This window comes from Amblyomma americanum, chromosome 8 (genome assembly GCF_052857255.1).
Source record: "Amblyomma americanum isolate KBUSLIRL-KWMA chromosome 8, ASM5285725v1, whole genome shotgun sequence".
In the NCBI taxonomy this organism is placed as follows: domain Eukaryota; kingdom Metazoa; phylum Arthropoda; class Arachnida; order Ixodida; family Ixodidae; genus Amblyomma; species Amblyomma americanum.
Genome location: NC_135504.1, coordinates 94,438,104 through 94,557,504, shown reverse-complemented (window position 1 = coordinate 94,557,504; position 119,401 = coordinate 94,438,104). Strand labels below are relative to the sequence as shown.

The 119,401-nt window shown below is 46.0% G+C and overlaps 2 protein-coding genes across 2 annotated transcripts; one reads left to right on the top strand and one right to left on the bottom strand.

Annotated features, from left to right (window-relative positions):
• Nucleotides 1-20,389: 20,389 nt before the first annotated feature.
• Nucleotides 20,390-42,072, bottom strand: LOC144102002 (BTB/POZ domain-containing protein 2-like). Its single transcript, XM_077635246.1, has 4 exons — nt 41,889-42,072; nt 34,194-34,276; nt 28,691-28,911; nt 20,390-21,303 (listed from the first exon to the last, which is right to left on the bottom strand). The coding sequence occupies exons 1-4, from the start codon at nt 41,893-41,895 to the stop codon at nt 20,718-20,720; spliced, it is 897 nt and encodes a 298-aa protein (XP_077491372.1). The 5' UTR covers nt 41,896-42,072; the 3' UTR covers nt 20,390-20,717.
• Nucleotides 42,073-42,650: 578 nt separating this feature from the next.
• On the top strand, nt 42,651-81,438 carry LOC144102001 (BTB/POZ domain-containing protein 3-like). The gene is made up of 4 exons (XM_077635245.1): nt 42,651-42,776; nt 65,056-65,138; nt 76,919-77,139; nt 80,508-81,438. Exons 1-4 carry the CDS (start codon nt 42,770-42,772, stop codon nt 81,094-81,096), a joined length of 900 nt encoding a protein of 299 aa, XP_077491371.1. The 5' UTR covers nt 42,651-42,769; the 3' UTR covers nt 81,097-81,438.
• The last annotated feature ends 37,963 nt before the right edge of the window (nt 81,439-119,401 follow it).

Below are 119,401 nucleotides of genomic sequence, written 5' to 3'. Positions count from 1 at the left end.
TACGAGTCATAGCATATTTGTTGCCACGTTTTTGTTGTAATGGTTCGAAGAAATTCTGGCGCGTATAAGCCAAAAAATAAACACTTGTACTCCTGAATTCGCTGGTATATATATATATTTTTTCGCTGTCGCCTTTGTAAATCTTTCTAAAGCCTTCGTCAGTAACACATCATGTATATTCACTGAGCATGGCGTTGTTTCTCTCCTAAAGGTGAGGTGGATTTCTTGACACGAGTGAAAAGAAAAGCCTTTCATGCCTTATTGCTGACGCGATGATTGATGTGCCAATTTTCTAATTGTGTTATTACTCAGTGGTAGCAAACCGGCACCAATTGCACCAGCCTGCGGTATTTCAATAACGCCATAACATGCTTCTAAAAAACGAGGCTTTCCTCCGAAACTGTGAAGAATCTGCGGCAAGACCACAGTTGCTAACGCCAGGTGGCAGGAATTCCTGATGCGCACTATTGCCACTGTCTCTTTGCCCCTCGATGTGGAAAGGGCAACCAACGAAATTTAGTCCGTTATATTTGTTTTAGTCTCGAGATGGGAGAGTGAATGAGTGGGAGAAAATTCTGCGGCCTGTGTACGAATGTGCTGTCTCGATTCTATCTTTTTTTTTGCCGGCAGGCATCGGTGGTGTGGGTAGCTTCAGTGTCGTCTTGGCATCCAGCGAGGTGGCTTCGCGCTCCTGCTGACCCCTTTTGGACGACGTGGTCTTCGAGGCACCAAGATGGTATTTTTAAAACAAATGGAACCTTTTACGTTTTGGTTTCCGCTGCCCATTGCACCGCGGTGATGTAGCATGACCAAAAGGGAAACGTGAATAAAGGAAAATAATTTTAGTGAGTAGTAGCATCTGTTCGGCTTTGCCGGTCATTAGTTGAAACGCTTAATATTGAGCAATATCAATTTCTATCATTAGTATTCATGAAGGAAATTTATGTTTAGTGTGCACCTTAACGTAGACAACTGTAACTCGTGCGGATCTCACTTCGCACACTTGTGTCACGGGGGATGGGCACAGGCACCTTCGTTGAGGACCGCATTGCGGCACCATCGTCTTCGGCATTTGGTTTCTTGCAAACTTTTATGTGAAGCTTATAATTACATCAACATTGAGCCATACTTGCCTGGCGCAACGGTGACAAGCTGCCTGCTTTGCTAGAAGTAGGATTGCTGGGCTAGTTGTTTCATAGTGCGCAATGGTGAAACCAGCGAAACAGAGGCTAGACAAGAACAAGGAAGTACACACAACACGCCCAATCTGTCCCATAGTCGCCTACGGCCTTGTCATCGGGCTGCTTCTTTCCCACCTTCGCAATGAAGTCGCCCATCAGTGGTGCACTGATTTTACTTTGCTCATCGCCGATTCCACGTCTTCATAGAAGCTTGCAACATTCTGGTCATCATGACTAGATGTAGGCCTGCATCTCCTTCAGCTTGTATCTCTGATCAAGCCTAATTACGGTAGCTGCCACTCTTTCGTTAATGCTATACAGCTCCTCTACGTTGCCAGCATTATGCTGATTAATGAGGAGTCCGATACATAGTTCTCGTCTAATCCTCGATAGCACACTAAGTGCCTGTCTTTAAGTAATTTAGCTAGCCTCACTAGATAAGGTTCCAGCGTTAAACGCCCCCAAGGTTCAGATTCCAATGACGGCCTGTCCGGAGCCTGAGATTCTTAGCACCCTCCGCTGAGTCACAGGTTTGACCGCCGCCTTGGTCAGTTGTTCCGCAGCCGCTGGGGACTGAGGGCCGAAGGTTAATTGGTGTGTTCATAGAAGGTTTTGGCCAAGCACTACACCAGAGTGGCGAAGCCCTGTTCTGGTGAGGGAGTGCGTTGTCAGTTCTCGTCGCCGATATCAGGCCGCATCCTAGGGCTGCTTACACAATTCCATCGACAAGCGGAGTTTTTTTCAAACCAGGTGGAGAATTGCGCGGCACCGTTATTCGAGCCCCGGTCTTCTCGCTCGTAAGGCGGACGCTCTACCTCTACGCCATCGCTGCTTGAGGCACCTAGTATACGTATTTACAAACTATACTGACGCACTCTTCACAACTGAGAAGGCTTAATTGACGCCTGGAAAGGGGACCAGCCTTCATCACAGTGGTACACGATATTTCTTGACCACTACTTATAGGGTTTGTAAAGAAACCGCTAAAATGAACGTGAGTTAAAACGCGAAAAATGAAAGAAAAAACAGAAAAGTTGGTACCAGAAAAGAACGTTCATGTATGCGGCGAGTCACAGTATACACAATGAGCCCAGCGCTCTCTGCACCGCCTGTCGTCGCTCCAGAGAGAGAGAGACCGTGGTGCTGCCGCTGGCTTGCTGCTTGCCGCTGGATTGTTGCTGCTCTTCGCTGGCAATCTGCTTGCGCGTCCCTCTCAAAACTGTACGTAATTGCATGTGCCACCATCCGCAGGCTTTACGGATTCAAGTGATAATCGGAAAAGCATTTCAAAGGAAGCTTTAGCTTTGGAAATAACAATTTTTCATCGTGCGCAATTCGGCCGTGCTGTCTTGTTTGCTACATAAATTTAATGAACTTCTCTTTATTCAGATGCGGCTTCTATATTAACCTGCGTTTCCTATCTTTCAGTTTCTGGACTGCATGGAGAGAGCTGTTAGTAACAAGGTATGTTCTCACCGCACAACCCATACACAGTACACACTTTCAACCCTACACCTTAGCATCAAGCGTTCTACTTATAGATTTGCTATGAACAGCAACAAATCTGCTCAGCTGTGCTCATTGTGGCAATGTTAAGAACTTCAACACACCTCTTCGTGCTATACCTTCAGAACTTTCAGCGCATTGTGCAGACAAGACTTCTGGCACACAGGATTTGTGCCACCGTGATCTAAGCGTTTTAAAGAAAGTTTATAGGAGTATATAGGCTGGACGTGGTACTGTGGCCGGCGTCCTATTAAAAATGCGCAGTGTATTCTATATAAGAGTATGCTGTGCGATTTAATGAGGTGCAGACAGTAACTATTTAACATAAAAACGATTTCATATTAAACAGAGAAGGGGTAAACAGTGGTTTTATGGTTCGCACCAGCTACTGAAGGGACATCTCGCTAGTTCGTACTTCTACAAAAAGAAAGCAGGGTGCACTTTGTAGTAAGGAGAGACGTTCCTATTTCCATATCACACCACTACATTGCCATAATAAGTCGATATGTGCGGTCGGGCTGAAGTGTGCAGTAGAGTGATAGAATGCAGCGATCCTTTGTCGTGAAATAACGCAATGAGAACAAACCGTATTGTGCGCCAGCCTATTTGCGGGCTCCAGGTTCTATGGGAATAAGAAACAGATGCGAAAAATGTGGCACGGTCTAGAATAACAAGTTCCTAAGAAAGAAAAAGGTTAGACCGTAATCACAGATGACAGAAAAACACGAAATATCGATGTTGAAATACCGACTGCCAATCGAAGTAAATGTGCATTGCAGATACCTGCAGTGGTCATCCTGCCATACAAGACCAAAATATATTATACAAACCTAGGGTGTACGCAGGCTGCGGTATTAACAACATATTCAGTCCCCCGCACAGGGAGAGCACGCCGATGCATTTCGCACCGTTTTGTTCGTTTTACGGGCTTTTATGTTCTTTTGTTCATTATCCCTCTTAGTGGCCAGCTACAATCTTTATACTGCAAAAAAAAATTGACAGCTTCAAAACTTCCTGAGTGCTAAGGTGTAGATGGTCTCAATATAATTGTTTGACGGGCTTCTACACTCGCCTGTTTCGGAGATGAAAGCCTCATCATGTCTACTCAAATGAGAGGCAAAATACCCTTACGCAAAGCTTCCAAGTGAACAAGACTAAAAGGGCTCTGAAAGAGCTTCTCAGGAGACCAGACAAAGACACTCCTTCACTACGTCTTTGTCAAATAATACACTTCTGAACGCAGCAGGAAACCTCCAACCCGGCGACCCAACAAGTTGGCGAACCCTTTGGAGCTACTTTTTTCCTACTCGCACCACTTCCTCTCATGCGTTGGCAAATGACGGTTAAGAGATGGCTATTGGATAGATTCTTTCAGACGTCACACCGCAACCGTAACCGCGGTGAGTCAGCCGCATCGATTGGGCGGGTAAGGAAGCTCCGCCTCCGGAGAATTCCCGCATGCGTCGGCAACCATGCAGCAATGGGGTCTAGTGTGTGGGGACGGCGGTGGAGCGCTGGCCTTTCACCGTACGAAAAAGTGATGAGAGGAGACGGAAAAGCCCGAGGACACTGAGATTGAAATTTTGACTACAGATAACTCCGCTTCAAAACGCACTAGATAAATTCCTGCTGGAGGCTATTCACGAAGTGGCGTCCTTAACATCTCGGACATGCCGTAACTTTTGAGAGCGCTTTTCACGGCCCTTAGCTGTATGCTGCTAATTTTTTCGCTCCAAACGAACTTACCGCCAAACTATAGTCCGCTAGGTTTCAAATGGCATTCAGATTTCCTCTATGATGCGAACATATGGGATAAATTTTTGACCGTCTTTCTTCTTTCCTGTTCACTCTTCAGTGAACAACCATTTTGCACGCAGTGGATCATGTCGGTTGTGAGAGTACCATTTTTCGCCAATAAACCTGGTTACTACATAAATGTGTAATAAGGAAGTAAGTACGCATTGACCTTCACCCAAACGTAGCCATACGGCTGCAAAGGGAAGCTATAGAGCTTTCTCAGAAACTTCGCAGTTAAAGAAAAATTCTTTCTGCTCCGGAGTTCCAACCCGAGACCATCGCTTCACCGCAGCACTCGCTCCACCAACTGCGCTAACCGAAACGGCTAGTGTATGGCAGGGCGAACGCGAATTTATCAGTAACTCGGAGTGGGAACAACAGTATTGATCAAATGTCATCTTCTGTCTCTCTTATTTCCACCAGCCGCAGCTATTATATGCAAGATATTAGACAGCAGCGGCTGCGGGGACATCCAGCTTTTTCTTTCTTTTTGTTTTACTTTTATTTCCAATTAAACTTCGACGCACGCAGCTAGAAGTAACCAAGATCACAAGAAAGGCAGACTATCCTAAGCTACTGAAGCATTGTTCTGCACGGTGCACAGTTACTGTGGAGTGTGGATCTTTTCGGTTATGATGGTCCTGCATTGCAAAGTCAATCGACCAAATATCTCGTCCACACGACGACCCATTTCAGTGTAAGTACATTGACGAAGGTCCCTTGGCTGCGGGCAATATCTCCGAAGAAAAAGTTCGGTCAGGCGCTGGCTTCGATTCCAGAAAGTGTCCTAGAAGTCAAAAGGGTTCATGTCACTGTTCATGTCATCATGGTTCATGTCACTGTTGCCACTGCGAATGGCCGCGCGCAAGACCGCGCACTGCTCCAGAACTGCACCCGCTCCAAACGAATGATGTGCAGCACTTAGAAGGCAATTGTGCAGAGGTTTAAGAATACGCCAAGCTTAAAGGGGTCGAATGTGAAACCTCTAGGTAAAGCATGCGAGGTCGTGGTATGCAAGCATTTGAGAGGGCTACGTAATCGCCGATTAAAATCACAATGGCATTCAATCTACGAAGAGCACACAACCAAGTAGGGGGCGTATGACGACGCAATCTACGATAGCGGCCAATCGCCAGCGCATAAACTCTAGCTTTGAAGATACTTTACGCCAAAGGCAAAGCCTGCCGAGCGTTCATTGACAGCATCCAACGACGCAGTGCAGGGTATATTTGGTGGCAGCGGAACTTTAAAATCTTTCTGTCTGTGACGACATAGAGAGCTTCTCCTGCACTCCTCCCGAGCTGTGCGAAGAAGCCTAAATTATAATAGTCGATTCGGTAACCATTTTTAATGCTGGCGCAAAAAAAAAAAACCCTGTCGTGCTTTACCTATTGGCTGTAGACATTTGAATGGTGTAATATCGCAGAATTATGAAAACTAGGTGCACTTTCCCTTTAAGAACGATGGGATACAGAAGATCTAGATAAAACAGCGATCCCAGATCTTACCATGATAGTGAAATAGCTAGAACAAAATTGTAGTGGGGCGCATTTATCAGTTACTTTCCTCACGTCAGCTTTGAATCGATGTGCCTTACTTCTACGTTCTGTTCAAGGATATAATTGGCTTTTTTAACCAAGGCACAACGTGAATAGTGCACTGGGATTTCAGAAAACTGCTATAAAAGCTTTTAATTACATGCATTTCTGTGTGACGTAACCTTGGCTGTTAGCTACAAACGGTGACAGCAGCGCCACTGTATCACGGTAACGTCACAGACTGGTGTTGATCCGTAGAGCAACAAAAAAATTCTTTTTTTGTGTTGCTGATTTTCTACGGCAGAGTGCTGATGCGTACACAGTGGGCAAGATTCCCTATGTACGTGGAGAAGAAATGCTCGGCCTATTGGTGAGTGTTGTGTAAGTGATTTTGGACTGTCCGAATAAGCGTATCATGCCAATACAATGAATGCTTTACGAAATTCGAAGATAAAGAATTCACACTAGCTTCGATACAGTCCTTTATCTTCCTGTGTTGTTTACAGCCGTGGACCTCGAGGCTAAGATATGGATACCAGAGTATGAAGGTGCTGGTCGGGAACGGAACTATGGTTTAAAGAGAAATCGCTTTCATAGCTGACTCTTTGAAGACGCTTTCTGCATAGAGCCTCCCATGCCAAGAAAGGTGACATTAGTGAGGTTGGAGATGCAACGAACGAATGCAGTAACCAATCGGTACGTGCTGGTAGGCAGTCTTCACGCATCCAGTTAGCTATATCGAGTTCTTTGAACGCGTTGAGCCATCTGAAAAATCGGCTGTTTTTCTTTTCATAATTAAACGAACAGAGATCAGTGCACACTTAGAAGGAACGGTTTACATGTAAGCAATAAAAATTGAAACAGCAGTCTTTTGGAAGGCTTCGCACCAATCATGAAATACCGACCTTTTGAGCGTCAAAGGCAGGAAGGAGAACGCTTCTGGCTCGTGCGCAAGCGGTACACAACCTGGTCGCACGGGGTCTAAACTTAACAGGTGCGCTCATAGTTTCAAGGCCCAAATGTGGAAGTTTAAACCATCGTTGTATGTCAAAACGAACCTTCTCGCGATAAAATGTCATGTACAGGCCTCCTTTCGGTGGGAAGACCATGTGTATTGAATGAAATAAGCGCGACTCACCCTACGCACTGAGCTGTACTAGCTGTAAGAAATAGTGATAGTATATGCCGGATGTTTCAGCGAACACTTCCAAACAAAAAAATTGCATGAGACGTCGTTCAACCCTTGAAATTGGTTTCATGCGTTGAAGACAAAAAGACCACAGCAGAAAATAAAACGAACACCGATAAATTTGTTGCTGACTCATGTAAATCTTTCAAAAAAGTATCCTTAAGCCTTATACAGAAAGACCATAGCATGACTGACACATTTTTGGCCCTTTTTCCTGATCAAAAAGGCTGCTTCCAGTTAATGGGCAACATGTTCACGTCCTCTACCTACAACAAACATCTCCTCAAGATCGGGCCTGCAGGAGCCCATTCTTAAGGACCCATTCTTGGTAAGTTGTCCTCATTACATGAAACCAATTTCAACCCTTTCAAATTTTTTTTTCAAAAATACGCTTTTTGGTGCAAAAATACGGCATTTGCGACCAAGAATTACCTGGTTGCCAGACACCAGAAAACATTGTGAAACGTCCTCAGTAGTAAGCTGGTTACCTATTCTTTAAAGCGAACTTTTTAACTAGTAGAGTTAGGCGCCCAGTTGCCAATAGAGATTCGTAGCTGGTCGTTAGTAATAGCCATATTCTTTTTTAAAATGTCGGATACAGATTACCCTTGGCGCTGTGGCTCGACAAAGTTTGTCTTTTTCGACTGGTTACATGTACCGGAGGCATAGCTTTGCCTGCATGCTTTCGAAAGTCACGTATTTTCTCACGGTGCCGCCAAATTTTGCCAAGCCGCCGCAGCGAGCGTAATCGAGCTTTCGAAATTGTAAAAACTGATATGGCTATTACTAACGACTGGCTACAAAACTGATGGCAACCAAATGCCCATCTGTGATAGTTAAAAAGCTTTCAGGGAATACTTAACCAGCTCACTACTTAAAACAATTCACTGGATTTCTGTTGTCCGCCAACATTGGTAATACTATGTCGCAAAAGTCATTATGTTTCAGCAAAATGTATCTTTTAGAATTTTGTTGATAGTCTTCCCTGAAACAGTTTGTAATTACGCCGATAAAAAGGCAAGTCGCATATTAAAGACCACAGTGAGATTTGCAGGCTTCGGATAGAGAATGGCGTGGGGCATCGGCTGAAAAGTGTTCGACTATTCCTTTCCTCCCCTCAATGTCACGCTGAGTTGCTCTCAGAGCTAAACTCCTGCAATATGCATCTTGTCATTTACTCCAGTAAAAGGAAACAACATCCAGGTGGTTAGAAAGCCACCTTTACAAGTTGTCAGCTATAAAGGGATAGGCTGCTGATACAGAAGGACAAGGCCAAGTATCCCGCTCAGAATAGGATTTGATGACGACCACTTGGACAGGCTCATGGCAGACGAATCTTCGGGAAAAATCTGGCACTTGAGGTCCTGAACTAGCCGTACGGTTGAGTAAGCTCCATGATATCGTCTCAGTAATTTCTTGCTCAGCCCTCGTGAGCAATTTCCAAATTGGACTTAAACACGGTCTCCAGTTTTGTACTGAGCACCATATGTCCATACGCCCTTGATGCTATGTAGCAAACCTGAGGCTATACCAAACTAAATCGTCATATGTGTCCTGGCGTTGTTGGTCTTTAACGTGTATGTTGCGCAGCTACCAAGCTCTTTAGCCTGCTGCAGAAAAGAGTGTGTCAGCGTTGAAGTCGGCTATGTTCAAAAACAGAACATGGCCTGCAGCACCGTAGAGACTTCACGGATGTGCAGCTCGGCATAAGGAGACGTGCACTGTTTGAATCTGAAGACAGAAGGTCATACTACTTCTGGTATCAACGTCGATGTGCAATGACAGCACATCAGCAGAAGTTTCGCACAGTCACTTTGTCAAACTACTTGTCTTCGGTGGTATGACGTTCATGGAGTAGCATGGTGTTCAGCCAGGAATGCACTCTCCGCGTCGGTACTGAAAGCTCAGATACTCCGTAACATAGAGCAATTCGGCCCACAAACAATTATGTACCTGTTAACGAAGTTACGTTCGGAAGACATGCTTTACTGTGGGGTTTTAGGCAGCTTGCAGCAAAAAAACCTTGTCGTTCATCGTGTCGGCAACGGTCTAAAATGTCCCTTCAAATTTGCTTAATTGGTTTCGACGGCAGCTCTGCTACCGTCAGGGCATAAGCGGGTTTGTTTCTTGTGCCAAGTGGCGCTAAAAGTATTGCCGTATTAATACGTTGTGTTAGACATCAGCATGAAGTCGAGGCCTGTAATATTGCATTGAAACGTTACACACACACACACTGTGTGCCACCTAACGTCCAGAACTTGGTTGGTCCTGGAAAGGTTGATGAGCTTCTCGAGCAGGGTAGCCCCTGCGATGATCAGAAGCATCGTACAGCTTCCAGAGAAGTTGTCTTCGCCAGAATTTCGTTCCCACCACAGAGTGATGACAGCACGCTCATGAAAGGCATCAAGGCTTTCGTGTTTGTACCGCTGCGAAATTAAATAATGTTAAATTCTGTGACGGCGCGATCGTGCATGGCGATTAACACTGCGCTGACAGGATTCTCGGAAACATCGAAACACTGCCGTTGATAGCGTTGTTGGGTGCACGATTGAGAGAGGCGAGCGAAGGGCAATCAACTAATATGCTAGTGTTTGGATTCGCAGGTTACGGTTATGCCATTTTCCTGAAAGCGCAGACATTATCTGCACTGGAAGCTGATTGATGTTTTAGCAGCTAGAAGGACACATGCTCGCAAGTTGAGAAACTTGCTTCGACACGCTACTCTACGGGGGCGTTTTTGTCGATGTGCCTAAAAAATGTCGATGTCTGAGTATGGGGTTGAAATTTTTTAACTGATTTTGGTTGCAGTGCCTCGTACGAGAAGGCCAGGCCTGCCTTTCTCACAAAAGTTAAACGCTCTGCGAAGCAAGAGAACCCTTTTACGAAGCATCAGTAACCAAAATGCCATCCGCAAAATTGGCTGCTTTTTTTTTTGACTGCATGGCGGCAGACTATTGGCAGGATGTGTTTTCTTCGCATCTGGCCTAAATAACTATTCATTTCCAAGCTGTCTTAAGCTAATCAGACGCCGATTATTTTCGCCTGTGGTGAAAAATATAAAGATATGTGTACGAACATTTCTCAACTTCCATTTCACAAATAGAGCATGAATGCCTCAAAACCTTAGGAATTCAAAACCTCAGAGAATTTCAGCACTATTCTATAAAAAATTTTTATCCAAAAATAATTTTTATCATCCAAGGCAGCTTCCGCAACAAAAATGCAGCTATAATTTCCTTTAGTAGAACGTTCCACCGAGTGAGAAAAAAAAACGGTTCAACACCGGACAGCACTTTGTAACCGCACCACAGAACTCCAGACGTCCATGTTCTCAGAACCAGTCCCCTTTTCTATGCAGTAAATTACACTGCCATTCTGTGCATCATGGTTTTCATGTTCTTCGTGAAAACAGTACTTCGTGAAACTTCGTGAAATCACGCTAGATTCGTCCAAGAAACAGTTTGAAGAGTCAGATGCGCATTCGCAGACGCCATGCCGCTAGGGGTTAAGAAAGAGCTTCGTTGTAAATGCATTTTTAACTTTTCAGGGAAAACCAGAACACCTAATCTAATCGTTCGAAGCACCTTGTCTATACGCCGATCAGACTTCTAATACTGAGGTGAAGAACACGATGTTTTTAAACTAGATGAGACGTGAGTTGTGCTAATTTCAGAAGCTTGGCAAGTAGACGTAGCAGTATAAGAGTAGACAATTTCTTCGTTTCGGATCTGCAATGGCAATGTCTATGAGTGTCTGCAATGTTGGCAGTGTAAAGGATTGACTGAATGCCGGAGCGTTAAGCGTATGCAGCCCGTAGCGAGTTATAAAAATACCGATTTCACAAAGCCCACTGTGCATGGGCGTTTACCGGAAGTAGCCAAGCGCCATCTTGGTTGCAGTCCTTCGTGGCGTCGTCTGCACGTCAGCCCACTTTACATGGCACCTTTATTGGCTTATGTCCGGTTGCAGTAGCTTTCCGCCGTATCATTTATTCTGTCTAGCTAAAGGAAACATAGGCGCCACGACGGAGTTTCAGGGGGTGTAGTGCAAATCACGGCAGGCTGAGTGCTGAGAGGGTATTCAGTTGCTGCAGGGGGTGGAGTGACAGCGGCGGCGTTGCAGCGCTTGTTACTCGACCCTTGTGGTTAAAAAAGTTGTAGGTAACGATAAAAACGCGCATGACTGTCCCTTTCTCTCATTTTGCAAGCAGAATATTCCTGCTTGTGAACTTCTGCATGAGCGCGTTTTAACGTCTTCGGACAGCGCTCAGATTTCTTGCGACCTCATTTTGCTGTGTTAATTTTAGTTGTAATCATCTAGGCAATCGCTATATCCGCGTCACAGTATGTCTGACATTTTTTTTTTTGGCATCATGTTGCTTGTTTAAAGCTGGCCATGCGGCAGTTTTGTTTTTACTCATATAAACCTACAAATACCTTCATGATGCGTTCGGCGGGTTACCAGCAGGAAAGTTCAGCACTAGAAACGAGCTATGCTGTTTTTCTAGAGGTGTGACAAATGTTTCCGTTCAGTGCAAAATGAGAAATGGATAAGCCAATCGGGGAGAATTTGAGTGCGCCATATTAGGGCTGAATGGTTTTTAAATTTGTGACTAAGTTATTTGTGAGTATATTGTTGCAACAAGAACTTCTTTCTTATTTAGGGCAATATAATCTTTGCAGGCAGTGAGCATTCCATGCAACTCACTGTCGCTATTTTTTCACTGCGAGTCTGAACACGTTGACTGATGGGTAAACACTAGATTAGCGTTCCTCTACTTCACAATCAAAGGTGCAGAAGCCGAGCCGTCGCTGAAGCCTTCATCTTGAACTTGAATATATAAATATTGCCGCGACTGGTATTCGAACCCGCGGAGCAATGAACAGATCAGCTTGACTGGCCACTGCACAAGAGCGCTGTTTCACCGCAGCGGCCGGTAAGGCCTCGTGTTAAACTCCAACATGCTCTCGCGCTGATCATTGCACGTCGTCCTCTTCATCAAGTTCCATCTGCGGCGCAAACAGACCGAATCAGCTTAACTTCAACCAGAGCTTAACCTAAGTCTAATATCGTCGCCAGACGTACCGACGACCCAGAAAAGCAAATTCATGAGTCAATCAGGCAAAACACATGCTTTCGCGCGTCTACTGGGTTTAACAACATTAAAACCCTATCATTTTTTTAATTTCGAAAAACTGTGTAACAGGGTAGTGATATTCCCACCAAATGACATGTTCCTAACATGACCCTATCACGTATGCTCATGGACCGAGCTGCTATAAAACGTCAGGAATTATTCTAAATTTCCCCGTTACCATAGCCACCACTCTTTCTCATTCCTTCAAATGCAGAAGACACTATCGCTATTATGCATATGACAGCTTGAGGTATCAGGAGTAAATACGCGCATCAAGCATACATACTGTGGATTCCTGAATGCGACAATAAAATGTCGCGCTGTTTTTCCCCAGAGCCTTATGTTGGCAGAAATCGCTGCAAAAGCATCTGACGAAGCAGCACAAAGGCGAATCCAACCTCTTTCTAGAAGACAATTTAAAAGACTGCCTCAAAGCTCAGCGGCGCGTAAAAGGCGATCAGAGCTTCAAAGCTTAAACGTTTACCATTTCCAATGTTAACTGACCAAAGAGGACAAGGCGGAAAAATGTGCTAAACAGGACTTGTTCAGCTGCTTCTCATGACCGGCTTAGCGCTCTATCTCGGGGCCCTTTTCGAGAAAAAAAAAATTAGCTACCGTTTAACTACTGCTGATCCTGGTTACAGAGAGAAAGCTGTGGTGTATAGGGCAAGTAGACGCGGCTTGGCGTCTGTAACGTTGAGTACGTTCGCACAGCAGATAGGTAGCGCGCCCATCTGCCACCCTGGCAGCTGGCAGTTAATTTAATGGTGCATCGCGAAAGATCGGTCAGCCGATGAACGCTGCGGCCTATTGCGGCAGTTCCGCGTATCTGCCACAACGTTGTCAAGGCTAATGCATGCAGCCCACACCTCTCTCACACCACCGCCACATACTGTTGTGATCGTACTTCTGGCCGCACTGGCATGAGCAAGCGACAACCGAGAATTGTCAACAAAGCCGACAACCTCGCGACGGCCGCATACCGGATTGCCTGAGTGTGAGGAAAAAAAGTTCCCTCGATCGCACCTGCTGGCCACTTTGACGGGGAGCTGGAAGACTCAGCCCTGTGCGACTGCAGTGGAGTCCCCCACGGGCTACCAATGACTACCGGGAAGCGCTACGGGTTCAATGTCCGAGTTATCCTCGACAACGGCGCCAGCTGGCTTTCCCGGAAAGCCACCAACGCAGCTCTGCCAGCGTAATTTACTGTCTCGAGAAGTGCCAGGGGTCAGCGGGATCCTGTCGTCATGTTTTGACATCGGCATTCGTCTCCAAAGGGGAAGCCGACAGCCAGGCCTGTGCATTGATAAGAAGCACGTGCGACCACCTGCAAGCCGTGCAGACGTCACTCGTGGAGATTCCTGTGTCTGCCCGACGTACAGGGCACCCTCCTCTCAAGCTCAACACATGTTGGGGGCGTGTTCCATGGGCAGAGAGTGCGTGATCTGCCACAGTGAACTTGGAGCGCCTTCCTTAGCAAACCCAGCCTCCAGCTAGGGAATTTAAGGAAGAAAAACTCTATAAAACTCGGCGCAGAGTACGGCCAAGGGCGACCTCCACATCGAGAGCTTCCTCTCATCGAAACGTTTTTACTTTTCTGAAAAGCACTCTCAGTTTCTGTACGTGTAAATAATGTAAATAGTTGAATAAAGATTTCCTTTCCTTTATCCTAACGCAGTCTCCGATCATCCTCGTCCCATCTCCGGTCCGGCAATGCTACCCGAGTCGCAAGAGTACCCAAAAGCACGATTGAGGTATCATCATGGTTTCAGCGGCCATCTTGCTGTGTACATTGCCGGAGTTGCCAATGTAAAGCAATGTTTAACAAGGCGCAGTTTCTGGGTTACGCCAAGGATAAGCTTCAGCATGAAATTATCGAACCCTTTTTATTATGAAAGCTAGTGACAATTGCGTCAGCCCGCGTTCATGTCATTGCTAGAGAATGAATGCCTTTTTTGGAGGAATGTGATTATGCTTTAACTCATGATAACGGAAAGTAATTCAACGTCGAGCCTTTCAATTAAATTCAGTCGTAAGTGCAGCACAGTACTGTGTTGTTTGTTCGTCGACTTCTGTTTGCGTTTTATTTATGATAATAATAATAATAATAATTGGTTTTTGGGGAAAGGAAATGGCGCAGTATCTGTCTCATATATCTTTGGACACCTGAACCACGCTGTAAGGGAAGGGATAAAGGAGGGAGTGAAAGAAAGGAAAAATAGGTGCCGTAGTGAAGGGCTCCGGAATAATTTTGACCACCTGGGGATCTTTAACGTGCACTGACATCGCACAGCACACGGGCGCCTTAGCGTTTTTCCTCCATAAAAACGCAGCCGCCGCGGTCGGGTTCGAACCCGGGAACTCCGGATCAGTAGTCGAGCGCCCTAACCACTGAGCCACCGTGGCGGAGTTTTATTTACGCTGCGGATCTTGTCTACATTATGAAGGAGCTACGGAGGGGAGTAGTACAGTTTCCCTTTAAAAATCCGGGGCCCTTTGTTTCGCGCAGTTGTCAGGGCACATGGCGCCCCTCAGGTGAAACTTCTTCTCTAAAAAATCCAGCATTCGTGTAGAAAAACATCGTGTGGCGACGCAAAGGGGACTTCTCGCGCGTGCGCTACGCACCGCGCCTACAAGGCCGCCGGCCGGTGTACCACAACTCCCGGAGTACATCGCGGCGGTAGTGAAGTAGCGTAGCTGCTGACTAAATCGTTCTATTCGCTCTCCCCTAAGTTCTAACCGTTTACTTCAATTTTCTCTGGTTGGTCTCGATTTTTTTATTGTCACAATGCTCGATTGTGGTTTGTTCGTAGTCCTAATAAGCACTTTCGGGCTCTTTTACATGTGCCTCTTATATTACCAGCTCTGTATTGTACTCATAATTCTCGATATCTGGTACTAGGTACAACTAGTTGGCTCCAAATGAACATATTTTGCTAAGACGTAATGGCAACAGTCGAAGACACTTTTGGGGTTGCACGGTGGCTTCCCGTCGTTGGATCGGTCGGTGGAATAAGCCACATGCCATGCAATTCATTACAACCCTAGTATTGATCAGGTAGTGGTTAAAAAGCAGTAATTTGCAGATCCTCAGTTACTGACTCATTCCGGTTTGCTTTGCTGCATGTGATAGTTAACTAGCCTTGCTCCTTTGTGTTTTATAGAAGTTTGATCGAAGGTTTCATTACGTACTTTTATCAAGGATTATACAAATAATCTGAATATCTTAAGTCCACATTTTTTTGCCAAAATTCATCCCATAATTTTTAGATGGATTAAGAAATTATAAACTAAAATAGACTCCTCTTGTTAAACACCAAAAGAAATGTCACTCAAGGTTAACTCAGGAAGCCATTAGCACCACTCGTTTCTCCAAATGATAGCCGAACCAACTACGAAAGCCAACAAGTATCGTTTCCGAATGTATCAGCCCTATAAAAATGGCACTGACGGTTCCAAGAAACAAAGCTGACAAAACCTAAAACCCTTCTTTTCTTCGTTAGCAAATACCCGTATCTCTGAAGTACGGTGTTTCTTCCAATGAATATAGAGTTTAGGAGAGAGATGTACTAAAATAATTAAGTGGAGCAATAACTCTCGGCTCAAGAAGGCCCTGTGTCATTCAGCACATTTGTAGCTTTCAGGGCTATTCATGTTTACTGACCCTCTTTTTCTCTCTTTTATCGTAGCAGGCGTGTTTTCGAGAACGATATGGCAACACATCATTCGAGACCGTAACAGACAGCAGGGCTTACACGGTGAAGGCCATCAAGGAATTAGGCTGAATGTAAACAGTGCTCTGCACTCCGAAGTTAACTGAATAAATTGTGCAACAGAATGTCAGCTGCCGCAGTGTATTCGATGTGATATGGTACATGGGGTTCGACATCCCGAAACAACAAATAGACTGACAGACCCCGTTGTGGACAACTCTGGATTAACTTTCACCACCCGAACTTCGTCGTCTATGCTGACTGCCGAACGCGCGGGCATTCTTGGATTTCGACTTGACCTAAATTCAGCTTCCACCACTCAGTTGTTAAGTAATGGGATGCACTCAGCTCAAAATCCAGACGATAGGCACAAAAAAACGCGTACGACACTTACATATGTTTTCTGTCGCGGGTCCGGTTTTTGCGCTGGATTCATCCATTATGCAGCACCAGCTAGCGTTATGTTGTTTCCTTCTGCCCCTCAATTCATTCTGTTAAGCAGTATCAATAGTGTCACACTGTCGCGTAGTGGTGACGGCAATCGGGAAAACAGCAAAAAGGCCCTGCTCCCAAAAGAAGCTCTTTATTGGGCTGTCCTGCGCCCGTAATCGACGAATGGCTTGGCGGCGGTGAAATCAACAAGCGTGCTTCGAGGTCGTCGAACAGAATACGCGCCGCTCTCTGCCCCGCTCAACTTAAAACTGACAATGAACTTTCAAGATATGGCGAGCAAAGTAAGCACAACAGGCCGGAACAACGTAGAATCGGGCCTGCATGGGTGCGGTCAATCAAAACAAATCTGGTCGCGTCTTGCATCACAAATCGAGCGATAAAGCACCGTGGAAGCACCTTTGAAGAATGAATAAACAACAATTACAAACCTTTGCGTTAATATGGGTTTTCTTGGGATCCTCATGAGTTTTTTTACTAAACTCATATCACTATGAAGCACCAACTAGTGTCACATGTTTTCTTGCGTCGCTCGACGGGGTTTTGTGCTTAGCTCATCCCATTAAGCAGCACCAACTAGTGTCATGTGTTTTCTTGCGTCCCTCGACGGGATTTTGTGCTGAGCTCATCTAAATAAGCAGCACCAACTAGTTTCATATGTTTTCTTGCGTCCCTCGTCGGGGTTTTGTGCTGAACTCATCCCATTAAACAGCACCAAATAGTGTCACATGTTTTCTTGCATCCCTCGTCAAGGTTTTGTCCTGAGCTCGTCCCATTAAGCAGCACAAACTAGTGTAATATGTTTTCTTGCGTCCCTTGTCGGGGTTTTGTGCTCAGCTTATCCCATTAAGCAGCACCAACTAGTGTCACGTGTTTTCTCGCGTCCCTCGTCGGCGTTTTGTGCTGAGCTCATCCCATTAACCAGCACCAACTAGTGTCATATATTTTCTTGCGTCCCTAGAACCTACTCTTACACCGGAGTCCCTAGTCAGGGTTTTGCGCTGACTTCATGCCATTATGCAGCTCCAACTAGTTTCATATGTGTTTCTTGTGTCCCTCGTCAGGGTCGGCGCCGAATTCATTCCATTACGCAGCACCAACATGTGTGTCATGTGTGTTTTCTTGTGTCCCGCCTCAGGGTTTTGCGCTGAATTCATTTCTATTATGAAGCACCAAGTAGAGTATTGTGTTTTTTTTGTGCCCCTCGTCACTTTTTGCCCCAAGTATTCCATTTGCAGCTACAACTAGTTTCGATAGTGCTTCCTTGTGTTTTTCGTCAGGGTTTTACACTTAGTTCAGCCATTGTGGTGCATCAAATAGTCCGGCAGCATGCTCCCTTGAGCTCGAGCTTTCTTCCCGCGTCCTTGACGTCGGTAGTTGAACGTTTTGGACAGTAATGCATCGCGGCTGGTGCCACTGTATCTACTGGGGAACGTTAGAGCGAGGAGGCTTCTGACCGCAGTGGCTTGCCGGTTAAAGGCCAGCGCGGTATTCCCCATTGCGATTAGGCACTCTGGTCACATTTACTAAAAAGTCAGTCTAGAATGACTTGGCGTCATGGTGCAAGAAAAAAAAAACTTAGGAGGGAGCGCCCAGCGACGACTTTGAAGCTTAGACGTGAAAAGGAGAGAGTTGGTCCCCCACGTGATCCACACCACCATTGCGTGCGGTGATTGATTCTAGAAGTAATCCAGGGAGTAGAACGACGGCGAAAATGGCGTCCAAACAAAACTATTTGGGCTGACTTGCGCCCACAATGCACTGAATCACACGGTGATGGCGTAGAAACAAGCGTGTCATAGCAACAAGTCTTCTCCGGATAGCAGTCACCACTTCGTGAAAATATATCGGGGCTGGCTATATCTGCGCGTTTATCTGCCACCTGATTGATAGTGTTAATATTGCCTATTGTCCAGTATCCTTTACGAAACCCTGCCTGGTCATTTGTTTGAAGTCTAATAAGGTTGTCCCGATTCTATTTCCGATTGCCTTAGTAAATACCGTGTAGGCATCGGACAGTAAGCTGATCGGTCTGTAATTTCTGAAGTGCCTGACTTCTGCTTTCTTAGGAATTAAGTTAATGTTAGCGTTCTAAGTGGCAATAATCCTTGATCAGTAGCCACCAAATCATTTCTACCTAATAGATAACGCTCCTTCCAAGTCCGGTTATCTTTTGCTTAGGCAATCTGCAGTCGGTGTCTGCGCGAAGCAGGCGCAGTAGACGAGCAATTTCTTCCGTGATTGTTGCACTCCGTGTCGTTTTCAGAATGAATATAACTCCAGCCTCTAAGTTGCAGTCGATCAGAAAAAAAACGCAAACAGTCCAAATCGCGATCCGGAAAGAAGCCCGATACCAGAAATCTTGCACTTGGTGTTTAGTATACGGGACAGAGCAAACGCGGACGTACCTTTTCGCCATTCCCATCGCGATATCCATGCTGGTGACTTTGTAGAACACAGGAGAAGTTTACCATTCCGGAGTTCTTCGGATGAAGTGAGAATCAGGGGTGCCAGTTCTATAGACCGACTAGCGCGGCGTAGCGCGGTTTATGGCGTCCATAAGATCATAGCCCTTTAGTAAGACTAGCATGGCGTAGCACGGTTTATGGCGTCCATAGGATCATAGCCCTTTAGTAAGACCAGCATGGCGTAGCACGATTTATGGCGTCCATAGAACCATAACGGCGGCGCGCTATGGTCTCTGTGGCCACCACAAGTGGCATATTTTTGGATGGGCTACTAAGAAGGAGCACTACATAGATGAAAAAACCTTCCAACGAGTTGTGGTTACCACAACTCTAGGAATCCTTACCGCGCCGCCTGTCAAATACATGGCTATCGGTCTAAAGTGGAAGGGCGGATCGCGCTTCAGAGCCGTTTTCGCCGTCGGCCATGCCACCTGTAAGACTCTCACAAAACAAATTTGCAAGAGCATTAACTGATATTTACACGATTGATAAACTGAGTGTAATGCGTGCTACGCTGTCTACGCGTCGCTGCGTAGGCGCGGGCTCTTTTCACAAGCTGTCGATAGTCAGCACTCAGCAAAGACAATATTCCGGCAGATACGATGTGCGGAAATTTCTATATCTGCGCGTGAGAATTATACCCCCAAAGGTCATTTGCGTTATAATTAACTGCAACATCCCCACATTTGAATCACGCTAGGCTTGATCAACTGGCCATTCAAAATCACGCCGAAGAAGGGTAAATTCTAAGGACATGCAAGCCTGTGGACTCCAAAAGGTCTCGACCTAGACGCGCCAGCTGCTCATGTTTCGAAAGCAGAGAGGAAAGGGGCAGCGGCTAGAAAACGCGTGCCAATATTCACCGAACGGCATATGGCTGTGCATATGCCCCAAAAATTACACCATGGAACACCGCCTTGAGACGTCATTTTCATAAATCCATTCGGTGCAAACTTGGGGGCATAAGGAATTAATGCCGCGCGGCAGTCATGTTCGTTACAAACGGCTTCAACGAACCTAAATATTTTAAAACAGCGGCAAAAGCCAAGTTTGTGTCTGCTTGGAATGCCGGCGCACGGTGCCACCCAATCTGCAAGAAGCCAGTTAGGGGCCACTTTTAATTCAATTCTTTATTCACCAGAAAACTGGACGGTCTCCAGAGCTAAAAGTTGCTGCCTACAACTTGACTGGGGCACTGGCCCTTGATGCAATGTTCCCAATTTTTTCAGGATAGTGCAGCTTATCTGTTTGGCGCCTTTGGCCCGAGTGTGCTGTCACTGCGAAATTAGCATGAACGGTAAGTGTATGCCTTTATTTGTGACTCACTCACAACAGAAGACCTTTCTTGCATGATTTCTAGAAACATCATAGTCGCAATAAGTTGCGTAATAAAGAACGCAGAAACAGATATAGGTTAAAGCAGTGTAACATATATTTAATCGGTATTGTACTGAATAAAAATAACAGAAGTTCTTAAATCAGCATACAGAACTGAGTTGAAAGACGTCGTTTTTCGTGACGAACTAACCTGTTGCACCTTCGACGTAGTATACAGAAAAATGACCCAGTACAATGTACAATGAGAGTACAATGAGAAGTGAGGAAGCATTTCAAAGTATCCGCTCTTTTTCGCACCCTAAGGAATAATGCTCCCTTATACACTGAGTGAACTATAACGATTATTTCAAAATTCAGTGCAGTGAAGAGTTACTGTGGAGAGCTTTTAGTTAGCGAAACCCTACGAGGGTTGGTCCCGGATCTTGCAGAAACCAGAAGGCATAACCACAGAGTCATTCTCTATAATATTTCTCAGCAACGCAAGAGCTTCCTTCTCATCTAAGATGCCCCACATTCTAGGACCCTGCACAAACTGTTTGGCCGTCAGAGCAAGGAACCGAAGCTTTGAGAAAAGAGGCCGCATCACATCTCGCACGCTGACAACTCGCCCCTCATCTTGGTTCTGCGAAAGACACTGCTGCTGAGCCCACTCGTACACAGCCGCGATAACAGACGCCTCGCGAACGCCCACAACATGATCCAGTGCGTACTTCACGGTGCACTCTCTGCACGTACGAAAGTTGCTTGAATTCAGTACGGCCAGGCCTTGAGTACGCAGCAGCCACCTGGCTGCCATGTCCGCCCCTTGTTCACCCGTTGTAAGAAAGTTGTCTAGAAGAGGGCACACGTCGTCAGGTCGTACGTTGGCGGCCATGTAGCGACTGCATTTAGCAGAAAGGTCAAGCAATTTGTACTTGATTGCCGCTGTTCGAGTGTACGATGCTTCCAGGACATTTTCGACCTGAAGTTTCCCGGTGTAGATGTATCTAGAAAAGAAAGGAAGACGACCTGTAAATTATGCATATATAAACGGTTCATCTTTCAATATTCCTTTCAAACGGTAACACCGAGCGAGAGAGGAAACTTTGTGCCCCTGGAATGGAAAGAATTCCATAGGACGCCATTTTCCAGCACTAATTAACGACGAGGTGCCAGATCGGTGAACACAAGCACGTTAAGGAGTACGGACACCTAGTTTACGGGGCACGCTTTCTTTTTTTGTAGTGATGAGTAAGATATTAGTATACAGGCATCACCACGCGGTATGCTAGGCCGACAAACAGGCAGACCTCTCCTGTTCCACTGAAGTCCCTCCTCCTCCTCCTCCTAGAACCGTTTAATAATGTGTAATCAATTTTTCTTCACGCCTCCACCCTGTACCCTGAACCCTTCACAACTTCCTTCCACATCCTTTCCCTCTGCCCCGCTGCCCCTTATCCGTGGGGCCTAGAGTGCCTCAAGTCTTGGAAGGGCTGAGAGACCCTGCTGCGCTCGGAGGACTCGGCCGGGCAGACCATCGGCACCGGCAGTGCCGCCATTGTTATGGCACTTAGGAACATGAACACTCGACTGCAGCGCGGTCGTGCGGGGACCCAGGGTCTTGCATGCCTCGAATTTCTTCGTTGCAATAGTTTTCCTGTCTGCCTGTTTCATACTGTTTAGGTTTCAACCAATCTGTGAAGTCAAAGTCGCGTTTAGGTCACCTGACGCATGCAAACAATCCAATAGAGTCGCTGCTTCTTCATTTTTTGTTATTCCATTTGGCGAAGCAGGCCAGATTTAGCGTTGCAATGCATTAAACCGAAGAAGCGGCGTTTATGCCGCAGTTTTTCCACGCCTTACGTGACCAAACCCAACTTGGACGTCAGTCCCGTCACAGGTAAGGGTCGGCAGTTGAAACCGAAATAGCATGAGAAAAAATAGATAATAAAGTATTTATTTAGCAGTCATAGGCGAATACCGCGTGGCAGTGAGTGTGTAATCAGGCCGTACGGATCAATAAAAAGAAGAAAATGTGCACACAAAAATTAGGTGTCTGTAATCATTTAAAAAACAAACAGTTACCGCCACGGCGGCCAAGTGATTAAGCATCTGCTTCGCATAGGGGAGGTGCGGGGTTTCGATATCCAGTGCTGCCTCGTAGCCACCGATGATAGAATGGGTACAAGATTGCCCCTGCCTGGTGCTCCGCTTCTTTAGGATGAAGTGCTTGGGAAATCTTGAGTAGTCTGAAAAACCTTGTGCCATTCCGCTCTTTGGTCTCAGATGCCCTTGCACCATAAAAATCCATCATCATCATAAAGAACAACACCACTACAAGTCCAACGTTCCTTGATAAAAATTTTGAATATTGCAATATTGTAAGCTACTCTTATTGAAACATTGAAGGTAATGGCCCATTATGCCAATGCGTAGCAAAATCGTTCTTTTAAAGTGTTTCCATCGCCAGCATTCAGCAGTTAAGACTGCCTTAGAAAACCAATGGGGAACGTTTTCGACGATAGCAAGGACGTTAATAACATAGAAATGCAAGCCTCCTCACGGGAGACCTGTCAATTCATTGATTTCTATAGTAAATCTTACAATACATTAAAAAAACTGCATTCATCAACTCTTTCTTGCTTAAAAATGCTTTTGTCCAGAATTGTAGGCTATGTTAACTCTCACGCATTATGCGTGATATAAAATAAGAGAACATATCCGCAAACCACTGGGCCGTTCCTCATCCGTCAAGCGCGCACCATTCAACGAAGCAGCGCTGGTAATAACGTTTCAAATAGGAAGAAAATGATCTTTGAAAATTGTAATTGGTTTTTAGGAAAGAAAATGGTGCAGCACCTTCCTCTCCTATATCGGGCGGACAACCGAACCGCGGCCGTAAGGGATACATGAGGAAGTGAAAGAGGAAAGAAAGAGGTGCCATAGTGGAGAGCTCCGGAACAATTTCGACCACCTGGGGATCTTAAACATGCATTGATATCGCACAGTACACGAGCGCCTTTTGCGTTTCAGCTCCATCGAAACGCAGCCGCCACGGACAGGTTCGAACCTGAACACTCCTACTCAGTAGCCAAGCGCCCTAGCCACTGAACCACCGCGGCGGATAGGAAACCCTCCACGCATATTGCGAATTGATAACGCTACAGCTCCTTAACGTTGGGAAAGAGGAATTTAGTTTTAGGAATATATCGCTTTATGAAATACAGCTATGTCAGAGTTTATTTAGCTTCATGTCTGTCTTGTAATTTATTTATTTTTTATTTAAAGTTACTGCAGGCCTTATTGCAAGACCACAGAAGGGACACTTATTACACTCCAAACAGTAAACAATTCTACACATTCTCCGCGGGCAGCAAACATGCTTTCGGATTACAGTTCTGCAAGAGACTTGTTTGTCGTGGAAAAACGGTAAATAGAAAAACGTGATAGCCAATTACATCCCCAAGTGGCCAACGTTGTAAACATCGAATACATGGCAAAGTTGTAGAAATCGCAGTTTTCTTATCAACCTAGCAGGCATGGCTGCTACATCATTATACACATTTCCGAAACATTCTACCTATGACGCGAATGAAGATTGGGGTTGAGTGCTTGTAATTTTATGATCCAACTGATGCCATCTGCTAATGCTCGTTAAATGTGCGGTTGTTCTTTCCTGCCTCAGAAGTCCTCAGAAGATTACCTACTCTAATGCTTGCGCGACAAAAAAGAAGGCTGAACCGCTGGATAAATAATGCAAGGCAACAGTTAAATATAAATTCAGGTGCATCTCTCTGATTGTGAAGTGCTTTTCAAGTGCTCACTATCCACCATTTTTTTCGAAAAACCTAACAGTATGCGATGCGATGAAGTGGACATGTGCCGCCATGAAAGGGTCATTCAGTTCTTTATTTACCAGAGAACAGGCCGGTCTACAGGTCTGAAGTTTCAGCCAGCAATTTGACTCGGCCCTGGAGCTGTTTACAAGGCAGCAGCAAGCGTTGGTTGCAGAGTTGTGTAAAAAAATAATTACAAAACTGTGTAGAAAAAGGTACCAGGGAACAGTGACATGCCTGAAGATTTCTCGCGACAATCTATACTTCGCATTTTACAATTCTGAAAAGTGCAATTGTAACTGTTTGGCAATTTAAAGTCGAAAGACCAGTAAATTGTGTTTCAAGTATTGCATTACGTGCTGGCTGCGAAAGTATGGAATGAACCAGGGTTCAAAAATGCGAGTTAAAGAATGTGCAGCTATAAGCTGCAGCATTGCCATGGAACGAAGGAAACTTTGACTGTCATGCTGGAAAAATAGAAAACATGCAGCATGCATTGTTTATAGTGGTGGACAAAGGCAATAATATTGTATTCTGCAAAGAGATGCCGCAGACGTTGCGCTCGAACATCCGCGATTTGTTCAAAAACGTTCATAGAAATTTATCGCAACTTGCGCAATCTAAGCATAACATAGTTCTGCTGAAAAATTTTATTCCTCAGGTGAGTTCAATTTGAAACTTTCGAAAAGAAGTGAAACCACCAAAAAAAATTCTATTTTATAGAAAACACTTCACAAACCATTTCGTGACATTTCCATAGGTTGTGGATTTCGATACGATACAAGTCATGCAGTTTGAAAGGTGTGATCAATATTTTTTCTCAATTTCAATAAAATGGAAACATTATACTATTTTACAGTCACAAAACAGCATGTCCCTATCCGAAATTAAGTAAAGTTCATCTTGCTTCCCCAGATGTCTACCTATAAAAAATGTTCCAGCTGATGAAACTGAATATGTCATAGCGAAAGAAAATACCGAAAATTGAAAAAAAATGGTTTTGCGGGAAATGGCGCAGTAACTGTCTCACATATCGGCGTACACCTGAACCGCGCCGTAAGGAAAGGGATAAAGGAGGAAGAGAAAAAAGAAAGAGATGCCGTATTGGAAGGCTCCGGAATAATTTCGGCCACCTGGGGATCTTTAACGTGCACTGACATCGCAACAGCACACAGGCGAATTAGCGTTTCGCTTCCATCGAAACGCAGCCGCCGCGGTCGGGTTCAAACCCGGGAACTCCGGATCACTAGCCGAGCGCCATAAGCACTGAGCCACCGCGGCGGGTGCCGAAGTTACAGAAAATTCCTTTTGAACCATAAACACCTGTTTATTTAACCTTGAAATGCTCTAAGTGAAAATACAAACGATGGCGGGTTTAGTGGAAAAGTTTCTTGCCTTCCATTCCTGAACTTTTAATTTTGGTGATTTATGTTGAAAGCGAGAAAAAAATTTTGAATCTGAGCTCATGGCGCCGCAGGTTTTGTCGTCTCTTAACGCTTCACCGCAGAGCATGGTACCTGGTAAGACACATTCGTGGAGAGATGACTATTACAGTTCATAATCGGTCTCAATGGCGCATGTTTAAGGTTGTAGCTAAGGCAGACATCGCGAGACATTCAGCGGGGGGTATGCGATAGGCGAGATCGTTTGCACTTGCGAAGTTCGAACGGACCCGCTATGGCGCCAGGCAGCCAAGAGCAGAAAACGTATTCAATGAGCTGTCTCACATGGACCAAAAGGAAGGAACAACCAGCTGGCACGGCAGCCGTAACACCGGTCCTAATTATCTACGTCCGAATAAGACCGCAGAAAGCGTGCGGCCTCGGAGGGCGCGGGACGCGCAAAATCCGCGTCAGGGCTTCGGGTGACGTGAGACACGTTGGCGGTGAGCGCGGCCCGATCGCGCGGAGGTGCCTCGTTCTTCCATGACCGAGCATTCCGGATTATTCCGGAGTCCTCCACTACGGCACCTCTTTCTTCCTTTCTTCTTTCACTCCCTCCTTTATCCCTTCCCTTATGGCGCGGTTCAGGCGCCCAAGGATATATGAGACTGACACTGCGCCATTTCCTTTCCTCAAAAACCAATTATTATTATTATACCGCACCGGCGGAACCACACACAGGACCTCACTGGTGCATGTGTCACCCCGGCAGCACTAAGGAAATATTTTCCCACGAATATCTGCTCTACTGCACAACGTCCTGATGCCTGCTTGCAGTGGAAACTTCTCTTAGGAACGGGAAAAGCACATTTCGTCTGGCCACAGTGTCGAAGGTTTGTGCTCTGCGATGTACAGGTGCGACGAGGCGAGACAACTTGCCGCGCAAGAGCTCAACTTAACAAATTTGTTTCTTGCTTTAAACAATTGCCTCGAATGAAACTACAGGAACCAAATGCAATTAGCTGATCTACTAAATCTTCCATAGTTTGTTTATTTACTTGAAGCACCTTGGGGTGAACTTAACTATTGTTTATGATTGAAAACGCACTTTTCTGCAACTTCTGTATTATGTTTCACTTCGCCGTATTCAGTTTCACCACCTATAACATTTTTTTTTATAGCAAGCAGCCGATTTCTTAATTTTCGTGAGGAACTTTATTTTTTATTTTTTAATTGCAACATATTTATTGCTATAGTCAAATCTCACACTAAATAAAATGCATTGCATCAAGAATAATTTTTACACTTTATTAAAATTCTAAAAATATTTTGTACCGTCCAAGAATCCACGATTAGAATAATATCGTGAGCCACAATCTGTGCAAACGTCATTAAAATATTGCAGAGTGTTTTCTAAATATTTGAATTTTTATCAATTATTGAGCACTGACTGATTTCATGCCTTTTCGAAACGTTAAAACTGAGCGCCACTCACAAATAAATATTTTTCTGCAAAAAGATTTTAGGCTTACATTAAGAACGTTGCGATAAGTTTCCATGAATTATTTTCATGGCATTTTTTTTCAAATCGGAGATGGTTAACTGCAATGTCTCGGGCGTTTGGGTTGGAATGACCCGAAAGGCGTTCAGGGGTTCCATGATAATGAACGAGGCTGCATAGTGGTGGAACCGTACTTATTAACAGACTGAATCATTCATCTTGATCTGTCCAATAAGGATCTACAGTTACTGTCTATACAGCCCGTGACACCGGCTTTCATCATGTCCAACATTCGTAGACAAAAACTTGGGAGGAAAATTTTTAAGATGCCTGTATAGAAATATTGAAGGTAATGGTCCATTATTCTGACATGTACCAAAATCTTGCTTTTAAAGTGTTTCCATCGATCGCATTGAACAGTTAAGACAGCCATAAAGACCAAAGGGGAAAGCTTTTCACGATAGCAAGAACATTAACAGGAAATAAAATGCAAGACTGGCATCGAGTGATCAGTGGATATATTGATTTTTTTAGTGAAATATTGCACTATATCAGGAAATTGGGTTCACCAACGGTTTACCACTCAAAAATCCTTTTGTCCAGAATTATTGGGATTAGGGGTGGCTTCGAATTGTCACGCACCGCTGACCAGAACAGCCATCGGTGCCGGAAGTTATTCTGGATTTCGACACCTACAGTGCCTTTTTCAGTCTAAAAAAGACATTTTGGAGCGAACATTGCTAACTCGGGTTGGATTTCGTGCCAACGCCCATGCATCTGGTGTCATGTAATGCAAGGGTCCCCAACCTAGCACAATCTTTCAAGGGCCTTTCGATGGCTCGCTGTTGCGACTTAAATTTCGGAGCACTTACTCACAATACATGACCAGTGACAGCTGCTGCTGCACATTACACTGGAACGAAGGACAGCGTCATTGAGAACTTTCCCTGCCCGTTGCATATGTATGAAAATGTGAAGGTTCTTGAACGACAAGCATTCATTAAAATATTTGTCCTCTACTTGCTAATTTCACAGCCTACATTTTTCAAATCAGCGGCATGCACTGCTTTGCTTGCTCCGGACCGATATAGTTCGAGACTCCATGTGATATTTTCTTCACTTATTAAATACACAAAAGCATGGAAGCATTGGTATAAGTTATGTCTGCTGCGAGTGAACGATAAGGGTATAGTTGGTATGACAAGATTACAAGACATAAAATTCAGCAGGGGACAAGACACAGAAGAGAAGCAAACAGGACGAGCTCGTCCTGTTTGCTTCTCTATTGAATCTTGTCCTCTGCTCAGTTTTATGTCTTGTAATCATGCCTGCCACGATTTTTAAGACATACGAATACATTCTTTTATTTTATTAAATACATATTTCACTTGTCTTAACAGTGCATAGAGTTATCTAATACACAATGCATTGCCAATGGCAATGCAGTTATTCTTGTTGACTTTGATCCTTCCACAAATTCTATGAGGAGACCGCAATATGAGCTTCCCCCCCCCGAGCAAAACTTCTGGCTACGCCACTGCTCAGAGGGAAGCATGTCACAAAACCCTGTTTAGAAAAATCTTAAAATCTTTTTTCACTAGAAATCAATAAGCACATAGAACAGTAGTTTCGTAAACGCGGTTTTAGACACCAGTGTACAAACGCTGGTGCTTACCTAAGCAGGGCAGAAAATCCATCTGGCTGCAAGTCAGTAATCACGATTTTGTCTTCTTTCACACCTTCTCCGTAAAACATGGCTTTGAAATCTTCTATATGCAAAGCGAGGATGAGTCGGTGGGCTTTAAAAGAACCGCGCTTCCCGGGGTAATGTTGTGACTCTACGGTGAACTCCACGTCCGTGAGGTCTGCAGATCCAAGAAACTTGGCCAATGAGAACTGCGATGAAAAAACATCATTACTTAGAACATTCTTGGCCACAGGGGTAGAAGGTACGGCACGGCAAAAGCCAGCACGCGCAGCCAATGCCAAGACCGCGAAAGTGAAAGCAAAGTGGCATTAGGCTCATTACTTCCTTGAGCATTGCAAGTGAGTACTGCCCTTGAGTATCGGCCTAGAGCGTATATAGCCGCAGTGAATTTCAAATCAATAGTCTTCATTAAAAGCTGAATTCCATAGATCTTTCTGACTGTGCTGAGGTTCATCCCAAGAGCTAAAGACCTTTTCATCAGGGAGATTTTTGAATTTCAAGCTATTAGGGCCAGTCGATTTACAAACGTGGCACACTCACCAAAAAGAGCGAGTTTCCACAAGTTTTGAAGTTAATAGCAGTGCTGTTTAACCTCAGGGATCTTCGCACGAAGTTTCTGTTTGCAGATGGTAATAGGCCTGGTAATAAGATGGTAACAAGTCCAGGACCGAACTCTAGGATTCCTGTCGCCAGCCTGGGCGGCGCTGATGCACTCCAGATTCGGGAGGGCCTAATCTGGCTGGTTCTTCATAATCGCCGGCCATTGTCAATGACGATGCACGATGAGCCATTGACGAGCGACCTGCCTCGTCAAGATGTGCTCCGCGCATTTCCCATCTTCCCTCGTGTTGTGTCGCTTGCGATCGAACCCTCTGGTTGGCCGCCCGGCATGCGATCGCACATGGCTATGCCGTCACGACCGTATATAGTCTTTGCTTGGTGCGGGTGGCGCCACGGGTCCGCTTTCGGGTGCTGCGGCTGGGCTACGGTTTGTATTGAGGTCTTGGGATTAGTGTGGCATTCTGTAATACAGCTTTTTGTATTAAAAACACTTGTGCTCTCAAATAACTGCACATACCTTCCTTCGGAGCGAGAGCGCAAGTGCGCGTCGAACGCCGGCTGTGCCCTCAGCTTGCTCTGGTCCGAACCCCCGTTATGTGGTAACCAACCCTGAAACCTTGACATTTGATTTGAGACAGCGGAGACCATGCTTAGCAGAGCTTTATTCGCTCTTGACTAGGTCCTAGGCCCAAGACAAGGTCCAAGGTCATGACTAGGTCCAAGCAACTTTGAGCCTCAGCCATTTATTTTGACCTCAGTGTCCTTTTAACAAGACCCGGAAGGGCTCCCAAGTCTATCTACAGTGTTTCTGATACACCAGCAGCAACAAATAAATAAAAAACAGTATCTCAAGAAAACTGTACAGAGTCGATGCCAGGTGTAATGGCCGCAGTTATAACCAAGGCTCGCACAGTACGAACGAACACGGGGCTACCGTCAAAATATGTCTTACGGCAATGGCATTGCGTCGCAGCTAAAACAAACAAGTGTTGCCCAACAACCTGATTAGAGCGCTTGAGGAGGCGCCGTAAAATCAGCCCCGCATTCGAAAATGCCCCCTTCTAGCTGGAGCTGTGAGCGACGAGTGTCTTCATTTCTGCGTGACACTCCTCCTCTTCTTTACGGAAACAACACAGCGAACCACAAAGCCAATAAAAAAATATTACAAGGTGCACTGAAGTTTCCTTACGTGCGCAAATGCGAAAGCTATCTGCTGTCTGCCACCTGTGCCGTGTGCTGAGCTAACGGTGTACATTGCGAGGAGGGTTTTCAGTCGATGCTGCATATTCGTGCTACAACTGCACGCCAAGCATACAGGAAATTTACCGGAAGCAAAGGAAATTTGGCACTCGCTTGATTGCGACATCTGTAATTAACATGTTCAGAATTACTCATGTAAACCTCAGTAGGTATAACAAAGATACTTTTTTTAGAACTTAACTACACGCGCCTTTGTTCAGCTCTAAATGTCGAAATGTCGTGTTGGAGTGGCAGCATCCCCTTCTCGCACACCAGCGGCTTGGGTTCGAGTCTGACGTAGACCTCAATTCCCTTTTATTTTTATTCATTAACCAGTGCTTTTGCGGCAGACACATTTTGCGGACAGATGACCTTGAAGTGAGCCATCTACTGTTTTTGCATTAATATGACATGTATGAGTTCCGATGAAGCTCGTTACATGCGCCGGAAAAACGCACGCCCTGAATGGCGATGCCAAGCAGTGGTGGCGAGTGCTGTAAGTTTCACGTCAGAGCTCTTGTGAGCACTTGTGTGTCATTTGTCATCCGGAAGACTCGCAAGTAGCAGCGTTCTTGAAGCTACGTTGTCAGAAAGGCCAGAATGATACGAGACTTTTATTCGACGTGTGCCGCTATAGGGACACTCGCTAGGCACACTAGGCTAGATTAGATGGCATATAAAAATCACAGGCAACTTTTTTACCGAGTAACACTTTCAGTTGTACCTATACACGGCAAAAAATAAAAAAGAAAAATTCCTGTTCGTGCTTCACTAACTTTGGTGAACCCCGCTCTTATGCCTTGATAACGCATCGAGGAATAACCGCCAGCTTATTCAACATTGGTATTATCCACACCCCCAAGGTATGCTAACCGCGGCATGCCACCGGCGCATGCTTCAATAAAATGACCGACGAGGTGCCACGTCTCACTTCGAGTCTCTCCCAGATTAGTTGTTTCTTGTACCTAAAGCAGCTTGTTGGCAGCAATGAAATCAGTGCGGAGCATATGCATGCGCTGGAGATTGGGAAGCGACATAATAGGCTCTAGATTGAATAAGCAGAAGCGGATAACAGATGTTTAAAAAATTAGGCTTCTACCGCGCGAGGCGTATTTATGGTTGTTTACTGCGGAACTTATCGTAACTATGGTCAAGACCCTTTTCCCAAGCATCTCACTCAGAAAGGCCGAGCACCAGGCCGGGGGAAATCTTGTACCCATGAAAAACCGGTAGGTATCCGGCGGCACTGGGGATCGAACCCAGCACTTCCCGAATGCGAGGCGGATGCTCTACCACAAGGCCACGCTTCGGTATTTCTTTTCCCAAGCATCTCACCCAGAAGAACCGAGCACCAGGCCGGGGGAAATGTTGTACCCATTTAAAACCGGTGGGTACCCGGCGGAACTGGGAATCGAACCCAACACTTCCTGAATGCGAGGCGGATGCTCTGCCACAAGGCCACATTGCCCAATATTGCGTTTTCTGCTGCAATATGGGAAGTCCACTTAGCATGAGCTTTAGATACAAGCAACGCAACAGGCGCGACAGTCGGGCTCATTATAAGGGGGATCGAAGGAATGCTCCAATGTAGTCGCAACCTGACATTCGCTCCGCTTGGTCTCCATTTTCCAGGTACAATGAAAAATTGCCCCTTTAAGAAGACAGTTCTCGAAAGAGGTAGCTAAACACAGCCACCAGGAAGGACCGCCATCGTATTGTCTATGCTGCGGCGAAAGCATAAATTGCAGCAAATGGACCACTGACCTCACCATGGGGAGGTTTCCCATTGGGTATGGTTACTTAGCCTCAGCAGTAATTCCTATATGTTGAAGGTGGCCTCGTCAGAAAGGCAATTTTGAAACACAGTAGAAGCCCAGTTATGAGGGCAATTACTTTAATATGTCGAATGTAGCCTCGTAAAAAAGCAATTTTGAAATACAGTTGATGCCAGTTATAAGGGGGGAACATTTAACGGATGCTTGCTTATTAGGAATCAGGAAAACGCTACCGATAAAACATGTACTAGGGCAAAATCACTACGTATGAAACAAAACGAACAAGTGTGAGTGCATAACTCTGTCAGAGTAAACGAGACCACGCAAAGAAGCCGCTGCAGACGAAAAACAGAGCCCACCGCCAGCGCAAATAATGAAGAGCGTCGCCCAGCTTCTTGACACTGTAAAGAATGTGGCAACTACTTAAAGGTATTGAAAAGGCAGCATTGAAACTGCACTTACTTAGGCAGCAAAGATAATTGGCCCAGTATTGAAAATGGATGGCTTCACACTGTTCTTTTGTAGGACCATCCTTTGCCAGTATATTTTCAATATCTGGCCGATTACCCGTGCTGCTTGGGATAACCGCTAACCACGCCCACGAGACGGGCTACAAGGACAATCAGTGCATTCATGTGTACCGATTGGAGAAGATTGGTGGGCGTGATGCAGGGGAACCGCGATGAAAGCGAAACTACACCTCATGATCGGTGATCAACAAATGGCAGTGATTTCCAGTGATTTCATAAGCTTAAATGCCAGTCAAATGCTATCACTTGCTGACCCAGCAGGCCACGTGACGTGACTCGCTTGCACCAAACGACTCTCCACATTCTGCACCTCGTAAGAAGCACATAGACACCAGAAAGTGTGACGTTCGCTCATGTGCGCTGCGTTGTTTCATCGCTGTGTCCAAACAACTTCGTCGACAATGAAGACCAGGAGTCCGACCTACCCCCAGTAGCAGTCAGCGTTTCAACTATGTGCACTCGCGTTCCTGAAGCAGCTTGTCGCCAGCAAGGATTCGGCGCAGAGAAAATGACTGGAGAGCTTGGAAAGTGGAGTTATGCGGTTACGGACGGGCGTGTGGACGTTTCTGAGAAATAATATTCACTTTTATCTGAGCTTGTATTCACAGCTGCAGTATGGGAACTCTACTTAATAACACCATCTTACACAACGAATGCAATTTGCGTGACCATCGACAGTCAGATTACTTATAAGTGGGCTCGACTGTAATTAAAAGGTATTCTAACAATAGGTGAACAATCTATCCGAATTACCAATTACACACATTTGAAAAAACATTTAAAGCCCTTTTAACGAGGTGCGAACTCCTTCTGCTCAAACAACTTGGTACGACGCTAGTGTACACGGTGCGCGCAGTTCCGCACTGCACAAAGGACCTTTATTACTGCCGAACTGTTGTCCATTCGCTGCCGCCGCCAAACGGTGAGATAGCACCTAATGGTCTTCATCGTCTTCCCCTGCATGAGCGCTTTTTTACCACCCAGGTAAAAGCGCAGATCAAAAGAACTCGAACAGCAGAGTGCGTAGGCGATGCGTTGTTCGCGTTTATATGCATCATGATAGTACATGGCAGTGGTGTGCGCCCACAAAAACGCGTTAAGTGTAACGTGTTTGAAGGTGCGATTTTACCCCGTAAATTGCTTCGCTAAATGGCTTGTATCGCATTCGCTGTAAAATGTGTGAGTTCGCTTTTAATACAACTGTTTACATCGCCTTTAGGTTTAATTCCCCACACAGTTTCCGTATACATCTATAAATGTAAAGAGAGTTGATTTAGAGCTCCGAAAGTAATGAACATGACTACCCACAAAAGTCAAAGACAGCTAAAACCACCCGAGAACAGATCTATTCCAAATGTAACTCACCTCTGATAAATTCTTTCCACACTGCGTCTCAGCGTTGCACCTCACGACCCCATCATCATATACTTTGCAACGGAAGCAGTACCCTGAAATGAGACGATGGCAGTGAGATGCGGTAATGGAGGCTTGTTAGGCTGAAGCTGACAAAACTTTAGTGCGCATAAGCGAAGGGAATTAAGGCAAGCTAAACTGCTAGCTTCTGCAGGCCATTGAAACCTTTGGAGACGCCGGACAATGCGGTCCGGACAATGCGGTCCCTTCTTCAAGGGCGTCCATATGGAAGCACGCATTAGGCAGCAGACGTCTATCTGACCCTTGCCGAGTATACCACCTTGCTGTTTCATGTGCTCTCCAAGCATTACCCCGAGTCCTTTCTCTTTTGACAGAAGACGCCTCGACACCTGCGTGCAACACCAGTGATTTTATTAAACGCTTTCGCCACGCACAAGCAAGCTCGGACGAGCGCATGATGTCCTTCCCTGCAGCCTCGCTTTTCAAGAACATTCCTGTGCCTACCGAGGCGGACAGTTACCTCAGCTACACGAAAATCCTGAACACCGACGAACTCTGCCGGCTTTTGGAGTTCTGCCTAAGTAGCCCGTGCTTAACTCCTAGAGGAGAATACTGCAAATAAAAAAGTTCCATTGCTATGAGCCCAGCCGTTTTGGTAAGTGGTGTCAACGTGACGATGCAGGGTCTGCAGTCGGCTCAGCAAAAAATAAACAAATAAAAACATGCAACTGTGTATGCACTCTTTGGACAACTGCTTTTGCATTCTTAAAAAATAACACGCAGTAACTGCCTCACAAATCTCGGTGGGCACCCGAACCACGCCTTCATAACGGTAAAATACGTACGCATACACACTCCGTAAAGAAACTTTACGGCCACCAAAAATAAGCACGAATTACGGACAACATATTAAATATCAAACAGCTAACGTTCTAAATAAAATACAAGAATTAACACATCTGTCGGCTAAAGTCCCCAAAAACACTTAGAGCTCTGCTGCTGGAAAATAACATAGAACTCACATAATCTGCCATGCATAATTATGTCCCTAATTTGCATTTTTAGGAGTGCATTATCGTTTTGAATCTTGCTGTTATGTTTTGTTATTATGATGTTGCTTTTTTTTGCTAAGCTTGCAGCAACCATGTTCAGATTTTGGTTATATTTATATCTTTCTACTAAGTAATGTGTTGGCATGTACGGTTTATTGTTTGCTGCATACGCTTATTTTTGCGTTACATGATTTATTTACCTTTTTCTTCCTTAGTGCTGAGTGACATTTTCTTATTTCAACCAGAAGATTTTGGTGTGAAACTTTTTGCTTGAAGCTATCTATGTTAATTAACCATTTGTGCCAAACTATATGCGGGGCAAGAGCCATTGTCAGGTGTTCTGCCTTTTGCTCTTTCTCCTCTTTCTATATCAGAAAGGAAACAAATCCAATCAAATCAAATAAAAAAGGAGTTACAGAAGAAAGAAAGAAAGAGGTGCCATAGTGGGGGAGGGCTCCGGAATAATTTCAACCTCTGTGGGATCTTTACCGTGCACTGACGTCACACCACTGACGTCGCACAGCACACGGGCGCCTTTTTGCGTTTCGCCTCCATCAAAACACTACAGGTGTGGCCGGGCTCGGATTTCCATCATCACCGTCTGCCTGACTATGCCCAATGCAGGGCAAAGGCCTCTGCCATGCCTCTTTATTTAATCCTGTCATTTCCCAGCTGCATCCACAGTATCCCCGCAAACTTCTTAATCTCATCCGCTTACATAACTTTCTGTCACCCCCTGTTAAGCTTGCGTTAGGTTGGAATGCACTTCGTTACTCTTAAGGACCAGCGGTTATCTTGCCTTCGCATCATACGCCCTGCCCAAGCACATTTCTTCCTCTTGATTTAGTCTAGGATGTCGTTAACCAGCGTTTGTTCCCTCACCCCTCTGCCCGATTCCGGTTTCTTAACGTGATGCCTGACCTTTCTTCCCATAGCACGCTACAGTGTCCTTATCTTGAGCTGAACCCTTTTCGTTAGTCTCCATGCTTCTGCCCTGTAGGTAAGTACTGGTAAGATACAGCAGCTGTATACTGTTCTGTTGAGGGATATTGGTGAAATTTCATACATGATCGGAGAGAACCTGCCATATCCACTCCACGCCATTCTTATTCTAGTTATTTCCCTCTTATGATCTGGATCAGCGGTCACTACTTGCCCTATGTAGACATTCTTTTACCACTTCCAGCCTCTTGCTACCAATTCTCAAATGCTGTTCACTTGCTAGACAGTATAACATTACTTTGGTTTTTCTGCATGCTAATTTTTAGACCCAGCGTTCTGCTCTGCCTGCCTAACGAGATCATGCTTTCCAAATCACCTCCTCAGTGACTCAGCAAGGCAATGTCCACAGCGAATCGCAGATTATTTAGGTATTCTCCATTAACTATTATCCTCAATTGTTCCCAATTCGAGCCTCGGAATATCTCCTGTGAACAGGCGGTGAATAGCATTGGTGAGATCGTGTCTCCTCGCCTGACGCCCTTCGCTTTTGGAATTTTATTGCTAACTTTATGGACGAGCTGCCATAGCTGTTGAGTTGCTATAGATATCTTGCAGTATTTTCACATAAGGCTGTTCTACACCCTGTTTCCGCATTGCCTGCAAGACAGCCGAGGTTTTCACTGAGTCAAATTCCGACAACTGATAACATACAAGTTCTGAAGAGTGAGGCAGCGTCCATTAAATCTAGCGCGTTCCCGCACTGTGTGATGTGTTGGAGGGCAGAGGTGAAAACGTGGAAGACTCCGGAAGGTTTCTTCAGCACACACAGGCCTGACCAAGCCTGGTCTGTGATGGGAAGCCTCACCGATTTATGAAGGCACCGCGTCTGCCCATTACCTTGTGTTTGTGAGGGCCGGACGGTTAGGAGTCGGTTCAATCGTGCCTCCCTGTACACACTCTTTTGGAGCCAATAAATGCATTTCACCATCACCACACCCGTTACCTCGTTACATACCAGCTAACCAGGGTGCGTACAAACATAGTCCACGGCAGAGACGGCCATTCCTTGTTCCTTTGGATCGTGGATTGTCGTTTTAGAGAGCGACATGTTCCTCGCAATCTCAGAATGTCTCACGTCAGCATATGCTGCGACTTTCCAACAGTGCCTAAGGCGCAGCTCGAGAAAGAAGTGTGCTTAGCACAGGACGACACAGAGGCCGACCATCAACTGATTTTTTGGAGCGAAAAGCTTCACTGCCGGTCAGAGACAAGCTTCACGTGAGGCGAACTGGTGAGTTATGCGCATGCGCGAAAACGAGTGACGTCACACGCCACTCAGGTGGTCGCTCCTCGCCGCTGCCGCAGCCGTCGCCTGACCTTTCGGCGCAGCCGCGTGCTACTGCACATGTGTGTCATGTGCATGCGCAAGGACGCTATATAATGCGCTTGCCAGAGAATAGGCGTGCGCACTCGACATGGAAGGGAAGGAGAGTGGGGCTGCTGCTAGACAACGCAGAAAGCTGAGAAACTAAACTCGTCCGATCCAGAAGTACTCGCTTGGGAGTTGGCTGCACAACAGCGAAAAAATGATAAAGCCAAAGCTAAGCGTGCAGCCGAAATGCCTGAACAACGGGAAATACGTCTTGCTAAACGACGTCGGAAAGAAGCCGAAAAGCGTGTCTTGGCCGCATCTTCAGCCAGCAGCAGCCAAGCGAGTGAGGAAGCGGAAACAAGAAAGTCAGAAGAGATAAATCCCAAGACTCGCCGTTACGACCACGTGGTACGACTTAGTGAAAGTGCGATTGCGACTAGGGTGTTTACGACAGACTGTGAACAACTCATTCGGCCATGTTTGTGATCTGTGCGGAAGACTGTGGCACTTGCGAGATTTGACACCGGTAAGTGACAGTATGCGTGAGATGTTAAGTTTAGCTCAACCGTTCTCATTCACAGCCAATCAGTGCAGAATCAAGGAATTTTCTAGATGTTTGTTTGAACTTTAATCTTTACCAACTAGTAACCAGCCCAACACGCACCGCAGGCGACTCGAGCAACATTTTAGACTTAATACTAAGCTCTCATCCTGACAGTTTGTCATCCATTACATACTTAGAGCCCATTAGCGACCATAAAGTCATTCAAGCCGATTTTTCCTTCCGCACCGAGCGCCATGAAACACAAAAGAAAACAATCACCCTGTATGACAAGGGTAACTACAATGCCATTAATCATGAACTGAGCATTGTTTTCCCACTCTTCGAAGCCGGTTATAACCAGAGATCTGTTAACGAGAATTGGCTAATATTTAAAAATAAACTTCATGAACTAACGCAAAAATTTATCCCTAGAATAACTTTTCGTGAAAATCGCTCTAAACCCTGGTTTTCTAAGACACTAAAAAGACTGGAGAATAAAAAGAAGCGGCTTTTCCGTGCTGCCAAATTTAAAAGCAATTCCGAAGCGTGGAAGAAATACTTTTCAGCCGAAAAAGAATACTTGACTTCCGTCACCAACGCTAAACACTCATTTTTTAACAGCGACCTACCGCACATGCTATGCGATAACCCCAAAAAATTTTGGCGCGTTATCAATCCCGCACCATCACACTCAGTCACTTTCACTCATGCATCCGGTATTCAAGCCTCCGACACAGAATGCGCTAACATCTTCAATACGGCGTTCTCGTCAATTTTCACCCAGGAGCGCAACCCGCCTCCAAGAATACCTCCTACTAATGCCACCTCACCGATGGACGCAATAACTTTTTCTTCAACTGGCATCTCGTCTTTAATCGAGAAAATGAAACTTTCCTCGTCAGCCGGCATCGACGAGATAAACACTAAACTACTAAAAAACACAAAATGTATCAGTGCAGTGTATCTTGAATTATTGTTTTCACAATCACTCTCTACAGGTCTCATTCCGGAAAACTGGAAAGTTGGGAAGGTCGTTCCACTCTACAAATCAGGTGACAAAAATTCCCCTCTGAACTACCGTCCTATTTCTTTAACTAGCGTCCCCTGCAAGATCATGGAACATGTCATATACTCTCAGGTAATGGACTTCTTAGACGCTAACAATTTCTTCCATCCATCCCAGCACGGTTTCCGCAAGGGGTATTCATGCGAAACACAACTAGCCATGTTCCTCAACGACTTACATACTAACCTGGACGCTAACCTTCAAGTTGACGCCATCTTCCTGGATTACGCTAAAGCATTTGATAAAGTTCCACATCAACGTTTAATACAAAAACTTTCTATTCTAAACATTCATCCTAACGTGCTAAACTGGATCAAGGCCTTCTTAAGAAATCGCTTTCAGTCAGTCATTGTAAATAACCAGTCTTCCAACCCTCTCCCTGTAACATCCGGCGTCCCACAAGGCTCTGTTCTTGCACCCCTATTGTTTTTAATATATATTAATGATCTCCCTCAATACGTATCCTGCCAAATTCGAATGTTCGCTGACGACTGCGTAATTTACCGCCAAGTAACAAACATAAGTGATCATGAAGCCCTCCAGCAGGACCTTAACCAAATTGAACAGTGGTGCGCAGATTGGCTTACGACCCTCAATCCTAGCAAATGCAAGCTTCTTTCCATCACCCGTCGCAAAAAGACTCATGCCTTCCAATACAAAATCGCTAACGAGTTCGTAGAATCTGTATCATCTTTCAAATACTTAGGCGTCACATTATCTAATGACCTAACATGGAATGCACATGTTACTAACGTGATATCATCGGCTAACAAAACTCTGGGATTTCTTAAACGTCACCTTCGCCTCACCTCACATCACGTGAAATTGTTCGCCTACAAGTCACTCATTAAACCTAAACTTGAATATGCATCCGCCATATGGGACCCGCATCATATTAACCTCGTAAACGATCTAGAAGCCGTTCAAAACCGCGCTACAAGGTTCATTCATTCTTCTTACTCCTACGACGTCAGTGTTTCAGCCTTAAAAACCAAATCAGCACTATCGCCTCTTTCCGTTCGTCGTCGCATAGCCACGCTATCACTGTACCACAAGTTCTTTTACTCATCACTTAACCGTGCCCCTTACATCACGCCAGCATCATACATTTCTCATCGCACTAGCCACACGCTTCAAGTTTTTTGCCCACGTGCCCGAACTGTTACTTTTTCAGCCTCCTTCTTCCCACGTGCAGCTAAAGATTGGAACGGCCTTCCCCAGCATATCGTCGACATCACCTGTCCTTCATCATTTGCAAGCAATCTAAACAACATTTTTTGTTCATGATCACTAATGGCATTGTTTTGTGCCTTTTCTGCTAATCCCACCCCTTATGTAATACCCCGCGAGGGGTCTTTAAGGTAATAAAATGAAATGAAATGAAATCTGTCGAGTTGAGTGGAACCGTGGCCAGGGTGTGCGTGTCGTGCAAGGAATCTCTGGTGAAACAGAAAATCCCTCTCTACAGTGTTAGCAATGGGTATCGCTAATGCCACCTGGTTTGCCACTGCTAAACGATGTAGCCGAAAGACTAATTTCAACACGCATCCCGTTTGTCCAAATACGTTCGTCCAATGTTGCTTCTGCGTCTAACAAGTAAACATATGCGATTGAGTAACCAAGTCTACGCCTATAGATAAACAATGTATACAATACCAGCTAAGCTACGAAACATAACCATGACGTCAAACCAAGCATAACTCAAGCTTTTCACTTGTATATTCAGGGTTAACCAGCGCTAATTGAGCCGCTACCTAATTTTTTCTCCTGTCCCTAAAAGCTTAAGCTACGCACTCCTGTCAAACTGCAGGACCATATATCAGAGCATCGGAATTATTTTCAACGGCTGAAGCGTCTGTCTGTCGTTTACGGCCCGCCTACTGTTTCATGTGCGTCGATAGCATGGGCATCAGCGTAACTGTGCCAACAGATGGGCCTTTTTAATAAATTTGCCCTGTCCTGTGCGTCGGTACCATGCAACATGTGAAATGCTCGGTTAAAGAAGGCCGTTTTCCAGCGTTATTCATTTGCCATTTAAAATTATGTTCTTTGGACAATTCTACTGCACGCATTTCCAATTATTCTGAGGCTAACGTCTCCCATTGAAAAATTATAATGCAACCTTTATAAAGTGAATATTCTACCCATTTCTTTTTAACACGGCAAACACAGTGATCTTGGCGTGTGCAGTTTAAGTTCCTAAATAATCATATGGGCGACGAGATACTGCTTAGCAGGTGGTCCGGATTAATTGCGACCACCTGGGCGGCTTTAACCTCCACTTATATCGCACAGCAAACCGGCGTTCTTACATTTCGCTTCCATCGAATTGTTGTCGCTGGTGCTGAGGTTCGACACCGACGATGTTGGACTCAGCGGGCGAACGCAATACTGAACAAGCCAGTGCAGCGTCGTAAACACACACTCGCTTTGAGGAAATGTTTACAGCACGCGCTACAAAGTCAGCCAACCAAACGCATTGTCAACACGCGTTTCAGCCTAGGATGCTTCCATGCTCTCACAGCCGCGATAAGGTCAGGCTGTTTACATAGATTTGTCGCTCACAAATACAAACACGTTCGGAAAACTTCATCTTGACACAGTGCACGTGGGAACCAAAGCGACAGCCTCAACCACCGCGACAACGCGATAAAGAAGCGCATCAAAGAAAAGAAAAACAAAACGTTCGATGCAAACGGTGGGTACTTACGGCCCATTCTTCCAGGTAAGCGTAAAAATTTGTAGCACCAGTGAGGTAGAAGTCCGAGCGTGAAGCTTTGCTACTCGCGCACAACGAACCAAATAGATGCCGAAGACGGGCAATCGTTTGGCTGACGCAACAAGTACCAACCCTGCGCAATGCACTGGGCAGCGCGCAAATACCAAGTAGTCGTGAGAGTACAGTCTCTCTTTCTTCCGATCAGCGATGGAGTTGATTGGGCAGCGGTTATCACGTGAGTGGAAGCGAGACCCTTTCCACTTTTGCGGCCGCGCAGTGCGTAATTCACTCAAACTGGCCGTGCCTCGCGCCACCGTCCGATGCCCTCTCTTACTTGCACCGTGGTACCAGAGCCAAACGCCTGGGCTAAGCGGTCATAACTCTCGTAAACGAGCAGAGCGACCACCTCCGTTTACAGTTGCTGCACTATGCGGCCGCGCCGTGAACAAGGTCACAGGAAGGTGCCGCGGCGCGTGCGTCGTCGCATGGCGTTTTTTCAACCCTGGCTTAAAAAAAAAAAAAACGAAGCATAACATCCTTACTCGACAGAGTAGAGAGAGAAAAGGCCCACGTGACGACACTTGACCAATCGGTGTCACAGGAGTTGAGAAGAATGGTAGGCCGTGCCCTGAGAAACGGAACAGGAGGAGGATTTTGGTATTGCTCAATAGTACCGAGAGTTGCATCAGGAAACTGCTGTCGTTCGACGCGGCGTTGAGTCGGTCGGCTCTGTTGAAGTGGCGTGGTGGCGTGCGCTGTCTGAGCGACGAGGAAGAATCGTATTTGTTCCGGCTCTTTCCTATTAGCGACATCGGTTTTATAGAGCAGATTTAGAGAAGAGGTGCCTGGGAACGTCCCGTGCTAAGGCAACAATGCCCTGTGAGTAACAGGCGTTTTCTCTTCGGATTTTCCCATGTGTTCTTTAATTGCTGTTCCGGCTGTTTGTTTCTGTCCTTTTCCCGATCAAATATAGGCCGAGGCAGCCAAATCTTAATAAAACGCTGGCTACCTAGTAGTAAACGCTCGTGACTGCAGGGTAATCAGTGGGGATGATAGATAAAATCACTTCTCTTATGAGATGTTTTCAATGAGTGCGCTGTAGTCGGGAAATCAGTTATGAGATGTTTTTGTTAGTGTGTAGTAGTCGTTGAAGCGGCAACGCCAGACAACTTTTCTTTATTCTCCTTGCCGGCGTTAAAAGAAGTTAGTGTGAGGTGACCGCGCTAGGCATTCGTTAGATCCCTAGGCTTTAAAAGGCCACTGACCATGGAGGAAAAAAAAAAACTAGGAGAGAGCATGACGTCAGGCACTCAGCCTCTGCAAGCCATGCATCCTCCTCTGATGCCGCTGCCGAGGACCCTTTCGCGCACTGAATCTTGGGAAATAGGCCCTCCACAGTTGCCAGATTGCCAACCACCTTGGATAGCGGTGCTTTTTAGTGAACGTCCGTGCTCCGCGATGTAGCGCAGCGAATGTCTTGCAGCTTCGGCGGAATGCGTACCGAGGCTGTGTGAAGGCTCCGCGTCTGAACACTTCTGTTGATTACGCTCTTGAGTTTTTTGGTGCACTGTAGAAAACTGCAGATAAACTTTTCATCAAGACGCGGTCTGTGCGCACGACGTCGTGATCTTGAGCCGGACAAGGTATGCGCACGACGCGGCAGTAGCGCCCTCAGCGGCGGTGGCGGCGCGTGCTCGACAAAGACTGGGGCCCGTGCCCCCCCCGTGTCCCCCACTCTGGCGCCAAACCATAGGGAGGCTATGGTCAAACATGACATGGCTCACAGATGGACGCGGAGACTGCTTTCTATTCGTAGTCACGCTACTCAAATCGGCGGCTGGACGGCGCGGCGTTGTGTGCCGCTACCGCTGCCCATGCTGGCGATATATACTGATCGATCGCCGGTGCGGTCAGCGCCGTGATGCTCGCCCGCTTCCTTGTGCTGCGTACGTTACCTTGTCCACATCCAATTTTCCTTTGCAAACATATTCGGCCGCAGCAGCAGCGGAATTACGAAAGCCGGACACATGCAAATTGAGTTTGGACCCGCCGGTAACAGGAATTTTGGTTAGGACTTATTATGCCACACACTGCACTTTTACTTATTGGAAAGAAATAATTATTGTTCCTTCTGGTAAATTGCTGGAAAATTGTAGTTCTACTTTACCACTGTTTCCTCGCATGCCTGGCTATGCTTTTTCATTGTGAACTACTAGAACTAATGTGACAGTCTTCAAAACTTAAAGTAGCACTTCACACGGCTCCACGATTCCAGGCAGGCAGCCAGTTCGCCGAACAGAGAATGTAGCACTGCTAGAAAAACAGTTATAAGCTGCTGTCTTACAGTCTATGACTGCTGCTAAATGTGATAAGGAGCACCAACCTAAGGTCGAGTCCCGCGCGCGAGTCAGCCCGACGACGATTAGGGTCGGGTATATTACTGTTGTAAGGGGTGTCAGTTCTGGTTCTGAGCAATACGGTTCGAGCACGGCGTTGCGGCCGCCGAGCCGAACATTCAACGGTAAAGGGATGTGAGTTGATTCTGATTCGGGGCATACGGCACGAGCACGGCGTTGTGCTGTTCAGCGCAACTGCCACGAATCTCGCTGCCAGCAATTCGGGTACCGCCGTAAAAGCGGTACAGAATTGGCACCGCACACGACGCCGCGCCGATCAGTACAGTATGTCCGGCCGCCGATTGGAGTAGTCGCCGAGCCGCCGCTGCCGCCACCGACGCTGAGCAGGTCGCGTCGTGCGCATACCTTTTCCGGTTTAAGGTCACGACGTCGTGCGCACAGAGCGAGTCTTTCATTACAGGGGCAAAGGGTTCGTCGCGGGCACTGCGCATTTGAACTACCGTTGCAGTACGCTAAGCGTGTACCGTACTCCAGTATCGACTTGAAGAGGCGTTTTCATGGTCTTGCTAGAAATACAAATTGCGCATGCCCGCTTTGAAAGTCGCTAGAATTCAGAATTTTTCCCAGCGGCGTGCGGCCGCGAACTGTGGTTCATAAAGAGAATGGAAAGCAATTCCATTCATCGTTATACACATAGACGGAGCGTTTATTTCAGCGCATGCTATAAGCGGAGAATAGGCGAAGAAAAAGAGCCTCTAAAAGAAGCGGCAGTGGCTTCCAGAGTGCTCACGGCGGTTGGACGTATTTAACGAGCGCTCCGGCGCGCTGCGCAAGATTCTATTTCTCGGGCAGACGGACTTCGGCCCGCCCATGGGCCCCTCGTTCTCCGCTACCCTCGGGCCAGAAGTCGCGCCGAATACGCTCGCGCACATACGCAGTTTCCCACGTGAAATGCAGCAGTAAAGTATTTCTCTCACTGTCGACAGTGAGCGCCGACAGCTCTACGTCTGGCTGCCTGTCCCTGCGCGGGGTCTCCCGGCCATCGGCGTTAGCTTGTTCGTCAATTTCGGAGCCGATGCTCGGAGTTGACGCGGTGCTGTGGGCTCACGCAGTTGCTTGAGAACTGGCTGCCCTTGTCAGAAGACGACTGCAGACACCGTCCTATAGAATAATGCAGCTTTCGTTACTGCGACCAGACAGGCGCTGCCATTAGTCACAGTAGCAAGCTTTTTGTTAGTGATTGTGGTGAGGCAGTTTCTGTTTGGAAAATGCGCGTATATGAAAACATTTATTCAAGTAAGCAGGTCATCTTACATGAGCCACTCATAGTAGCATAACTGCACAACGGCAAAAACCGATCATGGTACAAAATATTCACAAAGTGGACACATATATGCGACCAATCGAGATATTTATAAAAATATTTATACACACAATCAGGTCATCATACATGAGTTATACCTTGTAACATAACTGCAAAAGGGCAAGAACAAATCATATGCCACAAGATGTTCATAATGAGCAGAAAGACACGATTTATCGAAGCCAACGTGTGAATGTTCATCCAAACAGTCGGGTTAGCATCAACAGAACTCGTCTACACAGCATACACAGATTACAATATTAGTAATCTGCCAACACAATCAAAGGCCCCGAGTTCCGGTAAATAAACAGTTGGCATTGCTGCCCCTGACTTCTGTGCCATTTGACGCATCAATAGGTCTTTGTTAGGCCTTGCAAGGCTTTTCCAGCGTTGCGATGCCTTCATTGATAAGAATGCGGTTTTGGGTTAAGTCCTTGACCACGTCCTCTAGATGGACGACTTTGCGTGCAAGCCGGCGTCCGGAAGACTGCTGCAAAATTTTAATTTGCATTTTGCTTGCAGTTTGTAGTTTCGTTTGCCTCTTAACTTCGCTTCGCAGAAAAGCCTTTTCGGGAGTATCTTGTACGACCTGCAGCTGAAATTCAGTACAACACAAACTAAGCACTACCTCATCACACATTTCTAAGAAAAACATAAACAGTGGAATGCATTAGCTCATTTCATTTTTTAAAAATTCCATGGTACATCATGCAAATTTGTGGTCAGTTCAAATGTAACCAGTTTACATGCCTAATCCACTAGCATTCAAGTTTTTGTATAGGATATAATGTAATTTTATGCATGAAAGCAAATCAGGCAGCCCCATGGCAATGCTGTACAAAAACAAAAAATTTTCAGTTCATTGTGCTAGAACATAATTTGATATTGGCAACCGTTTCAATTGTACAAAAGTAATTCTTAGGAACAAAACGTATCCGAGCAAGGTAGTTTTTTACTTTCTAGAAGATTTTTTAGCTACATGGCTTGACAATTCATCTTGAAACAATTACAGGTGAAGTCCAAATAAAGCATGTATTGCGAAATATTAAAAATGCTCACATGGTGATGCTCAGTGTTTTTTATTGGGATAACACAAACTACATAAAGAATCAGTTATGTACAAAGCTCTCTGAGTCTGTGGGCTGTCATCAATCATGGAAAAAAGATTAGTTTCCAGCAACAAGTCTTTCTTATGCCTTCTTGCCATATCACATTGTGACGTTGATGGTATTTTAGCTTGCAAGGATGGAGGTGAAGAGGCATCCATACTTTCTTCATGCTGCCTTGAACTGCCTGGCTAGAAAAAAATGTCAACAGTGCATGTAAGCAAAGAAGTTTCTTCTGTAAAAGTAGTCAACTTAAGGTTCTCACTATAACTGGTGCAAAAACAGAAAAAAAACACTCAAACCGTGAAGTGCAATGAAGAAAATTAGATGTTACCTCTTTTTTTGAAAAAGTGAGCTTGCGATGCTCGTAAAACTTGAGCCTACCTTCATTGCTTTGTGTTTATGGTCAAATAGAATGTCACTTTTGGCATGTCATGGCACACTGATGGCATCACAAATATGGCATTGGCATAATACGTATAAAATCCTTTCTGAATTACACAAATTGTGATTTCCTGGCAGCACAGTTTGGGATGCAAGTAAGCCAAAACAAACTTTTAAAGAGAGCCGTAAAGGTATTCTCAACATATATATGTGCGAAATCACCTAATGATACCTAATAAATTCTCTCTTCAATGATTAAGGTATTTCACTGTTTTCAAAAGGACCGTTTTGCAACATTTGAACACCACTAAAATTTGCAGATAAGTATTCCCTCTAAGAACATTGTAAAGGCCTTTTGTGTACACCCAGTTCCAGTACAAAATATGGCCTGCAGCTATTTTCAGCATCTGCAGTTCTGCAGCCCTTCCATAATGCACATCAGAAGCTGCCTGTAAGGGTGCACACGAGAAATGAATCCTGTCCACTGCAGGTGTGAGTTTTTTTTTTTAAACAGCACTGCCTAGTGAGAGATTGAAAAAAAATCAACATATATACTGTATCATCTTGAGGTGCTTGCATCTCTCGATGAAAGGTGCTCATGGCTTCTGTTGTCAATGGCTCAGTGCTTTCTCTAAGAGAATGCTGGCAAAAAATAACACAACATCAAATATATTTTCTTCTAGCCTAAAGGGGAAGGCATTCTGTTGCTCAGTTTCAATAGGAGGAGTAAGAAAGCTGGTCTAATTTTCAGCGCTTGCCTAAGAATAAATGTACAATGTGTACGTTTGTCATCAAGAAAAGCCAATAGAAACGGTCACTTAATATATATTAAGTTCGCATTTTTCTTTTGTATTAAAAAATGCAGCCACAAATCAGCGGCTGTCTCTCAGCCTTACCATTGCAAAAAAAAAAAATCTTTTTTGCATCTGGCTATTCTTGAATGCAATTAATAAAAATTAAACCAAGTGCACAGAAAAGTGTATTTGCAGTCATACAACAGAAAGGATGGCCTTTTTGTTTTATCTCTCGGATGAATAAAAGCAGTGTGTATGTTCCACGACATTAGGAGTCCAGATGATCAAGCGGCAGTAAAGAACGGCATTTTTCGAAAAAGATATAGGTTACAAACGCCATTTTTGTAACGTTGCAAGAGCAATGGTTGCCCCTCTGAACTCCGCTATATTACTCAGCCAGCTTGGTAATTTCGTTTTTGAGGGCTGTTTGGCGTGTTATTTTCATATTTTACAGACTTGGTCATCTCTATTAATGGAGGAACTCTCTAGCACGCAAAGGCAAGCAGCTAGTCCAGCAAAAAGCAGAGGACCGGAGTGTATATACGTTCGCGCTCAGCCGAGACGTGGAAACCTGATACTGCGCACAATCTTGCTCCCTCTAAAACCACCACCTTAAGAGTCAAACGTTACCTCGCAGCAGAATGGCGGTGCCGCTGAAGATACATATATGTAAAGCAACATAAATGCGCCATACGTGCGCCTAGCTTTGACGTTGCCTGGCTAAGCGCTAGTTGCCGCAAATTTATTATGTGTATTTTGCGTATTGAAAAAATAACTATTTCACTATTTGCTTGATATAATCGTGGGCACAATTGAAGACGAACATGATAACTTAGATTCCACAAACCTGTGAAATTGACGGCACGGCTCTTTGTTTCAGCCGACCTGAAACCATAACATCCTCAGATTTGATGTGAATAGAGCAGACAGAGCCCCATTTCGATGGCGTCCAAGTTTCGTCGCGTTCCAGCGCTTCTCGCCAGAGTTCAGTTTAGGATCTTTTGGAAACCTGTTGTGGAAGGTGCAGCACCCATCAAGATATGTGAAATTGATTTGGCATTCAGATTAAGTAACGTCATTTTTGTCGAAAGCCAAACTAAAACGATTTTCGTATTCAACATTACATAGGCATGCCCTAGTCGGCAATAGTTTCGTTTCTCAAGGAATGAGCGCAGCGTATTTACTCACCGATGGAACGAAACCCCAGAACGGCTTTCTTCCGTGCGGCTCCTGCATCCCGGCACGCAGCATTTCATTGCGCAGCTCAGACAACCCAGCTGCACTTCGCGAAACACACGGGTGCACTGAGGCACTGGCCTCTCGGCACATACAAATCTCCAAGCTCCATGGCCTGTGTGCGCTTCTCAAATTTCGAGCACAGCCATGTTCGTCTGACGCAACACAGCGAGAGAACAAAACCGAAATCCGGCTAAGAACTACTGCTGCCTTATCACGTGTGGGCCTATTTCCCATGATTCTTTCCATTATATTTTTATGACTAGGCGTCAAGATTATGACGTCACGCTCCCTCGTAGTTTTTCTTCCTCCATGCCACTGACATCGAATGTTCTTGGCAACACGTACAATGGCTGTTCCGTTTGGCCTCAATGAGGTTTCTATAAGAGCAGTATTGACTGTAATGACGATGAGTTAGTGCGGTAAATGCCTTGCAGTCATTACGTTAGGTGATCCGCAAGTCGTATTATTACCGTCGAAAGTAGTGCACGGCGAGTTGACTTCCTGCTAGTCATAGGCGTGCATAGAGGGGAGTCAGGAGGGAGCAGTGGCCCTCCAATCGGCGTGAGGAAGGAGGACTCAAATTTTTCCCCTCTTGTTCCCAGCTAGCCAGAAGACTTTAAGAGGCACTGCCATGAACCTCGTCATCCCCTATGTAGAGACTTGTGCATGCCTATGGTGCCAATAAAACAAAGAGGGTCATGGCAGGGGTTCTAAGCACTGTATGTCACCCGATGCACAGTGCATGAAAGCGGACATGGGTCTTGTTTTCGAACGATTCTTCTGGGGCCATATATTCTGTAGGGATTCATTTTCGATTTCGAATCTATTGATCCTCTGGCATTGGTCACTTTTGCGGTGGTAGAGCCGCGGCTTTGAAGAGACTGCAGAACGCGCCCCGACCTTTGGCTCGATCACTGGGGCTATATCAGAGCGAATGAGAAGCAGTAATGGTGATCTTTTCATTACTTTATTTGTTGTGTTTTGATATTCTTTATTTTTAAAAACTCTTGGCCACCTAGGAGCTGTTTGTGCAAATAGGTAGGTCATGGCGGCGACAAATTTAGCTCTTTTACACAGTGTAATATGTGCGTTTCGTTCTTGCATTACTAGCATTATATTTGTCTTCCTCCGGTACTATCTCTGTTGACCGGCGACGTTATGATTATTGTGTTTAGCCGCTTGCTGCTTTGGTCTCATCCTGTCGTCACGCTGACGTGGCGCCAAATGGATATGGCTCCACATATAATATGGCCTCTGGCTTAACTCCTATTTGACCATGACGTTAATCGTGAGCGTTATGAAACGAATGTACTGTTAGAACACATAGGGCGACTGGATCTTTGACCGCACGGCTTTTTTAATATACAGAGTCCCTGTACTCCTGATATATCCTGGTCACCTGACGGATATTCCAGGTCCTCCCTTTGTCAGAAACACTAGCTCAATTAATGATTATTAAGCCTACATATCAGTTACAGGGATCTCATCTAATTTCGGGTAAAACAAACCATGTCAACCGGTTAATTGTTTTTACCAGCCATGATGCCTGTACAAGATACGCCGTTCCCATCCTAACATCATTCCCACCTCACACCTTCCTCCCCCTCACCGGGTCTTCTTCCTCGAAGGTGTGACCCTATTTAAACCCCACCCATGATGAACGCTTTGTCCAGACGAAGACAAGTCATCTCGTCGAAGCTTTGGCAAGCACCCTGAGGCTTTCCGCTCTGTTCACTTTGTGTCTCAAGGTTTAAGGCAGTATTCTGAAATTTATCTGTTTATTTATTTTACCCTCAAGGCCTGGGGAATTACAGAGGAGAATGGTTGAATGAGATAAATACAATACAGAAAAGACAACACCAAGCATACAAATTAATGATGGACATATACAACGGTGACTAATGTCGTTCTAAAATGAGTAATGTCTACAATGCTGGCAATCGATCCGGGAACGTGGTTCCAGTCTTTGGATGTTCGAGGAATGAAGGAGTTGCTGCATGTTTTTTTCCTGAGTGGAGCAATTCCAACCTTGTGTGCGTGGTCCAGACGAGATGAGATGTACGAAGGCGAAGGGATGAGCGCGCTACGAATCTTGGGACAAATATGAAAACTTTTATGGAATAAGCAAATTCAAGAAAATTTCCGACGAGAAGCTAATGAAGAAAGGTTTAACGTGCGTTTCATTGACGATATGCTAGCAGTACGATGGTAGTTATGCAGAATGAAACGGAGTCATTCTGGACAAGCTCCAGGGCATTAAATGGAAACGGCTCGCAACATTGGAAAATTAACATTCATTCCTTTGTGTGAACACATTTGGCCATCACATAAAAATTTCTTTCGAAACAAAAAATGTTCATCGCACCTCGATTACCATTCTTATCTGAACATGCCCATATATGGAGTGCAGGATGGAGGCAGTTTCTGGAGATCCTATGTTTGTTTGAAGTAACCTTTGGAACAAAGGTGGAGATGGACAGGGTTTTACAACACGCCTTTAATACGTAAAAAAACACATAACCAGACAGGCTACATACAAAAATCAAGAAGGCTATTCAATAAAACACGTGAACAAGGCTGCAGAACGATGGTAAATATATAAAATTAGAGAAAAGAAGGAAAAAGGAAAACAAATCAGGGAAAATTACCCAGAAGCTTGCTGAAGCACGACAGCAGTGCAATAAAAACTTTATCTGGCATTTGGGCGTCATAACAAGTGATGCTCAAAATAGCATATGCCGCACAATGAAACTAAGCCACATCCAGGTGTTGTACATAAACTGTGTTGATATCTCAGACAGCATGAACTTAAATAAATATTCAACGCACATTGTCTTCTTCTACAAACATGCGCCATATAGCTGAAAGGTTACTGGCACATCTCTGACACCCACGCAAACACAGACAAATGCAACATTACTGTCAAATATGGTAATTTTTCCTATAAATCAAAACTCTAGCAGCTTGTTTCCCTCTGGCCAACAGACGAGTGTGTTTCCTATGTTTACATTTTCATTCAGTTAAAACACTTGCATGTAAAGGGGAAAAAACAGCAGTTTGGTGTGTAGGTATTAGGTACGTGTCTCCTGCGATGTTAGCTATCGCTAATCCTCCGAACTGCACCAGGAAGTAAATCAGTTGTTCCTTCAAGATATTGCCCACTAGAAGCATGCCCCTCTGATGCTGCTATTTCTGCAATTTGACAAGGCAAAATACAAATTAGCACAATTATTTTCGTCTCTGCGACGTTCTTCCGCAGACATTTTGCGCGGAGGGTCTCCTAGTCCCCGTCGGGAAAACTGGAAGCGGCAACCTTTGGGGCGAAGGTTACTCACCGGCGACACGTCCAAGATCCTCCACCGCTGCACAGAAATGAGCGACCGCTTCTACGACGCACCGACGATCTCCAGCCCGATAACACACCTCGCCGCATCAAATATCCGCCGCAACGAAACCGCCTGGCGCCGCACCGCAGCCGTGAGCGGATTCCGCGACGTTCCCGTACACCTACGGCCACTACTGCTGATCTGAACATTTCAATCGACGGTACCGACGTTACCGCACTTTTGGACACCGGCGCCGACTGCTCGGTAATCATTGGACATATTGCCGCGACTCTGAAAAAGGTGACCACACCTTGGACGGACCCACAGCTTCGTACTGCCAGCGGTCATTTGATGACGTTGCGGTGTTCGCCCCAACTTTTGAGGAGCACCTTCGCCGCCTCGAAGTTGTGCTGCAAGCCATAAACTCTTCTGAGCTCACGTTAAAAAAATGAGAAATGGCACTTTGCTTATAGGGAGTTCGGCCGGACCCAGACAAAACCAAAGCTATTGCCAATTTCCCTTCACCGCAGGACCAAAACGCAGTCCGCCGCTTTCTAGGATTATGTGCCTACTACCGTCGCTTTGTGAAAGATTTCGCTCGAATCGCTGAGCCCCTCACGCCTTTCACGGGGGACGCCTCTAGAGCACAAGCATTTGAAACTCTTCAACGCCACCTGCAAGCACCTCCAGTTCTGGCTCAATTTGACGAAAATGCAGATACGGAGCTTTATACTGAGGCAAGCAATGTAGGCCTGGGTGCCGTGCTGGTTCAAATCCTCAGCCGTCGAGAAAGAGTCACCGCTTACGTCAGCCGCTCTTTGACTCACGCTGAAGCTAACTACTCGGCAACTGAGAGTGTCCAATCGAACGATAGTGTGGGTGACGTCGAAATTTCGACCCTACCATTATGGAAAATGTTTTACTGTAGTTACGGGCCATTATGCCTTGTGTTCTCTCGCGACACTCAAAGATCCGTCAGCCCGGCTTGTCAGATGGAGTCTGCGCCTCCAAGAATACGACATGACAGTGGCGTACAAGTCCGGCCGGTAGCACTCGGACGCCGATTGCCTCTCACGCGCCGCGGGAGAATCCCCAACGGAGGACGGTAACTACGACGACGACATCACCTTAAATGCGATCAGTGCAACGAACCTCGCTGAGAAACAATACGCCGACCCGGAACTTCGGCACCTCATGGAGTTTCTTAACGGTACCTGCCCGACTGTCCCGAAGGCTTTCAAGCGCTCCGTAGCGTCACTCTGTGTTCGCCACGGTGTCCTGGTGAAGAAAAATTTCGCCGCAAACAACCAGCAGTACCTTATTGTCATACTGACGAGATTACGTGACGAGATTCTTCAAGCTTCACACGATGAACCGACTTGACATTTTGGTGTAGCCCGCACGCTTTCAAGGATCAAAGACTTTGCACACTACGTCAGAACGTGCCGAGGCTGTCAGCGTTGCAAAGTGCCCTCAACCAAACCATCTGGATTCTTGAAGCCTATAGCACCACCATCGCTGCCTTTCCAGCAGATCGGGATGGACATGCTGGGCCCATTTCCTCTTTCTCATTCGGGGAACAAGTTAGTCATCGTTTCAACAGACTACCTGACACGATACACGGAAACATAAGCTCTGCCAAGCGCCACAGCCCTCGACGTGGCAAAATTTTTCATCCATCAGATCGTCTTGCGTCACGGTGCACCGGAGGTCCTAATCACCGACAGGGGTACAGCATTCATGGCTGACTCCTAGAGCAGATTTTACGCCACAGTCATACAAACCAACGAAAGACGACACCCTACCACTCTGAAACGAACGGCTTAACGGAACGATTAAACAAAACACTAGGTGACATGCTGTCAATATATGTTGAAGTTCAGCACAGAACTTGGGACGAAGTGTTCCCATACATCACCTTCGCATACAATACAGTCGTACAGAAAACGACAAACATGCCACCGTTACATCTCCTTTACGGCCGCGACGTGACTACGATGCTATACGCCATGTTACCGCATGTTGATGACATCAACCCGAATGCGGATCTTCACACCTTCCTGCACCTCACTGAAGAGGCTCGTCAGCTGGCTAGAGTGCGGATTCTCGACCAACAATGCCTAGATGCCCAATAGTATAACCTCCGCCGCCGTGATGCTCGGTACACACCAGGAGACCGTGTGTGGGTCTGGTTTCCCATTCGCCGACGCGGACTTAGCGGAAAGCTCCTCTGTCGGTATTTGGACCCTACAAAGTGATCAGGCCAATTGGAGACCTCAACTATGAGCAGAAGTCACGGCTATCCCTGCACCGTGAGGTGGTACACGTTGTTCGTCTCAAGCCTTACTATGAGCGGTAGAGCTGGAATTTCGCGCGCACATCACGCTTCACCTAGTGAATTTTTTTTAACAAACAGCTTATGCATCGGGACAATGCTCTTCCTATCCGGGGAGCCAGTGACGCAGTGCATTCCGCATGTTCGCTTAGCGCTGGCCTGAAGCATGCGCCGCCTCAAAAAGAGGAAGTGGAAGTGACAGCGATCTGGAGCTGTGGTCAAGACGTTCATCGTGGGTATGTGCCATGTCACCAAGGCAACAAAAACAACATCGTTCGTTGAAGCCCGCCCCTGTTTTCCGTGATCTGTGATCTCCCTCATACACGCGTGACAATATCCACTTGCTGAAGCCATCTCCTGCTCAATTGACGTTTGTATCAACGGTAGAGTCTAGTGGACATCTTATTTTAACCCTAACTTCAACCCCCATTACAATGCAAAGTGCTACCCTTCTTGATATCTTTTTAACCAACATCAGTAGTAATTATGTTTTCTCCGGAGTTCTATGCTGTGACAGACCACTAGCCGATTTATGTACTTATACGAGGCATCAAAAAGCAAACAACTGACTTACCCGCCGTGAAAACAACACAGTGTATCACACGCATGACTCTTGAAGCGTTTCATTGAAGTATTATAAACGCAAGTTGTAATGGTGTATTTTTTTCTGATGCAGTCGATGATGCATATGAGCTATTCATTTCTCGTTTTCAGTCATTATATAATGAACATTTTAAAGAAAAGGTAATTAAGAAATCAAGAAGAAATCGTAAACCTTCGATCAACCATGAATCTTTTAATATGATTAAAAAGAAATCCAAGTTGTTCAAGAAATTTCTGAAAACAAAGTCGCTGCTTGATCGACAAAGATTCAAAAAGTATCGTAATAAACTACTTACTTAAGAAAGGAAAAAAGACAATATCTGCACAACGAGTTCATAAGCGAAAATTGTGGTGGAAGCTCTCAAATCTGGATGAAAATCAACTACTTGATCGCAAATCACGTTCTCCAGGTGTTACTAGCCTTACTCTCGAAGGCCGATGACTTAAACAGACTCCACTCCGAGGCCTGTGAGCTTGGCCACCGTGTTGTGCTGCAGTGGTTACCTGCTCACTGTGGCCTTGCAGGCAACGATCACGCTGATGGTGCAGTGAGGTCAGCGCAGCGCGACACCTCCTTGCTCCTACCTATACCATTTTCTCGCAGTGATGGCGCGAGGCTTCTAACTGCACAATCCTGGCACATGCAACGCTCTTCGTGGTCTGATCTGCAGCATCAATATAGACACCTTCTACGTATCGACCCCACTTGTGACTTCCGCATGCCACGCAATATTGATAGACGTGATCAAAATTGCCTTCACCGAATTCGCCTGGACGCTGCCTTCATTAAATCCTATTTACATAAAATTGGTGCATCAAGTAGCCCTCTGTGCCCCACATGTGGTCTGCCCGAAGATCTTCCGCATCTGATCTTCCGCTGCCCAGTCTTCACAAATTATCGCAAGCCACTTTCAAGTGCTTTAGGACTCCGACAGGAGGGCCCCGTGCACCTGGAGCACGTCCTTGGACTCTGGAGGGACGCGGCTTCGGGTGTGCGCGGGACAAAAACATTTTTGATGTTTTTAAGAGACACGGGTTTGGTGGACATTCCTTGACAGTATTGAGTGTGTGTGCGCGTGTGTTTTTGAGCGCGTGAGTGTGCTTGATAACACCATTCACCCTTTCTTTTTCTATTTTCCTCTTTTTTTCACCACCCTCTTCTCTAATCTTCTCTTCTGTCACCCTCACCTGCAATAGCATGCCAGGCTGACAACCAGGCAGGCCTCTCCTGTTCCATTAAGGTCCCTCCTCTTCCTCCTGCATTGAAAATAATGTACTACTTTTAAATACTGAAAAAAACTAAAGCCGTTCTTTTCATGCAAGGCGATCAGAAATTATTCAGAACTTCGACATAAAGCTTGATAGCACCAAATTATAATTCAAAGAAATGATTAAAAGTTTAGGAATACTTTCCCACAATCACATGAACTGGAACGCCCAAGTTGATTCTGTCGTTGCTCATCTGTCACGGTGTGGCCTGAAACTCTGACCTGTTCGTTCAAAATCACACCATTGCACATATGGACACGTCCCCATCACATGTTGAGCCTGGGAGAGAGGCGGATACCGTCGGAGTAATTTCCTCTGGCCAGCTAAAGGTTCCCACGCGTTTCCGACACCTCTTCTTTATCAGATGACCACTGAGGCGCAAGGTCGGGAAGAGAAGCCGAAAAGTGGTCGGTTGTCCTGCGATGCCTGTGATGGTTGGGGATGATGCCCGGCAGCCCACCGCGGTGCCCACAACACCGAAGAACCACCGGAAACCAGTCCCTTTTTTTGCCCAACATAGTCAGCGATTGGGGAAGATAGCCGCTTGCTCGCTGCGGCGGCGTCGGAGACTTCAGAAAGGGGGTCGGCTGTGCTCAAACTTCAGGCATCCGCTCTTTCGGGTCCCATACTCCGACGGGGAAAAGCTCGGTGATTGGAACCAGCTGACACCTGGGTCCATTCCTCGTGGTCCTTGACGCCAGGCCTGGGAGCGATCACCATCGAGTTGCTCGGAGCCACCCAGTAGAAGCATAAGTGGTTGCTGCCAACAGGCCAGACTTGCTGTCGCCGTTGCTAAAGCAGACTGGCTGTCGCCATTCGTAACAGCTCCTCCTCGGCCCGAAAAATCTCGATTGGCCAGCGTTACTGACCGCTGGGCAGGAAGAGATGGGCTTACGTCCCTGTTCATTTCCTGGCCTGCGACTTCAACTCCCTAGGCAAAACGCAAAGCACCAAACCACCAACAAAGGAAAACACAGGTGGGACGTTCCAAACAACAGCAATGCACACAGAGCACATGGTTCACGTCCCAAGTGAAGAGAGCAATAAATAAAAAGAAACGCCTTTACTCTAAAGCTAAGTTGTCCCACTCAGATGGTGATTGGCAGCGATACCAAGAACAATCAAATAAATGTAAAGCTGAAATTGAAGCATCTAAAGACAAGTTTTTTAACGGTGACATCGTCAGCATGATAATGAACAATCCGAAAAAGTTTTGGAAAGTAATTAACCCTAAACACTCTTCTCAATCCACTATACCAATCGTTAATAACGGTGTGCTACTCTCACCATCTGAAGCTGCGACTGAATTAAACTCATTTTTCAGCTCTGTATTCACAAACGAAAATCCAATTCCACCTGACCTTACGTTTCCTTCAATTGACTCATCTATGAATGATCTCATAATTACACCAGAGGGAATAGAATCGGCCATCGATCGACTTTCTAATAACTCAGCGCCAGGTCCAGACGGCATCTGCACAAAGATGCTTAAAATTACTAAACCTATATTATCTCCCGTATTAGCCACCCTTTTCCAGCAATCAATAGATACAGGAATCGTACCAGATGACTGGAAGGTCGGTCGTATCACTCCCATTTACAAATCAGGTGACCGTTCAGTGCCCTCAAACTATAGACCTATATCCTTAACTAGTATTCCATGTAAATTACTTGAGCATATCATATCTTCCGCAGTTATGAAATATTTATCTGAACATAACTTCTTTTCTAACAATCAACATGGATTTCAGAAAGGACGCTCTTGTGAAACACAGCTTTTTGAACTTATAACTGATCTTCATCAAGCTGTTCACGATTCCATAATAATCGATGCCATATTTATTGACTTCAAGAAAGCATTCGATAAAGTTCCCCATTCTCGCTTAATGACGAAACTTAGCCGGCTTAACATACATGAAAAAATTGTTAATTGGATCTCAAGTTTTTTAACCGATCGCTACCAATTTGTTTCCGTAAATGATCACTTTTCCGCTTTAGCACAAGTTAAATCTGGCGTTCCCCAGGGATCCGTACTTGGCCCAATCTTGTTCTTAATTTACATTAATGACATCAGTAACAACCTGACCTCAACAGTTCGATTGTTTGCAGATGACTGCGTGCTTTACAGACAAATTATTACCTCTGAAGACGCTAATATTTTACAGGCCGACCTAAACAAAATTTCACTTTGGTGCGAGCAATGGCAAATGGAAATTAATGTTTCTAAAACAAAAACTATGACATTTACCAGAGCCAGTAACGTTCACTTAAGTTCATATTTTATGAACAGCATATGCATAGAGAATGTGTATACATTAAAATATTTGGGAGTCCATTTAACTTCTAACCTTACATGGAATGATCACATTGATGAAATAATTTCGAAAGCAAATAAAACACTTGGTTTCATTAGGCGAAATTTATATTTAGCAAATCAGTCAACTAAATTATTAGCTTACACAGCTCTAGTTCGCTCAAAGATTGAATACGCTTTCATAATATGGAATCCAAATCAGACTTACCTAATAAACAAGCTGGAATCTTTACAAAATAAAGCAGCACGCTTCATCACTAAAACATACTCTAGAACATCCAGCATCACGGCTATCAAAAAGTCCCTCCAATTACCGTCTCTAGAAACACGACGACTGTTAGCACTACTTTCCCACTTCCACAGATTGTATCATGCCCCGTCATCCTTTACAGCATCCCATATCAAACCCCCACAAAAAATTTTCCCCCGCATCGACCATCCCTTCAAAGTGCGTCCCATGTTTGCGCGTACGAATCTCCTGCGACAATCACCGCTCTTTCTAGCTATTCATCACTGGAATAAGCTGCCAAAAGAAATTGCTTCTATACGTGATCATGACTCATTTGTAAGTAATTTGAAACGCAGTTTTACGCATGTTGGGTAAAAGCAGAATTTTATGCCTTTGACGCATTGTAAGTGTATCTACATGCTTTGTACGGAGTGTTGTTGTTGTTCTTTTTTTTGTATGCATGTATGCAATTCTCTCTCCTTTTTTTCTTTTTATATTTTCTTGTTGTATTCGGTGATCCTTACCGCGATGTTCTATATTGCCTTGCCCCCCCCCCCCTAATTGTGCTTGAAATATCCTGTTGTTAACCCCCCCCCCCCCCCCCAATGTAATGCCCATAAGGGCCTTTAGGGTATCTGAATAAAAAAAAAATGCACTGCTCCTCATGTCAGCGCTCGGAATTCACTCAGGAGCCACCGGGCATCCCTCTAGTGCCAAACAAAATCCTTCCCCAGAATACTGACCCCTCAGCTTTGCCCGAATTTAGGGTCAAAGCGAGCGTTCGCGTCACGTCTGAGATCGCCAAAGACAGACTGCTGTGTTGTACGATGAGCGGTGGTGCATAAAAGCCTACAATATTTTGAAATGAAACTCCATTCCTTATGAAAGCTCTGATCCCCCTATACCACCCGAATGTCGAAAGTGCTTAAATTTGGCTCACGCTCAGAATAATCTACATGTTCTTCTCAAGAAGCTTGAACGCTCGAGACTGAGAATCAATGGTCGAGTTCAAATCTCTGTGGTGCGACTGCGCATCACAATCCTTACTCATTTTCGTACCGGCGACAGACTTCCCTTAAACTCACTGTGTCATTTCTGCACCTCGTACCATTATCTGTACTCAAAGCTCTCTAAGCTGTTCTGCACAAAACTCTGCAACCTCACTTCATTAGGTTAATCTCTGAATACCACAATCGGCTAACTAACCAGGCGCCGCTAAGCACAAGTGCTCAAATGCGGACAAATATGCGTACTTTCCCTGCCTCTACAATGCATTAGCTATACTGTCGCGAACGGTTCGAATTAAGGAACCTACGTCTCATCTACACGACTCTTAGCTACACTCCAGTGAGTGCCCTTGTCATTTGGTATCACGGCAACTTGACACTCTACATTGCTAAGTCAATGACACAATAACCATTACCGAAGTTATAAGAAAAAGTAACGGCTGATCATATCCAAATCTTTAACCTAAAAAAAGTTGTCTCCTTCTTCGATTTCACAAAAACAAAAAAAACTGCTACTTCGAATGGCTACGCGGGATGAAAGCTGATTCACCACCCCGGCGTTGAAAGGATTGGTACGGGGTCGCGCTCTGATTCTACTGCTGTCAACTCATGACAGAAGGCAACTGAAAAAAACATTCCTGATCACTACGCTCATCTCCACAAACTCTCGACGCGCTCAGAAGGCCTTGGTAGGGCATGCAAAGGCGAGAACCGACATTGGGTAATATGCTGTGCCCAGCGCGAGCAGCTGCTCTTTGTTCTCGCCCCAAGCAAGTCCGGCTACCCCTTTGCCCTGCGCGCTTCCTGGAATCCAGCGCCGAAAGTGAAAGACCCATCTTTCGTCTCTAGTTCGCGCGAGAAAAGCCTGTATGTGTGGTCTGTGTTGCACGATCCCTGCGCTCGCATGCGCCGAGTGTTGCGCAACCAACCGCCTTCTGATCTCTCGGGCTGCTTTGCCTCTTCTCTCACCGCGCATTTATCAGGCATGCGTGGTCCGAGTCTTCTTGCAGGCTGATGCACCTTGAAGCATTTTGTACAGTTCTGGACGGAAAACGCACTCTTTCTTTTCCATTACTGCGGTCATTGTACCTTTAGCAAGGTACAATGCGGGAGGGATTTCATTTGCCTTCTGCCTCATTTTCATGTGTAATAACATTATCACCTGTCTGCGCAGTTGCGTATAGGGCTTGACAAGTCATCTGTTTTTTTCTTAGTCCTTGCTTTTTCCATTTTCCGCCTAGACTGTTCCGTGCACGTCTCTTGATCAAAACTAGCGTCCTCTAGTTCTTCAGTCGCACCTCGGAAACCTTCATCCAATTCAAAGCTGACCTCCTTGCTTTCGCAGCAGAGTCTCAGCTCCACACAGCTGACAGACGGACCCTCAGCTGCCCCCGAGTTGGGCAGTTCGCTTCCCTGAAGGTAGTCCTCCGCCGCCTGCTTATCGCTCTGATTTCCTCTGAAACGCACTGATTGCCTAGAATCAGACTCTCGTCCTCTCTCTCTCTGCGGGGCTTTCAATACTGCGTTTCAATACACCTACAGCTGGCTTGTTCACTGACGCCGCAGTGACGCCTTTCTCACCCATGCCGGTTAGTCGCCTTTACAGGCCACTTTCTAGCGTCCTCGCGCTTAAACTCGGCAATGGTTTGTGTTGTAACTGCAAAGCCCGTCTTCGGAGCTCTTCTAAATCGACCGTTCCTGTTAGACTCCGATTCTCTACCCTTAATCGCAGGTTTACTATCAAACTGAGCGGTGGTCTGTTTAGCTTCTGTGGGGACTCTCTTTTGGCTCAGCTTTGTCCGACGCCATCCGTGCCCTTTGCTCACGTTTTCTGAACGTGCTGTCGCGGAGACGCACCTAGCTAACTCTGTGACAGTCTCTATGGCCACTTTCCTTTGGCCGCGCTTTTTCTTGTACCCTCCATATCGGTTGTGCGCCATTTCAGAACGCTGTCTTACGGCGTCACGTCTGTCCGACTCGGCGATGGACTGGAACGTTAAGGGCCCTGTCTGGACGGAGATAGCGTCGCTCTTCGCTACTTCGTTCTTTCTCTTCTTCCGACTCCTGATCAGCTTCCTCCCTAATAATAATATTAATAATAATAATAATAATAATAATAATAATAATAATAATAATAATAATAATAATAATTGGTTTTTGGGGAAAGGAAATGGCGCAGTATCTGTCTCATATATCGTTGGACACCTGAACCGCGCCGTAAGGGAAGGGATAAGGGAGGGAGTGAAAGAAGAAAGGAAGAATGAGGTGCCGTAGTGGAGGGCTCCGGAATAATTTCGACCACCAGGGTATCTTTAACGTGCGCTGACATCGCACAGCACACGGGCGCCTTAGCGTTTTTCCTCCATAAGAAACGCCTAACCTTACGTGCTTTTTCCTCTTGGTCGGCTTTCTCTTTACGTGTTGTTTCCTCCTGTACCAACTTCCACGTATTTACAAGATGATCGTTATTCTCGACATGCCTGTAAATGGTCTTGCGTAGCTCAAGTTTTGTTATATTGCTCTGAAATTGTACTGACAGTTCCTCGCATAACAACAGCAAGTCCGACTTCGGCAATTACATTAGGTCCATCACCTCGCTTACTCATCTTTGGCTCTCCTGTCTAAAAATATGTCGCGAGAGTAACCACTCTCAATTGACAAACACTCGATTACCAGAGGTTCAAGATTATTCTCTGCAAATAGGAAGCCTGGCGAATCCCATAGCAAAAGCCCAAAAGCTCACCCGTAGAGAAACCACGATGTCGCACGGTGCATCCAAGCTGCTGCCAACCAGTGTTGGAGTTAGCCCTTCAAACTCACCGCAGGCCACCAGTGTTGGAGATGGGGCTTCAACCCCACCGCAGGTCATTAGTGATGGCGATTGCGCTTCAACACCACCGGTGCCACCAGAGTTGGAGATGGAGGGGCCCTTGAGTAGGCTAACTCGTTCAGCACCGCAGGTCCCGTCTCCGAAGGACGTTGTCGGACTCCGTTAAGGAAGAAACTGTACAGTGGGTTTATTTACAGTTTTACAAGCGTAAAGATCAGAAGAGAGCATCAAAAGCGGAGATCTATTAGAATGCACTCGCTGTCAAGTTTTATAGCGTTCATCTTCCCTAGATTCCCAAGGTTGAGGACGCCCTCGCCGAGGTGGGAGTGGCCTGAAATTTTCACTTGTTCGCACAAACTCACACCACCGCACATATGGGCACGTCCCCATCACATGTGGAGCCTGGGAGAGAAGAGGATGCCGTCGGAGTAATGTCCTCTGGCCAGCTCAAGGTTCCCAGGCGTTGCTGACACCTGTGCTTTATCAGATGATGACACGCAAGGCCGAACGCAAGGCCGGGAAGACAAACCTAGAAGTGGTAGTTTTTCCTGCAATGCCTCTGATGGTTCAGTACGATGCCCGCCAGCCCGCCGCGGTGCCTACAACGGCGCAAAAGCCACCGGAAACGAGCCCCTTTAGTTCCCCGACATAGTCACGGCGATTGGGGAAGGTAACGACCGCTTGCTTGCTGCGGCGGCGTGGGAGACTTCAGAACGGGGTTCGGGTGTGCTGAAACTTCAGGCATCCGCTCTTTCGGGTCCCATACTCCGACCGGGCAAATCTCGGTAACTGGCCCATTCCGCATGGTCCTTGACGGCAGGCCTGGGAGCGATCGGAGGCACGCTGTAGAAACAGCTTTGCAAACTGCCAACAGGCGAGGCTTGCTGTCACCGTTGCTAAACTAGACTGGCTGTCGCCGTTCGTAACAGTATCTAGGTGCTGGAAGTGGTAATAATAATAATAATAATAATAATAATAATAATAATAATAATAATAATTGGTTTTTGGGGAAAGGAAATGGCGCGGTATCTGTCATATATATTGTTGGACACCTGAATCACGCCGCAAGGGGAGGGATAAAGGATGGAGTGAAAGAAAGGAAGAAATAGGTGCCGTAGTGGAGGGCTCCGGTATAATTTCGACCACCTGGGGATCTTTAATGTGCACTGACATCCCACAGCACAGGGGCGCCTTTGCGTTTTGCCTCCATAATAAGGGGTAATGGAATACGTTTATTTAGGGCAGGTCGTGGCCGCTGATCCGGATTCTGAGAGCGAAATAACTAGACGAACAAGAATGGAGAGGAGCGCATATGGAAGGTTCTCTCAGATCGGGAATGGCAATTTACCAATATCCTTCAGGAGAAAAGTATTCAACGGTTGTACCTTACCGTAACTCGCCTATGGGGCAGAGATGTGCAGGCTACCAAAAAGGGTTCAGATCGAGTTAAAGACAGCGCAGCGAGCTATGGAATGAAAAATGATAGGTGTAACGTTAAGAGTCCGGAAGCGGGCGGAGTGGGTGAGGGAAGAAACGCGGGTGAACGACATCCTACTCGAAATCAAGAGGAAGAAATGGGCTTGGTCAGGACATATAATGCGAAGGCAACATAACCGCTGGTTCGGAACGGTAACAGGGTGGGTTCCAAGAGAAGGCAAGCGTGGTAGGGGCGGCATAAAGTTAGATGGGAGGATGAGAGTAAGAAGTGCAGTGGGAGTTGTAAGGCTTATGATGATGACCACAGGAAAAACATTTATTCCCAGTATGTTTAGTAGTTAGATGTTGCCATAAAAAACATAGCCTGATCGTTTTACTTTAATGCTGAAATCATTCCATCTATATATTTTGTGACCGCTCTCATCCTGCACAGCTGTACCAATAGTGGAACGCTTTATTCTTACGTTGGTGTCAAGTTATACGCGCTTTGAGAGTCACAACACGTTCGTTTTGGAGATTTTGTGTGTGGTCCTTAGTACTCTTTATTTGCTGCGTTTCATTTCAGCTTGCTATTGCAAGTCCTTTTCCGGCTTCGATAACTACATCCTCTTGCCGGCTGCAACCCAGACCCAGGCATTCGAATCTGAGGTGAGTTGTAAGTTTATTTGTATCATTTGGCAGATAGGTAGGAGTGATTTGATCTGCCCCGTTCGAAATTACACCCTGGTGGGTGTGGTGACCGAAGAGTCGGGCCTTCCTGAGCTAAATGAACAGGAATGTATCGACGTCGTATTGAGCTATAAGAGACATATAAGCATCGAGATCGGCGAGGCGCAGCGCTACCATTAACGCAACAGCGTTAAGGCTCACGTTCTGCAGAAAATCCGACGTCGTAGCCGTCGGCATTGTGAGCGACAAGTCCCTGGAGAAGCAACATAGGTGGGCCACGTAGACCACGTGACCTTGTGGCGTCGTCACAACCTGGCCCCTCGGATTGTGAGCAAACTGACTACCCTTGCAGGTGGCAGTTAAATTAGTTATTGGTCGCGAGAGGTTGCCCGCGAAGAGCAACCTGGGTCGCAGGAGCTGCACCGATTGGAGCATCTGCCATCGAAAGGTGGTGGTGCGTCCCTTAACCGCTGTAGCACTGCGGAAGGAGTGGTGTGAGTACTCCCAGGGACCTACGAATGTAAAGTTGAGAATGTCGATTTCCACATATGTGGGTGTAGTATATGTAGGTATGGGTATAGTACCAGTTTTTTCAAGTGCCGTGTTTGTAGTTGAAGACACTCGCATTCATTTTGCCGCTACGTCGCAGCTATTGGCAGGTGTGTTTATATAAAATATGCAAAGTGAAATAGGTTGTGCCGATGATCAGTACAGATTCGCAGACGCAGGAGGAAAAATTTGCCACAGCCTTATGTTGTAGAACGAAAAATATGAGTCGCTACAAAGGTGTGCTCCGGAGCTGTCGTTTCTTTAGAAAATAAAAATGAAGGCGTGGTAAAATAACAACATATATAGCGACATCATTACCAATCCTTTGACGTACCGTATTTACTCGCATAATGCTCGCACTCGCGTAATGCTCGCACCCCCACATTGGCTATCGAAAATTGGAAATTCTTTTTCCCCGCAAAATCATCGCACCCCCAAAATTACTGCCGCGAGCCATCTGGATGGATGGATGGACGGATGGATGGATGGATGGATGGATGGATGGATGGATGGATGGATGGATGGATGGATGGATGGATGGATGGATGGATGGATGGATGGATGGATGGATTGGATTGGATTGGATTGGATTGGATTGGATTGGATGGATGGATGGATGGATGGATGGATGGATGGATGGATGGATGGATGGATGGATGGATGGATGGATGGATGGATGGATGGATGGATGGATGGATGGATGGATGGATGGATGGATGGATGGATGGATGGATGGATGGATGGATGGATGGATGGATGGATGGATGGATGGATGGATGGATGGATGGATGGATGGATGGATGGATGGATGGATGGATGGATGGATGGATGGATGGATGGATGGATGGATGGATGGATGGATGGATGGATGGATGGATGGATGGATGGATGGATGGATGGATGGATGGATGGATGGATGGATGGATGGATGGATGGATGGATGGATGGATGGATGGATGGATGGATGGATGGATGGATGGATGGATGGATGGATGGATGGATGGATGGATGGATGGATGGATGGATGGATGGATGGATGGATGGATGGATGGATGGATGGATGGATGGATGGATGGATGGATGGATGGATGGATGGATGGATGGATGGATGGATGGATGGATGGATGGATGGATGGATGGATGGATGGATGGATGGATGGATGGATGGATGGATGGATGGATGGATGGATGGATGGATGGATGGATGGATGGATGGATGGATGGATGGATGGATGGATGGATGGATGGATGGATGGATGGATGGATGGATGGATGGATGGATGGATGGATGGATGGATGGATGGATGGATGGATGGATGGATGGATGGATGGATGGATGGATGGATGGATGGATGGATGGATGGATGGATGGATGGATGGATGGATGGATGGATGGATGGATGGATGGATGGATGGATGGATGGATGGATGGATGGATGGATGGATGGATGGATGGATGGATGGATGGATGGATGGATGGATGGATGGATGGATGGATGGATGGATGGATGGATGGATGGATGGATGGATGGATGGATGGATGGATGGATGGATGGATGGATGGATGGATGGATGGATGGATGGATGGATGGATGGATGGATGGATGGATGGATGGATGGATGGATGGATGGATGGATGGATGGATGGATGGATGGATGGATGGATGGATGGATGGATGGATGGATGGATGGATGGATGGATGGATGGATGGATGGATGGATGGATGGATGGATGGATGGATGGATGGATGGATGGATGGATGGATGGATGGATGGATGGATGGATGGATGGATGGATGGATGGATGGATGGATGGATGGATGGATGGATGGATGGATGGATGGATGGATGGATGGATGGATGGATGGATGGATGGATGGATGGATGGATGGATGGATGGATGGATGGATGGATGGATGGATGGATGGATGGATGGATGGATGGATGGATGGATGGATGGATGGATGGATGGATGGATGGATGGATGGATGGATGGATGGATGGATGGATGGATGGATGGATGGATGGATGGATGGATGGATGGATGGATGGATGGATGGATGGATGGATGGATGGATGGATGGATGGATGGATGGATGGATGGATGGATGGATGGATGGATGGATGGATACGGCTGAACCCTTTACATTGGGCGGTGGCTTAAGCCACCTAGCCATGTCTTGTGAAATTTTACTCCTGTCTTGCTTTTAGGCACCAATCAGATAAGCTTCGCTTTGTTACTTCTAACCTCTTAAAATCCACTTTCCCATCACTATCCCTAAACCCCAATGCCTTGGGTAAGTCAGCCCCGCTGCTTTCCACTGTAGGGAGAAGCCATTTACAGAAAAGTATCAAGTGTTCAGCCGTTTCCTCCTCCTCTCCGCACGCAATGCACAAAGTGTCTATCTCCTGGTACCTAACTCTTTACGTCTTAGTCCGCAAAACTCCAGTCCTGGCCTCAAACAACAAAGAACTTCCCCTACAATTATCATAGATATTTTCTTTGACAATTTCCTGTTTAAAGGTCCGGTATGTTCCCAGTGCCGATTTCGTCGGCATCCCTGTTTTCTACAAAGCTCTCTCTGTTTATTTAACCTTTTTCTTAACCGATAATTGCTGATTTGCCCTCTTACTGCTGTCCAGATATTTGCTTGTCAATTTTCTAGTTCGCTTTCTCTATTTCGTGTCAACATTCTTTATATACAGGTATCTGAAAACTTTCCTAGCCCACCGCTTTTCCTCCATCTTTCTCAATCGTTCCTCAAATGCTATCTTACTGCTAGCCTCTCTGCTCTCGAAAGACGCCCATCCCATATCACCCTGTACCCCCTGATTTGGTGTATTGCCATGTGCTCCCAAAGCTAACCTCCCTACTCCCCGTTGCCTAATTTCCAGCCTTGCTTGAACATCCGGCCTCATACACAGGACCGCGTTACCGAAGGTCAGGCTAGGGACTATCAACCCTTTCCAGATCCCTCTTACCGCCTCATACCTATTGTAATTCCACAGTGCCCTATTTTTCATGACAGCTGCATTCCTACTAGCTTTATTCATTACATATTTTTCATGCTCTGTCAGGTACTCAACACTGTTATTTATCTACACCCCAAGATACTTGTACTCATTCACTACATTTAGTACGAACTCCTGTATTCTATGCTCGCCGCCCTCTTCATTAAATATCATGACCGCAGATTTTTCCTTACTATACTTGAAGCCTAATCTATCTCCCTCTGTACTGCATATGTCTAACAACTTCTGCAGGTCTTCCTTGTTGTCAGCCATTATCACTATATCGTCCGCGTATATCAGTCCCGGTAATGTCTGTTTAGTCAATTTCCCTTGCTTGAAAAAAGATAGGTTGAAGCCTAGTCCGCTCCCCTCTAGCTTGGTCTCCAACCCTTGCAGGTACAACATGAACAACAAAGGGGAGAGAGGACATCCTTGTCCAAGCCCCCGCTGTATCTCTACAGGCCCTGATACATTTTTTTCCCATTTTATGAGCACTCTGTTACCTCTATATATATCTTTTAAAAGATTAATTACTCCATTTTCCACATCCAATGTGCCCAGTATGTCCTACAAATGCTCCTGAGTAACGTTGTCATAGGCTCCCCTAATATCCAGAAATGCTAGCCATAAGGGCCTATGTTCCTTTTCCGCAATTTGTATACACTGTGTCAATGAAATAGATTGTCCTCCAACCTCCTTTGTTTCCGGAACCCATTCTGTAGTTCCCCTAACACCCCCTCGTTCTCCGCCCAAGCCTGCAGTCTATTCTTTATAATTTGCATCACCACCCTGTAATCCACAGATGTCACTGTTATGGGACGTAGTTACTTACGTCTGCTTTGTCCCCCTTTCCCTTATATATCATGTTCATTCTACTTAATCGCCATTCATCGGGGACTTTCTCATCCACTATCATTTTGTTCACTACCTGTATTAATGTTTGCTTGGATTTTGGTCCAAATTCTTTAACAACATAATCGGGATACCATCTGGTCCTGTTGATGTGCCACTAGGAACCTTCTTCTCTGCCCTTTCCCCTGCTTGTCGTAGGCATCGCCATCTATTGACTGCGGCCAGAACTAACTGCCATGGGTGGGCGCGCGTGCTACTAGGCGGCGGTACTGTGCTATCATCCGCTGCCACCGCCGCCACTCACCACCGCTACGCCAATTTGCGAAGGTGTCTCCAGCTCTCCGGTGTCTCTTAGGCCTCGTTTGCCTTGTTTGCGTGTTGCACCGTGCTCTTTGTGCCGCTTCGCCATGGGACGCTACGCAAGCTACACAGCTGCTTTTAAGCTAAAACCTATTGAGTATGCGTTGGAACATGGCAACCGCGCCGCCAGCAGACACTTCGGCGTCAACGAGTTTTGCGTCCGGAGACGGCAGCACGACGAACTCAAGACGACTGGTAAGACGCGCCGGGCCTTCCGTGGACCGAAGACTGGGAAATTTCCTGCCGTCGAATCCTCTTTACTGGAATATATCAAGGCTCGACGAGCGGATGGGTGTGCTGTGTCGATTGATTTGATACGGAACCAGGCGCTCGTGATCGTAAGAAAGGAGGGCATCCCGGTGCAAGACTTCCGCGCTAGTAACGGGTGGGCCACACGATTTATGCGGCGCAATGGACTCTCGCTCAGAAGGCGAACGACGTTTTGCCAGCGCCTGCGCGCAGCCTATGAAGAGAAAATAGTGGACTTCCATCGATTCGTTATCAGGATCCGGCTGGAGAAAAACTTCTTGCTCTCCCAGATAGGGAATGCGGACCAAACTCCGCTGAATTTCGATATGCACAGCAGCAGGACAGTCGAACAGACAGGCGCTCGGACTGTGCACGTCAGGACTACAGGTGCCGAAAAACAGAGGTGCACGGTCATGCTAGGCGTGACGGCGGACGGGCGGAAGCTCCCACCGTACGTCATTTTCAAGCGGAAGACCATCCCGAAAGGAAAGCTCCCCCGTGGTATACACGTGCGCGTCTAAGGGGTGTATGACCGCGGACCTTATGGTGGACTGGATGAAGACTGTGTGGGGGCGGCGACCGGGAGCGCTTCTTTTTCCGTCGCTCCTCGTGCTTGATAGCTTTCGGGGCCATCTTCAAGAGTCGGTTCGGGCGAAGTTCAAGGAACTGCACACAGACCTGGCTGTTACACCCGGCGGCCTCACATCAATGCTACAGCCTCTTGACGTATCTTTGAACAAGCCATTTAAAGATAGCGTCCGGAGGCTGTACTCAGAATGGATGGCCGAAGGAGAACATGCTCTGACGCCAGGCGGCAAGATCAAAAGACCGTCCGTGGAGCTGCTGTGCAGCTGGGTATCAGAGGCATGGGGGATGATTGATGTAAACATGGTGGCCAGAAGCTTCAAGAAAACAGGAATTTCGAATGTCCTGGATGCGACTGAGGACCACCTGGTGTGGGACGACGAAGAAGCATCGGAAGGTGAAGAAACCATCGATTCCAGTGTCGACACGGACTCTGATGAAGAGTAGAATTGCCTGCAGGACGTACGCAACGCCAGTAGTGCGGGGAGGTTGCGCGCGGCAAATAAAGTGCTTTAGCAGCTTGAGCTTACGTTCACCCTGTACTTTCATAACGAAGGTAAGTTACGCTTGAAAGTAATGTTTTCGTTATATTTACAATTGCCGACCTGACAATCCTGATCTTGCACCCATTCATCTTTGCATTTAACACTCCGAAACATTTGCTTGAAAATTTTCCCCGCATAATTATCGCACCCCCAAACTTCGCGTTGATTTTCAGGGAAAAAAAGTGCAAGAATTACGCGAGTAAATACGGTATTAGTGCTTCCTAATATTTGTATTATTTGTTATATGTTCTATTGCTTAAGTGGTATATACTGACCACTAAGGCTACATCCAAACAAATGTGATGCAGGGCGATTGAATTCTTTATTCTAAAGTGATTCAGAACTCGACCATCAAATTAGTCCGGTTGCACCTGAATTTGACAGTGCTGTAACACAGCTGATAACACATATGGCTAGGGAGAAATTGCCCGTTAAGACCAGTATGGTTTAAGGAATAAAGTGGTTCCCTCTTCCCCGGTGCAGAGTAGCCAACCAGAACACCCTTCTGGTTAACATCCCTGTCTTCCCCCTTCCTTTTAATCCCTCTCTCGTCTTTGACAAAGATTACATATGGCAATGAAACCGGTGGTTTGTGAAATGGCTATTGGTATTCGTTTAGGTTGGCTGCCATATGCTGCCGTGCTTTGGGCTTAAGCTGAACCGCGTCTGCTTGAAGTGGCCACAGGTATTTTTAACACTTCTGCTTAGGCCGCAATGCCCGCATCCTTTGTTGCTACGACTCGTGGGCGAAAAGCACAGAAGTGCTTACGCGAAACTTCCGATGAGGCTGATGTCGCTGTGTAAGTAAGTACTCTGAACTCTGCAAGAGTATAGACAAGCCAGTCTAACAAAGCTAGCGGTTCAGTTCTCGCCTTGGCCTGTACCCTAGCGTGCAATATGAGCATGTGTATTTTCAATACCACTGAAGGGTTACGTGCTGACAATTTGAAGCAAGTTATATGCCTAACTATACATCTGTTTATAGGTAACGTCTCTATAAAGACATATGTTAAAGATTAAATGCTTTCTAGTGACGTGTCACAATTTGCGCTCAGACACGTTTCAGGTACATCTTCAGGAATGCGCGAAGCTCTCGGTTCCGAAAAAAAAATGGCTTCAAAGATGCCATGCATCCGGTCTTCCACAGATAGCGCAATATGGGAATGCGTTGTCTAAGGCGCGGCCGTAGTAACTGGCCTGAAAATGCTATTCACGTCGGTATAGTGCCTTAGTGGCCGTGTAGGTACGGGTGCTGGCTCTCTACAAAATGTTCGATTTGATGGTTATCTCCACTTGAATCGACTTTAAGTGAGTATACATGACCGGGAATGTGCGCACTAAATTCTGGTAGTATTTTGATAAATGAAGGTGAAGAAAAGCCTTGCCGAAAACCTCACCTTAAGAGTTCGACAATCAGCTGAATATTGTGAATGGTAATGTTATTAGTCAAGCATGAGAACACATCTTTAGTTGCTGCCTCGAACACCCAGTGTTCGTTAGAAAGATGCAGATTGTCAAAGTTGCTGTTGTTCAGAAGGGTCTAGGCAGAAATGATCGGCCAGATTTTCATCTAATATTCATTGTAACCATTTTTTTAAGTGTTTAAAAAATGCAATATTTGCAAATATCAGGTTTCTGTGATAAACATTGCATACTAAAGGGTAGACAGCAAATGTTTAAGAGCAGGATTTAAATCGCCTTTATCGACCGAAAATAAGAAATTTAAGAGTCCTTTGTGCGCAAGCTTCTCGCTTAGTGTCTTCATTGACTTTTGGAAAGCGTCCGATCGCGTAAGCCACCGAACAAGTTTTTTTAAACTCGAGTGCTGCGATTTCGTAATATAAATATTTAGTATTATATTTATTTATTTATTTATACATACTGCTAATCCCATTTGGGATTGTTGCAGGAAGGCAAAATAGGGTTAGTAATAACAGTTCAAAAAATACATCATTTTGGTGAAGATCGTAAAATAGACAACTAATAGTAAGGGCACAGTAAAGGCACTGGAATAAACTATGGAAGTACAACCAAAAATACAACGCAGAATAACAATATAACGAACTGTATCATAACCATATCGAAACAAGGCAAATTAATCTCACAATAGGCGTCATGACAGAAGATACATCGCAATAGTTCCGAAAACAATACTTGTAGTCTGTGCATAGCTGAACAAAGGTAACATTAAAAAGGCACACAGAATAGGAAGCAATATTAGCAACACAGAAAACATACACACAAAAAAATATTTGCTAATTAAGTCCCGAGCTCTCGATAGCAGCGTTGAACTTTCCTAACGATGAGCTGCTAGTTATTGAAGGGTTTGGTCTGTTCCATTCACGAGTGGCAAACGGAAAAAATGAGTATTTGAAGCAGTCAGTGTGGAAAGGGTACTCGTTAAGTGTATTAGAACATTTGTGACACGTCGATCTTGCTTTAGAAAAGGAAATATATTTAGTAACGTCAAGTTTTAATTGGTGATGAATTAGTTGATACATCATCTTGTGTTGCGCGAGTTTACTACGTATTTGGAGTGTATGTATCCCCTCACGTTTCATTATTTCTGTTGGCGAGTCAGTTTTTTGGTATTTGTTAAACATAAATCTGACAGCTTTTCTTTGAACTGCTTCGAGTTTGGCAATATTTTGATTAGTATGAGGGGACCAAATGACCTTGCCATATTCTAAGACAGATCTAACCGAAGTGTTGTATGCTAATAGATTAGTCTGGGCACGGGCTAGTCGCTAGTCGCAGACGTCGTCTAATAAAAAAAGAGTCGTTTTAGAGCTGTTCATGTAATCATGTCCACGTGGACGTTCCACCGGAGGTCATCAGTTATTAGTAGACCGAGATATTTATGTTCCGTGACTGTAGTGAGTAATATGTTATTTATGGTGTATGGAAAATTATTTATGCTTATTCCTTTTTATTGTCATACAAGCTGATTTAGTAGCCGAAGTAACCGAAGTATGGCCTTGTGCTAGAGCATCTGCCTCGCATTCGGGAGGTGCTGGATTCGATCCCCAGTGCGGCCGGGTACCAACCGATTTTTAATGGGTACATGATTTCTCCCGGCCTGGTGCTCGGTTCTTCTTGGTGAGATGCTTGGGAAAACGGTCTTGACCACAGATGCTCTGATGGATCAGCGATAAGTTCTGCCGTCAACAACGTTAAATCCGCCTCGTGTGGTAGAAGCCCATTTGTGGCCCTTTTTAGCACCGAAGCGTGACCTTGAAGTAGAGCATCCGCCTCGCATTCGGGAGGTGCTGGGTTCGATCCCCTGTGCCGCGGGTACCCACCGGTTTTTAAAGGGTACAAGATTTTCACCGGCCTGGTGCTCGGCTCTTCTGGGTAAGATGCTTGGGAGAAGGGTCTGGACCACAGTTGCTCTGATGAATCAGCGATAAGTTCCGCCGTCAACAAAGTTAAATCTGCCTTATGCGGTAGAAGGCCATTTGTGATCCTTTTTTTCCAAAGCCCACAGTGACGGGATTTGAAGGCGCAGGCTCCTTTTCCAAGCCATGCACCCTAGTAAGCTGAGCACCAGGCCGGGTCATAGCTTGTACCCATTTTGAGGAAACCGGTGGGTACCCGGCCGACGGTGGGAGTCGAACCCACCACCTCCCGAAGCTGAGGCGGCTGCTCTACCACGAGGCTATGTAATTTTGGATACTTTATAATAAAACTGCTCGAAATATTATTAATGACTGCTGATTGTAACATACTGAAGTAATCGCTACGGATCATGGCGTCACCCTCTTTCCAGAGCTGTGTGAAGCAATACTTTGGAAGCACTCAGAAGCACAGGTCAGAAGCCGTAATTTTGTTTTTATTCTGCACCTGTCACTTTTGACACTTAAGCAACATAGGTGCACGCAGGACGCTGGTTTCACACGGTTTACATCTAAAACCAGTGCAAATTATCGACGGCAGAGAGGGGGCAGGAAGATAGGAATAATGAAACAAAAAATAAAATTGCAGGGGACACACACGCACCGCCTTAAGGGTGTAGTGCGATAGCGTAGTGGGTTAATTTTCATATATGCAGAAGCTCATTTTCTACTTCACATTCATAGATCCCAGGGAGCTCTGACACCCCTCCTTTCATCGCCACTGCCACGCGATGACACGTGGTCCCAGCGGAGGAACTTGTGCGGCCCACGTTGCTCTTGCCGAGCGACCAATAATTAATTTAAGTGCCGCGGGGGCAGTTTGCTCACAACCCTGTGGACAGGTTGTCATCACGCCGCAAGGTCACATCACCTAGGTGGCACACCTGCCGTCTAGGTTGCTATCTGGGCACCTACAGCCATAGCCATGCCGGTGAAGCTTCGCTCACAAAGCCGAGGCCGATTTTCTGCTCAGCGGCGCCTTTAGTGCTGTCCTGTTGAAATAAAATAAGAGTAAAGTTAGGGCCTCAGTCCGCTTGACAACGTGTTGGCAAGTGGACTTCCCTTCGCCTGGACGAAGCATGTTCTTTTGTCTATAGCTTACTATGGCTTCTCCTCGGCCGTTGTTCATTTTATTGTGTGCCGCATAAATTATGCTTACCACATGTTGTAAGCCTAGATTATGCTTACCACATGTTTTTCTACACTCTTCGACCTCTATAGGTTAATATACCTGAATTGATGATACGTCTATGCCACCCGCAGGAAGATGTGATTTTCTTGCAAACAAAAACTGACTGACTGACTGACAGACAGACAAAGGCCCCTCCCCATATCCCTCCATTGCTCTAGTTCTGTACCAGCTGTGCCCGCCTTATACGTTCAACTCCCTGCGTAAAGCAGACATTGCTAAGTCTTAGATGTCCTTACGCTTTCTACTTTCATTTTTATCTCTAAATGCTGTCATGCCAGATTGCTCCAATATTCATGCATGAGTTGAATAAGGTACTACTGTAAAGTCTCGGTCGGGTACGTTGACCACTATATATATACGCTCTCCGCTTGCTATTTTTCGGCGCGCCCTACATGCCTACGATGCTAGTAAACTATTTGAAACTTGTTGATTATCGGTCGCATTGGATGCAGTTCTTCCCGGTAACCAGCCACATCACATACTGATTAGCTCATTGGCAAGTTCTAATGCTGGCGCTCAACACTTGACGTTAGCAACAGCATAGTGTGTAACTCATTTGTGGTGCTTGATGCGATTGGGAGTGCTGCCGCAAGCTGAAAAAATAAATCATCACAGGACACCTTGGATGGCATAAGTATGCCTGCATTACTGCTCGACTGGGGTGCTTGAAGGCTTAAACGAGAGCTAGCCAAAAGCGGCAGCCCCGCATTGTTTCTCCGCAGGTTGAAAAGTTTCTACCGACGTAGCTGTGAGCGAAATCCATGCAAGTTAACACCTCTGTAGCGAGGCTAATGAATTCAAGGAAGTTATGGTGTCAGTGTGAAAAAAACTAACATATTAAGGACACATCTTATAGGGCAGCCATTTCAGTAAGTGCTTCGCTGAAGCATAAACTGCGGTGCTGTTAACATTTGCGCTCCCTTACTATTCGAAAACAGAAGAGGAGAGACGCTTGCTCAGTGCTTTGATTATCTTTACATTCCCTTTCTTGGACTAACCTACCGTTACCTCTTTTTACAGTTCTCGTTGACGACGTTTCTTGAATCTCAAGAGCTTGCTGACGTGGAGTTTACTGTCGAATCGCAACACTATCCTGGAAAGCGTGGGTCTTTTAAAGCCCATCGTCTCATCCTGGCATTGCAGAATGAAGCCTTCAGAGCCATGTTTTACGGCGGGTTCAAAGTGGAAGACAAGATCGCGATCACTGACTTGCACCCAGATGGATTCCATGGCCTGCTTCGGTACGTGCCAGTATTTTCCCGTGGAACTTGAAAATTTTAGTGAATTGCCATCGATTCTGCCGATTTGTTTCTCGGTGCTATTGGCGCGAAATTCTGTGAAGGAGAAACATTGACGATAGGGCCACTGGAGCTTTCCCCTGGGGAGTATGTCACTTTTATTCGACCCGTTCTCTGCGAAACGAAAAACTGGCGCACTAACGGCAAAGCAGAGAAACAAGTGCTCTTGCTGCGGCTCGCCTAGAGAAGAAAACGACACTGCTTGCGTGTTTTGCTTTGTACACTTATCTTCCTCAGAGTAGCCAACTTCATGATGATGTATTTTTTATGACGCAAGGGCATCTGTGGCCGAAGGTCATCATGGCACAAGATTTCCTCTTCGTCATAAGCCTAGCATCACACCAGGGGAAAGCTTGAAACATATTGTAACACGGGAGGGTATCCGGAGTCATTGGGAATTGAACCCCGAACCTCCCGCATGCGAGGTGCTCGCACGTTTTAACTGTGCTTGTTCATCTCAAGATGTTTTCAAAAGATCCACCGCCACTGTGACTAGAGAGGCGTCGTCCTGAGCAGCGCTACTACCGTAACAAAGTTCCTGACTTCTATGATGAACATCACCAGTTTTATATCACTCAGGGGAAAGTTCGGACCCACTGTATCACCGCTGGATACCCGGCAGCACTGGGGATAGAGCCCCACGCCTCCCGCATACGAGGTGGATGCGCAAACGGAGAGTAGCCAAGTTAAATTTCCTTTATTGATGTAGGCGGTGTACTCCTTTAAACGCAACCATCTCTGTCATAAGTAACCAGGCAGGCGCAAACGGCCTGGGAGTGGGAGCGCGGTCGTGAGATGACATTGCGTTCTCTAGCGCTTGCTCCGAGATTACCGCTTTTAACGTTTGTTTGCGCCGTCACGATTGTTGCGAGGTGTTTATCATCCACGCAACGAGTATGAGGGCGGCAAGCAGCATCATCAGCGGTGGTCAGGAAGCGAGCGCCGGCGATTGCAATACCATCTCACAACCGCGCTCCCGCTCCCGGGCCATTCGCGCCTGCCTGGTTACTTTTGGCAGAGACGGTACATGTTTATCCTTGCTGTGCGTATTTTAGCTGTGCCTTTTAAAACGAAAGTGCACAAAGGAAGTGTCAGCACGAGGACTGTCTCAGTTTATCGAGAGCATGAACACTCTTCTTTCTATACAGCTAAATAGTTGAGGGGATGTCAATGTTCTGGGATATATATGCCACCATTTGTTCGTTATGTCTAATTTTTCTTCTTTTTTGACCGCGTGTGGCACATGCACAGTTTGCAGTACACCAGAAGCGGTGTTCATTTTTTCATTGAATTCGTTTCGAGTGATTGCTCCCACTGTAAGTCTTTTTCTCCATATTGTGTTGTAAATGTATACCGATGACAGTTAGACATCTGCCTCTGTTGACAGACTGCGATATTCGAGTAAAGAAGGGACCACCATAATCTAAAATGGAGCTTTTATAAAAATGCAAATACAAAAAATCAAAAGCAAGTATCGCCATTATCATCCTGTTTTGCAATATACGTACCTGCGCCCCCGCACAAAAATTTTAAGCCGCTGATCCTTGGGGATGAGCGACTCTCCTTTTGAGTTCAGAACGGCGGAAATCAATCCTTATCGGTAGAATTGGCGAGTTTGAATCAAGTTACAAAACAAATTAAGTTTTCTCGGCCATAAATGCCTCATTCGTTGCTGGACAAACCTTAAGTACTCAGAAAGAGCCACATTAAAAAATTCTTAGAACAGTAACTCTATGGAGTTGGAGTAGTCCTTAGTTCTTTTTTAAAGTTTCACCGAGAAAAAAATGTCTGGCGTTAAAGGTGGCTTGAACCCAGTTATACGAGCGAAGGGTCTGCTAAGCATCCGCTCTCTGAAATAAAATGTCTAGGTTAGAGGTCAAGGTAAGGTACCCAATGGTCATAATCAATCAAGTGGTCATACTACCATAGCTTGGGCCATACCACCATGCAGTTAAGTTGGGTTTACCTTGTGAGGCATTGAAAGTCATTGTCGATGTGGTGTTCACTGTCTGAAATCGAAGGTCAAGGTCAGGTACTCAGTGGTCATAGTCATATGACCACGTGGTCATACTACCATAGCTTGGGCCATCATCATCATCAGCCTGACCACTCACTGCAGGAAAAAAGCCTCTCCCATGTCTCTCCCATTAACCCTGTCTTTTGCCAGCCGCTCCCACCCTATGTCTGCAAGTTTCCTAATCTCATGCGCCCATCTAACCTTCTGCCGCCCCCTGCTTCACTTCCCATCTCTTGGAATCCACTCCGTTACCCTTAAGGACCAGCGGTAATCTTGCCTTCGCATTACATGCCTAGCACAAGCCCATTGCTTTTTGTTGATTTCGTCTAGGATGTCATTAACACGCATTTGTTCCCTCACCCACTCTGCCCGTTTCAGGTCTCTTAACGTGACACCTATGGTATGGCTTGGACCATGCTACCACGCAATTAAGTTCGGTCTGGCCTTGTGGAGCATTGAAGATCATTTTCTCATTCACATCATAAACGGAATGTGTACCCCGAGGAGTAGACCTCTCGCTCTAAAATGTAGTTGGGTAACCTCCACGAGCTTGCCGCACTAACTCGTATTTTGTTGGCTGCTGCGCGAAAGCTCTTGCGAGTACCAGGCACATCTCTATTTCACACAAGAAGACTTGTCATCTTTCCCTACTTCCAGGTATTCTATGTCGCTTCTTTTTTATTTGCATTGTAACAGTAACACTGTGTACTGGGAGAGTTTCTAGGCCTGCATGGTGGATGTCAGGAAAAAGGGCGCTACAACAAAGGAAATGCAGAGGACATGCTTCCTTTGTTGTGCCACCCTCTTGGCTCGCTTCTGTCATGTTGTAGTAGTAAATGGCACTGGGTTAGCTTGGACCAAGTGCCATTACGTAGGAACCAGAGATCCAGGATACAGGTAGAATATATATTCAGTAAACACAAGTAAAATTACAAGACGTTAATGGGGTTCCAAACGTGCGAGCGTTAAGCATCACGTCCGCGGAATAATGCGACTCTAATTAGGACCGTGACGCTGGGTTCGAGCAGAAATAAAATGTTAGTTAACGCTTCTTAAAAATCCAACTTTCGATTAACCCACTGGCGATCGATGGGCATTTGCATGCGCTATGTCGCTCTTAACGCTGAGTACAGTTACACAATGCTAAATCGCGGAAACATTCGGGCGACAGGTTGAAGAGTATAAAAATAGTACTTCCTTCTTTCACAGATGTTTTATGGCTTTCAGTTGATCCCAAATGCTGAGTACATCACCTGTATTTGTCTTTAATAGCTGGCCTTTCTCTACATCGCAGGTACTTCTACAGCGGCAGACTGCAGGCAGCAAATGTCAGCGAAGCATTCTACACCCAAACAGCGGCTGTTAAGTACATGGTACCGGAACTTGCACAGCAATGTGTAGATTATGTTGCCTGTTATATACAGCCTGGTGACGTGTGTGCCTTTCTGGACAACATTCTCACGACGGGTGAACAGGACGCAGATGCGCCTGCGAGGGAGATGCTTCGGAAACAAGGCCTTCGGGTGTTGTCCTCGACCAGTTTCGTCTCGTGCTTTGAGTGCACCGTCAACTACGTGCTAGACCATGTCGCCGGTGTTTCTGAGATGGCTGTGATCTCGGCTGTGTATGAATGGGCACAGCAGCAGTGCACTGATCGGCAGCAGCAGGACAGTGGATCAGCTGTCGTCGTTCGAGAAATGATGCAGCCTTTTTTCCCCAAGCTTCGATTTCTCGCAATTTCAGCAACTGACTTTTCCAGAGGCCCCGCTTCTTGGGGTATATTCGACGACAATGAGGCGCTAGCATTGTTGAGCAACATCATTGTCGACGACCCCACCACTATGCCTCCTGGTTTCTGTAAAATTAGAGAGAAGCGCTTTTAGACCCGGACTTTGGGAAGGCTGGCTGAAAGTGGTCAGCAATGGAAGTTGCGAATTTGTGTATGGTTTAAGATACATGGAAGGCTTTCTTCAGTGTGCAAGGTATGCATCCTAATAACCAATATGGAACGTTTTTTTGAACTAGCTTCCGAAAATCAGCATTCCACTTTGGGGCTACCCGATATAGTGGAGCCCTAGAATGTTATTTCCTGTGTATTTTTGGCAACTGATTTAGTTTTTCGCACAATACGACTGTGTACCGTTACTGTTACGAGTCATAGCATATTTGTTGCCACGTTTTTGTTGTAATGGTTCGAAGACATTCTGGCGCGTTTAAGCCGAAAAATAAACACTTGTACTTCTGAATTCGCTGGTATATATATATATTTTTTCGCTGTCGCCTTTGTAAATCTTTCTAAAGCCTTCGTCAGTAACACATCACGTATATTCACTGAGCATGGCGTTGTTTCTCTCCTTAACGTGAGGTGGATTTCTTGACATTAGTGAAAAGAAAAGCCTTTCATGCCTTATTGCTGATGCGATGATTCATGTGCCAATTTTCTAATTGTGTTATTACTCAGTGGTTGCAAACTAGCACCAATTGTGCCAGCCTGCGCTATTTCATTAAAGCCATAACACGCTTCTAAAAAACGAGGCTTCCCTCCGAAACTGAAGAATCCGCGGGAAGACCACAGTTGTTAACGCCAGGTGGCAGAATTCCTTATGCGCAGTATTTTCACTCTCTCTTTGCCCGTCGAGGTGGAAAGGGCAACGAACGAAATCTAGTCCGTTATATTTGTTTTAGTCTCTAGATGGGAGAGTGAATGAGTGGGAGAAAATGCGGTGGCCTGTACACGACTGTGCTGTCTCCCTTTTTTTTTTGCTGACAGGCATCGGTGGTGTGGGTAGCTTCAGTGTCCTCTTGGCATCCGGCAAGGTGGCACGCGCTGTTGCTGGTCCTCTTCTGGACTACGTGGTCTTGGGGGAACCAAGATAGTACTTTCAAAACAAATGGAAGCTTTTACGTTTTGTTTGCCGCTGCCCATTACAACTCGGTGAAGTAGCATGACCAAAAAGGAAACCTGAATAAATGAAAATATGGTTGCAGCTGCTCGGCTGTACCGGTAATTAATTGAAGCCCTTAATTTTGAGCAAGATCAATTTCTGTCATTAGTATGCGTGGAGGGAAATTCATGTTTATTGTGCACCGTAAGCTAGACAACTTGTAACTCGTGCGTATCTCACTTCGCAGACTTCTGTCACCGCGGGATGGCAAGAGGCGCCTTCGTTGGGGACCGCACTGCGGCACCATCGTCTTCGACATTTGTTTACTTGCAAACTTTTATGTGGAGCTTATAAATACACCAACGCTCAGCCATACTTGCCTATCGCACCGGTGGCAAGCTGCCTGCTTTGCTAGAAGTAGGATGGGTGGTTCATAATGCGCAATGGTGGAACCAGCGAAACAGACGCTAGACAAGAACAAGGAGGCAGACACACAACACCGCGGTGTTGTGCGTGTGCCTCCTTTTTCATCTGCTGCGTCTGCTTCTCTGGTTCCACCATTGCGCAGTATGAACCAACTAGCCCACCAATTTACTCTATTGGTGGTTAGTTCAGACAGCCCCACTTGAGAACATTCGTGGCGGTATCGACTTTGCTGCGTAAGTAAAGGTTCCAGGTTGTTAATGGCAGCCATGAACTTTCTGCAGGATAAGTATGTATAGCGCGACACACTGTTAAACAGACTTCAGGCACAAGCAAAGCGCAGGTCAACTTGCTGCCATTTTCCGTTAATGCGATAATGTGGTGCGTAGCCGCAGGAAATGAAAGAAGAGCTAAGAATGATGTCCTAGGGACTTGGGAATGCCTGACTGGCACAATTAATTTAAGGACCGTCTTCGCGACAATGCGAGTTTTCAAGGCCAAGTCTATGCCCTGCTGTAGGTGGAACTTCAGTCTGCACATATCAGGATTTGGTGCCAAAATGCGCGCAACATACATGCTGCTTCCTTGTTGCATAGGTCTTGGACGCCTTTGCAATCGACAAGGACGTCGCATATTATGTGCGGGTTCTTAAACGTGGCAGTGCTGTGCAAGAACCTTCAGCACGGCAGGATAATTGTACGAACAATTGTAGAGCTGCACGCCTAGGGTATAGCTATACGCGTGTCTTAAGATCGTTTAATTTATTTTTGTTCATTTCTATTAATGATGAGAGAGTCGAGGCGGCAGCTGGACAAGTCATCGTCCCTTACAAAGCAGCAGCAGTGCATGTCACAGAACCCGATACACATTACTTTGAACAAAAATTTGATGGGACACAGGGTGAGCCTTATCTTGAATTTCAATGGCAGATCGCGAGCGCTCCGCCGGATCAAGAACGGAGCACGTAGCTACGGCGGAGATCGCTTCCTCCAATTTTGCGAATGGAATGCGTGCGCTCCTACGGGGGCGCTTTAGTGCAACAATAAAAATAGCTCCACGTTCAGGCAACATGGCGCCACCGGTCGAAGCAGGGCCTCTCGCTTCAGCACCGATACGTCCCTGCCTCCTGTCTGTAGACCGTTTTGGCTGTGCGTATGCAAGTGCTTGCGCACGCAAAGCGCTACGGCGCTGCGTGCGTTACGCTGTCCGCTCCGAAGTATAGTTTTAGCTGGCCTTGCCGTAGCGTCCTTCAAGCGCGCGCGTAAACAGTAGCGCCATCTAGTAACAAGACGTCAAAGCAAATCAACGCTCGGTTGAAGAAAATTTCATCCGTGATTACTGATAACGAGGGTGAGCGCATTGGGAGCCCCTTTTTGTTCCAAGCAGAAAAAACTATGCAAACCGAAGAAAATGTACGAACTGACTAAAAGCTACAAAACTTTCGCCAGGTGCCGTTGCTACAAAGAAAACACTGCATTTAGTTAGGCCTACGAGCTTGAAAATCGCCAAATTATCTGAAAAGCAGGGGCTAGTTATCGCTTATACCGCTACGTGTAGGCAAGAGTAGGCGAAATGAAAGCGAACCGCTACCATTTGAGCCAGCTATTGCGTCGGAGAATCCAGCGGCGACACGTATTTAATCCGAAGCGGGCGAGCGGGCGCCGCCATCTTGTCGACGTTAACGTACGCAAGCCACGCAACGCAAAGTCCGCTGGATAGCGTACGCACGCAAGACGCAGGGCTTGCGCTTGCGTTCTGCGCATGCGCACTCCCGTCCACGCAAACTCCTTGCGTACGCTAAGCCGTTGCTTATGCACAGCTAAATCTTTTTTGTCTCTCACGTTCGCGCAAACGCAAGGCGCACGAATCTCGCTTTTCTGAAGATGCCCGCACCACAAAAATTTTAGCGGTATATTTTCTTAGCTTCCGCATTTACAGAGCTGCTAGGCTTAGCGAGTAGCCTACGCTTCGTTTCACGTCAGAAAGCGCGGGAGGTTAGAGCGATTAAGCAACCATGGTATGAAGACTTCCGCGACGTGCAGAGATAGGCTGTTTTGATTGATCCCGCCAGTGTCGTCATTGGGAGATTTAAATCGAAGTGGGAATCCACGCGAAAATGGAGTTGAGGGCAGCATTTTGTTTACTTGTATTTTGAACTTTCTTCATTGCATAACTCTCGTTTCTATGCATCGATTCCTGTAATTCTTTTGTAGTCAGCATCTCTGTGACATATGGAATAAATCGGAAGTATATCCAGCATCCGTTCAAGCAGTGTTTCACAGCCTATTTAACTCACAGCTCCGGCGTTAATTCCGTATCAAAATTGTAAAACTGATGGCAATAAGTAACAGCCGCTAACAAATGTCTAATCTCCAGCCGGTCTCCGTTTGCTATAGTTACAATGTAAACTATTAGAATTTTTTTAACCAACACAAAAGATACCTTGCACTCTGGTGTCTGCCATCGCTGGTTTCACTAAACCACAAAAGCAGTACTTTTAGCTCGAGAATCATATTCTGAACCAACATTAGTATCGGGCTTCCCTGAGGCACCTTGGTGTAAGTGTGGTGGTGTGGATAGTAGGTCGGCAAGGGTGAAACGTGGTCGTGAGCCGTTGCAGCCGGTTTGCATGAGCTTCATAACTTTACCGTGAATTTCAGTATGATCGCGTCGTAGCTATAGTGGTTTCTCTTCTGAAAGATTTCTTGTGCGGCTCAACATCAGCTCGCCAGCACCACAAAGTCTAGGGACTAACGCACAGGAACCCGACAGCCGACTCGCTGCCACCATCTATCCCTCTTGGGAACACATCACGGAAGCCAACAGTAACCGAAATCAAGGATCATAGGGGATGTTTTTTTATTTACTTGTAGTTTTTCATCAATGGGAGAACAAAAAAGCAAAAGAAAAAACAACCACGTGCTGCCGCAGGTATCCGAGCCCACTACCTCCTAATTTCGTGGCTGGTGCTCTACCAACTGAACAACGATGACGGCTGCCCAATCTCTGCTTTCTAGGATATTTATGTGCAGTGTAACCAAACCTTGAGTGTGTTCAGTAGCGCCACCCTCGTCCACTACCACGGATGTAGCACGTCCTCTGCTACCGCAAGTGCCACGTAGGAACGTGGTATAACGGTGCGGAAAGAAACTATGCGAGAAGCGTCCCATGCTGCCTATGGCAAGAAGACTGCCAGATTCGAGGCCCTCAAAATATTCAGCAGAGAAGGGAATTGAAAAACCTGCTCATTATGGCATACACGAGGGAAGGCAACAGTCACTGAAATCAAGGTGCCTGGAGGATGTCTTTTTTGTTTAATTGTAGTCTCCATGAATGGAAGAATAAAGAAAGCAGAAGAAAAAACAACCACATGCCACCAGTGGGATCCGAACTCACTACCTCCGAATTTCGCATCCGGTGTTCTACCAGGTAAACCTAAGGCGACGGCTGTCGGATCCCACCATGGAATGCGGTGCAGAGCAGTTTTTTTTTCGCAGCTACAGTAAGCTCACATGGCTACAACAAAACTGATACAACGCTTTATTCAAAGTTTTACCGCACAAAGATTGCATACAGCCACAACCTGTGTGCACGCATCAAAGCTGATTCATTCAAGTTCAAATTTACAACCAAATCGCTCTCGCGGTTGGTACGAGGCAGGCATCGTCAATAATACTACTTGGACACCACGTCTACTAAAAAAGCGTCAAGAGTGTAAACAACAGAAAAATACCGAATAAAAGCTTTGGAAAAGAAAACAAGAGTTTCAGAAATTCGTATTTTCTATACTATGACTGCTTGAAACGCCATTAAAACAACTTCGACACATGAGCTTTTACGCCTCTATAAACAAACTAAACAAAACGGTCTGATTTCTTTGCTCAATTTTTGCTGTTCGCGGTTGTTTAACATATTTATGTCAGGAATTATACACAAAAAAATTAATTGTTATTCCCCCATGTTATGCCCCATCCCAGCGGCATTCGAGGTATAAAATAAAAAAATGAACCGACAAAATGTGTCAGCTTGTAATTTATTGATGACGCTGCCTTCACAGCTGAGATCTAATTTGAAATAAGTTGCAGGAAACCGATGCTTTGATATGGGGAAGTAAAAACCATCTTTCTTGTCATGGTACAAAACTCAAGTAAATGTCTACTTTATCCGGCGGTCTCCCCGTTGGATGAAGTGCGACGGTTACTTGAGTTGGACCATGAAAGCTGGTTTCCACTTCCCCATATCTAAGCATAGGTTTCCTGCAACTTAAATATACTTAGATCTCTGCTGTGAAGCCTGCGTCCTATGTAAATAACGAGCTGACACATTTCAAGCTGACACACCTCAAATGCCCCTGGTATGGGGCTTTACATCAAGGAATAAGGGTTAATTTTTTCGTGTTATTAAGCTTCACATACATATTTTGAACGACCTCGAAGAGCAATAATCGAACAACGAAATCCGACCGTTCAGTTTAGTTTGTTTATGGGATGTAAATGGTCATGTGTAGAAGTTGTTTTAATGGCATCAAACATTGAATATTTGGAAATTGCGAATTTTTGAAACTGGTATTTTCTCCTAGAAAGCGTCCGGGAAGTTTTAAAAAAAAATGCCTTTTTGATTAAGTTTTGAGAGATTTATTGTGTATAGTTTTTTTTCTCGAACTTGCTAGCCATGTTTATGTTTGGTCTGGGATAAAAAAAATTCATGTCTCGCACATTTCTGTGGGCTGGCCGGCAAAGGGATACAGACATGGCAAAAAAAAAACTATTCCCGACATGCCACGAAAACGATACGATATACATTTTTCAGGACGCAAGCATGATTTAAAACATGCACAGATTTGCAATTAAAAACACCCTCCATTAATGAAGGTGTCAGCTCAATACTGGGTAGGCTATGTAACTGAGAAGAACAGCCTTTGAGGCCAAGGCTCTCTTGAGGCGTGGGAGCAGGCTCGGCGGGAAGCTGAAGGAGCCAGAGAGGAAAAGTGATAGGTTTATAGTGGGGAAGTGTGTCGAACAAGCGGACATAAACTCTCCAATTTAGTTAGCACGTGCGTACAAGTAACATTGGGAAGGTTCAGTTGAGATGGAGCGAAGGATTAAAGGGTAACGCCTTAGTAGGGTTTTCGATTTTCTCGTGACATTGTCCTGCCCTGAAACCCCGGGGAAGCGATGCAGCGCATGCTTGAGGCCCCAAACACTCAATGCAGGATTGCGGGAGTGTAAAATAATAAACTAAAACAATGATCAACCTGCTTTTAATAGAACAATAGTTCACGACAGGCAGCTAGCTATTGGAAGTAGTACGACGTACCACATTATCATGTCATTTCGGCCGAAGGACGAATCTCAACATAAAAACGAAACAAGGGTTTATTCGATTGCCGATGGCAGCGGACGAGCACGTCGACGCTACGCTCGTCTCCGTAGCGGAAGGTAGGCTAGCGCTCTTCCCAGCCGGGCAGCCTGTTTTTGCAGCCACCGTCGGTGACGCAGCGGTGGCGCTGGGTTTTGTCGGGAACGTGGCCCAGCTTGTGGCCGTGTCACGCTGGGCCTGATGATAACAAGGTAAAGGCTGCGCGGAAATGTGTGTAGCCACATCAACTCCCCCCCCCCCCCCCCCCCCCCCCCCCCGCGGAGTGGAGAGCCCTCAAGGCTTGTAAAAATCTCTGCAGCGTACCCGACGTCCATAGAATGTAGTGATAGAAGCAGGCTGCGATATCGGGGTCGTGGATGGACGCCTGTGGGTGCACTGATATTTCCTGGTTCAGCCAAGTCGATGTAGTCTGGCTTCAGCCGGTCGATAGAGACGCGAACATCGTTCATATTAAAACGCAGGGTGAAGGTTTTGTCGTCGCTACGGAGAACTGGGTAGGGGCCGCTGTAAGGTGTCTGGAAAGGCCTGCGGACAGTGTCGTCGCGGAAAAAACTGCGTGCACGTTGCCAGATCCTTGAAGACGAAAGGGGAAGTCTTACAGTGGTGAGCTGCAGGTGACGGCCGGAGGGCAGCGATGGTGCGTCGAAGCCGGGCGACGAAATCAGTGGGTTCTGACGTCGCGGTGGTGGTTGGCGGTGCAGCAAGAAATTCGCCTGGAAGACGGAGTGGTTCCCCGTAGACGAGCTCTGCGGGTGTAGCCTGAATGTCCGGCTTGAAGGTGGCACGAATACTTAGGGCGACGGCTGGGATGGCTTCGAGACAGGTTGAGTCCGGATGGCACATGATGGCTGCTTTGAACTGACGGTGGAAACGCTCGATCATCCCGTTGGCACACAGGTGGTAGCTGGTGGTCCTCGAGCGCTCGAACCCGATGGTCAGCCCGAGGAGCCTGAAAAGGTTCGATTCGAACTGTCGTCCCTGGTCGCTGGTGACGCGGCGAGAGGGCCCGAAGCGAGCAATCCAGCCGGCGAAGAAGGCCAAGGCGACGACTTCCGAGGTGATTCCCTCGAGGGGCCATGCCTCAGGCCATTGAGTATACCGATCGATGGCGATGAGGAAATAGGGATAGGGTCCAGCCTGGGGAAATGGTCCTATGATATAAAGGTGGACGTGTTGAAACCGACCAGAGGGCTAGGGGAATGCTCCGAGCGGTGAATCGACACTCCTGGTGACATCACCGCGCTGATATTCAAAAATGCCGCAGTGCGCCCAGGTTCGGCAGTCCCGCTGCATGGAGGGCCAGACATAGCGGTTGGCCACGAGGCGTGTAGAGGAGCGAATGCCGGGATTGCTGAGATTATGCAGCTGGTTGAAGAGGCCACGGCGATGGGAAAGGGGCACGCAAGGTCTGCTTCGTGCTGTTGACTTGTCGCCGTAGATAGTCGTTGTCGATCCAGGTATGGGGACTTGTTGCAGCTGTAGTGAGGACCCGCCCTTAAGAAGTTCTTGCAGTTCGACGTCCGTAGTCTGAGCCTCAGCGGGGACGTCAGCAGTTATCTGCGAAGAGCTGATAGCTGCCACACGTGAAAGTGCGTCGGCGACCACGTTGTCTTTCCCGCTGACATGTCGGATGTCTGTGGTAAACTGGGCGATACGTTATTGTTCGTTGTCCGGGTCACAAGATGTGGGATGTCATTTCGGCCGAAGGACGAATCCCAACATAAAAACGAAACAAAGGTTTATTCGATTGCCGATGGCAGCGGACGACCATACCGGCGCTACGCTCGTCTCGGTAGGGGAAGGTAGACTAGCGCTCTTCCCAGCCGGGCAGCCTGTGTTTGTAGCCGCCGTCGGTGACGCATACTTCGGGTGACGCAGTGGTGGCGCCCGGTTTTATCGGGAACGTGGTCCAGCTTGTGGCTGTGTCAAGCTGGGCCGGATGATAACAAGGTAAAGGCTGCGCGGAAATGTGCGCAGTGTGTGTCGCCACATCGACATAAAGTGATCGCAGGCCAGGACAAGGAGTAAAACATCTAGGAAGGAAGAAATGAAGTAAACAAGATTTTAAGCCACTCTCACGTAATGAACAGGTAAAATGTAAATAGTGGGGTTCAACGGTGAAGCGACACATGGGCTACGAGTCATGCGGTAGTAGTACAGCTTCGGGTTCATTTAAACCACCAGGATTAATTTGAGTGCGTTGACATGACACAGCGGTCTGGAGTTTTCGTCCTTCGCCTCCATCAAAGTACGGCCGCTGCGGCCAGGATAGAACCAGCGACCTTGGGCTCAGCAGACAAACTTTAAAGTCACTGGCCACCGCGGCGTGGCAAGTCATGAGCATGATCCAGCTAGTCTCTTGAAAAAAAGTATGCAGCAACTGTCCCTGCAAGAATTTACGCATGGGGCATAAAATGAAGACAACGAAGGACCAGGCTATCTGGAGCTGCAGGAATCATTTCTCCTGATTTAGCCTTAACCGAGGAGCCAACGACTCGTAGATATCTGTCAACAGAAGTAAACCAGTAGCCATAGGGCAGACAAGACACGGTTCAGCCAATATTTCTTTGCTATGCCGCCTCCAAAAGGTTTTGTATGGGTGAACGTTGAGGCTGAAAACGAACCAGCGTCCTGACAAAGTGTGCTAGGAGAACTCACTTGCGTGAACACGTGCGCTTATCGGCCTGGTATCAGGCAACACCTGTGCTAGAATGCAGCTCCGGTGCCGCAGCGGTTCGCGGCGTGTGAATCCGCGCTTTTTGAGGCCGGCCGTCTGCCGGGTGTCGGTCCAGAGGCGCCTCCTGCAGGCCTGGCTTTTGTCCTGGCCTCGACAAAGCCTCTTTTGCTGCAGCCAGCACTCATCCGGGCTCGATGGCTGCTTATTGAACAACAGTAGACAGTTTGAGCATCGGCGCGCGACTTAAACGATAACTACGGTAACTGTGATAGTATACGGCAAGTGTGCCTAGGAAAGCCTGTCAATGGTACCAGCGGCAACGTGATGGCGAATTTGCAGTGCGTGTGACCGGCAGTGCTAATCTGCTATGCTTGCCTTGTTGCTTCGAATACGCAACGTCATCGGATGATGCCTGCGGTTTCGTGCCATGCATATTATACACCAACCATCGTAATGAGATCCACACACGGGTTCCTCTCCTGAAGAAATAGATGTTGAACGTTTTCGTTTGCTTGGTCTGCAGTTCAGATATTTTCTATCAGTAACACATCATTAGCTACGTCACAAATAATGCCGGTACATTGCTGCCGTAGTCGTACTTGCTTAACAAAATTTTCAGGCTTGTATTAATTCGTGCATTTCATAAGCTATCGTTTCGAACAGATATTTAACCCATTCAACCGCATAGAAGCTTGTCTTATACGGTTTTTCCGCATATTGTTTGCAATGCCATCTTTGCGTCAGCGGAGCACTGCACTGGCTAAGCAATGAAGTAGTGGTCTGTCGTTTTTTTTATACCATTTTAAGTTTATTTCACGGCGTTTTAAAAAAAACCATATGGTGTACCATGCAAGAGGAATCGCTACATTTCACGCGCGCAACCGCTCAAAATGCTCAAAAAACAACCTTGGAGTGCCACTGAAGTACTACAACCGCTCCCATGCCGCCTTACATAAAGTAAAGGGGGGGGGGGGGGGGGGTCACGTGGCTTTGAATCGCAGAAAATGGCCAAAAGATTGATTACTGATAGTCGTATCCGCTTTTATGCCTCTTTTAAGTCTTTAAGCATTTTTTTTTAAGTCGTCCTAAATATTCATTGCCAAAATTGGCCGGGAAAAGGTGGATGTGCATTGTGGCTAAACTCAATCAATTGTGTTTTTCCCCGTTACGGTTAACGGCCTATAGACATTCACGTTGGGGAGTACCCTCAATCGTGAAGTAATCTTGCTTTGTCACTGTTTTATCTGTTTGGATCGCTTTTGTTTTTTTGCATTCGTAGGACCATATGCACGCCATGACATTCTTTTTCTAATTTGTGAATTGTTAATTTGTTGTATATTTTATTTTCACTCCAGATATGTCAAGGACAGTGCATCACAAACATTACAAACGAAAATATGTGCTTTGCGAAATAGAAAATTCCAAGAATTCCTTGACCTTCATTATGCTATTAAAAACGCAGTGCGCGTTGAACTAGCCGTATGCCACATTTTTTTAATTCTGCTGCCTTTTCAGGAATATTTTGCGGGAAAAATATGCATATCAGAAATCTTTTTCCAAATACAACAGTGAATTTTTTTTAGTGGTCCCTAAATTATTTCTAATGTGCGCATATAATTTCTGTAAATACATCAAGCAGTAAAAACTTTGCTCAAAGCCGGGTCGCCGAAACTCACTTCGACGCGTTACTTCGAGACGGGTTTCTGGTCGGCTGCGTCCAGGGCGGCGCCGGGTGCGTTGAAGTCCGGCTCTGTCGTGAGGCATGATGCTGGAAGATTTTCAGGAAGATGTCCTAGAGGCAAAACGAAGGCATCTGTGCTAAGTAATGCAAGGAAAGGAATCCATGCTGAACGCACTGCAAGGACTACAAAATAGGATACCAGTAATGGTGCATGTTTCATACAATTTGTAACACGCATTGAAGCCGGCTTCACTCACATTTTGGTATAACTTACAGAATGTTGCCCTGTGCACGCAGAAACCGTTCTGAGACGTTGCCACTGTGAGCCCAATTAGCTTTTTAGTTTTTGCGGCTACAGGAGTTCATCGTGTATTGAAGACATGTGCGGCAGTAACCTCAACACTGGTTTTTCGCAACGTGACATATGCCGCACCTTCGCTACACCTAATCTGCATGAAAATCCCGCCGAAGTTTGGTCTGGAGCCGTGGCCGCTATAGGCGCTATCGCCGAATGGGTAGCCACGAGCGGTAGATCGCGTCGGCGGATTAACATGTGATTGCGCGAGAAAAACTTGCTTCCACGCCCGCGTTATTTTGTGGTCTTTTTAATATTTTATGCGAAATTGAAACGGAGGCCCTGTATATCATATATAGTTCCGGAATTCAAACCCGCTTTGCGCTTGTATGGAGAAACAGGGCTCCCGGCAGTGCTAGGTTCGCACATTATCTTCGATCGTCTGACTGTGGCGTGGAGACTTGTCATGCTTAATGGTGAGCACGAATTGGTGGGCTAGTTGGTTACACGTGTTTGGTTTATCACAGCGCACAACAAAAGGGGAAGGGCCGAAAGAGTACACACCACACAGCGCTGCGCTTTGTGCCATGCTTAATGGGACATTAAAACATTGCCTAAACATGCGGTCTGATGATTAAAATAAAATATACGCGTGACCGCAATGCAGTGCGTAATAAGAAAAAGGCTTTGCTAGCAGGTGCCACTGTCTGGATCTGTGCTGCGCTTGTTTCGCTTGGCTGGGTTCAGTGGACGCGACTGCAAATTTAACAGTATGTTGCTTACACTGCCTTGTGTTTATCTCTATCCGGCGAGCGATTTTAATGAACGGTTTAATGTATGGCTAAGCCAAAGCGACTTTAGGCGCCCTAACGCGGTCTGTTGCAATGCGCGACACCACGGCTTTCAATTTTCACAAGCACTGTGTGTTCAATTTCGTTCACGATTCTTCCGCATCGGAGGGTGCTATCACTTTGTCATCTTTTCTGGTTGGAATGGTTCATTTTGGCGGGCTTATCCTTGCAAGTTTTCCAGCAATGTGCCGTTATCTGTAAAATGAGAATGCAACGGCAAGGCGCGGCTGACTGTCCAGCTAACCAGTTCCCATGTTCGCCGGTGCAGACGCACTAAACGAAAAATTGAACGACTTGTACATAGTGGACAGTGTGGTTCAAATATAGTACCCGGTGCACAAACAGACGTGTCAACATCGCAGCTCTTAGTGGCTGGAATTTTTGCCTGTACGGGGCGGGCTTTTTCCACGTACAGTCATGGAAAAAGTTTGCGGGATGCGGATTCGCGAAAAAAATTATTGCGGCACGGTTAGCCACAGCAGACGAATGAAATGCATAAAGTGTGATGAGACAGGCGTGCTCCATCTGCTCGAAGACTACCATCTGATCGGCTAGCGACGCAACGCAGAAATAATTTTTTTTTTTTCCGCGAATCGCATCCCTCAAACTTTTGTCCATGACTGAACAGTCGGGAAACTGCGGTTTTAGTCTGTGCTTAGCTGGGGTTGCACAGCTGCTTTCTATTTTGGCCCGCTAGATCCAATAAAAATAGGTAAATTCCACAGAATCTAAAGAAATAAAAGAAGTTATTGATTCCAGCCAGTTTTAGCCCTCTCAAGATATGACGCGTTGACACTAGCGACCTACCTATGCTCAGGCTTATGCCCACCGTCATGAGCAGCTTGAGCAGCGTCGTCGATTGCCGTATATTTCGCAAACGAGTTAACCAAAGCGTCCCCTGCTGTGCAGACATCTGATTCGATTCGGTGTCACTTTGTTGTTGACCGATAACGTGTACTGGGCTCGTTTAAATCTCGTGGGAGCTCTCAGAAAAACGTAAGAGCAGTGTCAGGCTTCAGCTTGAGCAGTGTACACTGTATCGACAAGTCCCTATTGACTACGAATTCGTCGTGGCCAACGATGTACGTGGGATCGAAATGTTTCTCACAAACACGTACGTCTGGCGAACCGAATGAGAAGACACCAGCTTCTTTTCGGGGGATGACGCCTCTCAACGTGTCTTTCAATTGAAACTGATCAGCTTGCGGCGGCGCGAGCAGATCAGCTTCGCTGGCCACTGCACGAGGGCACTGAGCTATTGCCGTAGCCGAGCACGCCTGGTGTGAAACTGCAGCGCATTCTCGCACTGTGCACTGCACATCGTCGTCTTCATCAAGCGATACTCCTATTGAACTAGTATTGCCGCTGGATGTGCCGCCGACCCAGAAAAGCTAAACCGTGAGCCAAACATGCTAAACGCATTCTCTTAGCACGGCAACTCGGTTCGCCTACGTTAAACCCTACCACTTGTTTTTATCGTTCCCTATTTGCTTGCACGACAGTAAAAAAATGATCAGATTAAAAGTTACTCTTTGCGTATTCACATGATAGCGTAGATGGGAACTTCCCCAGTCACGGACTACAGACAAATATGGCTAGCGAAGTAAGCCATTTAGCGTGTCAACCTGTTCCCAGAAAGAAGACCACTCGGTTGCGGTTATACCAGCTGCATTCGACCATGACACGACCAGAGTGCTCTGGTCACATCTGGCGTACCAAAAGAAATTGACATGGCTGCGGTCCGGAGACAGTGAACACAGAACGTGAAAACAAAAAAGAACGGGAACGAACCTTCGAGGCATTACAGCGCATATACACTTCATACAAACGCGGAAGTGAATCCTACCCCTTGTCATAAAATTGTGGTGCATGAATGCCTCGAAGCTCGGCCGCTTCGAGGGCTCCCGATGGAGGACTCTTGCGTCGGAGGACACAGTCAAGGGGACATCGTAGTCGTGTTTCCTTATTCGGGCCTGGGTTCTCTCCACCGATGACGTCTTGAACGGGGGGCTCCGCACCAACAGCGCGTACTTGGCAAGAACAGTTCCAGGCATGTCATGTTAAAGTTTATTTTTGTTCATTGTTTGCTTTGTAATAATTATTTTGGTTAAAAATGGCCAGTGCGCTATATTTTTCGACTATATTTTCTTTCAGGGAATCGCGTTCTCCTCGACCCGAATAAACGTATATCAGGCAGCGTGTATGAAAAACTCGGACAAAGTATTTGAAACGTAGTTTTTCGACATATGAACGTGGCTTCCCGCCTGCTGATTGAACTGATCAAATCCTAACTTCAGAGGCGGGACAATCGTAGAATTTTAGCGGGAACGAATTCGTTCCACCTGGGACACAACGACACCAAGGAGGTTTAAAAGCAACTATCAACGAAATAAAACTGGTTATATAATCATAGATAACGGCAACTTTTTTGCCGGTACCAGCGCTGCCGACTATTGCGCCTCTGTCAGCATAGTGGCGGTTGCTGCTTTGAAAATATTCTATAAGATGAAGAAGCAGAGTTATATAGTGCAAGTACCTCACGTGTGGAAGCTGCGGGGTTCAATCCCCTGTGCCGCCGGGTACCCAAAGTGATACAATTGGTACAAGCTTTCCTCTGGTCTGTGTGCTCAGGCTATTTAAGGTGAAATGCTTGGAAATAGATCTTCGACCCCACATTGAGTAGAAGAAAACACCTTGTGCTGTGGCGCTGTTCAGCCACAGTTCCCTTGCGCCATAAAACCATCATCATCGTCATCAAATCGGCAAGCAACGATTACCAGTGGCGAGAGGAAAAATTAAAGAATGTTAAGTTGCCTTTAACAAAATTGACTGTCTATACTTTGCTCACTCGTATACAAGAACTCCAGATCAATCGTGGCGAGTCTGCCTGACTATAAGAACAGCAACTAAGTTAGAACACAACCCGTCACCACCGTAGGCTCTGGCGCGACTTTCTTCGAAGTTTTGAAGTATAGATAGATTCCAAGGCCAAGATTTTTTTCGTTGTGATTGTCACACACGGGAGATAAGCAAGAACGTGTTAATATTTACATTCATTTGCGATATTATAATAGAGTGGTATAGCTTGACGATAAACATGCAGCTGTCGTTTTAAGCATTACCACTTTAACCGCTGCAAACATTTATGCGGAATTAGATGACATTTACATGATGCATCCAACAGCCCAGACGTCCACTTCGTAGCTGTGGCCCTTCCTGGCCAAGACCTCAGGGGCGACATAATTGGGGCTCCCGCATTTAGTAAACATGTTCGCCTTCGAAGTGAACGCGGGCGCAGAACCCAAAGTCGGCCACCTTGAGTTTCATGTCTTCGGTAAGGAACAGGTGTTGCAGGGTTCAGGTTTCGGTGGAGGACCCTTTCCTGCACCAGGCACTCGCAGGCGAGGAGCAGCTAGTGTAGAAAGTTGCGCACTTCTTCATCGGTCAGCGTCCTGTGGCAACGGAGCATCTCCTCCAGAGACTGCGCAGAAAATGCGCTACTAAAGCTTTTGGGAGAGCATTAAAATTAAGCCATTCTGAAGGAACTCGGTTTCCGGTTGTGGAGTGGTGACCATACCATGCACGTGCAAAGCACGCCATTCTTGATAAAGATTGATTGATTTATTATTTTAAGGTAAAAAATTCAGGGTCCAGAGAAGGACATCTCAATATTTAACGGCAGGTGTCAAAATGTAGGTAGCTTTCAATTGGTGGGGGCGCGCTCCCTAAACAACGATTCCAGAACGGGAGAACTATTTCCACAGAAATGTCAGTAAACAAATACAGCCAGAATACACCCGTATCACCAAATATCCTATAGAAGCGGTTTGGAGGAAGCACAACCCAATATATGTTGTCATCAGGCCTTCATAATCACAGAGGCGAAGCATCGACTGTCGCGCAAGTCAGGAAAAGTTAGGACAGACGATGAAACTTTGTTACTGCAGTGTTATTTACCTGGGATCCTAAGTCCGCTTTATACAAGCGTCTCTTGGTTCGGCAATTCACGTCAGTAGCGATCGGGTCGACCCAATACGCCTTAACGACCATGCGCTGGTATGGCGTAACGCCTGCTAGGGCGCGCAGAAGTGCATTCGACAAATGCAAACCCAAGACGTTTAGCATAGCAGAGACTTATTGGCGTAGACGTCTACTAGTCAGCCGGACCAATACTGTACACGCGTGGTGCCACGGAAATACGTCTCCGGTATTCTAAGGGTGTGTAGTATCTAACAGAGAGCTTTACGTATTAGCATAGACGCATACCAATTACCGGACGCCTCCTGCGCACGCGCAAGGACAGGGGCGGGGCCAGTTGGGCCACTGAGCGTTCGCAGCCAAACTCCCTTAATCTGCTATACATCCGCCCTAATAAGTATCCGCTAAGGCTAAAACCCTCTACTTTTAAGATCAAGAAGGTTTACTAGCATAGTAGTGTGCTTGTTTACCGAACGGCGGCTTCGCACGCGCAGTGCCAGCGGTGCGGCCAGGCGGGGCCACTGCGCGTGCGAGCAACACGTCGAGTAAATCTGTATACGTCTATAGGCCTCTTGCACTGGAGTTTGAGGTATGGTAGCGGCGCCTGGTGGTGGCAAAAAAAGTTGACTGGGTAGTACCAGGTTGGGTAGTACTGAGCCCTGGCTGTGCAGAAGCACGTTTCTAGCCAGCGGTTTGCGTCGATTCGCACTCTTTTCTGCCCTGTTGATCGCACGAAAAGGCTCGTCACTTGTCAAAGACCACGCTGCGAGCCGGCAGTAGGCTTGTTTTCGAAAGCGGAAGCTCCGTGTAGCGTGGAACGAAATGCTGGCAGCGGACGGCATCGACGACATCGGTCCGCCCGAGAGACCCGCCTCAGGCTCGAAAAAGCGTCACCGTCGTTACTGCTGCGTCCTGGGCTGACATGAGCAAGAAGGGCTAGATCGCAACATCAGATTTTACCGTTTTCCTACAAGGCCGCACTAAGTAGACCGCCGGGCGCGCTAGATAACTGCAGTTCGACTCACCGGATGAGAGAAATTTTGCGCAATGTTGGCTGCTTCGCCTGCTGAGGTCCGCTTGATTATCTGCGTTGCTGAAATTCGGTCCTTTGCACATGCAGTCCCGACGGCAAACCGTGGGAACCAGTGCCGAACAGCAGGATATGAAGTCGCCACTTTGTTGGCGACGAGAGAAACGATTCGGCCAGTCACCCCGCATATGTGCCTACGGTCTTCCCCGCGGCCTACGTCTGGCATGGCCTGTGATTTACGATTCGCTACCCGGCCACAACAACCCACTGGCGCGAAGTGGTGAAGCGGTTCGGTGTGTGTACGGCCGGGCTGATTCGGTGCGAATTTACTACCCCACAGCGAGCAGAACACGCTGGAGGGTTATATGTGCTCATCATAGACCTCAAGCCAGCACGTTAAGGCAGCGCAGCACGGCAACACTGCGTGATGACAGCACACCGATGTTCGAGAGATGTCATTAAAAGCTACATCAAGCAAGCAGCGCACGAGCTGGCGCTGCGGCGCAATTCGCACGTATGTACATTACTGCGAGCTTATATGCACTGGATCAGTTATCATTTTGCCGAAGGTACAAATGGTCGCAACTACACGCATGGCTACTTGTTTACCTGCAACAAGGGCTGCTCGCCGTTTAGTGGCATGCTGAAAGACCGCTACCGGCGCGGCGCGTACCGTCGCGAGTTCGAGCAGTTCCGTACACAAGTTGTCTCCTCATGACTGCTGCGAATTCGTTAATTAGATGCACTTCCTCCAATAAACGTGTTCGTGTGCCTGAATCTGGTATCACACAAACCTCACCTAAAGTTTAACTTCGTGCACGAGTCGCTTCACTTGCGATTGCCACAGCGCTGAAACTTCGCCGCTACTTTCTTGATCCGCAAACACGTACTTAGCATTGCGTAATTTCTCGCCTTTGCGCAGCGTGCCACCCCTGAAAAATTCTTCGGCGCCCGATATTCGCTGCAGGCCGTGGCACAACACAAGCGAAAGTGGCGGGTCTTTACTGTAAAACGTGGTTTTGGAAGCAGACGACTGAGCTTGGTACTACGCAGCGCAGGGCAGAGGGCGCTCATTAGCACCATTTTCGCAGCGCCCCCTGGGCAGTGCAGGAGGCCTATACTACGCTAGAAGCCTCTACATTTAGTATAGCTAGACGCAATAGAATCCCCCTTCCTGCGTCCGCAAAGTGGCATGGGTGCTGCCAGGCGGGGCCACTGCACTTTCATAGGAGGCGTCCGTCTCAAGTGCAGTAAAAACTTCCAATTGCGTCGCGAAGTAGCGTAACACAATAGAATTGAAACGAAGGCGGCACAGCTCACAGCATGAACGTGTCATCTTCCTTCTTATGTGTTAAGCTATTTCGAAACGACTCTCATGAGGGAACCCATCGAGTTTATTTACGAATTATGAGTACGCCGTTTCGTACAGAGATTGTGGGGTACACGCACGACCTATTGCCCTCACCATCCAGCCACGAACGAGCGAACGGCAGGAGGCGACGACAGCGAACCACCCGGGAACGGAGGAGGGCACTCATCCTTCTCCTCCAGCTTCCATGGGTGCAAGAGGGTTGAAAAATTGGTTAGTTCATACGAATTCATGGCGCTGTGTGTGCCACCCTGTCATTCTAGTGGTTCCTCACGCCGCACCACATGGCAGCGTTTTTTCTGTGTCGCGCCTTATTCTCGGCCACTGACGTAGCCGGAAACGACATACAGGCGCTCAAAGCGAGGTGACATAGGATGACGCAGATATCTGGAGAAGTGTCGGCGCCGGAAGTGCCTCGTAAGTGGAGAATGGGGGGGGGGGGGGGGCAATGACTAGTAGCACATTGAAACGACCTCTGGATTGATCCATACCTCAGCTGTGCCTGCCATAAGCGCGGCCCCTTTTTGCGAAGGCAGCAGCAGCTCTCCAGTCACCGCTGTATTGCACGACAGGGAATAATTGAGCGGCTTAATCTATAATTTCTCCACAACCACGTCTGAAGACGCCAGTCGGGCGCCGAGCGAAGATGCCGACAGGCGAGGCGCTGACGCGACGCTGAAGAAAGGCTGCCTTGTGGTTGGGCCGGGAAGACAATCTCCTGGGGAGAGCGAAGATTTGCTGTGCTTAGCAGTAACCGATGAAGCTCTAAATACTCTTTTGTGAGGGAAGACGTCACTCGCCACGGAGCGTCGTGGAACCCTCTTCGGCTGGCCCTTTGTCACCACACCTGCCCGTCAGCCAGGCGATGACCGGCCACTAGGACTCCCGCCTCTTTTTCTGCCGAACAAACATTCATCGGCTTACTAGGATTCATCCGCCCACAGCCTTTTCTTGTATGCTTGAATAACAGCGTGTGCATAGCTGTGCTTACTTCACCGAGTACCCCGTGACTGGAGCTTATTGTTCCACGGCTTACGAGACACCGGTCGCGTACAAATGACGCCTGTGTGTTGTGTGTTTGGCTCGGGCACTTTCCATCACTGCTGGCTACGCAGTGTGACCCATATGAGTCATATGAACCCTATACTGTATATATCAGCAAAACGTAATCCATGACACATTGGCGAGATATATGCCTTTATAAACCAGCATCACTGCATCTCCTCTCGCACTGTCGTTAGTGTCGAATGGTGCTTGACCTCGTTACGAGATATTATTGCAGCTGTGCAATTCGAGGCACAGAAGAAGGCAGTGATTGCGAAGAAAAAGCAGTAATAGCAACACGAATTACAAGTTTCGCACTGCGAAGAATATAACAAATGCACATGGGCCTGCAGCGTTATATTCTTAATAACGCATCAAAGTCAGTCCTGAAGATTTGTGTCCGCATTTCATGATTTCTGCTAAATAAAAAAAACCTTGGAAGTCTAAAAAAAAAAACAGGCTGTCAGTAGTGCTGTGCAGCGAAGCATGGCGCTAGAGACAACGCAACGAAGTTTCTAATAAGGTGCTGTATGCCAGACAGATGCAAAGGTCGAGAGATAGCGAAGGAGGAAGAAGAAAGGCGAGCAGGTTGACTTGATAAATACCGCTTCGGTGCCGTAGTGCTTTCAGCATCCATCTCGCAACTGTGAGGTGCAGGGTTCGATACCGAGTGCCGCTGCGTACCCACTGGTGATATTAAGGTACAAGCTTTCCTGACGCTCGGACTCTTCTGGGTGAAACGCTAGAAAAATACACCCCCCCTCCCCTTGAGCAGGCGACACAGTATGCCATAACGCTGTTTGTCCAGAGTTCCTGGCGCCATACAAATGCATTATTATCATCATCGTTTAACCGGGAAAGGCTCCCGTGGGCTATGTAGACAAAGAAGGCAGATTTAAAGGGCTAAAGGTGAGATCAAGCAAACGCCAAGGACATCAGTTAGGGTAAAGCCTACGGCAAATACGGCTTTCCACGACGTGCACAGCAAGCGGGACAGTTGACTCGCAAGCGCTGTTAAGCTCAATTCAGTTAACTGTTGCTCATCCGACTAATGGCAGAACAAAAAAGAGTTCGGCGGGTGCTATTGAGACTGCTTACATGCGGTAATGCGATAGCATTTATTTTTATTTATTAATACCTCAAAGGCCCCATTGAAGGGGCATTACATGAGGGGGTGGAACTTCAGCAGTAAATTTCTTCAATTGACTATATAAATGACGATGAGTCGATCTGATGAACGATGTATCTGATAAACATTACTGTCCCTGGGTGCACTGTTTACATGTAATGTTTGTACATGCACTGCAATTGTGCTCCGGGAGTTTGTGTTTGCGTATTGGTTGCGCAAAAGACATCGTTTAAGGAGGTGCTCGTCTTGCTTATGTTTCATTCGGCCTCTCGATGGCGTCACTCTATTTCTGTTGCCATCACTGGGATTTTCTGTACCATCTGCGAGCGAGCGAGCGAGAGCGCGCGCACACACGTGCACACACACGCGCACACGCATGCACAGATGCACGCGCACACACACAACACACACACGCGCACGCAAACACGCCCCCACACACACGCGCACGCAGGCACACCCAAGCACGCCCGCGCACACCCACGCACGCGCGCGTGGTCTCTGCCGGCTTTTCTCGCAATGGGACTGTAGTGCTTTCGCAGTGATGTGTTGTCTAGTGTATGAAGCAATGTATCAACGTGATTCGTGTGAACACATCACGTGCAGACGCCCAAATCTTTCTCTCTTGCATGTGACCGCCCAATTTTTCGTTTCCGTAGCCTGATTACTGAGGAAATTCACGAAAAGGCCAAGACTAGGCGCAGGCTCACTCAACCCGTGCTTAGTCTTAAATTACTGAAAGAAAAAAATGTCCCAGCAGGCTACAGGTATTGCCGCAAACAAGAAATTAGCGCCCCGCATTTGTGAGCCGACTTTACGAAGGAATGGATAAAATACAAGCACAAATGAACAGGAAGGAGAGTGAAACGTCAACGCACCTGTCTTGTGCGCAGCTCTAAAATTACGTACACGTTGTTGTCGTCCTCAAAGTGGCTGTGGAAACCAACGACGTGCTTGTGACGCAGGGTGTCGTGTTTCGCGATTTCCTTGTCCGTTTATAGGCAACAAACAAATAAACATTTTATACAAGGCATTGCCCTGAGGTCACGGGTGCTAATTTGCTTTTGTAGCACGTATAGCGGCAGCAGTGCAGGCCTGAGCGCAAGACAATAATATCCGCAGACACGCCCGCGGCATTTAGCAGAGCGCCACAGACAACAAAATGGCGGCTGCTCTACCGTCGGTTAATACTCCCTAATGGTTGATTTAGTAAAGCAAGCAACAAAAAATTGCAGAGGATGTTGACTCCTCAGTACGACTACTAACGTCGTATACTACAATAGTAAAAAGCCCCAGCGGTAGCAGTTGCTGGTGTATATTCAGGAAACTACGCAGGATCGGAGAGCACGGGCGTTATGCGACGCCTGGTCTGTCAGACTAGGGTCCGTTGTGTGAGTCCTCTTTTGCATGCGGCAAAGTGTGCACTGGGAAAACCAGAATGTGTCTTAATGGGCTCCGACGTCACCACGAGCGTTCAGTATAAAAAAGGCACTAATTTTCCTGACCATTGTGAAGCCTGCTCAGAGAAGGCTTGAGTCACCTCCAAGCCCCGCCTGTCTGAATAATTCTTAATAGTCGAGATAAAAATGCGTGTGAACTTTAGTCGAATTTCATATGAAGGCAGAGAGGAGACACTTGTATTAGTGCTGAATCTGTAGTACTTAGCGGAAGTGCACTGTTTATTCCTGCTGGTTTTTCTATGTAAACGCTAAATATTAGCGTTCCGTCCCTTTGCGCATGGGTAAAATAAAGAAAAATGCATTTGCTTCAATAAAGTGTTCCGACATAACCGGGAGCGTCCCGCCTCCCAGATCGTCCGTGATCTGCGCTCCTGTATTTGCTTTAGCCGCTGCTATATTTTGCTGCAATAACGTATAAGTTTTCTTCCATGGTTGTAACCGACTTTCACAGCTAAAGTGCTCCTCTAAACTTCTAAATGCATTAAAATGACTTGAAACGAAGTTTGCGTGCATCAATAGAATGCAGCATTACCGTATCAACGGAACAACTGTAGTTGAAAACGGAGATTTTGAGGGCTACAAATGCTAAAAAAATAAAAGGTCGGTGCCGGCACGCCTAGCTATTTTAGGTAGCAAACTGTGGCGCATAACAGATTTAGCCGCAGATCGCTGAGGTTAGACGATCCCTGATATAATTCACTTCCAAATGGTGAACGCAGAGTAATTTTCTGTTTTGAGGTGACAACTTACAATGCAGCAGCCGGACAAGTTTTAAATATTAGTTTCTTGAACAAAACAAAAATGGACCTTTCGGGTGCCGAACGAACATTGCACGAAAACCAACTGAGAAATATTTTACTAAGAACAAAGATTCAGTGTAGTTGTCCTCACTGTCACTTCAGAAACATCTCTATACAAGCCAAGAATTCGAGTAACGATGACCTACGTAAATCATGAACCGCTCATCATCATCCAAGAGCGTCTTAGGGATGATCTTGGCTGCGTAGACCTCGTTTGTCTACTTCTCAATGAACTCGTAGCACTGCGCATACCAGCCCTGAAATTGCAGTGGCAGCCTTCTGTCATAGACATTCAAATTGCAGGTAAACGCCGTGGCTTCGGCGTGAGGAGTATGTCTACAGCCCAGAATCAGTCCATTTTTTCACTCGAAGGTAAAATGGGCTTGGCGCCGGAACAAGAAAAAAAGATGACTTTTGCGAGTACAGAAATAATGCAAGTGAAATGCCCAAATTATAATAAAAAGGTACAATTGGACGACAAGCACTTTAAAAAGTGATAAGCATGCAGAATAATTTTGACGCATTTGGTACAAATCTTAAACGGAAACGTGCAAGAATGTACAGGTGTGTCAGCAAAGCCAGCGACCAGTTTTTACGATAGCCTTTTGAAGTGTAAAGATGCTTTCGACTGCTTAGTAAAGCCAGTATGCCAGCCCGTCAGAGAAAAGATGAATCGCGTGAACTAGTATTGTAGGTAATGGAACTTCCTATAGCTAGAGACGGATGAAACTCAAGAACGAAGCGGCAAATGCCCCTCAAAGGAGACCTTCTGGCCAATGGCGGTCACCGGTTCTCGTGATGTCGTGGCTAATCCCCTTAAACCTGCTATCGTGCAATCGCAGGGCGTGGCGGATGAAAGGGAATTATGCAGTGCTTAATCAGGTTAACTCCGGCATCATGAAAATCTCTCTATGGCATAGACTTGAGAGCCTCCTCTGAGAGACTTTTTCCGCTTAGTTCTTGAGTTGAATTTCTTTATAGTGGTACCTTCTGGTTTCGCGTAGTCGTCGTCCCATCCGCTACCTCCATCAACCCATTCTCTTTTCCATATAACGAACGGGGATGATGGGAAGGCAGAGGAATGGAGCTGAGAGTTGGGCGGTCGAAGAGAGAGGATAGCTGGCAGCGCTCGCGGAGGATTTTTGCCACCCACTCGAGTTGCCAAGAAGCGACTCTCCTCTACTATGGCGTGCAGGGTGCCGCGACACCCGTGGCTCCACACTCATGGTGGGAATAGCTTTTTAACCATCCCATGCTTCCTTTTGTTCCCCGGTGACGACTGGGTGGGTCGCCCGTGGAGTTGCGCGCGTACTGTGGTCTTTGTGCGATGGCGCGGCGGCGGAAAGAGAGCCCGCTTTCTCGGATGTCTGTTGGTTGGTCTGTATTTTATCTGCGCTGGAAATTTTATCTTTAAAGACATCAGCCAACCGCCCAGAAATTGGATTTATTGAAATAACGGAACTGATGTAGAAAGAAGCAGTGGACAGTTTCTCTCGATCAAGGCTGCAACGTCCCGGTTCTTCCTACTGTGTTTTATGTGTGATGTGGCTTCGCAACTACATGACGATCGACAAGTTACGATGAGCTGCTGTGTTCTCCACCGCATGAACTAAAATCAGCAGAACTACTTTGTTTTCCTGCTGACCGCTCGTGAAAAAAGCAAATTTGGAATCAGATGTCAAACAAGACGGCTAACTATCAACTGACAACTCAAAAGTGTGTGAGGATAAGGCAGGTGAGGCACCCGCGTTTTTAAATCATCTTTGGTGGTGCTGGAGGTATAATGCAAAACTTTTATGCTGCATTCTAATAACTACTGATATTGTCAGCCTTTAAAGGAAGCAACTTGTTCAGCTTGGTTTCTTGCCGCAAGAATGCACAAAGTAGAAATTACTGAGGATGGCAACGACCTTTTTCTCCTTTTATACACGTGTAGTAGCGCATATTTTGGTTAATACGAGTGAAAAAATACCAGATGCGGATTTACTGTTTCGACTCGATAAGTCGTCATTATTTACATTTATGCATACCCCTGTTCAGTATCTGTATTTCTTATGCATACGAAGTACTCGTTTTAAATTACGACAGACATTTCAATTCACCTTGTATCGATCAAAACCACAACAAAGCCAATCGCATGGATGCAAGCCATCTTGCTTATTCCAAGAATGGTGTCAGTGCTGAAGGCAATAAAAATCAGTGAAAGTAACACACCCTGTTTTCTTTCTTAGAACGGCACACAAAGCAGTGAAGGCTTTCTTCTTATTTCCGGGGCAAATTTTCGTCTACATCAGGCTTGTTATTCGCACTTGTCGCTCGCACTCGTTCGCGATTGATGACCTGAAAATAAGGCTTTACGCCGAGATTGCAAAGAATGCCAAGCTGAAAGATGAAAACAGTGCACTGCAAGTGAAATGTTAAAACTGAAAAAAAAGCAAACACGGAGCTTGAAAAACAGCTAACACAACTCCAGCAGTATACGAGAAGCTGCAACCTTGAGATTAAAGGCGTTGAAGAACACGAGGAAGAAAACGTCACCGACATCATATCTAAGATTGGCACTGCTATTAAGGAACCAATCAGTAAAACGTATATTGAAATCTGCCATCGTGTGCCTCTACGGAATTCCTCTGCAACAAGTATCAATATGAAAATTAAGTCCAGGACGAAGCGTGGCTAAGTTCTGAAGACTGCGCGGAAGCTTAGACTAACTAACGAAGGCGTCGGGATCGACATCAAGATCCCCATGTGGTATATAAACCGGCATCTCTTCGAGCTCTGAAGCACCTTTGAGGAAGGTCATTACAGACAAGCTTGAATTCCAGTGGAAAGCCGTATGGAAATTCAATGGTGGGTTATACACAAATAAAACTGAAGCCTCGCCAATAATGCACATCGCTGACGAAACTGATCTTGTCAATATATGTTAATAATAACCTTAATGCTTCTGTGCGACTACATTTATTGTTGAGATTGCTTACCACGATCTTAGTTCCCCTTAATATGTCAAGCCCGGTATTATTAAACACAGATTTGTACTGCATCTAAACGCGCACTTGGTTGTTAGCAATATAAATGTCATACGTGATTTTTTTAGGACAGTTTTCTCTCAAATACCATGTTATAATGATTACAGAAACATGGTACAACGATGGCTGCCAGATGCTTGAACTTGACGGATACAAAACTTTTTTCGGGAATCGCACAAATCAGCGAGGAGGTGGCGTCGCCGCATACACTGCAGCAACTCAAAACTCTTCCTTGGTACCGAGTTTCTGTCCGGTTACTGATGATTATGAGATTTTAACCCTTAAGCAGCATATAGAAACCATCGTTATAGTATATCGTCCGCCTCATGCAAATTTCAGATTATTCCTAACATTCTTTGAGAGCCTTCCGGATTATATCTGTAGTAATAACCTTCACTTGATATGTGGTGGTGATTTTAACATACACATGTTAGGAAGCGCCATTACAGTTCTTGATCTTAGCATCATGCTAAATGCTTCTGGGTTTCTAAACTTGGTCAAAACGCCAACCCGCATAACACATTATACTGCATCAATTCCTGATTTGCTTATTACAAACATAGACACAACCGTTTGTCATTCCGGTACTACAGCGTCAGATATAAGCGACCACTGTGCCGTTTTTAGGACATATGCTGCGAATGAAACACACAAAAAGACCCGCCATGAGCCCTTTCTGTTTCATTGCGTATCGGAAACAGCCCTTGAATCCTTTAAACAAGAAATCTCGCACCATGATTGGTCATTTATATTGCGAATACAAAATGCAAATGACGCCTATGCCAAGTTACATGCAGCATTCACACGCACTTATGCTAAACACGTCCTAAAGGAAACGCTTAAGCAATCCAAAAAATTAGAAAACCATGGGTTACTGATTTCACGTAGAAATGATAAAAATGAAAGTGAACTTTACCATGCATTCCTTCGCTATCGTTGTCCGTTGTAATTGCTGGAATTTAAAACGCACAATAATAAACTAAACATCAAACTTCGGCGTGCGAAGGCAGCTTATAATCATAATATTTTTGCTGACACAGGAAGCAAGCAACCGGACGCCGCATGGAAGATGATAAACCCCGTGCTAGGTGATGAACGGAAGCATTCGGCACCTGAGAATATCACACTTAATAATCGAGACACTACTGGTCAACAACTGGTGAACGTTTCCAACACGCGCTTTTTAGATAGTTCTGTGACCCCCCTAATATGTGGTTTTTATAATAATGCCGACCAGTCCGTATGTGAAATGTTTTTTCTTGCACCCACTGACGCACGTGTAATCGTTGAAATATTCACGACTGAGAGGAAGAGTAAGGCCTTAGGGACATAAACGACATACAAATGAAACCAGTGAACTACGTTCTAGAATTTATTGTCCCCGCACGTACACACATATATAATTTATCACTAGCATCTGGGATATTTCCAGCTCTAATGAATACAGCTAGAGTGTCTGTAGTACACAAAGGCGATGAAAAAATAAAGATCGGACTACAGGCCAAAAGCAGTTCTTCCAATCTTCTCCAAAGGTCTGGAAAAACTCGTTTTTCTTCGACGAAAAGCTTTTTTTTTTTTCACTGGACATAATACATTCTCGGAAGGACAGGTCGGCTTTCGTAAAGAACGATCAAGAGAAACAGGGCTTTTAGCTATGAAGGAAACCATACTACTAATTATTGGTAAAAAGTTCTTCACGCTTGCACTATTCATAGATTTCTCTAAAGCTTTGGTTGTTTCAATCATGAAATCCTAATAAAAAACTTCCCTACTCGGGAATTCGCGTCCTAAAAATAAGACTGCTAGAATCATACTTAAAAAATAGCTCACAATTCGTGTGTTTGGGTCCTCATCGATCACATGTTCTTACTATTTCAAGAGGCGTAACCTAAGGAAGTATTCTGGGTCCTCTGTTATTCGGCGTTTACATCAACGGTATAGTGAACATTGACAAAACAGTTACATTTATAATTTATGCTGACGATAGTACTATACTGTTCTCTGGACCTGAAATCAACACTTTAGCAACAAAGTACAATAGCGTGCTCTCAAAACTGTCCTCCTGGAAGCAAGACAAATCCTAATACCATTATTGCAAAAAAGACAAAGATAATCTTTAAATTTTGAAATAAGCCTTCTAGTCTACAGAATACTATTAAATTTCAATTAAACGTATTGACATCATTGAAGATAATAAAATACTAGGCGTACCCTTTTCCTCACACCTTACTTGGGATGTGCACATAACTCAGGCGTGTAAGAAACTTTCATCTGTCACTGCAGCATTGTCAGGAGGCTGGTCCTTTCTGCTCGTCATAATTAAGCTGCGAATTTACAATGCGTTGCATTTCCACATCTTAACTATTGTAGCCTGGTCTCGCTCACAACAAGTAAATAAAATATTCATAGACTAGTGCTTTGCAAAAGAAAGTTGTTCGCATAATCGCAAACATACCATATTTTGCGTGGTCACGTGCCTCGTCTCAAAAATATGGATTGATAAAGATTGAACACCAATACACATATGGCATTGTATCTTCTTTTCATTTGACTTCGACAGTGCTAAAAGCTTTTTTTAATATCGGCCGGTTGCCTGACAGCTGGTGTCAGTGATGCACGTACGAGTAGCACAGTCCTATGGTTCGCGCCTCATTTTCGCACTAACTACAAGCTAGAAACGTTAAACTACGCTCTTCCTGCCATTGTTACGAAGCATCAAGACACGAAAATTCTCACAAAGAAGCAGTAGCGGCGGCATTTTTAAAATATCTAAGGTTTTATTGTGTCTATTCCTGTCGTTTGAATGTGGTGTTCAACTGAGACAATTATTTCCTTTTGTTATGCTTCGTTCAAATACTTGTTACAATGTTAAAAATCTGATTGCTTCTCATTATAAACTGTGATATACAATTACTTTGCTACATTGCGTTATGTAGTGCTTTGTATTCCATCTGCCTTGTAGGTTTTTTATGTATAGATGCAAACTGACTGACTCACCTATCCTTAAATGTGAAGTTACAAGTTTTGTTTCTGATTCTGCGTTTGGGAACTGTTGTTTCATTTTCCACTGTTTTTGTTGTCTTTGTAATGTCAAGTGGAAGTCTCAGTGGCTACATCGAGCTGCCCAGAGCAGCTTCTGGCTCTGAAAGCCTTTCAGTGCTATCTCAAAAATAAAAATTCAATTCAATTCAATTAAAACAACATGTTAGTTTTGTTTGATTTTCTGCGTGGATATAAAATTGACGTGGAGATTAACAGGTAAGACGTGGTTCTATCTGGAGCTAAGTTATTTTATTTCTACAATGCCTTCAACCTTTCGTCTCGCGGCGTTCATGCGTGCAGGAAGCGCTGCGCTTTAACCGAAATCCAATCAAAGGGCACGTTGCAACAGCGGGACAGTAAGACGCAGCAGCCAAAGAAGTGTCGTGCTACCTTTTATAAGTACACTGTAGTGAGTGCATTTCGAATCTTACCAGGTGATCCTCGAGCAGTGCGCAAAACTCTGATGCTGCCGAAAAGGGTCTTCAGCAACACGGGCTCCCGATTTCGCGTGCAAACATTATACGCTACGTATCTGCCACGCCGGCACGTATAGATTCATAGCACTTAGTGTTTACTTCATTTATTATTTATATAAAATTTAAATAAAAAGAACTTTTTCCAATTCGGAGGCGCATTTTACGAAACTAAATAGCCAGAATAAAGGTTATAAGCAATGATGAAATTTGCATTAAATGCTAGTATGCAAGGTACGCTTGCAAGAAAAAGCTTCTTTTGACTTCCAGCCAATGGCGTCGGCTGATGCTCATGAATCGCAAACGTGAAAATGCAGCGAGTGGTAGAAGAATGCGGATTGTCCCCTCCCTACATCGTGACGCTTGCATGTGCATGAGAATCGGCTGAAAGGAGGTTTTCTATCGTAAAAATATTCGCTTTTCTGGGCTTTTATCGAACTATAAAGTTTCTCCACAGCGCACACCTATTGTATTTGAAGCCAAATTTGATATGCTTTGTGCGAAATTTTGACCCATGTATTAACCCTCAAAATACGTTCTTCTACGGCAATTTACTTAAACACGAATGTTTTCAGCAGATTGGTTTTCTTTGTTCCCTACATTCTCGGGTTTTTTTGCTTTCTAACTTCGGGGGCGTAAGAATGGCAATATTTTTGGGCTCAAATCTAGATACTCATCAAAATATTCCGTATACAGGGGTTTTCTTGATTTATCTTTGTTGTAGCTAATGTTAATTTATATAAGTGCTTGTTTGCAGCTGAACAAGAAATGCTCTGTTTTTTTCGTACAAAATATCAACACGCACTTCCTGACGGCGAGCGATATTCAGCCGATCTTGTTCTCAATGGCGACATTTACAACTGGACTGCAGTTGCATTATTCCGCCTTCGTCTGCTTCACAGAAATAATTTTTTTTGTGTAGAATTCTAGTGGACTAGAGTCCCATGCTGAGTATGCACAATTGACTCCCACAAGAACGTGCTCATAAATGAGAGCGTCCGGAGTACCGCCAATAAAAGGGTCTTCTCGGGCTTACAGGAAGGAATACATACTCGTTTCCGTGCCACAAGGGCCGCCGTTCTTGGATAGAGAAAACGCTGCAACAGCCCGGCTGTTTTCCTAATCCGCTCATCGCAACCCATAATTTTTATGCCAGTGCAGCAGAGGATAGACAGGAAGAGGAGGCTGTCCTTTGCCCAGATGGAGTGGGTTGTTCGGGTAGGGGTGCGGTGGGTTGAATTATAGCGAATCCGAGAAGTTGAGAGAGGATGAGGCGTCGCAAGTGCTGCGGCCACTCCCCATGACATGGGGACAACTTTTTTTCGGCAGTGCAGTAGAGGCTAGGCAGGAAAGGAGGCGGGCTTTCCCCCATGCTGTGGTCATTTTTCGGCTGGACAGCTGGACCCCTTTCACCTCTCTGCACCTCTGGCCCGAACAATGAACAAGTCACCCCAACACATGGGACAAAAGGCCGTCCTCTCATTTTCCTGCCTAGCCTCTGCAGCATTGCCAGGAAAAGTTCTCAGAGTGTAGTCTCTGCTGCACAAAGAAAAATTGGCGCCTGTTACATCAGATGAAAACTGTATACGGTATAGTAAGCAGCAGTGCTGGTATCGTCTTGCCAGAGCAGGTGTGCATGATAAATATTAGCCATGTCTGTCGCAGACTGCGTTGTCATCAGTAAACTTAATCCATCTATCACTCGACTCGAGGACACTTCAGAAACCGACCTAGGTGCTCGCTTGAGACCGGTGCGTGTGGGGACGCCGTTCTCATTCTATGTTGGCATAGATGCCAGCACTGTATTTGAAAAATGTTCCGCCGACCGTCGCTTCCTTAACAGAACAGGAAGTGAAAACGTGGTTTGCTGACGAGGGGTTTTGGTTGGAAGAAGAAACCTTCTTGCAAGTAAGCAATTCTTCAAGTTGTCCATTCACTTCTGAGACAATGAATGCTGCACGTCGGGAGTAGGCAAGCGACCCACTTAGAAAGCGGGTATCTTCGAAGGAGCCACCCTGTCGATAGTTTTTGTTTGGTGGCCTTAGGGTGCACACACACTAAACAACTTCTCACCCTTAAGAGTGCAAAAAAGAGTACGTCATAAATTTACATCCCATTGCACACCCTTCGAGCACCCTATTGGGCCGCAGTACCCTACGAACAGGGCGCATTTACCAGAAGGGAGTAAAAGAGAGTGCAACAACAAGGGTGCTACAACAAATGAGTGCTGATGTGCTCACAAGGGTGTACAGGGAAAGGAGGATATATATTAATGTACAGATAGATATAACCAAGATATAAACAAATATATTAACCGATAACACGGCGACAACTACAGCTAATATCCTTTGTACAGAATAGATTTTTATTTGCCCTGCAAAATATTATTTTGCTTTGTCTTTCCCTTTTGTCTGAAAAGTATGCAATTATGTGTGCATATTACTCATATATATTTAGAGCAGCAGCAAATACAAGCAATAAATGTTTCCCCATTGTACGTTGCATCTTCTGTTTCCAGACAAATTTCATGGGCTCACAAAATTTAACAAGCCTGACATCTCAGCGATAATTGCACGTAATGTGATTAGTGAAGTTTCGTGATTGAGTCACAAAACAGTTGTCACCTGAAAACTAGTAGGGTGCAAGCAACTAACGAAGTCTGCATAACACATGAAGTTATACAATGCAGTTTAATGTTGCAATGCTAAAGTTTTGCACAAGCAAGTGCTGTTGCATTAAGATTCAAAACAATGAATGGCGAGTGCTTACAACACTCCGACACTTGTGTTCCCGCATGTACAACGGCTCTATTTTAAACGCCGAAAATGTAGTCAGAACATTGTGCTCTTCTAGAGCACTGACAACATACACATGGAAGTCATCATCATAACAGTTAGTCTAAAGCAGTGTAGCCATAATGAATAACACCTTGTTCACGTAAGATAGTTGACACACAAGTAAAAATTCTGGTAGACTATCTTCTGAAACACTTTTGACAAGGCAGCATCCTGCACTGTATGTGCTGCCATCAACAATCACATATTTAACAACAAGTGTATTCGTGGATTAAAGGTTATTCTAAGTTATAAATTCTTTAAAACAGCCAGGAATGTGCTCTGACAGCACACTTTACACGCCTATATTACGGGGAAGACTGTCATAACCTGCAGCGAGTAAAAAACTGCAAGAACTGATGCCTCACTGCAAGACTGCGAGATTCTTATAGTTCCGTATTTTTTGAGCAATATCTTTAAAATGCCGGTGCTTGGCCTCAAACCGCAAAGTCCCCAGCAGACTAAATGATTAAGGTTTCTCTATATATGAAGAGTAGTGTATGAAGTAGTGCATTTCACATCGAAGTGATGCTGATGGAAAGAGTACCTTGAAGTCAAGACAAAAGAAATGAATCTTACTTTGCAAGTAGGCAATATGTGGAACTGGAATGTTATGGCTCATGAAAATGTCAACAGTTTTTCGGAGAAGTAGGTAAAGATGACAAACAGCGTTTTCTGAAGGAACTCTGTCCCCCCCCCCCCCCCTCAAAAAAAAAAAGGTTATGCAGCGAAAGAGGCAAAATACTTGCGTTGCCGACGCCTTCAAAACGGCTTTTCCTTGAAGATATGGCTTAGCAATGGCCTCTGGTTTGTTGCGGAAGATATGTGGCCCATAAAGCCATTCTGAAATGCTTTTGTTGAAATCACTGAGTGAAAAGATCCGTTTTTCAAACACTGTGGATATAATATGCCGCAGGGCAAATGGTAGGACTCCTTCATGTAGGTCACTCATTATATCTGGTGGAAGGTGTTGTGTCGGATCAAAGGCAGGGCACAACAGAGCACATAGTTCCATGACCCCATACATTGACAGCGTCGGCAGCCCTGCGCGAAGCATACTCAAGTGATGCATGTGTCCTTGAGGTGAGCGAAGCACAAAATCACCTTCCAAGTGTTTCTGGTCAGTTTCGGTCCGCAGAGCCATGCAGCACCTACAAATTCTTCCTTGGCTGAATGTGCATCTAAAGCTTCCAATTGTATGGCTAGATAAATTCTCACCAGTGAAAATGAAGACAGATTTGTTTATAAGGTTTCTATTGACAGTTCTGCCATGATTTGCTAGTATTCTGACATCTGTGCTGAATGGCTCAAGAATCTTGGAAAATCCATAAGTGGCTATAAGTTTATCTTTGACAAGTAGTACGAGGTGAATACCTGACAATGCTGACCGCGACTTCCCATCAAAATTTAGCACTGAGAATTAGACAGCTGTCATTTTAACCCTCTGGCTGCCCAGTGGCTTGCAGACTTTGAAGTCATCACTGTGCAATTGCAAGCAAAGTTTGCTTGTATTGCCTTCAAAATACTTATGGTTTTAAAAAGCACTTCCATCAAATACTAAACGCATGTAACCATCAGTACAGGAGTCATTGCTGAACTCATTTGAAAGTTCTGAACGTTCAAGAATGCACTTCAGCATTTCACAGAGGGGAACGTATTCTACAGTGTGATTTCCACGCAACACTACCGTACGAGATTAAACTACGAGATTAAACAAAAGAAAAATGCGCCTTCCAATAGGTTGCTCTGCTTGATCTTGTCCGCAGCTGGTCAAGTTGCAGCTTGCAAATTTCTTTTACGCTGATGGCTGACACGTCTTGAGTTTCTGTCTGCTGGTGGTCTGCAATGGTTTCCACGAAATCAATATCATTGGCTAATTGATGCATGCACAGTGCATTCAGGTAGCAGCCTCCCTTCCTTCCAACTGTAAAGTAGCTTTGACAGTTGATCACCACAGTCACTTAAACAGGAGTCATGCTGTTTGGCCTGCACATCTAAGGGCTCTTCATGATCTGGAGGCGTATCAGGCGCTGCATTTGTACCGCTTCGAGCCATCCCCACCTGTACATTGCAACGGGAGCACGTTCCTTCCATGCAAGAACCATGCTATCGGTGTACATGCTTCTTGTAGGACAAAAAGTGGCGAAACATTAGCATGCAGCCACTGAAGCTACACACCCAATTTGTATCATGGCCACGGGCAATGCTCAGGTGCCTGAAGAATGGCCTTAAGGAGAATTGGTGACAGGCACATCGTGGACAAAGAAAGAAGCGGATACCTGGCATCTGAAAAGACAAATGCTTGATTAAAAAAATTAATGGCTTTTACTGGCAACCAAGAAGACTTGCCAATGTAAACTCCAGTCCATTTCGTGGAATGGATCAGAAACCTCCATTGAAGCAAATCATTTTCAAGGGTGAATTTGTTGGTGTAATACAAAGCAGAATACTGTTATCAGCTATAACTGTTCTCAGAACCATGAGCAAGCTGCTGTGACGGAGCGCTATCACATCTTCATTTCTATGAATGTCTCATAGTGAAAAAAAGACTAGAAAACAGTTCCTCTGACGTCTGCAGAATAAGGATGTCATGGGCCCACCTCCTACCAACAGCACCTGATCATCTTTTCTTCTACTTTCCAATCAATTAAGTTTCCCTTAAAATTCCACCACATATTTCCGATTCGCGAAAACAAAAAATTAAGAAAAACATCTGGCTTTGTTTCCCTTGTTTGCAATGATGGCCAACTTCCTTCATATGCATGTATTAATAGTCTGCTCAAAAAATTCCAGTGTCATACAAATAACCAAATCGTGCTCAACATGATTAAGCTAAGACTGAACCTCACATGAGAATTGTGCGCTAACACTTGCACACACTAATAAGCTTAACAGAGCGATGTGTAATTTATATTTATTTTTGCTTTTCGCGTGCTGCAAGTAGCAAAATGGTTTACTTATTACCGTATTTACTCGCACGAAGGCAGACCTGACATTCTTTTTTTAAGTCACACTGCCGAAACTCGCTTGTTCTGCCAAACCGGCTATAAACACAGAAACAGAAAGGTGGGACGATCAGTGAAGCTCCTCTGTTCTGGCGGCCCTAAATTTTCGCACTGCTATCAATCAGGGCAAAATTGTTTTGCGCGCCTCTCTCAAGACAGTCGCGCGAAAAAAAAATTGTCAGACAAGGGCGAAATAAAATAAGCACGTTATTACCGCATCATATGGGCGCAATAGATGTCCTCGTAAAAACTAAACATCTTTCAAATAGAAGCGCGACGATTTCAGGAGCGCTCAAGTGTCGCTTCGCTAAATGTTGCCATGAGCGGCCATGAGGTCTTTAGTGGCAGGAGGCTGGCGCGAAATATGCCCGTCATAAGTGGTAAAGTGTCGTGACTGGCTCCGGTACGACCGTCTCATGGTTGTCTGCAACCCCTCTTCCTCCGTGTCTGCAAATAAGCCGGGAATGCAGACGGTGGCTTTGATCTCTTTCCCGCACGCAGCCTTCGGCAACAAGCGCTTACGGCAACGACGCGACGCGCATTGCGAAGGAGTGAGCGCCGGACGCGCGGCAAGGCTACACAAGCGGCTCGGGTTGTGGTCTCGGTAGACATGCAGGTTCCAAGTCCCCGGTGCTGGCAACTGCCGCCTCTGCCACAAAGCAGGTGGCACTTCCCCACTCTCGGCCAAGAGGCAGCCGGCAAGAAGGTGCTCGCTCAAGCGCTTTCGTGGCGTCGTCGCGGGAAGCGCGGAGTAAAGTCAGGGGAGGGGGGAAGGGGGGGGGGGGGCAGACCACAGGCCAGGGGAAGCAATAAACTCTTGCCTATAGCAGGCCTCGCAAGGATGGGCTATCATTTACGACGCAAAGACCAAACTGGCTAATATGCAAGTAAACACGGCAACTCTGCTCAATGGCGGACGCACGAAATAGCTTCAATGCAAAAAGCAGCAAAAGTTGACTGTTTCGTGACGCTTACCTTTGTTATATCCCTTCTAAGGCGGTACTGTTCGAATCGCCTAAGCTTGCAAGTCTACCTGCGCCGCTGACAACATGGCCGAAGCACATCGCCATCGTGAACATCGCACATAATCGTCATACCAGAACATAAAGCACGCAAGCACTTGGGAGAGGCCCTCGCCATTCTCGCTAACGCACTTTCGCAAGGCCTACTGGGAGTCTTACTCCTCTCAGTAATGACACAAAGTAGTCCCACAATTGTCGATCAATTCTGGCATTTTTAAATTGTTACGTCACTTTTGGGTGACTTTAAAAAGTACTTTTGGCATTGCTTTAAGCAAAAACAATAATTTTGTGTTGTTGCGATCTATAGATGGCAAAAACGTCGGTGTAAGCCTAATAATTTCTGGATGATCTAAACTGCTGCAACTCTTTGCATGCTGTGTGTGACAAGTATCGCGACTACCTCTCGTTTTGCAGCGGTCACATGACCAGTGTTGTTTCCCGCGTGCTGCCGCCGCACCAGGTTGCTGCATCTGTCAGTCTGCTCCTTGGAAGTGCCTGTGACCGTTGTATACGATTCTGCCCCGCGATGCCGCGGTGCCTAGTTAGCGTAGCAGACCTTGGTGCGGCAACAACGTATACGCTTGAGGGTGACACCAGCAGCGCACTCAAAGACGCAGTTGGCGCGTGCCCGGTTCTTGGCGGCAAGTTGGACATGGCGTCGCACTAGTTCCAGGCATGTGCACGTCTTCCTTTGCTTGTTTGTCTCAGCTGCACTCGATAAGGTGGCGGTGTATGGAGTTTAACGCCCCAAAGCGACCGAGTTTGAGAGACGCCATATTGGAGGGCTGCGGACAATTTCGACCACCTGGGGTTCATTTAACGCGCACTGACATCGCACAATACACGAGCCTCTAGCATTTCGCCTTCATCGAAATGCGACTGCCGCGGCAGAGTTCGAACCCACGCCTTTCGGGTCAGCAGCCGAGCACTATAACCACTGAGCCACCGCGGTGGCACCCTATAAGGTAGCGTTACGCGGTAGTACTTGCCAACTGAGGCTCTTCGCCGAATGTTCGAATCCGGATAGTGTCTGCATCACTAAGAGAGGCATCGCGTAGCACGTGAGGACCAGAGCTACACATTTTGCAATGTTCACGTCTGGTTCGTGTCGTATTCCGCTTGGCAGCTGCGGGCCGAGCTGTAGCTTTTGCATTTGTTTGTGTAGTGGCAGATGATGCATTTTGTACTCTCCCCTCGCGTTCATTTGAGCTACGAATGCGTAAGGATTACATGCAGCATTGTTTCTATTTTTTTTTTTTACTGGCCTTACGAGATCAGGCATTGCTGAACTGTGCTGTTATTTCTGGCCATGGTTGAAGTAAACAGTCACTCGAGGGGCGGTAAAGTTTTCATGTTTCTCAATCGCGTTTCGGTATTTGCGTTCTTTCAGAGTTGAATTGATAACGGCCGAAACCTATGTGCACGAACTACTGGGCGACGGCGGTCAGCTACGATGCGTTGCCGTCAAAGCGTTTTGTCCATGTCTTGTTTCGTAGCTTATTAAGGCGAAAGCCTTTAATGGCTCACCGTTGCCCGTCCGTCCGCAAAATCTGTCACACTGTGACGTCATCAATGGCATAATTGCTATAACCCATATACTCTTAGTAATTACTAAGTTATGGTTGATCAGTGAATTAGTAAATATTCTTAACTAGCAATAATTAAAAATACAAATGTTAAAAATAAAACGGTAAAAAAAAATAAAACATGAAGATGGTAAAACACTAAAGAAATAAAAATTGAACGCAAATAAAGAAACAAGCAATTAAAAATAAACGAAAAATC

Excerpts from the sequence above, each read along its gene's own strand:
- LOC144102002 (XM_077635246.1), bottom strand. Across the intron at positions 28,912-34,193 it reads GTGGAAAGAATTTATCAGAG|TTCTCATTGGCCAAGTTTCT; the intron begins GTGAGTTACATT and ends TTTTCATCGCAG. Across the intron at positions 21,304-28,690 it reads GGATTTTCTGCCCTGCTTAG|ATACATCTACACCGGGAAAC; the intron begins GTAAGCACCAGC and ends TTTCTTTTCTAG.
- LOC144102001 (XM_077635245.1), top strand. Across the intron at positions 65,139-76,918 it reads CCCAGGCATTCGAATCTGAG|TTCTCGTTGACGACGTTTCT; the intron begins GTGAGTTGTAAG and ends CTCTTTTTACAG. Across the intron at positions 77,140-80,507 it reads GGATTCCATGGCCTGCTTCG|GTACTTCTACAGCGGCAGAC; the intron begins GTACGTGCCAGT and ends TCTACATCGCAG.